The sequence below is a fragment of the Balaenoptera ricei genome, chromosome 7 (genome assembly GCF_028023285.1).
Source record: "Balaenoptera ricei isolate mBalRic1 chromosome 7, mBalRic1.hap2, whole genome shotgun sequence".
NCBI classification, from domain to species: Eukaryota; Metazoa; Chordata; class Mammalia; order Artiodactyla; family Balaenopteridae; genus Balaenoptera; species Balaenoptera ricei.
This window is the reverse complement of record NC_082645.1, coordinates 108,096,349-108,240,527: the sequence shown is the minus strand read 5'-3', so window position 1 is coordinate 108,240,527 and position 144,179 is coordinate 108,096,349. Positions and strand designations below refer to the sequence as shown.

Sequence of the window (144,179 nt, the reverse complement as noted above, 5' to 3'; positions counted from 1 at the left end):
TCATAAAAGAGGATGTGGCCAAAATGGCAGAGTAGAAAGACCCTGAACTCACCTCCTCCCAAAGACACACCAACATTACCACTATTTACAGAGCAACTATGTTTGAGAAAACCCCGAAGACTAGCAGAAAAGAATTTCCACAACGAAAGACAGAAAGAAGGAATCACAGCAAGATAGGTCGGCAGAGCAGACATGATATAGTCAGGACCCACACCCCCTGGCCCATACTCACAAACAGGAGGAATGTCACGATTGTAGGAGTCCTCCCCAAGGCACGAGGGGTCCAAGCTCCACATCGGGCTCCGCAGACCGGAGGTCCTGTACTGGGAACATGAGTCCCCAGATGTCTGGCTTTGAAAACCAGCAGGGCTTGTGTATGGGAGAGCTGAGGGCTACAGGAATCAGGGACTCTTAAATGAGCACACAAAACCCCACAATCGAAGCACAGAGGCAGTAATTTGAGAGGAGCCTGAGTCAGACCCACTTGCTGAGCTTGGAGAGCCTCCTGGAGAGACAGAAGGCAACTGGGATCTCCCTGGAGAAGGAGACCCTTGAGGCAGCCGTTTGGGGGGCTCGTTCTAACACAACTATACCAGCACTGGCAAACCCCATTTTGGAGCGCTCTCTGTAGCTTATTAGCACTGGGGACCCAGCCCTGGCCTCCAGCCGGCTGGCATCAGCCTCCAGACCCCCAGGTCACACAGATGGACACCCAGAGGCCTGGACCCACCCACCGGCAGGCTAGCAGCAGGCCCAAGCCCCCAAGGCCTCACAGCCAACTACTCAGGAGGCCTATCCCACCTTGCAGAAGAGGCACGGCCTCACAACTGCCCAGGCCCGGGGGTCCAGCCCCGCCCACCAGCCGCCCACAGTAGTCAGCCCAGCACAGCAGAAGAGTGCATCCAGCCTACATAGAGGGCAGCCCTAGGCATAGAGCTCGGGTGACCAGAAGGGAGTGTGCTGCTGGGCCCCATAGGATGACTCCTACATAAGGCCAGTTCTCCAAGATAGGGAAATGTAACCAACCTACCTAACACACGGCTATAAACACAGACAACTGGGCAAAGTGAGATGACAGAATACGTCCCTAATGAAGGAACAAGACAAAAACCTCAGAAAAAGAACTAAACGAAGAGGACATGAGAAATCTACCTGATATGGGATAGATTGGGAGATTGGGATTGACGTATACACACTGCTATATATAAAATAGATATAAGAACCTGCTGCATAGCACAGGGAACGCTACTCAATACTCTGTGATGGCCTATAGAGGAAAAGAATCTAAAGAAAAAGAGTGGAGGGCTTCCCTGGTGACACAGTGGTTAAGAATCCACCTGCCAATGCAGGGAACACGGGTCCGAGCCCTGGTCCGGGAAGATCCCACATGCTGTGGAGAAACTAAGCCTGTGCACCACAACTACTGAGCCTGCGCTCTAGAGCCCGCGAGCCACAACTACTGAGCCCGTGTGACACAACTACTGAAGCCTGCACACCTAGAGCCCGTGCTCCGCAACAAGAGAAGCCACTGCAGGGAGAAGCCCATGCACCGCAACAAAGAGTAGCCCCTGCTCGCTGCAACTAGAGAAAGCCCATGTGCAGCAACGAAGACCCAATGCAGCCAAAAAAAAAAAATGAATAAATATAATAAATAAATTTTTTAAAAAAAGAGTGGATATATGGATATGTATAACTGATTCACTTTGCTGTACACCTGAAACTAACACAACATTGTGAATCAACTATACTCCAATAAAAATTTTAAAAAATAAAGAATTCAGCTTTGCCTAGCCATAGACAATTATTCATTAAGATGATATAGAAATAAAATAACTTTCATTTAAAAAAAAGAAAGAAAGAAATCTACCTGATAAAGACTAGTGTAGCAGGGCCAAAAAAAGCGGTTTAGACACGCACTCTAACACTTTCACTAGAAACAGTACTGAGAAATCTGTTTGTGCTGGCCCTTTTTTTTTTTTTTTTCTTATTTGTTTTACATATTCTTAAATGAAGCTGAATTTTGTCATATAACATAGCAGCTAGAGTTTACTTTTTCCTTCCATCTGGTATATATGGGCATAGTATGAATTGTGCATAAAGATTTGCCGATAAGTAAACCAATTTGCTAGACCATGGGAAGAGGCTGATTTATAACACATATCCTTCCAGCCGTGACATATAACTGCAACCACAACAAACAATACATGCCTTTTTGCAGGTGAGTTGAAGATAAAAATACCAGGCAAGCAGCCTTTGGGATAGATGTGCCAGGACTGGGAACTGTCTTTGCTCAATTCAATTGCAATTGACAAAGGAAGATTTTTAATAAAATCTCTGACTGTAGAGACACTCTTGGTATTGCACTAGAGGAACATAAGGATATTATCAGAAGGAGTTTATCTTATCACTCATGAGGGAAGCCACAGACGTATGAAAATATCTCGGAAATGGGCAATTTTTGGAGAGGGCGATTAAGAGCTGAACTTACACTTTCAGAAAAGGACCAATTTGGTAATAGAGTCTAATGAAAACATGCAGACAGTGAGTACATATGCAAATAAATGGACAGTGGGGATTTTAACATAGCAATACTTTCCTCTATACATGGCTTTCTTTGACACTTACATCTCCATGAGAGAATAGTAATGATCCTGTTTTACAAATAAGAAATGTACGGCTTGGAGGATTTGGTTATTTTAGAATCCTAGACTCCGAATCCGGGCAACACACCACCTTTCATCCATCTCTCATTAATGTTCTGCTTTTGCTGGCTATTTATTTCATTGCGTTCATTATTTTCTCTGTAGTTCCAAGACAGCACTAACTCTGTACTTCCCAGTAAAAGTGCATTATGATGTAACCCATGGGGTAGACTTTTTTTCTTTCTCTGGGAGGCATTCACTATCCGCAGGATGATTCTTCTGGACCCGAGAAGCCCATGATGAGGGCTCTGTGTGATGAGGGAGTAACTAGAGAGAGGAAAGAGAGCCATGCCCCTCCCTATCATGGACACTGTCTCAAGGGCCTTTGGCTGAAGAGACCTTGAGGCTGACTCCTTGAAGAGTTAAGCCAAAGCTTGCAAACAAAACCAAAGACCCCAGAACCATTTGGTGCAGAAGGCAAATTTCTTTTTTTTTTTTGAAAATTTGAATCTAAAAGCCTTTAGGTGAGACGCCAACTCACCATAGCCCCCAGCTATCTTGCACTTGGCTGCCTCTGACTTCTGTGATACCTCTGTGGCCCCTGAAGGCCCCTGAAGCAGGTCTTTCCCTCCAGGTTGCTGATGTTTATTCCAAAGCTGCAATGAATAGGGAAGGTAGGAAAAGAGGTGGGATCAAATTCTGTAGCCCTTGTCTAGATGCCCAGTTCTTTTAAACCTCACTATGGCTAAGAGTTCATGTCTCACTTTCCACGGTGAGGGCATTCACGCCATGAGGAAGCATCTAAAGCTTTCAGAGGGTGCCCCACCTGGATCTCCCCTGTTCCCCATCTTCAATCTCTCCCTTCAACCCTGTCTTCCCCTCTAACATCCCATTTCCCTGTCTTTTCAGGGTACTTTTCACTCCCCCCCTAAAGAAATAACCAGGTAATTCCCATATCCTCAGGCACTGAGTGTCAATGACAATAATGATAGTTAACGTGGATAGAGTTTATACTATGTGTATTGTGTATAATGCTAAGAGAATTATTAACCATATTTTACATATGAAGACGTTGAGGCTCCAGGCACAGAGTGACATTCTCGGTGCCACAGGCTAAGGGATTCCAATCTAAATTGCCTGTACTGAGCCCTCCACCACAATACCTCTTCTGCTTCCTCACCCAGCCATCCAGTACCTTCTGCCCTAAAGAGGAGAGAGCTGGGCTTTGACTCAGGCTATGGAAGTCTGCCCCAGAGAAGGGAAGGCAAGGGAGGGGGTGAGCAGAAGAGAGGGTAAGTGGGAGTCTTTCTTCCAGTCTGCAATCCCACACCTACCCTCTCCGACACTCCTCTGCGGAGAAGCAAAACCAGACGTATCCACCAAGACAAAGACTCATTTCCTTCTGAAACTTGGTCGGGGGGGATCTAGAATAGAAATTCATATTCTCCCCATTAACATAACTTTGACTTTATTTATGCAAATTAATATCCTAATCTTTTTAGATCTAGAAAGCAATCGCCCTCACTTTTCCTCCGATCACATCATGAAGCATCCATGTGAACAAGACAGTGAATGATATAAGGACCACATCACCTTTCCCAAGAGAGGAGGTGGGGGAAGGGAAGAAAGAAGTAGGGAAGAGTCTCAGTGTTCCTTTAACAGTTTAATATATGATGAATTTTGATTAAACATTGATGCCTTTTTAACATGATGTCTTTAAAACTCTACACAAAAGGGGAAGAAAGACACTGAGAAAATGCAGCCTGATATTGGGTCCTAGGTGTCCAGAAACACCTACACATCTCAAACCTGGCTCTGTCCCTGTGCCTCACAAGAGGCTGGCTTCTTTCAGGGAGGCTGGGCTGTGTGGGCCACCCAGAGAGGCCTGCTAAGTGACCCAAGCCTCCTGTCACCTGGAAGTCCATCCACGTGATGGTAACCACAGAGGCTTTTTATAAAAGTTAAATAAATGAATAAGAAAATAAATACGGCATACATGCATTCCTACATTGGTAATGTATTCAGGGTAGAAATCCTTTCAAAGCTAATTGCTAAGCAAATTAACAGACTAACTGAATTGCCTAAAAATTGTTATTTAGTATGGGTAGCATAATACAGTGTGTTGAATACAAACCATTGCTGACCCTAGAGGAACTTGTATTTAAGAAAGGGAAGAAATTATGCCTTAGAGCATTCATTTTTTCATGCTCTTTACCATCTGTTTGGGTGAAAGACCATATAAAGGCCGGTAATCACCATTATCACTAATTATCTGTCACTCGAAATCTTTTTCAGTTTACCATTAGCATTAAATGTGAAGCAAGAAGCAGACTTATTAAATCCTAGAGTAGATTTTTATTCCCTGTAGAGACATGTAGTTTACAAAACACTTTTGATATTCTAATGTGGACTCTACCTTCAAAAATATAGGATCCAAGCCAACTTCACTTTCGTGCATGGAACTGCCTGTTTGGTCCTCAGACTCGGAGTTGTATAATCTGGGCTCAGTTAGGTTCTGACCCAGTTAGGATCTAGCTGGTTAGCCAGTTACAAGGGAGAGTCTGATCAGGGTTGGAGGACACCAGGTAAGTGGTAGAGGAGAACGCCCCAGGCATGGGTGCCAAAAGCCTCAAAATTCAGTGTTTCTAGGCCCTGAAAGAGAAAGGGTATGTATGTTTACTACATGGTAAATAAAACCCTCATCCACTTACCCTGCTCCATTTATACAAACACTTAACACAAAGTGGGACCCCTAGATGAAGCTTGAAAAATGTTAGTTGTTCTTTGTAGCTGCAGTAGAATGACTCTTGGTTTCTTGGCTGATTTTTTAATTAAGTTGTTTCTAGTGATCTACTAACTTTATTTTACAAGAGGTGAGGTATGAAATAGTCTATCTTTCTCAAGGGCTTACAAAGCAGACTTGGATTCCAGTTGCCACATGTCTAGATTGTCATTTCATGGCTTGATTTCCCTCTCGATACACTGTAAGACTAAATTAACTTGCTACTTGACTCTCAGCTGAGTGAATCATGTTGGGTGCATAGCTGATCCAAACTGGCCCAATCAGATTCTTCTCCTGGGAATCTAGCATTAACACAGAGTCAGTTCAACATAAAAAGCTATGCAAAACTCATCTAGGGTCTATTCTTGAGTCAATCCCATGTCAACCCAAAGTCATGAGCAAGACAAAGTTATGGAGGATCAGAGACCAAGCGTAAGCAAAGAAAGTTGGTTGGCCAAACAGAAGGGATCATGCTTGCAAAATTATGTACAGGAGAAGAATTATGCAGCCACTGAAAGTCAAAGCAACTATGGTCCTTGGCAGCTCCCCAGGGTGCAGCTCCATTCCCAGCTGTATCTCATTTATGTGAGACCTCCTTTTCCTAAAAATAAACCTTCCTCTGAATGGGAATTAATCTGGGTGGGTTTCCATCCCTTACAACCATTGAGTTTTGCCTTTAAAAAATACCTCTGCTTAGATGACAACTCTTCTATGGTACTTTTTGGAACTGTCCCAACTGAAACGATTCTTGCCTTGCTACGCTACCTTGTCACGAGCGGCCTGCTTCTCTATTCTCCCTGTCTTCTAGTCACTTCACACACGCCCCTCAAGGCTTCACTCCCATTCTAAGCCCTAGGATAGATCATGTTTAATTATCTGGGGAAACTGGAGAAGCCCTAGTTCAATCTCCCAGCACTACTCTGATGGGAGTTAGTGCAGCCAGAGTTCAGCTGGTTTCTATGACCAAACTCCTATCTTTGTCCTTGGTTTGATAATTTGGTAGGTGACATGACTCACATCCTAAATTGATCCTCCCTTGCCCTGGCCAGTTGTTTTCTGAAAGTCCAGTTCTAAGGCAGGGGCTCTGCCAGACCTCCCTAACCTTAGTAATTTCTTGGTCCTGGAGGTGGTTCTCAAGAAAGGGGAGTGACTTTGGCAGATGGCAATATCTGTTATCACAACCTGATAGGGAAGGGGAGCTGCTTGCATCGAGTGGGTAGATACCAGAGATGCTGATAAACATCCTACAATGCACCGGACAGCCCTCCACAGCAAAGAATCACCCAGCCTAAAATGTGAATAATGCTGAAGTTGAGAAGCTCTACTTTGGAGTACTGGGCAAATGACCTTGAGCCACTTATTTAACAGCTGTATGCTTCAGAATTTCCCTCCATAAAAATACAGATATATTTCTTGTAGGATTATCACAGTACCTAACACAGTGCCTTTGAAGCCTTTAGTATTTTCTCATAATTATGTTTGTACAATACAAAAAAATCTTGTTAAATAATTATGCCATTATCTATTCCTTCTTTATTCTGTCTACACTTTGTGTTTGGAAAAATTCTTGGCAGTGATGAATTCCGTGTTTACTCGGAAAACCTCTCAGGCTTCTAAAGGCTTGATCATATTTGTCTCGATTTTTTTTAATAAGACTTTTTAATGAAACTTTTCTGTAGTGGTAAAATACACAAAAGATTAAATTTAACCATTTTTTAAGTGTACAGTTTTGCAGTATTAAGTACATTCATATTTTTGTGCCACCCTCACCACCATGATACATCTTCAGAACTCTTTTCATTTAGCAAAATTGACACTCTGTACCCAGTAAACAGTAACTCCTCATTTCCTCCTCCCACCAACCCCTGGCAATCACCATTCTACTTTCTGTCTCTTTATATTAGACTACTATAGGCACTCATATAAGTGGGATCATACAGCATTTGTCTTCTGGTGACTGGTTTATTACACTTAGCATAATACTCTCAAGGTTCAGCCATGTTGTAGAATGTGTTAGAAATACATTCCTTTTTAAGGCTGAAAAATTTTCTATTTTATGTATACCTATATTTCTTATCCAATTCATCTGTCAGTGGACACATGGGTTGCTTCCACATTTTAGCTTATTGTGAATAATGCTCCTGTGAATATAGTTGTACAAATATATCTTCAACACCCTTCTTTCAGCTCTTTTGGATACATACCCAGCAGTAGAATTGCTGGATCATTGGTAATTCTATTTTTATTTATTTATTTATTTTATAAACATCTTTATTGGAATATAATTGCTTTACAATGGTGTGTTAGTTTCTGCTTTATAACAAAGTGAATCAGCTATACATATACATATATCCCCATATCTCCTCCTCCTTGCGTCTCCCTCCCACCCTCCCTATCCTACCCTTCTAGGTGGACACAAAGCACCAAGCTGATCTACCTGTACTAGCAGCTGCTTCCCACTAGCAATCTATTTTACATTTGGTAGTGTATATATGCCCATGCCACCCTCTAACTTCGTGCCAGCTTACCCTTCCCCCACTCCGTGTCCTCAAGTCCATTCTCTACGTCTGCGTCTTTATATCTGTCCCGCCCCTAGGTTCTTCAGAACTTTTTTTTTTTTAGATTCCATATACATGTGTTAGCATATGGTATTTGTTTTTCTCTTTCTCACTTACTTCACACCGTATGACAGTCTCTAGGTCCATCCACCTCACTACAAGTAAATCAATTTCATTTTTTTTATGGCTGAGTAATATTCCATTGTATATATGTACCACATCTTCTTTATCCACTCATCTGCTGATGGACACTTTAGGTTGCTTCCATGTCCTGGCTATTGTAAATAGAGCTGCAATGAACATTGTGGTACATGACTCTTTTTGAATTATGGTTTTCTCAGGGTATATGCCCAGTAGTGGGATTGCTGGATCGTATGGTAGTTCTGTTTTTAGTTTTTTGAGGAACCTCCATACTGTTCTCCATAGTGGCTGTATCAATTTACATTCCCACCAACAGTGCAAGAGCGTTCCCTTTACTCCACACCATCTCCAACATTTATTGTTTGTAGATTTTTGATGGTGGCCTTTCTGACTGGTGTGAGGTGATACCTCACTGTAGTTTTGATTTGCATTTCTCTAATGATTAGTGATGTTGAGCAACCTTTCATGTGTTTGTGGGCAATCTGTATATCTTCTTTGGAGAAATGTCTATTTAGGTCTTCTGCCCATTTTTGGATTGGGTTGTTTGTTTTTTTGATATTGAGCTGCATGAGCTGCTTATACATTTTGGAGATTAATCATTTGTCAGTTGCTTCATTTGCAAATATTTTCTCCCATTCTGAGGGTTGTCTTTTCGTCTTGATTATGGTTTCCTTTGCTGTGCAGAAGCTTTTAAGTTTCATTAGGTCCCATTTGTTTATTTTTGTTTTTATTTCCATTTCTCTAAGAGGTGGGTCAGAAAGGATCTTGTTATGATTTATGTCATGGAGTCTTCTGCCTATGTTTTCCTCTAAGAGTTTGATAGTGTCTGGCCTTACATTTAGGTCTTTAATCAATTTTGAGTTTATTTTTGGATATGGTGTTAAGGAGTGTTCTAATTTCATTCTTTTACTTGTAGCTGTGCCATTTTCCCAGCACCACTTATTGAAGAGGCTGTCTTTTCTCCATTGTATGTTCTTGCCTCCTTTGTCTTAAATTAGGTGCCCATAGGTGCATGGGCTTATCTCTTGACATTCTGTCTTGTACCATTGATCTATATTTCTGTTTCTGTGCCAATACCATACTGTCTTGATTACTGTAGCTTTGTAGTATAGTCTGAAGTCCAGGAGCCTGATTGCTCCAGCTCTGATTTTCTTTCTCAAGACTGCTTTGGCTATTTGAGGTTTTTTGTGTTTCCATACAAATTGTGAAATTTTTTTGTTCTAGTTCTGTGAAAAATGCCATTGGTGCTTTTATAGGGATTGCATTGAATCTGTAGATTGCTTTGGGTAGTAGAGTCATGTTCACTCACAATGTTGACTCTTCCAATCCAAGAACATGGTATATCTCTCCATCTATTTGTATCATCTTTAATTTCTTTCATCAGTGTCTTATAATTTTCTGCATACAGGTCTTTTGTCTCCTTAGGTAGGTTTATTCCTAGATATTTTATTCTTTTTGTTGCAATGGTAAACGGGAGTGTTTTCTTAACTTCACTTTCAGATTTTTCATCATTAGTGTATAGGAATGCTAGAGATTTCTGTGCATTAATTTTGTATCCTGCTACTTTACCAAATTCATTGATTAGCTCTAGTAGTTTTCTGGTAGCATCATTAGGATTCTCTAAGTATAGTATCATGTCATCTGCAAACAGTGACAGCTTTACTTCTTCTTTTCCGATTTGGATTCTTTTTATTTCTTTTTCTTCTCTGATTGCTGTGGCTAACACTTCCAAAACTATGTTGAATAATAGTGGTGAGAGTGGGCAACCTTGTCTTGTTCCTGATCTTAGTGGAAATGGTTTCAGTTTTTCACCATTGAGGACAATGTTGGCTGTGGGTTTGTCACATATGGCCTTTATTATGTTGAGGAAAGTTCCCTCTATGCCTACTTTCTGCAGGACTTTTATCATAAATGGGTGTTGAATTTTGTCGAAAGCTTTCTCTGCATCTATTGAGATGATCATATGGTTTTTCTCCTTCAATTTGTTAATATGATGTATCACGTTGATTGATTTGCGTATATTGAAGAATCCTTGCATTCTTGGAATAAACCCCACTTGATCATGGTGTATGATCCTTTTAATGTACTGTTGGATTCTGTTTGCTAGTATTTTGTTGAGGATTTTTGCATCTATGTTCATCAGTGATATTGGCCTGTAGTTTTCTTTCTTTGTGACATCTTTGTCTGGTTTTGGTATCAGGGTGATGGTGGCCTCGTAGAATGAATTTGGGAGTGTTCCTCCCTCTGCAATATTTTGGAAGAGTTTGAGAAGGATAGGTGTTAGCTCTTCTCTAAATGTTTGATAGAATTCGCCTGTGAAGCCATCTGGTCCTGGGCTTTTGTGTGTTGGAAGATTTTTAATCACAGTTTCAATTTCAGTGCTTGTGATTGGTCTGTTCATATTTTCTATTTCTTCCTGGTTCAGTCTCGGCAGTTTGTGCATTTCTAAGAATCTGTCCATCTCTTCCAGGTTGTCCATTTTATTGGCATAGAGTTGCTTGTAGTAATCTCTCATGATCGTTTGTATTTCTGCAGTGTCAGTGGTTACTTCTCCTTTTTCATTTCTAATTCTATTGATTTGAGTCTTCTCCCTTTTTCTCTTGATGAGTCTGGCTAATGGTTTATCAATTTTGCTTATCTACTCAAAGAACCAGCTTTTAGTTTTATTGATCTTTGCTATTGTCTCCTTCATTTCTTTTTCATTTATTTCTGATCTGATCTTTATGATTTCTTTCCTTCTGCTAGTTTTGGGGTTTTTTTGTTCTTCTTTCTCTAATTGCTTTAGGTGCAAGTTTAGGTTGTTTATTTGAGATGTTTCCTGTTTCTTGATGTAGGCTTTTATTGCTATAAACTTCCCTCTTAGAACTGCTTTTGCTGCATCCCATAGATTTTGGGTCATCGTGTCTCCATTGTCATTTGTTTCTAGGTATTTTTTGATTTCCCCTTTGATTTCTTCAGTGATCACTTTGTTATTAAGTACTGTATTGTGTAGCCTCCATGTGTTTGTATTTTTTACAGATCTTTTCCTGTAATTGATATCTAGTCTCATAGCATTGTGGTCAGAAAGGAAACTTGAAATGATTTCAATTTTCTTAAATTTACCAAGGCTTGATTTGTGACCCAAGATATGATCTATCCTGGAGAATGTTCCATGAGCACTTGAGAAAAATGTGTATTCTGTTGTTTTTGGATGGAATGTCCTATAAATATCAATTAAACCCACCTTGTTTAATGTATCATTTAGAGCTTGTGTTTCCTTATTTATTTTCATTTTGGATCATCTGTCCATTGGTGAAAGTGGGGTGTTAAAGTCCCCTACTATGATTGTGTTGCTGTCGATTTCCCCTTTTATGGCTGTTAGTATTTGCCTTATGTATTGAGGTGCTCCTATATTGGGTGCATAAATATTTACAATTGTTATGTCTTCTTCGTGGATTGATCCCTTGATCATTGTGCAGTGTCCTTCTTTGTCTCCTGTAATAGTCTTTATTTTAAAGTCTATTTTGTCTGATATGAGAATTGCTACTCCAGCTTTCTTTTGATTTCCATTTGCATGGAATATCTTTTTCCATCCCCTCACTTTCAGTCTGTATGTGTCTCTAGGTCTGAAGTGGGTCTCTTGTAGACAGCATATATATGGGTCTTGTTTTTGTATCCATTCAGCCAGTCTGTGTCTTTTGGTGGGAGCATTTAATCCATTTACATTTAAGGTAATTATCGATATGTATGTTCCTATTCCCATTTTCTTAAATGTTTTGGGTTTGTTATTGTAGGTGTTTTCCTTCTCTTGTGTTTCTTGCCTAGAGAAGTTCCTTTAGCATTTGTTGTAAAGCTGGTTTGGTGGTGCTGAACTCTCTCAGCTTTTGCTTGTCTGTAAAGGTTTTAATTTCTCCATCACATTTGAATGAGATCCTTGCTGGGTAGAGTAATCTTGGTTGTAGGTTCTTCTCCTTCCTCACTTTAAGTATATCCTGCCACTCCCTTCTGGCTTGCAGAGTTTCTGCTGAAAGATCAGCTGTTAACCTTATGGGGATTCCCTTGTGTGGTATTTGTTGTTTTTCCCTTGCTGCTTTTAATATGTTTTCTTTATATTTAATTTTTGATAGTTTGATTAATATGTGTCTTGGCTTGTTTCTCCTTGGATTTATCCTGTATGCGACTCTCTGTGCTTCCTGGACTTGATTGACTATTTCTTTTCCCATATTAGGGAAGTTTTCAACTATAATCACTTCAAATATTTTCTCAGTCCCTCTTTGTTTCTCTTCCTCTTCTGGGACCCCTGTAATTCGAATGTTGGTACGTTTAGTGCTGTCCCAGTGGTCTCTGAGATTGTACTCAATTCTTTTCATTCTTTTTTCTTTATTCTGCTCTATAGTAGTTATTTCCACTATTTTATATTCCAGGTCACTTACCCTTTCTTCTTCCTCAGTGATTCTGCTATTAGTTCCTTCTAGAGAATTTTTAATTTCATTTATTGTGTTGTTCATCATTGTTTGTTTGCTCTTTAGTTCTTCTTGGTCCTTGTTAAACATTTCTTGTATTTTCTCCATTCTATTTCCAAGATTTCGGATCATCTTTACTATCATTACTCTGAATTCTTTTTCAGGTAGACTGCATATTTCCTCTTCATTTGTTTGGTCTTGTGGGTTTTTACCTTGATCCTTCATCTGCTGTGTATTTCTCTGTCTTCTCATTTTGCTCAACTTACTGTGTTTGAGGTCTCCTTTTCGCAGGCTGCAGGTTCGTAGCTCCTGTTGTTTTTGCTGTCTGCCCCCAGTGGGTAAGGTTGGTTCAGTGGGTTGTGTAGGCTTCCTGGTGGAGGGGACTGGTGCCTGTTTTCTGGTGGATGAGGCTGGCTCTTGCTTTTCTGGTGGGCAGGACCACATCCATTGGTGTGTTTTGGGGTGTTTGTGAACTTATCATGATTTTAGGCAGCCTCTCTGCTAATGGATGGGGTTGTGTTCCTGTCTTGCTCGTTGTTTGGCATAGGGTGTCCAGCACTGTAGCGTGCTAGTTGTTGAGTGGAGCTGCTTCTTAGCATTGAGATGGAGATCTCTGCGAGACCTTTTGCAGCTTGATGTTACATGGGGCCGGGAGCTCTCTAGTGGACAAATGTCCTGAACTTGGCTCTCCCTCCTCAGAGGCTCAGCCCTGACACCTGGCCAGAGCACCAAGACTCTGTCAGCCACTCAGCTCAGAAGAAAAGGGAGAAAAGAAAAAGAAAGAAAAAAAAGAAAAGAAAAAATGAAATAAATAAATAAATAAAAATAAATTATTAAAATAGAAAAATATTGTTAAAAATTAAAAAATTAAAAAGTAATATAAAGAAAGAGAGAAAGAAAGAAGAGAGCAACCAAACGAAAAAAGAAATCTCCAATGATTACAAGTGATAAAAACTAAACTATAAAAAACCCAAAAAACAAAAATGGACAGTCAGAACCCTAGGACAAATGGCAAAAGCAAAGCTACACAGACAAAATCACACAAAGAAGCATAAACATACACACTCACAAAAAGGGAAAAAGGAAAAATATCAAAAAAAAAGGAAGAGAGCAACCAAATCAATAAACAAATCTACCAATGATAATAAGCTCTAAATACTAAACTAAGATAAACATAAAACCAGAAACAAATAAAATGCAGAAAGCAAACCCCAAGTCTTCAATTGCTCCCAAAGTCCACTGCCTCAATTTTAGGATGATTTGTTGTCTATTCAGGTTTTCCACAGATGCTGGCTACATCACGTTGATTGTGGTGATTCAATCCGCTGCTCCTGAGGCTGCTGGGAGAGATTTCCCTTTCTCATCGTTGTTTGCACAGCTCCTGGGGTTCAGCTTTGGATTTGGCCCCGCCTCTGCGTGTAGGTCACCTGAGGGCATCTGTTCCTGCCCAGACAGGACAGGGTTAAAGGAGCAGCTGATTAGGGGGCTCTGGCTCACTCAGGCGGGGGGGAGGGGTATGGATGCGGGGCGAGCCTGCAGAGGCAGAGGGCAGTGTGATGTTGCACCAGCCTGAGACGCACAATGTGTTCCCCTGGGGAAGTTTTCCCTGGATCACGGGACCCTAGTAGTGGCGGGCTGCACAGGCTCCCAGGAGGGGAGGTGTGGAGAGTGACCTGTGCTCGCACACAAGCTTCTTGGTGGCTGCAGCAGCACCCTTAGCATCTCATGCCCATCTCTGGTGTCCTTGCTGATAGCCGCAGCTCGTGCCCGTCTCTGGAGCTTGTTTAGGCGGTGCTCTGAATCCCTTCTCCTCACGCACCACAAAACAATGGTCTCTTGCCTCTTAGGTAGGTCCATTCTCTTTCCTGGACTCCCTTTTGGCTAGCTGTGGTGCACTAGCCCCCTTCAGGCTCTGTTCATGCCGCCAACCCCAGTCCTCTCTCTGGGGTCTGACCTCCGAGGCCTGAACCTCAGCTCCCAGCCCCCGCCCGCCCCAGCGGGGGAGCAGACGAGCCTCTCGGGCTGGTGAGTGCTGGTCGGCACTGATCCTCTGTGTGGGAATCTCTCCGCTTTGCCCTCTGCACCCCTGTGGCTGCGCTCTCCTCCGTGGCTCCGAAGCTTCCCCCCAGCCCACCCCCCTGTCTCCGTCTGCGAAGGGCCTTCCTAGTGTGTGGAAACTTTTCCTCCTTCACAGCTCCCTCCCACTGGTGCAGGTCCCGTCCCTGTTCTTTTCTCTCTGTTTTTTCTTTTTTCTTTGGCCCTACCCAGGTACGTGGGGAGTTTCTTGCCTTTTGAGAAGTCTGAGGTCTTCTGCCAGTGTTCAGTAGGTGTTCTGTAGGAGTTGTTCCACATGTAGATGTATTTCCGATGTATTTGTGGGGAGGAAGGTGATCTTCACGTCTTACTCCTCTGCCAGCTTGAAGGTGCCCCCTGGTAATTCTACTTTTAATTTTATAAGGTACTGCCATATTGTTTTCCACAGTGGTATACCCTATTACATTCCCACCAACAGTGCACAAGTATTCCAATTTCTCCATATTCTCACCAACACTTGTTATTTTCTTTTCTTTTTTTTTTTTCATAGTAGCCATCTTAATGGGTATGAGGTGGTGTCTCATGTAGCTTTCATTTGCATTTACATAACTATTAGTGATATTGAGCATCTATTTGTGAACTTATTGGTTATTTGTATATCTTCCTTGGGAAAATGTCTATTTAAGTCCCTTTGTCTACTTTTTTTTTTTAAGAGTTTTTTTGATGTGGACCACTTTTAAAGTCTTTATTGAATTTGTTACAATATTGCTTCACTTTTATGGTTTGGTTTTTTGGCTGCAAATCATGTGGGATCTTAGCTCCCCAACCAGGGATCGAACCTGAACCCCCTGCTTTGCAAAGTGAAGTCTTAACCACTGGACCACCAGGAAAGTCCCCCTTTGTCTACTTTTGAATTGAATTGTTTAGTTTTTTTCTTTTTGAGTTTTAGGAATTCTCTATATAATCTGTATATTAATCGTTTATCATACATATAATTTGCAAATATTTTCTGTGGATTGCCGTTTAATCTGTTAATAGCATCTTTTGATGCACAAAAGTTTTATTTTCATAAAGTCCAATTTGTCTATTTTCTTCTTTTATTGCGTACACCTTTAGTGTCATACTCAAGAAATCTTTGCCAGACTTCCCTGGTGGCGCAGTGGTTAAGAATCCGCCTGCCAATGCAGGGGACACGGGTTCGAGCCCTGGTCCAGGAAGATCCCACATGCCACGGAGCAACTAAGCCCGTGTGCCACAACTACTGAAGCGCACGCATCTAGAGCCTGTGCTCTACAAAAAGAGAAGCCACCACAATGAGAAACCCACACACTGCAACCAAGAGCAGCCCCTGCTCACTGCAAGCAGAGAAAGCCCGCATGCAGCAACGGAGACCCAACGCAGCCAAAAATAAAATAAATAAATAAATTAAAAAAAAAAAGAAATCGTTGCCAAATCTAATGTCATGAAGCTTTTGTCCCATGTTTTTGTCTAAGAATTTTGTAGTTTGTTCATATTTTCCTCTTGATTTATTATTTTTTTATTTTGTACATATTTTATTATAAGTATAGATGAGCATTTCTTTTTTTTTTTAATAGATCTTTATTGGAGTATAATTGCTTCACAATACTGTGTTTGTTTCTGTTGTACACCAATGTGAATCACCCATATGCATACATATGTCCCCATATCCCCTCCCTCTTTAGCCTCCCTCCCATCCTCCCTATCCCACCCCTCTAGGTCATCACAAAGCACTGAGCTGATCTCCCTGCGCTATGCTGCTGCTTCCCACTAGCTAATTATTTGACATTCGGTAGTGTATATATGTTGATGCTACTCTCACTTCGCCCCAGCTTCCCCCTCCCACCCCGTGTCCTCAAGTCCATTCTCTATGTCTACATCTTTATCCCTGCCCTGCAACTAGGTTCATCAGTACCTTTTTTTTTTTTTTAGATTCCATATATATGCATTAGCATACAGTATTTTTTTCCCTTTCTGACTTACTTTACTCTGTATGACAGACTCTAGGTCCATCCACCTTGCTACAGATAACTCAATTTTGTTTCTTTTTATGGCTGAGTAATATTCCATTGTATATATGTGCCACATCTTCTTTATCCATTCATCTGTCTATGGACATTTAGGTTGGTTCCATGTCTTGGTTATTGTAAATAGTGCTACAGTGAACATTGTAGTACATGTTTCTTTTTGAATTATGGTTTTCTCAGGGTATATGTCCAGTAATGGGATTGCTGAGTCATATGGTAGTTCTATTTTTAGTTTTTTAAGGAAACTCCATACTGTTTTCCATAGTGGTTGTATCAATTTACATTCCCACCAACAGTGCAGGAGGGTTCCCTTTTCAACACACCCTTTCCAGCATTTATTGTTTCTAGATTTTTTGGTGATGGCCATTCTGATTGGTGTGAGGTGATACCTCATTGTAGTTTTGATTTGCATTTTCAGCTTTATTTTTCCAGATAAAATCTGCAGCCTAAATATGCCCTGGGTAAAATATACATGGATGTATTACTCATCTAAAGAATCCAATGGTAATTAGCTATTGTGCCTGCACTTGTGTGCATGTGTGTACTCAAGTACTTGCGCATGTGTGTTAGGGTATCACTTGCTGCAAGGAATAGCAAAAGCATTTAACACTAGTACAGGAAAATATAGGCATATTAGATAGGGTAGGCTAATGGCTAAACAAATAAGCCAAACATTTATAACTGTTCAAACAAGAAGTTTATTTTTTGTTTATGTAACATCCAAAGCAAATATTTTTGATTGATGGCAGTCTTTCCTCAAAGTCATCATTCAAAGACCCATGCTCCTTCCTTCTTCCTTCTTGTGCCATCTTTGACAGGCTGCAAGTCCATTTGCATCAAGCTGGTGAAAGCAGACAGAGAGTGAAGAAACCACATCTACTTCTTAACCACCTTGGTTTAGAAGTGACATACATAACTTCTATTCCCAAGCTTTTGGCAATACCTAGTTACTTGGCCCTTCCTAGATGCAAGGTAACTAGGAGATGAAGTCCCTGAGAGCATAGCTACTTTCCAGTGATTGTTCTATCTTTGTGATCCAATATGGTGGCCAGCAGCCACACGTGGCTATTGGGCACTGGGGATGTGGTTCATGCAAATTGAGATGTGCTGTAAGCATAAAGAGCACACCAGACTTTGATGACTTAGCATGAAAATAAGGATGTAGATATCTGATTGGTAATTTTTAGAGTGATTACAGGTTGAAATGGCAAGATTGTGGATAACTAGGTTAAATAAAATATATTATTAAAATTAATTTCACCTGTTTCTTTTTACTTTTTTACCAAGGCTACTAGAAAATTTTAAAGTACGTATGTGACTTGCATACTTGCGTTCTATTTCTGTTGGATAGCCCTGCAATGGAAACTAGCCTTCTCTGTTACACAGATTATCTTATAGGATTGAGATAAGGAGTATATCTGGGCCATTCACAGGATCAGAAGAAGAGGAATTGGAAAGCTCTCTGGAATCAAGGTGTGTGCTCTCTCTCTTTCTTTCTTTTTCTCTTACTGGAGCCACATGGTCACTGGTCTCTCTGTCTATACCTACTGACTTTTCTCTCTCTGTCTTTCTCTTTCTCCCTCTGTCTCTTTCTTCCGTGTTGCAATCAGCTGGGGTCAGGAGGTTGGGGTCAAATGGCTTGCCGCCCATTCACTAGAAGCAATGGAAACAGGTTCTCGGGGAAAGGGCACAAGTAGGTCAGACAAATTGACTGACATGTTTGCTCAGTATGCAAATATGTAAAGGCTACATGGACTTGGCAGCTGTCAACATTCCCCAGTTTTTACACTTAAAAGACTATATTTACTCTGAGGCCTTTTGTAAGAACTCTGTGTTGAATAGATGATTAAATTTAATCTGAGAGTATACTATTTAACTCATGTCATCACTAATGAAAACATGTAACTAATCTTTATGTCTTGGGTTTGTACCAGTGCCCAGAAATAGTCAACCTCATTGACAAGGCTTGAATTTCCAGCAGTGTACATTGGGCTCAATATATATTCATAGAATGTCAATTTAGCCCATAGGACCAGGCTCATTAAACCATATGCAGAAATTATGTGAGAGTACAAAGTTAATATATGGGTGATACACCCCCAAATATAACTCTCCTGTAGGGCTGGAAACTTTAAATTTTAATGCCATTCTCTGGAGTTTAAGAAATGTCACCAGCCCCTGTTAGAATATGTATATATGACCTAGAGAGATTACCAGATGTGTTTGTATTCTCAGGAAGAATTTATATGTCAGACACCATCCTAAATCCACTAACAATTTATCAGAAATGGATTTTTCAGATTATTACTTTCCACCAAAAAAAAAAAGGGGCCCATAATCCCGTTTGTTAAAACGGGATTTGGTTAGCTTCAAAATATGTCCAGGGGTCCTACAGAAGTTGGATGGCCAGTATTTGCACTAGGATCTTAGCCATCAGGGAGGGAAAAGGAGGTGGGGATGGTGATGAAAGAGGCGACAGGAATGTCACCAAACACATATTTTACCTTCTTTATTTTTCTGATGAAACTAGAGCTTTGACAACGGTAGTCCTTTTGCAGGTGCAATTTCACAGCCCTGCTTTGAGGCTGTGACCTTCAAAGTTGGTAGGAATCTCCTAAGCCTCTGAGGTTCTTTTGGACTTGTCTTAGTTACTGGATGACCTTCCAGAAATGAGCTGACATTTCCTGTGGCATTTTTAGGCTGCTGAGTGGGGCTGGCTGTAAGCTGAGCTGTTGAGGATACATGCTTTGCCTTTTTCTCTCCTGCAAAGCTTATTCAGAGTCCAGTGGGGGTGTAGGTCTGCCAGGAGATGGCCTCTACTCCACCAGTGTACTGAGCTGAAGCTACCGTCTCCCACTGACATAATGACCTACCTCCCAAGAAGCCTAGCATATTCCTAAGGGGAATTCTCTTACCCTTTCACTAAGAGGACATGGGGTACAGTTGCCAGCTGTACTCCTCTCTCAGCTTGGAATCTAGACAAATTCTAGAGGGGTAATTTGCCAGGAAGTGGGAAGTAGTAATGCAAAGAGCTTAGGTATCTTCCGCAACTTGTGGATGGCTTTGAGGGCTACCCATAAATCTTGATGGAATCACTGGCCTTGTAATTTATATAATGGATAATAGTTCTTAGCTCGTGTTCTTTCTAGTACATGTTCCTGAAATTAAACACACATCTTAAGAATGTTCATAAATTTGACTACTAGAGTTAGATTATTAGTTCTATGAAGGCAGGGACCACTTCTGTCTTTACTGTCTTGTTTTCCTAGTGTCCTTAGAGCTAAACACTGATATAATGAAGGAATGAATGAATGAACAATGAATTTACTTATACTCTTGGTGTTATGTTATTTGTTGATTGTGCATCTTTGTTATAGTCATTCTTTTAGGGAAGAAAAAGATGTTTTCGTTTATTCTGTGTCTTGGAGACAGCTTTATCAGGGAACCACTTACTAAAAATTATTTGCTAATAAACAATTGGACAAGAACATTTAGAAATTTTATCTGTAGAGAACAAGTAATTCTTTTCTTTTTTTTTTTTTAAAGAAATTCACGTTCTTTTATTTATTTATTTATTTATTTATGGCTGTGTTGGGTCTTCGTTTCTGTGCGAGGGCTTTCTCTAGTTGTGGCAAGTGGGGACCACTCTTCATCGCGGTGCGCGGGCCTCTCATCATCGCGGCCTCTCTTGTTGCGGAGCACAGGCTCCAGACGCGCAGGCTCAGTAATTGAGGCTCACGGGCCCAGCTGCTCCGCGGCATGTGGGATCTTCCCAGACCAGGGCTCGAACCCGTGTCCCCTGCATTGGCAGGCAGATTCTCAACCACTGCGCCACCAGGGAAGCCCAAGTAATCCTTTTCTTTAAAGCATGGATTTCTTTTTTCCACTTCCTATGCGAAAATAAAAAATAATGGAGGCCACAGAGAGATAATAAATAGTATCTGCCCCAAATTCTATCACGTGGAAAAAAACCCCCACTTTCACATACTCTATTTCATTTTATTCTTAGAGCAATCTTCTCAGAAATAGAACTGACAGTATAATCTGTTTTATTAATAAAAGAGTAACTTAAGATCCAGATAGTTGTAGTGTGTAGCTCCAAAAAAACTAGAAGAGTTGGGGTCAATAATTATAACACGTGCCTGATTTTAACTTTGAAATCTGGACACAGAATTCTGTATATTGACTCAGGTTAAAATCGTTATTTTATGTCTGACTCTTAAACATCCCTCAGATCTCAGTTCAAATTTCTCTTCCTCAGGGAAGTCCTCTCTGTATTCCCCAGGCTGGGTCTGGTCTCCCTAGAAATGCTCTCATAGTGCCTGGTAACTTCTGTATATGGTGCTTATCATACTTGTCTGTTACTGGCTGTTTTGGTGGCTTTATTTGATTACTATATTCTCTCCTTAACCAGGGAGCATGCTGTTTTACCATGGTATTCCTGGAGCTTAGCACACAGTAAGCATTCAGTAAATACCATAGCATTAATAATTAAAGGAACAAGGACCTACTGTATAGCACAGGGAACTATACTCAATATTTTGTAATAACCTATAAGGGAAAAGAATATGAAAAAGAATATTTATTTCTGTGTTATACACCTGACACTAACATGACATTATAAATCAACTATACTCCAATTTAAGGAAAAAAAGAAAGAAAAAAAAATAAGTAAAGGAACAAATAAATGTTGACTTTTTAAAATGGAGTTTAAAGTCCTAGGAGGAATTCAAAGAAAAAGTAAGAATTGAAATTCATTTTCAGAGGATTTGAATTGATGTTTACATTTCAGAAGAATTCAGAATAATTTTAAAAATTTAAATAAATGTAATAACAAAGAGATATTTCAATCAGTTATTACTAAGATACATTATTTTTATAATTACGTATATGCACTAAGACTGTTTAAAACATTTAAAATAATTTCTAAACATCCATAAATCTGTAATACAATTTGAACTTATTTTTTAACCTGACCTATTTTATACTTTCTTTATAAGAGCATAGGTTACATCACTAATTTTGTTAATTTTTCCTCCTTAATGGTCTGTTTTCAAGATAAAAACATTTAATTCATATTATCTATAACAATATATTTTATTAAAATGATGCTTAGTGAGGAAGAAAATGGCTAGAAAATGTCAAGAAATAAAAATAATGTCATAGTATGTGTGAATTAAATTTATAGGAAACTTTATCCTACCTCCTACTTAGAAAAGTTTTATAGTGCAGTAAGACATCAAAAAGTTTAAAAAAAGAAAAGTTTACTAATGGAAGAAAAGAAAGTTTACAGGTTTTTCTAACGTTTCCTGGTCTATAATGAAAATAAGCACCATCAATAGAATTCAAACGTAAGACATTTAAATGTGGAGAAAAACAATAGCTAAAAATGAAACATGTCTTATTAAAACTGTCAAAATTTTAGTGTGAAAATTATGGTTAATTTTCTTTCAGTCTAAACACTAATAAGATATTTATAGAAAGATTATAATTTTAACTTTTTTCATATTCACATATAGGCACATATATGTTGCATTAAGATATCCTCAGATTTAGACAAAGAAAATAATACCTAAATTAGCAACTGCAAAAATGAAAAAAGGATTTTGGGGAAAACTCTTGAGACAATTTCCTTAATATAGAGATTTAATATAAAAACATATGTCTTAATATAAAGATGTATAAATACACATATAAAGGTGAGTGAGTTCTTTAAGTAAGAAATTAAAAGTCAAAGCAGAGCAAGCCAAGAGGACTGTCTGGGGAGAATAAAAGGGAATGGAGGTCGGGGATTTTATTAGAGTAGGAAATAGGCAAATCTATAGACCTTTGAAGAGCTCGTTTCCATAAATATGTCTCTTCCTTGGTAAACTGTAATTTCCTACTTGTGTGTTTAGCTTAATAGCAGAATTTTACCTTAATCAAAAGTTAAGTAGGCTTACTAAAATTCTTGAGTGTTTTGTTTTGGTGAATTCCATGGTTACTATGAGGCTGATTCACAGGAGTCTAACATAAATGATACATAATGCTAGAAAATTGAGTTTAAAATACACTTCTCTTTTATATTCTCATTCCCATAATAGAAGAAGAGAAAACTGAGTTTAAAGCTGCTGTGTTACTGACACTTCAAATAAGATTTAATTAGTTTCTCTGACAAAGCAGTAAATCTTTAAATTAAAGAGTTCAGGAGTGCTTAGCCCTATAAATTCTCTAAGGAAATTTAAATAGGAATAATAAATTTTAAACACATCTTTCTTGGGGCTTCCCATGAAGCAGCCAGTGTTGGCCCTTGACAAATGGCAAATATAAAAATACCTTGAATCTATAAAAGTCCATCACAGGCATTTACTAAAATAAAACTTCTTGATGTTCAGGAATTAGAAGCCGACCTCCAGAATATCAGAGAATGATATAGATGAAATATTAATCAATCAATAAATGTCATCTTTTTCTATAACAATAGCCAACATTTACTAAGTGCTTATGAAATGTTATGGCCTACTTTAAGTATTTTACATGGATTGAATCTTTAATCCTTCTCTCAACCCTATGGGGATGAAGCTATTATTATTTCCATTTTATAGAGGAGGAAACTAGGTCTTAAACAGGATGAGTGACTTCCTAGGAATATACTGATAGAGGATGTCTGTAGCAAAGGCTGCGGGTGTGCCAACTATATTCCTTTGACCTTATCAATGTAGTGCACACCCAGGCCTTACTTCTAACTGCCAGGGCCTGCTGCAGGCCACTTTGTGTATGTTTTGCTGTATGCAAGACAGACCAGAAAAGCCAGAGCTGGAATCTGCCCCAACCTCCTCCCAGGAGCCCTCAATCAATGACAGATGGGCTTTGGTATAAAATATCTCAGGTCCCTCACCCCTCAGGTAGGGTAGTTCAGAGGCACATGTTCTATATTGCCTACTAAGAGTTCCCAAGTGGGATTAAACTTTTGTTACTCACAGTTATAACTTACTTAAAAATTCATCATTTATTGGCTGCCTTCCCTTGGCTTTCTTATTTCCTTAGTCTTTACCAGTGATTTCTGAGATTACCTCCCAAAATAAACTGTTTTCTCTCATATCCTTATCTTAGAGTTTGTTTCTCGAGAAACCCAAACCAAAAAGAGACCTAGACATGATTAGAACCCAGACAGTCTGGCCACAGAGTCTAAGTGTTTAATTCCTACAATATGCTGCCCATTCTCCCAAAAAGAGGACATATGTTTTGTAAAAATGGTCTCAAGAGATGATAGGAGGAAGAATTTTTGTCTCTATTTTACATCCCACCTTCTTGTCAAGAACTGTGAAGGGTCTGAGATTTTACTCTTCTTGCCAACAAAGAAATTAGCTTGCTTTGAAGGCTGGTAGAAGATATGAGACTCCTGGATCAGAGACAAGAGACTCTACTACACACAGCAGTAGCAGTAGCAGTAGCTAAAGAACCTGCATTTGTACCAGCTGCCCAAGGCCCATTTCTAGGATGACACAGACAAGCCCAGATGAATAGCTACACATGTGGTGGATTGTGTTATGGGAAAGAAACCCTGAGGTTAGGGAACCCAAAACTTTTATACAGGACAATAAACATGCCTGCTCTTTGCTCCAGAGAGAGAGACACTATCTCTGTCTTTCAAGGCTGTTAGCTATACCAAAATATTTGAAAAGATAGTCCATAATAAAGGCAATCAGTGCCTCACCTGAAAGGTGTGCACCTATGCAAGACACCCATGGAGAATTGTCTTCTATGTTCTGAAATCAAGAAAGATGTTCATAGTTTCATCACACTGTGGAAACATAATTATGGCTCACTGAAAATGGCAAAAATGAACAAATGACAAAATTTAAACATTGTTTATTGTGTTGTTCTTAGTTTTTATGTTTTTGTTATTTTGTTTTCAAAGCATAAACACATTTTCCTTTGATGCCCACAGTAATCCTGTCAGGCAAGTATTTTATGGCTGATGGAAAAATGACTCAGAAGATAAGGAGCTTCACTATACTCATCTAGTGAGTGGTGGACCCAAAAGTTAAATCCAGGACTTCTTCGCCCAAAGCCGCCAAACATTTGACCAATAGCGCTAGAGAAGATGGACAACTGCTCAGAACTTAAAACCTAAAAGCTTTAGTGGGTCTCTTCATTTCTTCGATGCTGCCACACTCCCAGGTCAGAATTTTGGGAGCAGAGTTGAAGACATAAGCTGGAGGGTGCAAATGGAGAAAAGGGCATAAATATGCCCTCTTTGTTTTTTTGATGTTCAAGTTCTACATTCATTTTTGGTTTAGGTGGTTTGCACTGTGTAAATCAGTCACTGTTTAAAAACAAAAAAATCCCAGGATGTCGTGGATTTGGAATTGAGCTGTGAAAAAAACTCCACAATAAGCAGAATTATAGCATTTTCACTCAAATGGATGCAATACATATTTATTTCAGAATTTTGTGCGTTTTTCCCACCAGGGAAATATGCACAATTTCAGTGCATTCAAAAACTCAAGCTAGGGGCTTCCCTGGTGGCACAGTGGTTGAGAATCTGCCTGCCAATGCAGGGGACACGGGTTCGAGCCCTGGTCTGGGAAGATTCCACGTGCCGCGGAGCAACTAAGCCCGTGTGCCACAACTACTGAGCCTGCGGGTCTGGAACCTGTGCTCCGCGACAAGAGAGGCTGCGATAATGAGAGGCCCACGCACCGCGATGAAGAGTGGCCCCCGCTTGCCGCAACTAGAGAAAGCCCTCGCACAGAAACGAAGACCCAACACAGCCAAAAAATAAATAAATAAATAAATAAATAAATAAGTGAAAATTTTAAAAAAAAAAAAAAAGAGTAACATCATGACGATTTGTCCCATTACTAGGGATGCTACATTTGAGGGAAAAAAAAAAAAAAAAACTCAAGCTAATGTTACATTTTTGGACATACTGTTTATAGCATCAGGGTGCTATTGTTTATGACATACGATACCTGAAAAAAGTATATAGATCAAATTCTGCTATATCACATTATGGTTGAAGTACATTATGGAAAGTTACTTAAAGGAATCCTATAGTGAATCCATTTTGTAGAAAACAACTGTAGTTAGAGAGATATTATGACTAGTGGCAAAGCCTTGACCAAAGAGTAAAAACTCTGGGATTCTAGTGCTACTGTTCCTTTGTGTCATTTGTACCAAAGGAGGGGAAACTCGATAATCTCTAAATGCCTCTAATTTAAATTTCCCTTTCCTGGAGTGTAGTGACTGACGTGGTTTGACTCTCAGCTGTGCCGCTTACTGGATACACACTTCCCTGCGAGTTATGTAACCTTTTCATAACTTTTCCTAACTTGTGAAGTAAGGATAATAATATATACTTCAAACAATACTTGTGAGTATTACATTAAATTAGATAACACATATTAGGCAGTTTGTACAAAGACTGGCACATACTAAGTACTCAATAAATTGCAGTCCATATCATTCATTCTACATTTTCATGTATCAAGTTCACTTACTGTGAGACTTCCTATAATACATGCACATTCTGGACTCTTCTTTTCAATTAAATATGACTATAAGTAATTTAATCCACACATTCATGTTTTTTTCCTAACATTTTATTGAAAAATTTCAAACCTGCTATAAAGTTGAAAGAACTATGCAATGAATACCCATCTACCTACCACCTAGATCCTACAATTAACATTTCCCTAGATTTGTGTTATCACATGTCTGTCTACTCGCTCCGATATCCATCCAGCAAGCCTTCTTTCTTTTTTTTTTTTTTTTTAATTTTTATTTATTTATTTATGGCTGTGTTGGGTCTTCGTTTCTGTGCGAGGGCTTTCTCTAGTTGCGGCAAGCGGGGGCCACTCTTCATCGCGGTGCGCGGGCCTCTCACTATCGCCGCCTCTCTTGTTGCGGAGCACAGGCTCCAGACGCGCAGGCTCAGTAGTTGTGGCTCACGGGCCCAGTTGCTCCGCGGCACGTGGGATCTTCCCAGACCAGGGCTCGAACCCGTGTCCCCTGCATTGGCAGGCAGATTCTCAACCACTCCGCCACCAGGGAAGCCCAAGCCTTCTTTCTTGATGCATTTCAAATTTAATGGAAAATGTCAGCACACTTCTTTCCTAAACATATCAGCCTGCTTATTGTTAAATAGAATCCAGAATTTGTTTGGAGGCCTTTTTTTTTCCCATTTGAGGTAAAACTTTACATACAAGAAAACCATGCATTTATTTTTGTATTCTGGGGTGATTTAAATATTTCAAATTGACTCTTTTGTAGTGACTTAAATATTCAAAATTAAATCACCAATTATGTTTGCTATAACCTGTAACATAATGCATTGAAATGCCTTTAAAATCCTGGTGTCAAAGAGCAATCTTACCTTATAGGTCAGCTAAACCATATCAAGTTTCTCTTTGGTGGTTGTTTTATTTGGGCACATTCAATTTGACCTTGGTGTCATATATCCAAATCCATTTGGATATCCATTTGTAAACTATATAAAAAGATGTTCCATGGTAGAAAAAAACATTTGTAACTATGTGTGGTGATGGGTGTTAACTAGACTTATTGTGGTGATCATTTCACAATATATACCTATATTGAATCATCATGTCAGACACCAGAAACAAATAGAATGTTATATGTCAATTATATCTCAATTTTTAAAAAAGAGGAAAAGTAAATAAATCTATAAGTATGTAATAAGACTTCAAAAAATAAAAAGAAAATGAATACTGCAAGTCAATAAAATTAGAATGACAAAGATCACATTCTGGTTTTCCAGCTTTTGTTTGATTCTACCATGTTGAAGCACTTAAACTCAATAGTTCCCACATGTAACACTAAGGGGAAGATGCCTGAAGAGATCCCCTACCTTAGGAAGGGCTCTGGCAATCTTAGTCTTATTGGGGATACTCCAAGAAAAAAGATTTCAACAAAATTATCCCCTGAAGTATACCTGCTCAGCATGTTTTATAATTCACACCTACTCCCTTCCCACTTCTCATAATGTATCTGATGTACAAAGTAAACCCTGGACAGAAAAAAAATTCCACTGCAGTTACTGAAAAAAAAGCAACAATTAATCATAGCTGGGACCCTCAGATATATCTGCATGTTCTGGTGAACTAAAGAAATTCATTTAGCTCCAAAACCTCTGTGGAAACTTTAGTTCCTTTCTCTAATGTGTGAGAAGAACAAACTCAGCAAAACTCATTTTTTCCTAGCTAATTTATGTCTTAAAGTATATAGAGATGGTCTTCATGAGTAAAGATCACAGTAACATGGATAGAATACTATCACATTTTCAGGCCATCACTCAAAATGGCAACAAAATACAGTCATCCTTCAGTATCCAAAGGGGATTGGCTCCAGGACCCCCATGGATACCAAACTCCATAGATGCTCAAGTCCCTTATGTAAAATGGTGAAGTATTTGCATATAACCTATGCACATCCTCCTGCATACTTCAAATCATCTCTAGATTATTTATGATACCTAATACAATGTAAAAATATTTGCAATGTGTGGCAAATTCAAGTTTTGCTTTTTGGAACTTTAGGGAATTTTTCAACCCTCAGTTGGTTGAATCCCCAGATGCAGAACCCATGGATACACAGGACCAACTGTAGTTTGTCAGGGTCTTAGTCATAGACTCTCCATCTGTTGGTCATTCAGCAATATCTACTTAGTGCCCTTTAAGTGCAGAGCACTCAGGAGGATACCAAAAAAATTATTTTTGATCTCCAACTTTTGGGGAGCTTTGTCCTGTTATCTTGTGTGGAATAGAGTATTTGAAATAGATATTCAGCAGAAATATGACATACTTGTGAAACAGGCAGGCTCTAGAATTGGATAGACCTGAAATTAGATAAAAGCATTTAAATCCCTCTCTCATGATTTATTAATGTAGTGACCTTAGGCAAATAAGCTCTCTCAGATATGACAAGTTACTTAATCTCTTTGATATACAACTTTCTGATCTATAAAATAAGAAAAATAATAAAACAAGAGCAGATTTTTATTAAGCGCTTATTATTTGCAAGGTGCTGGACTAAGAGCACTGAAGCTTCCTTAACTCATTTAATCTCATAACAATCTCATGAGGTAGGTACTGTTATTATCTCCTTCTTATATGGGAGCACCCAGGTCATTCAGCTCATGAGTACAGTGCCTGGGCTTGAACCTAGAGCTCTTCATCATGATGCTAGTGATACTGAACTGCACAGGGTTGCTTTCAAGAGAAGTGAGCAAAGTTGAGGCATGAAAGACATGTAGCAGATGTTCAATCAATGCTAACCTCCTCTCCTTAGCAATAGTGTACCTAAGAACACCCAGAACCTACACTTCAGATATTTTCTTTCTTTCTTTCTTTATGCATTTACTTATTTATTTATTTTTATTATGTTTTTAAAAGAAACTTGTTATCTGTTGAGCTTTTATCTATTATTTATTTTATATATTTATTTTGGCTGCCCTGGGTCTTAGTTGCGGCACGTGGGACCTTCATGGCAGCATGTGGGATCTTTAGTTGCAGCATGTGGACTCAGTTGCGTCATATGGACTCTTAGTTGTGGCATGCATGTAGGATCTAGTTCCCTGACCAGGGATGGAACCTGGGCCCCCTGCATTGGGACTGAGGAGTCTTACCCACTGGACCACCAGGGAAGTCCCTTTATTTTTTATTGAAGTATAATTGACATACAATATTATATGTTACAGTTGTACAATACAGTGAGTCATAATTTTTAAAGGTTAGATATTTTCTTATTTTTAGGAAGTAAGTGAATGTAAAACAAACAAACAAAACAGCAATAAATTAAGAATCGATCTGACATAAATAAAAAAAATACTAACTTCTATTCCCAAAGGAAAATTTCTTTGTTATACCAGTTCTTTACATCTTTGGGAGACACCTTTGCTACCAAACAGTAAAGACAGGATCAAAAGCCGAAGGGTTCCAGAACAATTAATGCACGTTTTGACATCAATCAAGTATAAATATTTCTGAACTAAACATCCCAATACAAAGTTTTCACATACCTACTCACTCCCGTAGAAAGGTCTAAAATGAACCCAAGGTCATACTTCATTCTTGGGAGACGTCTTGATTAATTTCCATTGTAATGTGGAAAGGAGCCAATCTCTCACCAACAAACAGGAAGTGGAGTGAAGAACACAATTCCAGGATTCCCCTCAGGAGCCAAGGCAGGAAAAGGGGAGCTCCCAGAGGGCCACAGGGCCCCTCTTCTGAGAGTCTTAGTTCCCAGTTTCTTCCTCATACATTGGCTCAAGTAGGGCACATGTTTGAATCTCATTATCACATTATTTTCTTATGTGTTTTACACAGACATATTTGTCTATTGGAAATCTAAGCAAACCGATAAAGAAGTTGCTTCTCCCTTTTTAAAGATCCTGCCCATCTTGGGAATTTGCTTGTCTCCAGGTACACTTAGTTTCTATGATGTAACAATTAATGCTCAGCTGTTGGTGGCTTAATGTAGTCTTCTTCCCATAAGCACTTACTTTTGAAAAAACTTTAGACATGCTTTATCCAATAGTGGAACTGATGGCTTTGAGCTCAGAGTGGGGTGCTATGGGGTTTGGAGAGACAGCACAGAACCTTCCACTCTGTATCCCATAGCTAACTAACTTGTCCACCTAAGCAGATGGTTAGTTAGGTCTCCCTGTGTTTTTGTGCATTTGGTTTGCTTTGTTTTGTTTTTAAAGGGGAGCATTTTGGAGGGTAAAGAGGCCTCTTCATCACCTGTCAAGTTGCTCTGTGTGGGCACCCACCTTGTCCTCATTTGCCTGTGGAGGTCCTGGTCTGTAGAGCCCACAAAAGCAGGGAGCAGAGAATAAGGTTTCTCCAGCACCTCTGAGACAGAAGCCTGTGACCCCTGAGAGAAGTGTGCAGCTGTCTGTGTAAGTGTGCACGCCCACAGTATCTTTTTGAAACAAGCTGTACCTTTCTGTGGGTCCCTGGGTGTGATGCACTTCTTTTTGATCTCCTTACCTGTGTTTGAGAGCTATCCTTTCATTGTAGTTTGGGGGCCTGAGATCATGCCCCTTCATTAGCCAAAAAACCTATTTTTCACACACATACACACACATACACATACACACACACACACTTCCCTTTCCTTCAAACTTAATGTCCACGTAAAATCCCTTCAGAGATAAATAAATGTGCTTTGTACTAACTGTTGACTCCCAAAATCTATTCTATCCCAATGATAGCATAAACTATGGTCACTCCCCTTACTACTGAGTGGGTTAAAATGGACACATAACCTAGTCTTGGCCAATAAGCCACAAGAGTCTCCTGCTTCTGGGAACAGCTTCCTAGCTCATTACACAGAGCCATAAGAAAGAGACAGTCTCTCTCCTTCCTTTAGTCTGGACTTTGTTGTGTCTGCAAGTGATACCTATAGTGTCTGCAGCCACCTTGCCATCAGCCCAAGGCCAGGGCCAGGAAGACCGTCACAAAGCTGGGCTGGAGCCTTGATGTACCATGTCTGGAAACCACACTAACTTTGGACTTCTTATTATGTAAGATAATAGATTTGATTGTTGCGTATGCCAATTTGAGTTGGGTTTTCTGTTACTTGCAACAGAACTTAATTTAGCTGATTCATAAAAATACTATTTTTATGGACAACCTTAATTGTTCTATTGCTTTGATATAACCATTTGATAACTGCTAATATTCTTTGAGTTAAGACCATATGCCAGGTATTTATGTAAAGGAGAGTCTGCTGGCTTGTTTTTAAAAGTGATATTGCTTATAATCAATTCATTTGTAACCCTTCTCCATCCCTACCCATGGTCACTTGTTACCACACTGGTTAGTATAAGATTAGATTGTAGATGTGTAAATTCACCAAAAACTGATGGTGAATGAGTTGATCAAACTAGAGCCACGTGGACCATTTCTTTTACTCCTAAAAGTCTGGACACAATTATGGAAAGACCTGCCTCCTTAATCAATAGATATAAAAAATACTTTAGATGATATAGCATCATGCTTTCAATCAAAATCTTAAGGATGAATTTAATTTGCCATGTACTTAACACTGACATGAGACTCCTAATTTTTCAGTTGTTGTAATGATGTAAGGTCCAGCCTTGCTGCCCTCTTGTGCATGACAAAGGTGACATGGCAGTGGGGAGAGGAAAGCAGAAGTGCAAATGATAATGAATTGCACCACATGTAACTTACATATCCAAAGTTTATACTTTGTATGTTTTGGAAAGAAAGAACACAGCCTAAGACAGATCATGGGAAGGGACAGTCGGGTTACATTGCTTTGCATGCTTATTTTCTAAAGTCCATTGTGGAACCTTAAAGCAAGCATCATAGATTTAAAGTTTTAATCCTAGAATTGTGGTACAACCAAATCTTAAACTACAGAGAGGATATCCTGACAATTTAAAGGCTGTTGAAGATTTTGATGCGGCTTGAAAATCATAGCAGAGCTCCCATCACTGTTTCTTCTTTTTCAGTCTTTTTTAGGAGGCTTGCTGCTCCTAAGTCTCCCTGGAAGGCTAGATAACTTGGGAGCAACCTCCACAGATAACAGATGGCTAGGATGTAAGCCTAGAGAAGTGAACGTTGCAGGGAAAATGAATGCTGACTGGAAAGTGATGTGATCGAGACGATGATGGAAGTATAGGTATCAGATACAGATGACAGGGAGGCCACCGTGTAAGGGGTGATGGGACTGGGCATCGGGGAAGAGATGAAGCCCACAGGATGTTGTGGTGGCTGCAGGAATGGAAGTCAAAAAACGGTATTGGAAATTAACCATAAAACAATTGTTCATGTTCTTGGAGTTCAAACTGCATGCCAGGTGTTGTGCTAAATGCTTTATCTCTACTCTTTCATCTAATCCTCACACTAGCCTTGTGAAGTCGGCATTATTATTAACCTAATTTCACTGATGAGAGTAAATGGCACATTGTTTGATACACTGCAGAACTCAGATGAGAATCCAGGTAGTCTGATTCCAGAGTTGGCATGCTTAACTAGATGCTATATTATTTCATAGTTTAAAATATTAGTGCATGGGCGACGCACAGCCACTGCTGGTCTGTATGATAGTTTTAATGCAAATTAGAAAAGACCAAAGGGCCCTGCCCACCACCCAGTGAAGTCCAGCCCCCTAGCGGCACAGTTTAGAGGGCAGTTGGCATCTCTGATCAAGGAAACACGTGCTCCATCCTTCAGGTAATGACAGCCCTTGCAAGGGTACCTGCCTTGGATATCAGCCTCCATTGACCTTCTCAGCAAGGCACCTCCTTACAGTGTACAGACGTTACAACTATATAAGGGGGCTTTAAAAAAGGAATGTATATGTATATTTTAGTTTTATCAGCCAAGTCTCACTTGCAAGCACTCTACACAGATATTCCCTGTTCCCTCTCCAGGTCTATTCTCTACCCTTCTTCATTCTGCTCTGTGTTCTGAAAGGCTGACCCTTATGGGCTCCACCAATGGGCTTCCTTGCCTTCTGGCTTCCAGGTAGCTTCATCCAATGGGAGGCACCAGCCAGAAGTCCAAGGGAAGGAGAAGAGTGAGGCTGGGGTATTTTGTCTCCTGGCTGCCTCCCTATTGAGCCAGGAGCTTGGGTCCTCTCCTAAGGTCTCAGCTTGTCAGGCAGCTACAGAGAGAATTCTCTCTCCAGGTTCTGGCGGCACTTCACCTCATAGCCCTTCTAGCCTAGAAGTGGTGTAAGGCTCCCTGCTGTTGCTAGTCTTGAGATGTTTCATCATCCCTTGGTCACTCCCTAACTCTACCCACACTTCTGTAAATAGTCCCTGAATTAAAGTCCCCTCAATTTCCCTGTTTGAGTGAGCCATCTGTTTCCTGCCAGGACCCTCTCTGATACACAGAGGAAACAAACTTTGACCATTTTAAGCAAAAATGGAATTTAGGGAAGGCATTTTAGGAAGCACAGAAACGAAGGAAGATGGGAGGACCAGGGTTGGAGAACAAGCAGGAACTCAGGGACCTCTGGAAAGCTGGAGAGCAGGAATGACAGCTAAAGTCATTCAGTGGGAGGAGCTGAGGCCACCCACTGCCACTGCCCCCATGCCCACCAACTGTCCCTGTGTCCTTCAGCCACCTACTCAAGAGTTTCGAGGAGAAGGTCCGCTTGCCTGAGTCTACACCATACATCCCCAGGCTGAGCTGGGGAGTGGAGATGGGGGAATCAGGCCCCTCTGGCTATTGTGATAGGAATGGACACCACTACCCACCAAGACCACACCCAATGGGTGAATCCTTTAAAACAAGAAATCAGGATGCTAATAGGAAGCACCACCCCCAAAACGAGGACAAACATAGCTGTAAAAAATAATAAAATAATGTGAGACTGCCTTAACAATCCAATCCAAGCATCTGAAGTAACTTTTCCCAAAAGACGAAGGTTCATGCAAAGACAGGCACTTCTCAACAAGGATTCCAGTAGCAGAGAAGTACCATATCTAAAGGTCTTATAAATGAAAAATATTTATAAGGTTTTAAACTGGGTTAGGTATAAAGATGCTGGTTTCATCTTAACAAGATGCCATGTTGTCCCTTTCTTAGAACGACCCATTCAATGGGTCTTCTGCCCAATAACCAGCCACTCAAGAACTAGAATATTCAGATACCAATAACTTCAAATCAACTTATTGCTAGGAATTAATTGATTATATCAACTTGGGGCTAGAAACTGGCCCCAACATTTTTTTTTTTTAATCTGTTAGTCTCTTAAAGGTTATTCTTCATCTCTACCATCACTCCTTTGCTTTATTCAGATTTTGATTTTTACTAGTTGAAGATGTAAGAATAAAGAATACAGGTTTACTGTGAACTAAAGACAAACAGCTTATTGAAGAAGTTTAAAGATAATACTATTTTATTATATTTGTTGACTGTTGTATTTATAATTCACACAATTACTAAATCTAGCATAAAATTTAGACTATTTACTTTTATAGCTCTCTGGAACCATGCTTTATCTCATCTCCAAAATTAACTTACTTCACAAAGACAGAGCTGATGAGTTATAAATTTCAACATATGCTTTACTTGTCACGAATGAAAGCAATACATATTCATAATTGTCCCCCAGAGGTTTCTTGATATAGTTACTGTTATCAGTAAGAGGAAATCATTTTTCTTCAAAATAAAATTACGTGAATGCAATGCTTATAATTTTTAATTGAGAATATGTATTCTGGTAAATTAGGTTTGTTGGTTGTATATATAGATATTTTTATTTCCAAAATATTAATTTATTGGATAAATGTGGAGGAAACAGAATACTGTCCAGGCCAACTTGAAGGTTTCCAGAGCTGCCAGTGAGATGCTTTTGTTTAGCATGACAATGTGATAAAAAATTGAGATGGGTTTTTATGATACAATGGGCATTTAAGATTTTCTTTAATTCAAGATGTAACTTGTCGTGTATGCTCATAGGTCTTATAAACTTCTTGTCTTGATGACGTACATATAGAAAAATAGTAAGGACAAAGTAGAAAAGATCTACAGTTTTTATATATGTAATTGTCTGTGGTTATGTTCTCAATCAAATACACCTATAATATGTCATCTTATAAAGCAAATATGAATGCTACTGCTCTAAATATGTACAAATTTAATGGCCTACAGTACTTGCTAGTTGCCTGGTGGAGACAAGGAAGAAAGTAGATCTAGCCCTTCTTTTCAAGGAAGTGATAATATCTATAAATCTTCCTCTTCCAATTTCAAAAACATGCATCTTTCCCTAACAGTCTTTGTTGTTCAAAGCCATTGAACAGATCTTTCTAAATGAATTGGGAGGCTGTCGGCAGTTTTAATAACCAATATCTGCACGATCAAATCACCAGGTACGATACAGTGATTAATGTGGCTTGGTATCCTGGATACCTAGAAGTTCATGGCCAAGAAGAAGCTATTGCCTTTCACTGGCTTCTCACAGTCTGTACTGCCCATTTCTAAACTGGGATGTAGAAAAGAGGCTGGTCCACTCAGCCTCCTGACTTCTCTGACTGCACGTGCTCCATGCGAATAAATGGAAATGGGCCACTGTTCTCCTGTGTCAGGACACGGTCAGCGTAAGTAGGAATACCAACTGGCAGGCATGTAACATCTAGTGAGTTCCTAGTCCAGAGCTGCTTTCTCTGCTAGATCAGGTGGCAGGTGGCAGAAAAAGAAATATCCTGAAAGTTCATTTGCTATTTGCAAGTCAGGGAATACTACTGGACTAGAAGAATGGTCTACTGCTGCTTTAGAGAGTACTTCATAGACATTGTGAGGAGGCTGATTTCCTAGAAAGGAAAAGCTCTGATTTCTGTACTGCAGTATATAAAAAGTTATTGCCAAATCCAACCTGGGTCTGTGGTTTCCAAATTTTTTTTTTTTTTTTTTTTTGCGGCGGTGGGGAGGAAGAACTACATGTTCTGTGATTACAGGTCTCATCTGTCTTATTCACCTTAGTGCCTGACATATAGCAACCATTAAATAAATGTTTCTTAAATAAATGAATAATTAAATGAAAAAGTAAATGAGCAGTAGATTTTTGTTTTTATGGCAGTGGCAGACAAATTCATTTTGAAGAGTTTTTCTGGGTCTTTGTGGTTAAAAGCCTAGAGGAAGACAGTTGAAAGTGATTCTTTTAAATGCAGCTAAATTTTGCTTAAGCAAAACCAAAATATGAAAATCTGGGTTCACAAAACAAATTAATTAAAAGGTGATTATATTCTTCACAATTACATGGGAATATGACTTAATGCAGGGTATTCCTAAATGCTGGCCCATGGTGTTTTCTCAAGTTCACGCTGAAAGGAGAAAAATCAGCTCAGTGTCTTGTTCTAAAGAACTGTCCTCTATTCACAAATTGACCTTCCTCCATTTCTGTGGTTAAAATACTTAACAACAACAACAACACAAAGATAATGAAGGTAGTCTCTACTTCCAGTTAGTTATTCCTTTTTAATGCTCTTAAACTTGCCAAAATGAAGTTGCCAACCCTAAACTGGTTCCCCAGCTTTTTGAAAAATACTTTATTGGTTTGTGAAATCCAAATAAGATTCATTTTATAAAAGTATACAGCATTTTTAAAGAAACCTACATATTGAATAAAGGAAGATAGTGTAACCTGGGCCTTAATTACCCAGGATAATAACAGCCAACAAGTTTTGAGGCGGTGTTGAGTACTGCTCTCAGGCCTTTTAAAAATGGTGCTAATCATCTAAATTTCATAGTAGCCCAAGGAGAAAATATTATTTTTATCCCCATCTTACAGATGAGGAACTCTAGACACAGTCCAGTCCTTGCCCCAAAAGACAGAAAATACAGCCAGTAAAATGGTAGCAATGGCCCCATATATTCTTAAATTACAAAGAAACTGAGCCATGTGACACTACAACCAATACAAAAACATTGGTTGTTAATATAGTCTAATTATTATAGAAATGGAGTTTCAGTCAGCATATAGATTATAAACTCCTATCCAAGACTCACAGTATTTTATATTTAAATCAGAATCCTCCCAATCTTACCTTATCAACAAAATTCTTGACCTATTTTTAGCTTCAGTATTTACACAGATACTGCTTCAAGCAACATCCTTGTTTCTTAAGCTCTGTTCTATTAGCAAATACCAGAAAACAAAACAAGAAAATATGATGTTTCTAATGGGGCATTTCAACCAAGTAGGGGGTGAAAGCACAACACTGGTAAATCTAGCTATCAGGATTAAGTTAATTTAGGGAAAATTCAACCTTATAGCGAACAAATCAAAAGGTATATTTCAGTCCACTTATTTAAAAAAAAAAGTATAAAAAACCCAGTTTCCAAATGCTACAAAAGTATTACACTCCAGATATTTTTTAAAAGGCTTTAAAAAATAAATTTAAAAAGTATTACTACCCTAGCTTCCAAATGTAGATGCCCATCCCAACAGTAGGGTCTTATTTAAAATGAGATCACAAACTTTAGTGGGAACTCACATATTCCTCTGCAGAGTCAGAAATCCAAATATAACATCATTTGGGCAAAGAGGTAAATTAGTAACTATAATCCATAATAAATGAAAAGCAAAACTAGACTCTTTGACCACAATGCCAAAAATTTTTTTTCCCAAGTTATCCGCAAACTGGAATCAAAGACAAAAATTTTGGCTTTCAAAGTCTATCATACTCTTGTAATGGTAAAAATGATTTGGCAGGTTAAGGATAGGTTTCTAATCATCCTATCTTCTACTTAACACCATTTACCAAAATACTGCACTGCGTTAAGGGAGTTATCTCAATGGCAACGAAAAAGAGATCTTAACACTAATAAGTTCTGGGTCCCTCAGAAAATATCAGTGAATCTAGAGCTTATGCAGTTTAAGGAAATTTTGTGGATTTCCACCCCTCAATCCTGACAGCTGGGGTGTGCACATCCGATCTGAATACTTTGTTAGGCATACAGGAACCGAATTTCGGACACTGCAGGTAACTCCTACACAAACTCTTCTTTCAACTTTCTGGCATCTGGTCAAGTACCCATCCCTAGTCCACATGCCCTAGAAAAACACAGGAACCAGTTCTAGGACGTGGTTATCCACCTAGCACCCCACGCTCCACCCCGAGACTACTAGCCTTCCGCCCTAGCTCAGCCCACCCCGGCCAGGCCAGCGCAGCAGAGCCGGACCCAGCCTACCACAGTACTACCGCTCCGGCTCTCCGAACTTCCCCCGCCCACTCCGTCCACGTGAACAGGACCCCGCCCCCCCGCGCCGCGCTCCACCAATCAGCAGCCACCTCGCCCAAGATCCGGTCTCCAACGATCCCCTTTCAAAAAGTCAGCTTACACCTCCCGCCTCAGTCCCGCCCCTTTCCTACCTCCCCGCCCCTCTGGCCCCTCCCACCTCCCCAACTACCGGTTCCCGTCCTCCCCTCCCGTTGTCCCCTCCCGCTCCCAGGCTTCGCCCCGCCCCACCCGGGACAGAGCACTCGCCCTCTTCTCGCGAGATCTGAGCGTCCCCCGCAGCGGCCGCTCGCTTCCCCTTCTCGTCCTCCCACCCCCCTCCTCCCAATCTCTCCACTCTCCGGCTCTCTTCCCTCCCTCCTCCCCCCTCCACCCTCTGGGCCGGATCTCGTCTCGCTGAGGCGGAGGAGGAGAAGGAGGAGGAGGAGGACGTTCGGCCTGCGCAGTGAGATGTTTGTCCGTCGCCGCCGCCGCCGCCATCGCGGAGGAGCGCGATAAAGGGAGCTGAGCCGGGCGTGAGGGGCATCCCGTGGAGCCGCCGCGCCAGCGCAGCCCCCCAGCCAAGCCCGAGCCGCCGGAACCCGAGCCGCCGCCGCCACCGCCGCGGCCGCCCAGGGGCCGGCCAGCTCCCCAGCCCAGCCCGGGGGCCGCGCCGCCGCCCCCAGCGTCGCCCCTCGCCTGCCCGCCCGCCCGCCTTAAATGTGACACCGGCGCCTCGGAGTGCGACCCGAAGCAGCCGCCGGGGAGGGGACGAGCACCATGTCGAATCTGAGCAAAGGCACGGGCAGCCGGAAGGACACCAAGATGCGGATCCGGGCCTTTCCGGTGAGTCTTTTCTCGGCGCCTGGAACCCCGGGTTGGGGGCCCGGCCGAGAGCCGCACGCGAGGCCCGGGCTGAACTCCCCCAACAGGCCGCAGGCCCGGCCTCCCCTCCCCCACGCCGCCGGCCGCGGGGCGCGAGCCTTCCCGGCAACGGGGCGGCGCGGGGCCCCGGCGCGGCCGCCCTCCCGGGCCGTTTTCCGCGCCCGTCGCCCGAGTCTGGCGCCGCTCCCCCGCCCCGGAGCTGCGCCTCCGGTCGCCCTGCGGGCGTCGGCTGCGGCCGGGGCCCCTTCGCTGGTCCCAGAACCTCCCCACGCTCCTGGGGTGTAGGCCCAACCCCTAGTACTCCGCTCCCGCTCGGTTCCCGGGACTCCCAGCCCTGCAGGGATGGGGACTGTCGAAGTCCTCCTTGTATGGGGCGTGTGTGTAACTTTTCACGTGGGGGTTTCGCTGCGGTTGAAAAAAATGACCCAGCCTAAAAGATGGCCAGCCCAACGATGAAGGGGACTGTCCTCTCCCTCTCTTCCCCTCCTCAGGAAGGGCTGTGCCATCCACCTGCCCCCCACGCAGTGACAGTGGTTCCACGTAATGCTCCGTAGTAATATACCAACAACGTCCTGTGTGTTTACAGCGTCTTTTATCCACAAGCTTCCAAAGCACTTTACAAACTCTCTTGTGCAGGAATTGCCTTGCCAATCAAGGGGAAATAAGAGAAAACAAATTGGACGATTGGTTCTCCATTTCTGAGCCATGGAATCCCAAAAGAATGAGTAGTCACCACCCTGAGTTGCTTTACTCTTAGGGACAGCAAACGTAGTCTGTGTAGAAACTTTCTTTTTTAGCATTACGTTGAGTCATAGCCTTGCAGTGTTTAGTATATAGGGTATAACTTTGGATGTCATATCTGATTCAGATAGCCAATGGCAAACAAAGTGTACTGTTGGAACAGAGGAACTGGACATACTTGCTCACGTTGCTACAGTAACAGGTATATGTCAAGGTAGACAAACTAGCAGTGGAACAGAAGATTTTAAAACAGTAAAACTAGAGAAAGATCTTGGGTTTCCTTTCTTAGAATCACAAACACAGTATATGATGCGAGGAGGGAAAAGAGGGTTTGTGTTCACTTCATGAAGCATGCTTTTTCTAAAGTGTAGTTTGCACTTTAGAGGGAAGACTTATTAATATAATTGTCCTAGTTGAGTAAGAAAGCGACCCAGAGAACTTGAGGACCTCTCTGAATTCTTAAAATTTAGAAGAAGGAAATACACTTTATGCAGAACTCTGAAGTTGTAATAACATAAATATTAATATCAATGTGAAGACTCTAAAGGCTTTATGTAAATAAAGGTAGGATGTACTCAGGAGAATTAAATGTTTTGATGCTCATTAAAGGGATTTTATATTTTTGAAGTTTTTTTCCCTAAGTAATCGTGAGAAAGTACAAAGAAAGTGAGAAATGTTGACAGAAGAGAACTAATGAGCTTCATGTGCACGTTTTTACTTACAATGAAACAGTGAACTGGGTTTATGAATTTGTGAGTAATGTTAGTTCTCCTGCTAAACCAGTTCTGAATATTTTTAGCAGAATCTAGAATTACTCAGAATTTTAAATAGTTTAATACAAGAATTTTTTAAGAAAAACTAGCTATTCTTGAAGTCTGAGTTTTTCTAATTCAGATTATTACTAAAATGTGGAGTAATTCACATCTGACATCAGCTTACTTCTGTGGATATTCTGATTAACCAGTTGTACCTTTATGGTAGTCAACTCGTTGATCTCTTGGTTTTGCCTGTTCCTACCTGTTCTTCCATTCCTTCATTCATTCAACAAATATTACTGAGGACTGTGTGCCAGGCACTGTCCTAGGGTCTTGGGATATATCGGTATAGCTTGAAAGACCAGTATCCCTCCTTTCTGGATCTTGTATTGTTGGGAGGAAGTGGTGGGAGAGAATTTCATTATTCCTTTAGCTGAAGAGTATCATAGTATGTGACAGGTTACCACATACTACTGAAACTGATTCTTTTTTAAGCAGCATTATGGTCATGAGCTACTTTAGACCCTTTCTGTCTATAACTTATTGCCCTCTTAAGTTTTTCTAAAATCCTTAAATGAAGTTTGTAAGTGGCTAGTGTTTGGTATTCAGTACTTAATATCTGCTAGTTTTTAAAAGCATTAAGATTTTTTTTTATTTCATGAGTGTTAACATCGCTCATAAGTAGTTCCTACTGAAAAGAACCATTATATTTTTTAATGTATAAATTTTAAAGTCATAGTTCTTTGAACCTTCGTTAAGGATGGATACATACCTCAGTGGTGTGGTATTTCACTGATTAATTTGGTAACAGTGCTTCTAGACCTTCAGAATTTTTTTTTTCCTTCCAGGTTAGCAGTCTTTTACAGAACTATAGTCTGCATGGATTGCTAGTCAGAAGTAGTAAATGCATATTATTCCATAAAGAAAATATTGTGTTTATGTGTACTCATGTGTGCATACTTAAAACTATTGTATTTTACATTACCATTTGAGATAGACAGTTACTCTAAGGGAAATTGCAGTGTAACCGAAAGCCTCAAGTGCTCTTTTCAGAGTGTGTTTTATAAAATTGATGTGTAAAAAGTATAAAAATATGTTTCGGGATTGTTTTGTTTTCATTGCAAAATAGTAAGTGAAGGTACAGGATATTTTGTAAATGTGTAAACCTACTCCAGCTGTAGTCCCATCAGTAAAATCAGTTTCTGAGAAATTGGTTCTTTTTAAGGTGGGAAACAATGAAGAGCTTTCTGTACTCACAGATTGGTGATGGAGGAAATATTTATTCCAGTTTGTAAACTTTCCTGCAGTGGACAAAATACATACCATTTCACATCTTTTGGGGTTTTTTGGTACCCAAAGTAACAGCAAGGGCCACAAAACTTTTTTAAGGAAGAAGTCTGTAGTTGGGAAGCTTCTGGAAACGATATGGATTTGGACCAAAGAATGCTGCCCCCAGAAGTTCCTGGTCCTCTTTCCTTGCTGTTGCCATGTGTCTCACTCCTGAGCTTTTATTCCACTATGTAGGATTAGTTGCTGTCAGGTGAACCTTTTGTCCTTATCTTTGAAAAGCCATTACTCACCATCTGTACTGTCCACTGTTTGTCCACATGGGCTTGAAAAGCTTGATTGGTTTGGAGGGGATATGGTTGAATGGAAATACTGGTCTCTCCTCTCATTTGCCTTCTTGACTGAGCCTTCAGAGTTTAGGAGACGTGTTATGAAAGTGATTGTCCTTAGAGTGTGATCTGGAAATGGTTTCAGTTATTGGTTCATAGAAGCATGCTAAATCATGATAATGAATCTCTGGTTGTGATGTCCACTCCATTGTTCTAGATGAGCTTCACAGAGCACCACCTGTGTGGTGTGAACAGTTACTGATGTAGAAGTTATTGTTAGATGGAACCCGCAAAATGACTGAGATTAGAAAGAGATGAATTTTGAGATCGTTTGTGATAAATACTTAAGAGCACAAGAATTTAACGACAAATGGGGACAGTTAATGTTTTTTTTTTTTCCTGGCTATAGTGATATTTGCTGGATATGGGGGAACAGCTTTGATCTTTAAAATAAGTTTCTCACTTAGGGAAAGTAGTTGTTGCCTAGAACTAGCTGGACTGTGCATAGAGAAAGGCTGAATAATAGTTTTGGAAATCACAGGGTGGGGAATTAACTCTAAGTTTGTTTTTCATTCTCTAGTATTTTGTTACAGAGATGTTATGGAGTAAGATATAACATTCATTGAAGTGTTGCTTTCACTTAGACTGATTTTGTTCTATTTAATGGTTTTAGGACAGTCAGCTGTGTTGTAGCTGTTAGTACCTCTCAGGCTTTAGAAGTTTAAAAATAAAAAGATAAAGTAGTTATCTATAAAAGTGTCTATTTTGCATTATCTCCCTAGAAAGTTCAAAGGAGCCAAGAAAATTATTACTGCCAAATTATTAGTACTAAAGTTACTGAATTTGCAACAATTTTAGTAGTATAGAATATAATGTGAGAATTTGGCCTTTTAAATAATACACTAGTCACAAAGTCAGTTCTTTCAAACAAAATAAAGTGTCATTTGTACATCATTCATTCATTAAATGTAGCTAAGTAATAATAGCATTTCTCTATTTCAACAAGAATATATAATTAAGACTAGAAAAAGTAGTATGTCTTCCCTTTGTGTTATAAATTGGGAGACCTTAGAATTTTTTGCTGTTATCTTTATTCAAGAGTATCTGGGTGTTAACAGTTTTGTTAGATTTTTATGAAAGTTATTGGACAATTTGTAGTTTTAAATAATGGAACTTTGAAAATAGTTCTTGTTTGTCCATTGTGAAGTCAGTAAAAAAGTAAAAGTGCTACTAGTAAGAAATCACTGAGATAAAACATGAAGTACAGTTAGTGTCTTTCTATTGTGAAAACTATTCAGTAGTCTCTCAAAGCTATGAATTCATTTTAGTAGCTTTTCTAATTAGAAAAGTGATGCCTGTTCATGATAGAAAACTTAATAAATATCTAAACTTATAAGTAAGGAAATAAATATCACCTGTAACCCTACCACTTGGAAATAAGCCATATTAACATTTTGATGTGTTTCCTTTTAATCTTTCATAAATGTGTAAGCACACAGTAAAAATGAGGTATGACCTTTTCATATGCTGTGTTTTAAAAAATATAGTATCTTACTGTACATTTATTTCCATGTTAAATATATTGAAAACATGATTTTGAATGACTGGGTAATACTCTCCAGTACCTTGGCTTATCCATTTCCCTACTGACAGGTATTTTGATTGATTCCAGTGAATTCGTATTTTCTCTATTATAAAGAATGCAACTGTGACTATTTATTCACATAAGTATTTGAGCCCATCCATGATATGGAATTACTGGGCTCGACATAATTGATACATATTACCAAATGGACCTCCAGAAAGGTAGGAGTAATAATAGTGCCACTCACTGAATGCTTATCATATGCCATACACTTTGCATGTGTAAACTAATTTCATTTGCACAACTCTATAGAATACTATTATTATCATCTTTTTTACCGAAGAGGCCTTGAGAGGTTAAGTAGTTTGCTTAAGATCACTTTGCTTGTAAGTGGCAGAACTAGGGTTCTTTCTAACCTAGGCAGTCTGGCTCTAAAGTGAATGCTTTAAGAATTAATTACATCTCTCAAGCTTGTATCAGTAACATCTTGTTACTTGTTACTTGTATCAGTAACATACCAGTAACATCTACCATGTCTTAGCTAACTTATCTTTAATTTTATAGGTGAAAAAAATAGTACTTTAATGCTTTATTTTGCATTTCTTTGCCTACTTGTAAGATTAAAACTACGGATAGTCTGTAGGGAATTTTCATTTAGTTTTACATAGAGTATTCAACATATGTTTTAGAGGTATGACTAAAAAGTAAAGAGACTGAGAGCATAATAGTTAAGAGGGTGGGCTCTGGACTGTCAGAGTTTGAGTGTCGGCTCCACCTCTTTCTAGTTGTGTTATCTTTAACAAGTTACTTAACACTTCTAGCCTCAGTTTTCTCCTCTGTAAAATTAGAATATTTATAAGACCTATCTTACAGGGCTGTTAGAACAGGACCTAGCACGCAATTAACTATTGTTATACCAACATTTAGCCATGATTATGCCACAATTTATATATTAAAATTGAATGTTATTTTTGCAAGTAATTTTATTTAGTGTACAGTTATTTTAGTGATGCCGCCATTTTTTGGTGCTTACATTTTTAGAACTTCCATTTTGAAAAGCTTACAGAATCAATCTGTGAACCATATTAAGAACTCAGTGTCAAAGGATATAGGTTTGGTACCACTGGGGTGCTTCGAAAGAATGCCACCGGCTCTTGGGTGAGGGGTAGATTCACAAGAGAAGATCCAATAGTGATTATCACATAATCATTGGAGCAAGTATGTAATCTTTCTGGGGTAACTTTATTGAAGGAGTAAACACTCATTTGGTGTGTACATTCTAATATGTACATTGTTTATCTAAAAATACATTTTGTTTTTATTTCCTTCCACCCTCTTTTTTGTTTCACTCATGAACTGGGCTGTGGTCCCGGCCCAAAGCTTATACCAGACACCCTTTTGAACCTGCAAGTCCTTAGCATAGTGTTAGACACAGTGTGGGTGGTTAGTGAATGATCGATTAAATGAGAAACTAGTCCTTTAAGACAAACCATAGAAATTCATTACTTAGGTAAGTCGATGCAGGTAGTATTCCAGAATGTTTGAAATCTTTTCAGCTGTAAGTGAAGTCTTAATTTGTAGGTCATTAAAGATCATGTGGCACTTCCCTTAAAGGTTAGTCAGCCTAATCTCCTAAAACTGTAATGACTTGAAAGTAAAGGTAGTATATACTGGCAGTAACCTTGGATTGGCGTGTCAGAAGACTTAATCTCTGGCCTAGTCTTTTCTGTTTACTAGCTGTACTCTACATTTTATTCCTTCCACCATGACACCTTCCTCCCAGCCTGTTGACTATACATGGTGATCCCCTACATCCATTGCAGGTTGACTGCCCTGTATCATCAGCCTGTTCTGTGAATTCTTTTCATCTGGAATTTACCTTTGCCCTGAGGATACAGGCTTATATTCCTGAATCGAGGTGTCTTTTTTCCTTATAATCCTTGAATCACTGGGCCCAGATGCCATTTATTGCCACATCTATGATCCTCTTGTGTCTTGGGCCCTTGTGAACTATTCTTTTGAGTGCTTCTTGTGACCATCTCCTAACTTCGTACACATGCTCCCTCAGTCACTGAAGACTTCAATACCTTATTCACATACATTCTCTCTAGCTTAAATTGTAACTTTATCCAATGCATGTGGACAGAGTCATTCATTTATTCATTCTAAAGTATATTTATTGTGTGTTCCTACTAGAGGTCTGGCACTAAATATACAGTGATGATCAAACAGATCTGGCCTCTTCTGTATCACAGCGATCTTCACTGTGTCTTGGAGCTTGTCATCCCGCTACTTTAGAAATTGTAAACTTCAATATTACATTGTATCCTAGCTCCTTCATTTATTAGATGTAGGACTTGAGCAAGTCACTTAACTTCTGCCTGTTTTGTTTTCTCTTTTGTAAAAGGGAGAAAACGATAGTACCTACCTCATAAGATGGTTGTAAGGATAGAGTTAATGCATATAAAGCTCTTAGTGTCTGGCACATAGTAAGCATTAAAAATAAATACAAGCTGTTGTTATTTAATTATTCTATCCTACTTGTTGCTTGTTTCCTTCTCACATTAAATGTGCTCTTGGATTTCAAGAAGACCCCTTTCATTCTCCCAGGCTGTGGCGCCTGTTGCTAGTTGCCCCTTCTTTCCTACTGCCTCCCCAGAGCAAGGCCAGAAATATCAGCAAAAAGCATCTTGAACCATTCCATTCATCTGCCTTCACTGCTCATATTTTTTAGACTATTGTGCACTCCTGGAGAAAATTCCAAGACTGTGGTCTCTAAGCTAGCTGGACTCTCAGTGCCTCTGGGCGATACTTTTGTGTCCCTGGTAAACTCCCTCTCCCCTTTCCTGCATGAGCTATTTCAGACTTTAATCACTGTCCTTAAGCTCTTTATTGAGAATTCTCTTATCTCTCTTTTTCAGGAAACTTAACTACTGAAGTTATCTTGTGTAAGTTCCTTCAGCTTGATTCTCTTTCAGTTATATTCATTAACCTGTATCTTTACTCATTCTCAACTCCTTCCCTTGGGTCTCAGAGAAGGAAGATGTTCCTTTTTCTGTCTTCCCTACCATGGTAACTACCATACCATCTCCCTTCATAGCCAAAATTCTTCAAATAGTCAGTATCTCCTTTATTGGAGCATGATTTTCTTTAGAGGAGGCAGCAGGTCTTTTTGTATTGATCTTTGTTAGTGCTGCACAGTAGTAGCCAATAATGTTGAACGAATAAACTGACAAGACTCTAGTTTGTTTTCTCATCTTTAAGATGGGAACTATGGCAATCTTTCTCACAGGTTGATTGTGAGGGTTAAAAGAAATAATGTCAGAAAGTGCTTGATAATAAACAGTGGCATCATTGAGACAGTTAAAATTATTTTCTAATCATAAAGTTAGTATTTTCAAGTAAAAGTAGTATGTTTCATGTAGGACATTTATTTTCAAACTCTTATAGGGTCTCCAGGACCCAGGAGGCCTAGGAGGAGTGGAGTAGATATCTTCAGAAGTTTTCCTCTCTAATCATTTAGAGCAGTTTGTACATTGTTCTATGTGTAGAAGATTTCTTTTTAAAGAGTTCTCTAACTATTGCTTTAAAATCACTGTCATTAATCCAGCCTTTTTAAAGTTGAGGAAAGTCCTACTTTCCCAAGTTGGTAACATTAACCAACTGGGAAATTGAGAACTGATCCTGTAGTTGTTGTAACCACTAATCCAGAGCTTTTGCTACTAAAAGAGCTTTTGCTGTTTATTTTTTTAAGTCAGTTTTAAAGTTGAAAATATAATTAAGTAAAATTTCTTAATTTGACTTCCATTTATCTAGTGATCATTGAGAAAGGAATGGACCTGAATTTGCTCTTTAAATGAGAAAGGTTACTGCTAAGCAAATGAATAAAGACTTCAAAGGGATATCTTTTACCTACTTTAAGAAAATACAAGATTCCTTAGAGACGGTTTTCTATAAAAGCAAGCCGTCATTGCTAAGAGGAATGCTTTAGCGTACTGATGGCAAGTCATCCTTATCTAAAGCAGCTCTTAACTGAGCAGCACTTAGCCTTTTCTATTTGCCCTGTCCTCTTGAAAGTAATCATGAAAAATTCTTTTTCTCCTTTCCTTTTCAATTTATTAATAGTATGAGAAGTTGCTTTATAAGATGAGTAACTACAACTTGTTCGGTCTACCTTGTGTTAGGCTCTTTGAACTATAATTATCTCAAATTCTCAGAACAATCTTTAGATGTTACTTCTGTTTTAAATCTATCCTGGGGCTCAGAGAGACATAGTAAAATATGTGTATTACATATATACCTATGGAAGGGCAGAGCTGGAATTCAGATCCCAGGTGTATCTGTCTCAAAAATTCATGTTCTTTCCATTACACCACACTGCCTTAATTATATTCCGTTAAGAATTTGCTAGATTCTGAAATATTTACTTTCATAATAGGAATATATTGGAAAGTTAATTCTAAGCTTGCCGTTTAAATGATCACCCAGGGGCAGATCCAGGGCCCCTGAAGCTTATACACTGCAGTACTCTCTTTATAAAAAGGATTCATAATTAGTTTCCAGATCTTGGAAGGAGCTTTTGCAAGCTTTAAACCTTACTAGATTCAAAGTATATGCACCTCTCATAAGAGAATACAAGTTGTAAAAACTTTGAATCAATGGATGCCTATGTTGCTCAGTAAAATTTGAATATATAAATTGCTTAAGGGGGTCATAGTGTGTATTGATTTGAATAAAGCAGTCAAAATCATAACCAATAGGAAAGGTATATTAGTTGACGTATTTCTAAGTTAACACTTTCCTTTTTAACTTAAAGACTGATAGTACACATTTTTTAACTTTTTTCAATTAGAAATTTATCTTGTTAAATATATGTTTAGAAAAAAGTGATTTTATGTCTTTCAGAATGTATTAAGAAGTAGTAGGTTAAACAATGAAATGAATTTTGAAGTACAAGGATCAGGTAGTTTAAAATAAGCAAATGAGACATGAAAGAACTATATTATTTTGATGAATGTTATCATTAGCCAAAAAAACAAGTAATTTATTTGCTCCTATTTGTTTTCATATTTTAATTTTTAAAAGCCAGAAAGGACTTTAGAGAGAATATGTTCTAATCTTATTTAATATATGGGGAAGTGGAGAACTGGAGAGGGTGATTTTACCCAAAGGATACTTACAGCTTGAATTTATGGAAGAACCATGACTAGAAGCCTGATTTCTGGTTAAAATCTCTTTTCTCTAGACCAAACTGAAATAAGCATACAGCCTTAATAATTCAGTGTTAATATTAGCCTGTTAATTATAAATTGATTTTGTAGCATCAGACACTCAGGTGATTTGAGTTGACATGGTGTAACGGAAGGGTCCTTAGCTCAGGACACGTGGATTCCTTCATTGCTCTAACTAGCTGAGTGATCTTGGATAAGCTACTTAGCTTCAGTTTCTTCATTTGTAAAATGAAGAGATTTTAATTTGGGGTTTTCTTAGGCTCATTTCCACTCTTAAAATTTCAGTCTAGAAGGCGAATGCTGGTGTGTTCTCCTTTGCTCTAAAACATTTTGTGATGTTGCAAATGTCACCTATCTTTTCAGCCTTAGAATTTTCTTTAGAATAAGAATGGTATATTTCAGTGGTAATGATTAAATGCTAATATGAAGCAGTGGAAAAGTTAGCTATGTTCTTACATACTTCTTTTTGTGTAAGTTGGTAGTTTTAGAGAAATTTTGAGATTTGATATCAGATTTTTGTAATAATTTTATGTTATAGGCCTTTTGCTGTCATATCACATTTAGTTTATGGTTAGGTTCATTCAAAGACAGAGCTAACTGTGGCAATTTGTATTGTTTTGCATGTTTTTTTCTCTTTGGAGTGTGTGTAGCTGATTCTGGTATAAACTACTTTGTTATTGTCCGACAGTTTTATACATCTTTACACTTTATCATAGTTTTAGAAAAACTGGGTTTATCCATTTCAAAAAAAAAAAAACATAGCGATGTAAGCTAAAGAGAAGAAAGTATTGTCATTTTTTATTAAAATTCATAGTTTTAGATTGTTGGATAGAAATATGGAACTCAAACATGCACTTAGATATGAAGTATTTTTTGTCTGTAGCATTACTACTACTATGAGATTCCATCCAAAAATATATGATTCTTGCTTTTCTATTATTTTTGTTTTCCAGATGAATGTTGAAGAGCTAGTTTATACACATGAGCCCTTACTATTATTGGGATTTAATAGTATATTGAGAAATACAGCAAATGTTTTTATAATTTTAAAGTGTTGATCTTACAGACGTAATAACTAATCTTCTTAATAGGGAGAGTCTCTATGTTTGAAGAGTTCTAGTCAAGATGAATATTGTATTCTCTGGATAAAACGTGTTTCAGGGTGCCAAATAACATCTCTTTATGTCAGGGAAAATAGCACCAATAGAACAGTGACAAACTTCTTGACTCAGAGAGAATACTTACGATCGCATGTTATTTGTTGTGGTCATCATCAGACTGTGAAATGTTACATATACATTTTTTCACATATGCAAAGATCATTCACAGAGATACAGTTGAAAGAATATTGTTAGTAATCTTAAGTCAGTTGTGACTTAACTGGACTTCAACAGGCTAATGTGAAAGCTTGAACTTAGTTTGTCTTTGAAAGAAATTGTTCCAAATTTTTAAATTGATTTTTGAACAGCCTGCTCATGTTGAGAACTGAAACGCAGATTATAATAATTGAACCGTCTATTGATTTAACTTTCTCATTGTAAATGTTACTGTTCTGTAATTTAGTGATATTAGAGGCCAGTTGAGTGTAGCTCAGCCTTAATTTGTGATTTCATAGCATTTTCCTGGGCTACTGTGCTTTTCTAATTGATAATTGTCATTATCAGTCATTACTTTTGGCAGCACAATTCCAGCACAGAAGGCTGTATGTTTCTTCCTTGTAGTAAAGAAAAAAGAAATTTATTGAGCAAGTGATGTGTGTCGGATGCTTTCACAAACTTTCTTAATTGCCACACAATACACCATCTTCTCCCATTTTTCTTGTTACAAGCAGATGAGGAAAGTGAAGGTTGGAAAGTTAAATAACTTGCCCAAAATCTGAATGTGTCCCACTGGGCTGTTTCCTCAAAGCTTGGATCTTTGGCTATCTTTTGATGGTTGAGGATGTTTAAAGATTAACTGATGAATAAATGGGATTATTGGAGACATCATAAGTCATTGTGTAGCAGCCATTGGTCATCAAATAGATTCATCATCATTACTAACTCTAATGGGACTGCATTCAAATCATCTAAGAATCATAACATGTATTAAAGAGGATACAGTAAAATAAGGGAACAGAGACTTGATATTAGTCTAAGGTGCTTATAATGTGGGTGGGAACTTCCTTACAAAATTTATGGCTTAGTTGTATTTATCTAGAATATTGCCATTCCTCAGATATTTGTACCAAAGCAACTTTTTTGAGGCTGAAGCTGAAAATTAAGATCAAGCATTTTTCCTTGTTTATTTTTTTCTAGCTGTGTCATTCTGAATTGCCTGGAATTTCAAATTCTCTCCCTTTTCCCCCACACACCCTGTTCTAAATTTCTTGTAGAAAATTATTCGCAGGGGACTAAAGACTTTTTGTCCTTTGTATGTAGTGGATGTGAAGAGTACAGTTCTCTGCCTTTTAGTTTTAATTGGCTCATGCTGTAGTTCTGCAGCTCTCAGTAATTACAGAACCTTCAAGATGTGTAAGTGTATAATAGACTGACATCCTTTTAAATGCAGCATTTTGAAGGTTTATGTTTTTATATCTTTTAAAGTAATGTAGATGAAAACCCAGAGATGTTTGTGAAAGAAAAGATTATTAGTGTTATTTTTGTTATTGATACTTACTAATTAGGGGATTATAATCCTGGATTGGGGACAGGGAAGTGGGCAAAAGTCACTTTTAAAAAATAAAGTCTTGATTTGGTTTCTAAGAGGTCTCACTAAACCATGGACATTTAAGAATACTCAATTATATCTTTCCTTTGAAAAAGAGCTTTTGTTTCTTTTCTTGCTAAATGAATTTACTTTGCTGAACACTTTGTAACTTGAGCTTGTTGGGGAAAGATGCAGTATAGATCTAAAATAAGCAAACATTAAATGTTTGTGAATATATGTATGTGTGCTTTTTATCATTTTATTGCTTTGCTGAAGCATTGTTACCAGATCCCTTCCTGAGTGTATTTGTAGTTATTGCAACCTGAGTAAGTCAGTTTCATCAATGGGATTAAAATCCTGCTTAAATACTTTGGAATATTACTTTAAAGTGTTAGGGCTTTTAAATGACTCTGAGTGAAGTCTAGACTGATGTTTTTAATGGTTAACATTGATGACTTTAGAGTTTATCATCTAGTCCTTTTAACTTTCATTGACAGTTAATGTTGTATTCTCTGTCAAGGATGGGTGAGAAATTCACCCGTCAATTCATCAGTAATGTAATTATTTTGCCACGGTTGTTGACATGTTCATTTGATGCCAGGACCAAAGCGGGTATGTAGCAATATGTACTTGAAGCCTGTTTCCTTGGGTGTATTGTTTTTGGACTTATTTGATTTAGGGAAAGACTGTAACTTGTAGATCTCCTCCTGAATAGGCTTTTTTTATCCACTATTTTCCTCCTAGTTAACATTTATTAATAAAATTAATGATTAAGCAGTCTTTTGAAGCATTTAGTTAGGTGAATGTGAAAATACTACTTGATATATGAAATTTGAGAGTCTTTTGCTTGTACATTATTGTACTTTATTTCTGTTTGGAAAATACATTTTTATTATTTTAAAATTACATTAATCGTTATATAAACACATTAAATTATTTTTCAGTATCATTGTGCTTAGTAATTCAAATGTTCATGTTTTCAAAATTGCATTGGTATAACATAGGTAAAACAACATTCCCCAGGCATTTGTTTATGGCCTTCTAAGTAACATTGAAGAAAAATGCACAATCCCTCAACTATCTCATAGTCTAATGGAGGAAGGAGATTCACAAACAGATAATTATACAGCAGTATGGTAGTGTAGTGATAGATATAACCTGAGTATTATGAAAGAGCTGAGAAAGAGTTGTTAGTTTTGCTTGAGGAGGTCAGGGAAGGATTTTTGGAGGATGTGACACCTGAGCTGTGTTCAAAAGCTATGTAAAGAATCAAAGAAGAGGCAGAAGAGGGGTGTATAAAGAAGACATGAGAGGGTGGTGTGTGGAGGGGAGGTGTGACAGCGGACAGGAATAACCACTGGTTTAATGTTGCCAGAAAGTGAATGCAAGATAGGTAGTAGTGAGTGAAAGACGAAGTCAGAGAAGGAGGCATAGACGGACTAGATCATGAAGTGTCATGTTCCCTTTTAAAGCACACACCCCACCCCCCCACCCCCTGTTGCTAATGAGAGGTGGGTTTTTGAACAGGAGCATGATGCTGATGTGGTTATTTTAATGATTTTGAGGAAGATGGATTCCAAGAGGTTATTAGAGTTCATGATGGCTGGAAGGCTGTTGCAGTAATCTAGATGAAAGTTTTAGGGCAACAGTATTCAGGATGAAAGATGGGGAGATATTTGAGAAATCTCTTGGGCCTGATGTTGGTAGCACTTGATGATTGGATGAGAAAGGGATGAGAGAGAGGAAAGAAGAAAAGTTAAGGCTTACGCTTCTAGCTTGTATAACTAGGTGGTTTGTGTTGCTGCTACTGAATTAGAGAATACAGAAAGAAGATTTGGGTGTGTTTGGAGAGTGAGTTTACCAGAAATTTTGGACATGATAAGTTTGATATGTGTCTGGAAAGTTTGGTTGGGCATATCCAGCAGGTGGTTGAATACAGTAGTTAAGGCTTTGGGGGAACTTCTGGGCTGGCAATATAGATTTGGGAGCAATTAACATGTAAGCCAGTAATTTATCTTCTTTGAGATGAGGACCAAACTTCTTGGGAAATCTGATAAGAGCTAGTGACTCACCATCCAGAAAAGAAGCGTACACACATTATATTTGCAAAATTTTATATGCAGTTTTAGGAGGCTCCAGAATCCCTTGCCAATCTAGAGCCTTGTAATTTTAGAACCCTAGAAGTATATATAGTAGTTGTAACTATGATAATGAATGGAAATGCAGCCAGTGTAGAGTGAAAAGAAAAACCAAGGACAGAGCTCTGGGGATTAAAATGATTTAAATGACACTGGAAGAATAGGAGATATGAAGTAGGGGAATATTGTTTGTGAAAGAAGGCTACATTTTACTGACTTTCATTTAGCATAGTTGTCCTCTTAAGGTACTTTTGTTTTAGCTGTTTATTTGCTGAGCCTAAAAACTGTATTTTTTTTTCCTGACATTTGATGCCCCTAGATGAGAGTTCAAGAGATTCTGTCACTGTTATTCAGCATGTGAGGGATTATACAGTAGTCCCTCGGTATCCATGAGGGATTGGTTATAGGACCTCTTCAGATACCAAAATCTGAGGATGCTCAAGTCCCTTACATAAAATGGCATAGTACGGTCAACCCTGTATCTGCGAGTTCCATGGATATGGAGGGCTGACTGTACTGTGCCCTAGGCTGGGCTGAATTCTACTGACATTTGCATTTAATCCTCATGATAGTCTTTTGAGATAGGTATTGTTATTAAACTCACTTTTTTACAAGTGAGGAAATAAAGGTTTAGAAGAATTAAGTAATTTGCCCAAGGTTGCGTGGCTTATGAATTTAGCAAAGCCGTGACGCAAATCCAGGCCTGTCAGACAGCAAAATCTATATTCTCTACTAATGTACTGTGTTTACCAAGATAATCAGTGATTATACTGTAATATTACTTTACCCTATTAACACGGTGGGATGGGAGGTGAGTTCAGTGGTTTGTACTAGATTTGAGAATATGAATTCCAATTCCAGCTCTGTGATTTTGGGTAAGTCATTTAATCTCTCCGTCTATTTTGTTCTCCTTTGAACATTTTTATACCTGAGCAATCACCAGAAGAAACATTTTTGCTCTCTGTCTTCATTTCTATCTATAAAGCACAAATACTGAGGAAAATACTATATACCATCTTGGATTTTAAAATAACCCTTGATTTATATATGTGAGAAATGATTCTTTTATTATAATGTGAGAGTATTTGTACAATATTTGAAGCTTCTTAGTTTATATCTTTAAACTACTTTAGTTTCTAATAGAAAATTTAGTAATTCATGCTGAGTAGAGACGTTTTTGTACGTTTTCTAGCTTTCATGGGATCTTATGTTACAGAGCCTGAAAAGATCATTTGAAGTTTTGCTCAACTATTAGCAATATAGTTATCTCTGGAGTTTTTAGTCCACATTAACTTTACTCTTTCTTTGAAATTGGTTTGAACGTTTTGCTTTATATGTTCGTTATTTAACCGCAGGGATGGTGTCTTAGCCTGCTTTATTGTAACCTCTACATATGCTGTCAGCAAACTAAAACCACATTGCACGTACATGGAGTATTTGAGGCCATCACTATCACGTTGTCTTGTGGGCTTTATTTGTGGAAAGTTGTAAATAGCAACATCTTATTTATATTTTATATGGATGGCATCTTCTGTATGAGAATATCTGATAAAAATAGGTAGTAGTTTAGATGTAAGGGTAAATTCTCTTACGGCCACTTCAGAGAAGTCTCTGATAGACCTAGATTTGAATATTTGAGTAACAGGAAAGAATTTGTTTTCTAAAGAGTTCCTTTTTAAGCTCTCCAGAAAAGATTAGAATAATAAGACTCAGTTTGAGTCATCTGCTTAAGAATCCTCTTGATTGGGAGTTGAGCTTGTTTGACTGAATGAACTGTTTTGCCTACCTACTTCTTCCTCTTTCACATTCATACTCATTGTACAGGACTTGGAGAGGATTCTTTTTTTTTTTTAACCACTTTATTGAGGTAAGCTGTACATATTTAATGTATGCAACTTGATGAGTTTGGAGGTAAGTATTCATTTGTGAAGCCATCACAATCTATGCAATAAACATATCCATCACCTCCAAAAGTTTCTAGCTGGAGAGGATTTTTTTAGCTCAGTATCTTTTATCCATTTCAGGTCAGAAGTGTGCATGAATCTGATGAGTAATTGATGCAGTGTTTCCCTGGTTGTGAACGTGGAACTTGTAGGTTTTATGAGCATGAAGAGGGCTGCTTAGTCAGAGATTAGTAGAAAATCAGCAGGTGTAAGTGCTTGTTATATGCCAGGTATTATTTTAGTGGCTGAGGTTATTCAGCAATGAAGAAAATCCCTGCCTTCATGGAGCTGACATTTGACTGGGAGGAGAGAGGCCAGGAAGAGAAATAATGTGAGGTTGGAATTTGAGGGTCACTAGTAGGAGGAGGCTGCTATTTTAAATAGAGTAGGTAGTTAAAGCTTTATTTTAAGGTGACAGTTGAGCAGAGTTTTGAGGTTGATCAGTGAATGAGCCACTTAGGTATCTTGGGGAAGAGCATTCCAGACAGAGAGAGTAGCAAATACCAACTTGAAGTGAACTTGTTTGCCATATTCCAAGGAGTAACAGGGAGGCTGGTGGGGCTGGAGCAGAGAGAGCAAGGAGGAAGAATAGATGAAGTCAGAGAGATTATCAGGTTGAATAAGGCTTTGTAGAATAGCGTAAGGACTCTGACTTTAACTCCAAGAGAAATGAGAAGTCACCGAGGGTTGTGAGCAGCTGAGTGACATGATTTGGTTTATGTTTTCAGAAGGTCACTCTGATTGCTCTATGGTATTGGGCCAAGAGCAGAAACAAAGACAAGTTAGGAGGCTGTTGTAATAATCTGAGAGATAATGTTGGTTTAGGAGCAGTGGAAGAAATGAGGAATTAGGTTCTGGGTACATTTTGAAGGTAGAGACAACAGAATTGCCTTTTGTTTTAGAAGTGAAGTGAGAGACTAAAGAGGACTGGATTACAAACTTTTTGGCCTTAGCAACTGGAAGGATGGAGTGGATATCTCTCAGTTGGAGAAGACTGCAGGGGAAGCCAACTTAGGGGAAAAGATGAGGCTTTCTGTTCTAGACTTGATTGAGATGCCTTGTAGATTTTCAAGTAGAAGTATTGAGTAGGTAGCTGAACATAAGACTCTGGTACTAAGGTGGTGAGGGCTCCAAACAGGATATATAAATTTTGAGGTTAACTTAAAGCCATGAGACCAGATGAGTTAACTTCACCTAAAAACCGAGCGTGGATAGGTAAGAGGTTCAGACAAGAGGTTGGAGGCTGTGGTGATGGGTAAGAAGCAGTAAGCAGGCTGACAAATAGGAGCAAGTGGAATAGGAAGAAAAACAAGAGATTGTAGTGCTTGAAAGGCCAGTGAGGAATGTGTATCAAGTAGTAGGAGTGATCAGCTCTTTGAATTACGCCAGAAGGGTCAAGTAAGATGAGAAGTGAGACTTTGACTGTTAGATTTAGCAGTGAGGAAGTCACTGGTGACCTTCTCCAGAGTACTTTCTGTGAAATGGTAGAGATGAAAGCCTTATTGGAGTGGATTCAAGATACAACGGGAAAAATGTGACTTGGAGACAGTGAATATAGAAGTCTTCTCTGTAGCCCTGTGATTTTGTTGTAAATGAGAAAGAGAAGAATTAGGTGGTGCTGGAGTAATACGTGGGGTTGTGAGGATTTCGTTTGTTTGTTTTCAAGATGGGGAACTGAGGATATTAAATGCAGGTGGAAATTACCTAGCAGGGAGGGAAATTTTGATGATGCTGGGAAGGGAGATTGCTAAAGGGAGGTCCTTGAATAGGTGAGTTGGGATGGAACTAGAGCAATACTTGTTAAACTTCATTTTGTATAGGTATCACCTGGGGTTCTTGTTAAAATGCAGATACGGTTCTGTAGGTCTGGGATGGGGCCTGAAATTCTGCATTTCTAACAAGTCCCTAGATGATGTGTGTGTTTCTGGTCCCTGTGCTATAATTTGAGTATAAGAGCTTGGCACTTCGAGCACAAGAACTAGCAGGTTATATTGGTATACGGTCAGATAGGTTAGTGGATAGGGCCAGAGTTTGTGCAGTGTCTCTTCAGGTTGTTTCTCTTTTTTCAGTGGAACAGGAAGCAATTCATTATCCTAGAGTGGATGGAGGAGATGGTGTAAAATCATCTAGGAAAGTAGAGTCCGTCTAGAAAAGTAGGATTGTGGGGTCGTACTAAGGGCCGACTTGTGGTTAGTGGTTATGAATTTAAATTCAGATGGATTGAATATGGTTGTATGTATGTTATTCTGTAGTTGCTTTCAGCTGTGTGGGTGCATGTGAGGCGTAGGTGGGCAGTTGGTGTTTAGAATGGCAAGTATTTTGGAGGGGGGGAAGGGGGCAAGTTATTTATGGGTGTATACAAGGTGCTTAGAAATGACGGACCATGGAATCTAAAGTGTGAAAGGAGGAAAATGAGAGAATGCTAGGTTAAACAAAGAAAATGTGTGGTTTTATTGTTTTTTTTTGTTTTTTAATTACAGATCTTCTCCTCATCTTTAATTTGCTAAGGAGCTCTGCAGATCTTCAGGAGAGGAAAATAGTGTTCATGTCCCCAATTTTTTTTCATCAAGGAACCCTTTCTGTCTCTCTGAGCTTGTATTCTACTAAATAAACTTAGGGAAAATATGTCTTACACTTTTTGGCTAAAGCAAGTATTAACATCAGGGATTATGATATTATTTAAAGTGGAGGGTTGTGCTGCAGATAAGAAAGGAGGGAGGTGTTAAAAGGATTTGTTAAAAATTGCTTCTGTCAGCTCTAAAAACTATTTTAAAATGTATCCCTTTATTTCTGTTAAAATAGATTGTTAACATCCTTGTAAGTCATGCAGATTTATAATCATAGCCATATAATAAAATATTTACTATATGGACAAATACAGAAAGATTTTCAACCATTGGTTTTTGTTTTTTTTTTTTTTTTTTTTTTGTCTCTTTCTCTCTTTTGGATATTACAGATGACCATGGATGAAAAATATGTAAACAGCATTTGGGACCTTCTGAAAAATGCAATTCAAGAAATCCAGCGTAAGAATAACAGTGGTCTTAGTTTTGAGGAGCTCTATAGAAATGCATATACAATGGTTTTGCATAAACATGGAGAAAAGCTCTACACTGGACTAAGAGAAGTTGTTACCGAACATCTCATAAATAAGGTATCCAACTTTAAAGGACTGTTGCTAACTATATTGAATCTAGAAGTATTATTTTTAAAGGTTTCAGGAAACCTATAGAAATAATAATCAATTAGTAGCTATATTATAAAACCTCACTTAAAACTTACTATCAGCTAAACCAGAATTTTTGATAATTGAGGGAAGGTGAAGTTTGTGATCTTTGATAGATATAATCTCGGAAGCAAACTTTTAATTTACATATGCTTGTTTATTAATATGTTAATTACAGATCATTATTTCTTTCTTTAAATGCTTAATCAATCAGCCCATTTTAGCTTTCTCTTCTTTCTCTATATATTTGAAAATAATAAGACTACATTGTTTAAAAAATATTGTCTAAGTCTTCACCAAATGAAATTAACTTTATATAAATTTTTTAAGGTAAATTAGTGTTGGACTGTTAACATTATAAAATGGTTCTTTGGTTCCAAAAAGATGTATTTGTTTTTTTAGAGCAAATGTTTTTATAAAGCAGACTCTTCCACTGAAAGTATGTCTTGCTTTAAGATTGTCAGATAAGATGTAAAATACCACAGATAAATAAAAACTTCTCAAAGTTTTTGTGTGGTATTAAGGTATTTGTTTTTTAAATTTTATTTTGAAAAAAAATGGAAAGTTGCATCAATAGTACAATGATTTACCAGTTGTCAACATTTTGCCACATTTTAGCCAGTCTTTCTATTGGTACTTGTTATTACTGTTACTGGTATTATTATTATTATTGCTGGACAGTTAAGAGAATAAGTTTTAGATTCATTTACTCTTAAATACTTTGGAATGTTTCTCCTAAGAACAAGGAAATTCTCTCACTTAACCAAAGAACAATGTTCAAAATCAGGCAGTTTAACATTAATATAAAACTGTTTTCTAATATGGTCCACATTCAAATTCACCAGTTGTCCTGTGTGGAGGTGATGTCATTTATAGCAGTTTGTTTTCAGATCCAGGATCTAATCCAGGATCACACACTCAATTCCTCAGCCTTTCTTTGTCTTTCAGCACATTGACATTTTTGAAGAGTATAGGTCAGTTGTTTTGTAGATTGTCCCTCAGTTTTTGGTTTGTCTGATTGTTTCCTCATGACTAGTTTCAGGTTATGCATTTTTGGCAGGAATAATACATAAGTGATGTTGTGTCCTCAGTGCATCACATCAGGAGGCACATGATGTCAGTTTATCCCATTATTGGTGATGTTAACTTTGATCACTTGGTGTCCGCCAGATTTCTCCACTGTGAAGGTACCTTTTTTCCCTTTGTAATTCATAAGTAATTTGTTCAGATATATTTTGAGACTGTATAAATATCCTGTTCCCCAAGAAACTTTCATGTGATGGTTTTAGCATCCATTGATGATTCTTGCATGAATCATTATTGCTACGATGGTTACAAAATAGTTACTTTCTATTTCTACTCTTCCTTCTGTAATTCTTTTCTCTTAAATGGGATTACATGAGCAGGTAGCTAGTATCTCATGAAGCAAGGTGATTATGTTCTTCATGCATTCAGCAGTTTTTTGTTAAGTGCCTGCCATGTACAGCTTTCTAAGAAAATCTATTAGATGCAAAGAGATACAATGCTGTCCCTTCCTAGGTTTGTTTTTGCTTTTATTCTGATGTGAGAGATGATACACACATTTAGCTAACAGTGTGAGGCATTATATAATTCAATGGCAAATGAGTTGTATAGGCAATAAATGGCTTAGGAATTCAAATGAGGGAGAGATTACCCTGGGCTGTAAGATTTCATGGGAAAGGATGAAATTGAACTGAGCCATGAAAAATTTGGGATATAAGTGAACAATATGGAAGGTGTTCCAGGATGGCAGATGTCACATGATTATACAGAAATAAACTTGGGTGATAAGTAGAGTTTGATTGAGGTGTATAATAATTTATGGGGATTAGTGGGGTATAGTGTTGCAAAGTTGGTTTGGGCACAGATTGGAGAACTTCAATGCCAAGCTAAGGAATTTGGACTTTACAGTGGAGGTTTATTGGAGGTTTTTAAGTGGATGATAATGTGACAAAATATTTTAGGAAGATTAAGATGAGAATGATATAAATGTAGATTGGGGGGGGTGTGTGTGCTATAAACAGGAAAAGACCTTGAAAAATCTATGTTAAGGTGATAGGCTGGAAATGAGTGGATGATGTCAGAAATTCTGAAGACCAGATAGAATTTGGTTACTGGGAGAATTATGGTGCCACCAATAGAATTATTGTGAACTTGTAGTGGAAAACTTATTTGGAATGTGTAGAGGAGATGACAGATTCTGTTTTCGGTTATATTGGAAATTTTTATAGTTAGAAAGCACCTTAGAAATCATTTTACATGTGATAAAATTTGAGTGTGAGATTGTAATAAGATGTCCAAGTAGAAATGTGATGTGTTTGGAGATATACAGGTTCAGAGCTTGGGCAGGAACTCAAAACTGGAGATGAAGATCTGACATTTGGTAGCATGTACTGAGGAATATGTGTTGGAGTGCAGAAAATGAAAATCCCACAGCCAAGGGATGTCATCTTCAAAAGCAAACTATGGTAAATAGGTGTGGGAAATGAAGACTAATTTAAGAAACTTGACATCAAAAGAAGGAAGAAAAGTAGAGTGGGGGAGTTTTGCTTAAAGCTGTTGAAGAGGAGAAGATTGGAGCAACTGAATTTTTGGGTATGGAGAGAGTGTGGAATTGAAGAGTGGAGAAGCAAAGGTAGAAGAGGGGCATGTTCTCGTTTGCCAGAGGTTCTCTAGGGTATGATGATAATATCCCCAGCTAACTCTTATTTAGCATTTACTATGTGCTAGGTCCACTTCTGATGCTTTTAGATGTGTTCACTTAGGTAATGGTCACAACCCAATGAGCCAGATACTACTGTTATCTCTATTTAAAAGTGAAGAAACAGAGGGCACAGAATTGGTGATTTGTCCAGATGCATGTAGCTAGTAAGTGGCCTAGCTGGAACAGTTTTGAAACAGTGCGGCTTCAGGCTGAGTCCTTAACTTTTCTATAAATCTGCTCCTGAGGCAAAATGAATGGATCAAGATGCAGTAAATATATGCCGAAATTGAGGGTGCATGTGGGGTTTTAGGAAAATCGGTTCAGTTTTTGTAAAGCTATAGTCCTTTAAGCTTTAGTTCTTGGTTTATTTATAATTAAAATGAAGGAGTTGGCAGTAATATCTTTGAGATGCTTTAGTTCTAAAACTATCATGAATCTAATAATTAAGCAGTGCAAGTTCTGAAAATGAGATGAAGAGACTTGGAGTAGCTCCTGTGGGGAATATACTAAGGAACTGGCAAGTGAGGAAAGAGATAGCTCAGTAGCAGTTGGCCTGAATGTGTGATTTATCGTGTGTTTTTTTTTTTTTTTTAAGCAGTGCTTTGCAGCTTGGGCACAGATGCAGAAAAAACATTTGTAGTTATTTGGTTTGGTTGAGAATTGGCTCTTTCAAAAAGTGAAGAGTGGAGGGGAAGCCAGAGTGTGAGGTCAGTGTTGATGTGATTGATATTTGGACTCTGAAACATGGTTAGGTAGAAATTGAAGTCATGTGAACAATAACTCCATGGTAACTGTAAGAGCTTCAGCATATTGTAAGTCTCTTAAAGTGGTCCCATATCTAAGATTAACTATCATTTCAAAATATATGCATTTCCCTGTAATATATTCCAGAGAACATGTATTCAAGTTGATTATGCTAAAGAATTACAAAGTGTATATGCTAAACTGTTATTTCTCTTACAGATGTTGATATATCAACAGCATCTGAAAATATTCTTTAATTTTTTTTTTTTCTTTCACAAATACTCATTTGACCACCTTAAGCTAGTCAGTTTCTGACTAGGGGATGTACCATTGGCAGCATATCTAATGATTGATTTCTTTATTTAAATTGAATTAAGTTTTTGAACCTCTGCTAGTATCTATGCTTTCATTTTTGTGTTTTCCATTGATCTTATTTCATTTTTACTCTTATAAGACACTTTAAAAAGTCATACAAATACGGTACTGTCTGAAGGGGACACTGTTAAAGGAAGTCTGTTAACTGACAGGGCCATGATACAGTAGACCAAAATGTTTGTCCCCTGATGTCGGAAGTCTCCATTTGTTTACCAGATGGGACTTAGGGATGTTTTTGATCTAATGTGCAGAAGTATAGTTTGCATGGAAGTCAATATTGCCTGTCTCTACATTGCACCTTCTGACTGGAAGGTAAGAGAGTGGTTTAGGGTTCTGTGGTATCAAAGTAACTGTCTCAGTCTCACAAAATATATCCCTTTTTATGGTTATGAAAGCATTCCTACATGGTCCACTCCTCATTTTTTTTGTTTACTATGCTTTTAGCAATTAGCTGAACTGCCTAAGTAATAATAATATATTTTTTAAAGCAAAGTTATTTTCCACTGAAGTGAACCATTTAGTGCTATGGTATAGACAGTCAGGACCTATCTTTTCACATTGAAGAATTCAGAGGAAATACAGTTTTTTCATGGAATCAGAGTTTGTTGGTACTCCGATTTCAAGATGAGAATAGTGAACATTTTGAGGAACGTTTTTGGTAAAGCGAAGTGGTATAAACTACAAGAGGGCAGCTGATGGGAGGATCGTTCTTTGCAGTGAAAGTAGCTGATTATTGGCTTTGGAAATAAGTTTACAGAATAGAAGCAGGCATAGAAAAGCTAAATGCTGTTTCTCTTTCTTAGTAGTATATTCTTCCTATCTCTAGAAAAATGTTTCCCCGAGAAACTGAGACCCAAAGGAATGCAGTAAATTTCTCAAGACCACAAAGCAAAACTTAAGGTGTGATGTGGCCTTTGTGCCTTGTCCTTTAAAAAAAATTCTTGTCTTATTTAGTAAATATGAAGACATTTCAGAATTCACAGGGATAATTTTCTTCTAAGTAAAATACCTGTAAAAGTATGGTTATGTTGGAGAAGAAAAGTTGTGCTACTCTCCAGTTTTAAGGATTTTTAAATTACAGGTCATTTTGTCAGAGCCTCAAAAGTATCCCTGTAAGATTGATCATCACAGAATTTAACATTCAAAAGTATTTATTATTTGCTAGTCTGTGGCTTGGGTGTAAGAAATATATTGGTAAATAGGTTGCATCTGATCCCTGCATTCATGGAACAGATAAACAGGTAAACAAGTGTTTAGTTATAAAAAGTAATGAAGGAAACAGGATACAGTGATGGGGAAAAATCATGAGAGCAACTACATAGGCCAGGGTTGTTTGAGAAAGTGGTGATGTTTAAACTGGGACTTGAAGGATGAGAAGGTGCTCATGAGAAAAGTGGGTTGAAGAGCATTGCAGGCAAAGGGAATGGTGATGGGACATTTTTTCTATAAAGGGCCAGATAGTCAATATTTCCAGCTTTCTAAGCCATACGTTCTCTGTCGCAGCTCCTCAACCCCTCTCTTGTAGCACGAGAGCAGCAATAGACTATACACAGTGAACAGGCATAGCTGCTTTATTTTTAAAAGACAGAAGGACTTCCTTTGCCAATACCTGGACTGGAGAAATTTGGAGGGGTGGAGGGGGCATGTCGTGAACAGGGAATTAAGAGTTGGCAGCGGGGAAGAATGGAACAAGATGAGTTTGGAGAGAAAAGCGGAAGCTGCATCATGCCAGGCCTTGAAGCCATGCTATAAGGGGGTCATGCTTATTATATGTACTGTGTAGGTAGCCATTCAAGGATTTTAAGCAAGACAGTGACATGATCTGATGTAGATTTTTAAAATATTACTCTGGTCGCTATGTGGTGAATAAGCTACAGGGCCCAAGAGTTGAAGTGGGGGCAATAGGATAGAATAATCCAATAATTCAGATAAATGATAGTGGCGATTTATACCAGTCTAGTGACACTGGGGCTAGAGAAAAGTTTTCAGATTCAAGATTTATTTTGGAGGTAGAAAGCTTGTTAACTGTGGTTAGGTTGATTGTATGGAATGAGGAAAAGGGAAGAATCCAAGATGACTTCTAGATTTTTGGCTTTTGAACAACTAGGAGTTTCCATTTTTTGGTACAGATTTGGGGTAGAAAAAGAAGCTTCATTTGGCAGGTTAATTTTAAGATGCCAATGAAATGAGATATGTAAATCTAGTTCTCTTGAGAAGTTTGAACTGGAAGTGTAAATTTGGGAATTGTGAGCATATAGATGATACTTAAAGCCCTGGAAGTAGATGAAATCACACAGGAAAAAAAAAGAAGAGGGCTCCAGGTTGAACCCTGAGGAACTTAAACATTTCAGGTAGACTGAGGATTGCAGTGGAGACTGAAAAATGGCCAGAATTAGTGGCACTTTAAGACTCAGCTCTAACCTTAAATTATAAAATAATTTAATTTTGACCTTTATTTATCAGGGTTGTGGTTTTCACAGTGTGTGCGTGTGTGTGTGTGTGTGTGTGTGTGTGTGTGTGAGAAAAGACAATTTTAAATTCAAAAATAGTGCTAATCAGGGACTTCGCTGGCAGTCCGTTGCTTAAGACTTCGTGTTCCAGTGCAGGGGTGTGGGTTCGATCCCTGGTTGGGGAGCTAAGCTCTCACATACCTCGTGGCCAAAAACCCAAAAAACAAAAAACAGAAGCAGTATTGTAAAAAATTCAATAAAGACTTTAAAAATGGTCCACGTTAAAAAAAAATCTTCCAAAATAGTGCTGATCAGTTCTATTACTTGAGGGCAGGGTTAGGTTAGGGTGGAGCCATCTTTTTTTATGTTTTTTTTTCCCCCCAGCTTTATTGAGATATAACTGACCAAATTGTCAGATATTTAAAGTGTTTTGTTTGTTTTTTTGGAGTCATCTCCTTTTAGAAGATTCCTATTTGGGATTCAAACTTAATGGAAATTCTCTAAACTCATAGTAAAGTAACGGAGGACTTGTCTTTTTTTTCTACACACTGCTAAGTACTCCATAATAATAAGAAATAATAATATCAATAGAAGTAATAATAGGAGTTTAATAATAAAGAAGTTAGAAGTAGATGCAGTGGAAGAAGTACTGGATAGAAAGTAGGGAGAGTTAGGCTTTAGGCCTGATTCTACCACTAACAATCTTGAACAAATTACTAGATTTTTCTGGACTTCAGTTTATTAATGTATAAAATGAGATTGGGATTGGTTTTGTTAGCCTCAATGGGCATTAAAATTATATAATGACTAAGACTTAGGAAAATCATGGTTTTTGCAGTTTACCATTGTCCTTTCATGTGTCATAATATGTGTTCAAAAGTTTTTTCATTTTTAATTGTTTCTTAAAGTCAGGGGAGAAACTTTCTTTGGTTTTAATGTGGCAAGAACTTTATTATCCCAATTTTGTGATGATTAACAGGTTTCTTAGATTTGACTGGTGCTTAATTTCCCCTTTTCTTTCAAATTATTACTCTATAGTAATAACTAAATAATGTGGCAGTCTCATAAGTGACCTTATAAAAGCTAATTCCTGTACTTTGAAAGTTTGTTCTCCTCTTAGAAAAATAGCTGGACAAAAAAGATGTTGACTTCTTAACTCTAGAAGAAACAGTTTATTATTGCTAAGAAGAATATTTATTCCAGTGGTTTTCAAAGTCTTTCTTTCCATCCTGTTCTTCAAATAACATCGTACTTTGAATGTGAGGAAGGCAGACTAAGAGGAGCTTCATCCTCCGCACTTTTCATTCATTCGGAAAACTGCCTATTGAGGACCTGTTACGTGCCAGGCACTAGGCTAATAAGCATTTGTGTTATACCAAGGATCCCTGTCTTTCTGGAACTTGTATTACGGACTTACATCCTTGAATCTGTGCCTTGTAATCCTGATCAGTTCTCAACACTTTACTTTCCAGGTAGGAAAAATGAAGCCTTGAAGGGGAATTTCAATTTTTAAGTGACTTTCTTGTTGAGTATTTTTTTGTAAAGTCTCCTTGTAGAATAACATCCTACCATTTGTATTTTGTATGTAGGGTCACGTTTGCTGAAAATGATGTTTCTATGTAAACTACTTGTTCAGTATATTAATTTTTCTCCCCATTTTTAGAGGGAGAATGGGAAGAACCAGAGTTTTAAGTATTATGTTTATTCATAGTTATATTTAGATGTTTATGTAGTGGTACTAATTGCCTGAGGGAATGAAGTTGGTAATTTTATGATAAGCTCTGGACTATTTTGTAGGCCAGTTATTTAAACAGATTTAGCTTTTATAATAAAGATTTTTTAGTGCTTTTCCTTCCTTTCTAGGTAAATGTGAATGAATGTAGAGACTTTTAAAATGGCATTTATGTACAACACATATCGTAAGTACAGTGATTGCAGTTAATTACGAAGGACATTGATAGAAACACTAAGGACTAAGATTTTCATTAGCAAAGACAGATTCACTTCAGAGGCCCACAGATACTGAGTCTCTCTTGTGTTTTATCCACCAAAAAACAATTAAGACACTATGCCTATCAGCAAGAAACCTCCTGATTTTAGTGAGGTAATCAGATTTGAAGGGGGATTACTTTGCCTGAAGAATTCAGGACAAAGAAAGAGGAGGTCACTTTTGATGAGCCTTAAAGGATTATGAAAGATTCGTCATGTAAACAAAGGCAAAAGATAGTCTCAGTAGGGAAAATGGCATGAGTAAAAAAGGCAGGTAGGTATGAGCATTGTCTGGTAGACCAGTATACGTGTAAATGGAACATAAAGGACTTCACATGCATTTGTAGGAATCGAGAATGGTAAAGTTAGTTGGACTAACATTGTAGGGGATTAGGCTTTTATTCTGTGGGTGGTAGGAGCTGTTGGGTTTTAATTTTAAAATAGAGACGGATTGAAACGGAAAAGATGGAGTAAAAGGTTTAGTAGGAGTGCCGTTTTCAGTGCTTCTTTGCTACTTATCTTTCATTCTCCTGCCATCTTGTCTTGTCCTTTTTCCTAATTTAAAGTTGTTAGAAGTTAGAAACTAAGAACTAAGAACCCATTACATTGAATATTGGAGCAGCTTACAGTGATGACAGGAGTCAGAAAGAAGAGGAAGGCTCTCAGCTAGGTATACAAACCCTTAAGGAATATGATTTGGAAGAGTGACTTGAATATAAATAGGATAATCCCAAAAGAGAAAGAGATTATTAGGGATAAGGTGAGGAAAAAGGATTATTAGAGAGTCAGAAAGATAGCAATCATAGAATATGAGGGGCATAGGAAATTGAGTAGTTTCTGCTTCGAAAAGATTGAAAGAGAAATGATGCTGGGGAAGAGCCAAGTTTAGAGTGTTATTTAGCAAGTTCACCCATGTTAAATACCAGCCATGCCCACTTAAACTGTGGAATAGACTGTAAGCACTGTGAGGGCAGGTCCTGCTCTCTATTGTAGTTTCTAGTGATGTTCTTTTAATATTTACTAAGCTAAGACCTGTTTCATTCATTTTTGTGTCTCCTGTTCTTCATATTTGCTCTCCGTAATTGTCTATTGAAATGAATCCCTAAGAATAATACTAACAGTCAAGTGGAAACCATCATGGTTTATATCCATGAACTGCCGAGATCTGTTTTGTCTTCTGTATGTGGGGTAATACTTCTACCTACCCAAGTTAATTACTACTGAATCTAACCACTTTAAGCAGAGTGTGTTTCACCATTTAAAAGCACAGTGTAGTTTTGGGGCTGTATACCTCTGATTTCTTGAGGCTGGAGTCTGTCAGTCTGCTGGGAACCAGATTGTGTGATCTTGTGGAACTGTGTTTTTTCCCTCCATGGTACTCAGGAGAACAAAAAGACTAGTTGCCGTATTGCCATGTTTTGTATATATTTTACTGTTTATTATGTCAGTGTCCCTGTTGTTCAGAGTTTAACTGTGGTATTAATGCTAAAATGTACTTGATGCTTTTAATGTATATCTTATTGTCTTAACCATTGGGAATGAAGTACTTTACAAATGATAATCATATTGTCCTTCTATGGTATACTGCTTTTTTATTTCTGTTTTCCTTTCCAACCATTAGGTAAAAAGCTACCATTTTTCATGATACTACTTTGTCCTTAAATCCTGATTTTCCAAGTTGTGTTACTTTTTTAAGAAGTTAAAAAGAATATTTGAATTAAGAATGTATTTTTTAAAATCCCGAATTTGGATGTTTTTGTTTTCTTTAACATGTAGCAAATTTTCTTTATGAAACTATGAAAATCCGTTGTCCTAATTGCCATCATGTGCCCCTGCTTTGAACCTCACAACTTCTTTAGTACTATTCATTGAATTTTACTTTGTATGGAGGTCATATGAATGCTAATATTAGGCTCCTCTTTTCTACCCTCCTTTGTAGAGATTGTAAAGTGACCGCATTTTGTATTCCCCATGGTGCCTAGCACCCTGCTTCACTTTTTGGAAGTAATCATTAAATATTTGAATTGTCAGTTCAGGGAAAGATGTTTACGTATCCTTTTGAATTAAGAGCTTCGTTTTGGACACTTTGTGAAATTCTTAAACTTATGTCACTAACTATGTATACATTAGTAAACTTATTTATAGAAGAATCTTCTGACAGCAGTCAAGAAAAACGTTTTCCCTGTAGTGGCTATCTTTAGTTTTGTTAATGATACTGGTATGATTCCTTTGATCAAGGTGGCCACCTTTATTCTAAAAATCAGTGAAAATAATGAAAACAGTACTGTCAATGTAGAAAATATCAAGAGGGCAGTGAATTTTATTCCATTCAGGAATCTCTTGTCATTAGTGAATTCTTAGAAAGTTTAAAATATCTACAAAATTTAAGGTTAGTTCTCCTAACTTTTAGTAGAAGTTTTCTTTGAAATACAAAAATCTTAAGGTTGTTATATGTATTATAAGATAGCAACATCTATTCACCAAACTTAATGGAGGTTGGCTCCATTACGAACTTCTTAAGGTATGAAGTAAAAGAATTCCTTCTAGTTATGGAGAAATTTCTGTTCTTTAGAGGAGGGAAAGCAAGAATCAAGTGGAAATTGGGAGTTTAGAAAACACTGTATAAAATATGTGAATATATAGGTATACGTGTTTTACTTATGTTGCTTGTTTCAGAAAATTTAAGGCACTTATGTATTTTCTGAGTATCTTGTTAAAATGCAGATTATGATTCAGTGGGTCCAGCTCACCAATGATGATGATGATGATGATATTGACCATGATTCTGCTCTGTGCATACCACACTCTGAGTAGCAAGATTCAAATATGTGTATGAATAATTTTATGAATATGTAATACAAGTAATATTATAATAGAAGCAGATGCTTATGTAGCATTTACTGTGGGCTAGGCACTGTTCTGAGTATTTTGTGTATACTAATTTTATCCACACAACAGCTCCTTGAAGTGGGTGCTATTTCTGTTTTTATAAAAACTGATACATAAAGAAATTAAGTAAGTTGCTCAAGGTCACACATCTACTAGGTGTGAGTCTGTGATTTGAATCAGGCAGATGGGCCTTTTAGCATCTGTATTGCTGTGCTGCCACTGTTCACCATGTAATCTTTTAAGTCAAGAATTCTCGGCATAACGGGAAGAGCTGTGGAGCTTTTTTCAAAGGATGTGTCGGATTAGGAGACATATCCTCTACACTCCATGGCTTGGCTTCCATTGAGATTTACTTATACAGTAAGCCACTTTGATTGATAGGGTTATGTCACATCACTTTGGTGTGATGAAGTGAAAAATATTTTGAGATCTTCAGGAATTAGTCTTTAATGGCATTTCTAGGAAAAACAGGGTTTATATAACTGGTAAAATTTGTAAAGTGACAAGCCCCCGGATCACATACGCAGGGCTCTGAAAAATTCAAATGTTGTGAGAACTTATATGCTATTTTTGATCATGGTAAATGTTGCATATTTATGTAAATACTCTGGTTTCATCAGGTGCGACAAGCAGTATGTTTCAGAATTTAGAGCCAAGAACGATACTTAGCAAGTATCCAGTGGCTGTCTCAGTTACAGGCACACCTTGTTGTGCTTAGCTTTACTGCCCATAGCAGATAACTTCATTTTTTTTCCCCACAAATTGAAGGTTTGTGGCAACCCCCTGTTGAGCAAGTCGGTCAGGCACCATTTTTTCAACAGCATTTGCTCACTTCATGTGTCAGTCACATTTTGGTAATTCTCGCAGTATTTCAAACTTTTTCATTATTATTATATTTGTTATGGTGATCTGTGATCAGTGATCTTTGATGTTACTGTTATAGTTTTGGGGTGGGAGGCACAAACTGTGCCCAAATAATATGGCGAACTTAATTAATAAATGTTGTGTGTGTTCTGACTGCTCGCCTGACCAGCTGCTGCCCCGTCTCTCTCCCTCTCCTTGGGCCTCTATTCCCTGAGACGTAACAGTATTGAAATTAGGCAAATTAATAACCCTAATAATGGCCTCAAGTATTCAAGTGAAGGGAAGAATGGCATGTCTCACTTTAAATCAAAAGCTGGAAGTGATTAAGCTTTAGTGATGAAGGCATGTTGTAAGTTGAAATAGGCTGAAAGCTAGGCCTCTTGTACCAAACAGCCAAGTTGTAGATGCAAAGGAAAAGTTCTTGAAGGAAATTAAAAGTGCTTCTCCAGTGAACACACGAATGATAAGAAAGTGAAATAGCCTTATTGCTGATATGGAGAATGTTTGAGTGGTCTGGATCGAAGATCACACAGGAACAACAGCATTCCTCTAAACCAAAGCCTAATCCTGAGCAAGGCCCTAACTCTCTTCAGTTCTGTGAAGGCTGCGAGAGGTGAGGAAGCTGCAGAAGAAAAGTTTAAGGCCAGCAGAGGTAGGTTCGGAGGTTTACGGAAGGGAGCCGTCTCCGTAACATACAAGTAAGTGCAAGGTGAAGCAGCAAGTGCTGATGTAGAGACTATCAACTAATCCAGAAGATTTTCAGTGTAGACAAAACAGCTTTCTATTTGAAGAACATGTCATCTAGGACTTCCATAGCTAGAGAGGAGAAGTCAGCGCCTATCTTCAAAGTTTCAAAGGATAGGCTGACTCTTGTTAGGGGTTAATGCAGCTGGTGACTTTAAGTTGAAGCCAGCACTCATTTACCATTCTGAAAACCCTAAGCCCCTTAAGAACTATGCTAAATCTACTCTGCCTGTGCTCTATAAAGGGAACAACACAGCTTGGATATCCACACGTCTGTTTACAACATGGTTTACTGAATATTTTAAGCCCACTGTTGAGACCTACTGCTCAGAAAAGAAAGATTCCTTTCAAAGTATTATTGTTCCTTGACAGTGCACCTGGTCACCCAAGAGCTCTGATGGTGATCTACAGACGATTAATGTTGTTTTCATGCCTGCTAACACAACATCCATTCTGCAGTCCATGGATCAAGGAGTAATTTCAACTTTCAAGTCTATTTATTTAAGAAACACATTTCATAAGGCTATAGCTGCCATGGATAGTGATTTCTCTGATGGATCTGGGCAAAGTCAAGTGAAAACCTCCTGCAAAGGATTCACCATTCTAGATGTCATTAAGAACATTCATGATTTGTGGAAAGAGGTCAAAATATCAGTACTAACAGGACTTTGGAAGAAGTTGATTCCAGCCCTCACGGATGACTTTGAGGGGCTCAAAGGGTGGAAGAGGTAACTTCAGATGTGGTGTAAGTAGCAGAAGAACTAAAATTAGAAGTGGAACCTGAAGATGTGACTGAATTGCTGTAATCTCTAAACAAAACATTAATGGATGAAGGGTTGGTTCTTATGGATGAGCAGAGAAAGTGGTTTCTTAAGATGGAATGTACTCCTGGTAAAGGTGCTGTGAAGGTTGTTAATGTGACAACAAAGGATTTAGACCTTTACGTAAACTTAGTTGATAAAGTAGCAGCAGGGTTTGAAAGGACTGACTCCGCTTGTGAAAGAAGTTCTACTGTTGGTAAAATGCTGTGAAACAGCATTGCATGCTACAGAGAAATCATTCCTGAAACAAGGAAGAGTCGATTGATGCGGCAAGTTCATTGTCATCTTATTTGAAGAAATTGCCACAGCCGCTCCCGCCAGCCTTCAGCAAAACCACCACCCTGATCAGTCAGCAGCCGTCAACACCAAGGCGAGATCTTCCACCAGCAAAAGATTATGACTCCCTGAAGGCTCAGGCGATGGCTAGCATTTCTTAGCAACAAAGTATTTTTAAATTAAGATATGCACATTATTTAGACATTTATTTAGTCTATTGCACACTTAATAGACTACTGTATAATGTAAACATAACTTTTATACGCACTGGGAAACCGAAAAATTCGTGTGACTTGCTTTATTGCGATATTCGCGTTATGGCAGTGGTTTGGAACCAAACCCACACGGTCTTCGAGGTGTGCCTGTATTTTTAAAATAGTGGAAAACCCCACTTTTAAAATCACACAAAACCAGTATAACTCATATTTAATCAGGGGAAAGAGTGCCCACCCTGGAGTGGTACTGAGACATCTTAGTGGAGCATTGCATGAGTGCCATTGATCTAATCAACCCCAGCCATATTACAGGGAAGAGGAGCTGCAGACTGTATAGGCTAAGTAACTTGGACAAAGTCCTAATTAGTAACTTCCCTTGGTAATTGTCTGCAAATACTAATTTTTTTTTTAACATCTTTATTGGAGTATAATTGCTTTACAATGGTGTGTTAGTTTCTGCTTTATAACAAAGTGAATCAGCTATATGTGTACGTATATCCCCATATCCCTTCCCTCTTGCGTCTCCCTCCCACCCTCCCTATCCCACCCCTCTAGGTGGTCACAAAGCACCGAGCTGAGCTCCCTGTGCTATGCAGCTGCTTCCCACTAGCTATCTATTTTACATTTGGTAGTGTATATATGTCCATGCTGCTCTCTCACTTCGTCCCAGATTACCCTTCCCCCTCCCGTGTCCTCAAGTCCATTTGCAAATACTAATTTGATTGTTTTAGCTCCTGAGTGAACATTACAATACTACAGATTTCTAAGAGGTTGCACCTCTTAACATTATATCAGTAGTATCTCTGTGATACTTTTAAATGTTCTTTTTTTAGCATGTGTGCTAGATTATGCACCATTTTATGTTTTTAATACATGGTGTATATTTCAATGCAAAATAATGCTAAATATATCTGTATTTACAGAGATTTATCTGTGTTGGAATTAAGTATTGTCCTGAGTTTTAAGACTTTCTAAGAAGGAAGTCCTTTTCAGTATTCCATATCATCATTAATTACATGGCTCAGTTCTGGTTTCAGTAAACTTTAGAATTAAAATCTTTATAATTAGTTTTAGCTGGTAAATTTCTTTGTGGTATCTAGATGTTAGGATTGGCTTGCTGGGACTTTGCCCCAGGCTTTTAAATTTAGGTGAAAAAGTTTTAATTAATGATTAAAAATAAATGTGTGTATGTTAGAGGGTGGGGGGATACTGTGTAGATTATTAGTATCCTTCGCCTCTCCATCCAGCCAAGAGCTGCTGGCCCAGGGTCAGCCTCCTTGTCAGTCCTTGTCACTCCCGCTCATGCTCATGCCTGCTGGCCTCTCCTGTCACCCCCTTTTCCATCCTTCTCCCTCTCCCTTTGCCAGTAATTTGATTGATTTGAGGATGTATTTCTTGCAACTTGGATGTTAATTTATCAGTGAACAGGTGTTATTATTGATACAACATTGAAAAATAAAGATTTTTTTTTTTATTTAGTAATCTACTTTAATCTTTGCTAAGTGTGTAATAAAAAGGACAGGGAAAGCTCTGTTCACAGAAATGGAGGATGTAGTATGTCAATTTGAATTATTGCAGAGGCCTTTGTAAGGTTGGTATACACAAAATAATTAGCAATTCTTCACTGTTTGGCATTCAAGTTGCTTTTATGAATAAAGATTGTGGCATCATAGCTTACATTTATAATATGATGATAAAACAGGACCCAATTTGAGAATCATAATTACTGCAAGTTTTAAAAAGTCAATATACAGTAAAATTAGCCTTTTATTTTCATGTACAGTTCTGTGAATTTTCACCCATTTATAGATTTATGTAACTGCTATCACAGTCAATATAGAACATCCTTCACCCCAGAAAATTTGTTTTCCCTTTATAGTCACATCCTTCTCCCACCCCTAATACCTGGCAATCACTGATCTCTTCTGTCACTATAGTTTTGTCTTCTAAGAATGTCCTATAAGTGGAATCATACAGTTCGTAGCCTTTGACACTTCTTTCATTCACATAATTATTTTGCGATTGAGCCAATCTGTTGTATATGTCAATAGTTTGTTCCTTGTTATTGCTGAGTGATATTCTGCTATATAAATGTATCAGTTTGCTTATCCATTTACCTGTTTACTTGTTGTAAGACATTTGGGTTGTATACAGTTTATTCTGATTATGAATAGAGTTACTATGAACATTTGTGTACAGCTTTTTGTGTGAATGTAAGTTTTCATTTCTCTAGGATAAATTCCTAGGAGAGGGATTGCTGGGTCACGTGTAAGTGTATGTTTTACTTCATAAGATACTGCCAAACTGTTTTCTGGTAGGGCTGTACCATTTTGCATTCCCACCAGCAATGTATGAGAGTTCTAGTTGCTCAGAATCTTTGCCAACACTTGGTATTGTCAGTATATTTTATGTTAGCCATTCTAATGGGTGTGTGTAGTGGTGTGTCATCACGGTTTTCATTTGCATTTCCTTAATGGCTAATGTTGGTGAACATCTTTTCATGTGTAGAATTGTCTGTTCGAGTCTTTTGCCCATTTTAAAATTCTGTTGTTTGCTTTCTTTACTGAGTTGTGAGAGGTTTTGTTTGTTTGTTTGTTTTTATTCTGGGTACAAGTCATTTAATATTTTCTCCCAGTCTATAGTTTGTCTTTTTATTGTTTTAACAGTACCTGCAGAACAAAAGCTTTTAACTTTGATGGAGTCCAGTTTATCATTTTTTTCTTTTATAGCTCATGCTTTTGGTGTTAGGTTGGAAATTGCTTAATCTCAGATGACATTGTATTTTTCTTACATTTCATTCTGCTATACCCTTTTTCTTTGAATTATTATGGTGCTTTGGAAATGAAATGATACAGCTAGAAATTTTTCTCCTAGAGTAAAGTTTAATGTTGAATGTTAATGGATGGCTTAAAAATATCAGGACTCAGAACCACATCAGTATGATTATTATTATAACTATATAAAAACATATTCATATTGAGGAAATTCTGCAAAGGGAAGGAACAGAAATGGCTAGTATGGCTCTTTTAAGTCAGTGGTTTCCAAATCCTGGCTGTTGTATCAGAATCACTGGGGTAGCTTTAAAAAGAAAAATACCCAGATTCTCTTTCTTTTGATCATTTTTTTTTTTGAGATCAGTAAATTGGTGGCCTCCCCCCCCAATTTTTTTTAATAAACTTTACTTTTAGAGCAGTTTTTGATTCACAGCAAAATGGGCCAGAAGGTTCAGAGATTTCCTATATGCCCCCTGACACATGTACAGCCTCCCCTGCTATAAGCATCCCATACCAGAGTGGCGCATTTGTTAAAATAATGAACCTACACTGACATATCATTATCACCCAGAGTCCATAGTTTACATTAGAGGGTCATCCTTGGTGGTGGTTATTCTATGCATTTTGACAAATGTGTAATGAAATACCATTATAGTACCATCCAGAATATTTTCACTGCCGTAAAAATCCTGTGCTCTGCCTGTTCATTTTTGTTCCACCCTAATCCCTAGCAACCACTGATCTTTTTTACCGTTTCTTTAGTCTTTCCTTTTCAAGAATGTCATATGGTTGGAATCATATGGTACGTAGCCTTTTCACATTGTCTTCTTTCACTTTGTAATATGTACTTAAGGTTCCTGTGTGTCTTTTCATGGCTTGATAGCTTATTTCTTTCTAGTGCTGAATGATACTCCATTGTCTGGATGTACCACAGTTTATTTATTCACCTACTGAAGGACATCTTGGTTGCTTCTAAGTTTTGGCAGTTATGAATAAAGCTGCTATAAACATCAGTGTGGGGGGTTTTATATGGACATAAGTTGTCAACTCCTTTGGTATTTATTCCAGGGAGCATAATTTTCTGTATCATATAGTAAGAATATGTCTGGTTTTGTAAGAAGCTGCCAAACTCTCTTCCAAAGTGACTGTCACCATTTTGCATTCCTGCCGGCAGTGATTGAGAGTGCCTCTTGCTCTGCATGCTCACCAGATGTGCTGATGTCGTTGTTTCGGGTTTTGGCCATTCTAATAGATGTGTAGTGGTATCCCATTGTTATTTTAATTTGCAGTTCCTTACCGGTCAGATGTTGAACATCTTTTTATATGCTTATTTGCCATCTGGATATCTTTTTGGTGAGGTGTCCAGGTCTTTTGCCAGTTTTTAAAATTGGGTTGTTTGTTTTCTTATTGTCGAGTTTTATAAATTCTTTGTGTATTTTGGATAACAGGCCTTTTTCAGGTGTGTGTGTGTCTTTTGTAAATATTTTCTCCCATTCTGTGTCTTGTCTTCTCATTCTCTTGATTGAAATCTATTAGTCTCCATGGGATTCTATTTCTTTGCCAAGTTTGTGATCTACTGTTTTAAATTACTGTGTCTTGCTTTATCCTTTGCAAGGCTAGATGTCTTGCATTAGCCATCAGTTTGCAGCTACTCGTTTATCCTCTTTGTCACAGCTGGTCCATCCTGCTCTCAACTTCCATGGTTCTTCATCGTCTCACTCTTCAAAGTCCAACTCTTCATCTGGATAATCTTCATGTAGATTTTCTAAAGTAATGATGCTGGTCGTACTTGATCTGCAGGTCCCTTTGGTTCTGGTACCACCTCTACGTCAGGGTTGCCTTTGCTGGTGCAAAGATTAATCATGTTACAACGCACAGTTCCCACTTTCTATTTCAAGTTTTCTGTATTGTTATGTTAATAATTTGTAAAATAAAGGTTAAATCTTTTTTTCACTTTGTGTATTTTGCTTTATATGCCAACTTAATCTTCTTTTGAAAAGCCTATCAAAAGTTTTGATCTTCATAAAGATTGAATTTTCACCTCATTCCTACCATTTCGTTGTATATGTTTGAACAAATATGCATTCACTTTTCATGTATCAGAGTATGAAGATATTTTTCTGGGGCAGTTTTAGAGGAACAGTTTTTTGCTCATAAAGTGATCTGAATAGTTAAGAGATGATTGCAGCAAGTGTGCCTAAGGGTATTTATCTTTCATCTTTTAGTCCTGTCCAGGTGTGTAATCTTTCAAAAATAAATATAACAAAATTAACAGTTTATAGCAGCTTATTTTCTGCTAAGTAAAATTCACTGTTACTGATTTATCAGCATAATTTTTTGAAGTATAATGCAAATAAAGCAATTGTATCATTTGTGACACATTGTGCTAGTTGATCGCATTTTAATTTTGTTGAAAGGCAGGTATCTTATACTTGTTGCTATGTTTTAGTGTATAAATCATTGATTTTAGAAAATATGCCTTATTTTATAACTTTTAAAATTTAATTGGTAAATTTTTCATTTATCCAACAAATATACCAAGCATATTCTTGCATTCCAAAATCAGGGTGACTTTAATACAGTTAACATATAACTTGATTTTATAACAAAGGGGGTATATAGAAGTTCACTTAAGTCCTTACAAATAATTAATTCCTAGATATTATGGTGTTTGGAATATATAATTTAATTTTTGTTATGTAGTACAGTTTCTCTAGTATTGTCATGATTTTGATTTAATTGCTACTCAAAGTTTAGTGGTTCAGTGAAAGAATATGAAGGTTGAAGAATTTTGTAAATAGGTGCATTTTCAACTTGCTGTGTTTTTGTTTTTGTTTTTAGCATTAGCTACCTTGGGAACTTGCATATGATGAGTGATAGACTTAATGAGTTGAAATAAATGGTATATTACCACTTCCCATGAAAGTGTTTGTTTAACACAGTACTGTCAGCTAACTGACATGGATGTTTATCACTTTTGATGTAGTCAGCATATTTATGGAGTAATCTGTGGGTGATATATTTGAAGTCAAGGAGCTGAGTCTGTGAACAAAAGATTATATAATAAAATTCTAAATTATGTGGTATATAAGCTCGTGGTTTTCATACTGTATGCTTAGTAGAATAGATTTATTGTCCCATCACTAAAATCTCTCACTGACTTCTTTACCTCTATAAATAAGAAAATATATAGTTTTGTCAACTTCAACTTACTCTCCCATGTGTTGAGAGTAATGTGTTATGTGTATTTTTTTTTTTAATCTTTGGCACTTCGAACCACTTTTTTCTAGTTCTAATACACAGTGACATTTTATTTACATGTATTTATAATTCGTGTTTACAGGTGTCTATATATCTCAACACACATATTAAATGATTTGTTTCTCAGAGAACACCATGACTTCAGATTCTCCCCAACCTGAAAAAGTTGAACCACTACTGCAGATTATCTATGGTAAAGAATGTTTAGAGATAGAAGATGTCTCTTCAAGCCGGAGTTATTGAGAGTTGAGCTAGACCATGGAAGATTGGTTGGATTTGAATAACTGCATAGGTTGGCAGTATAGTCCCAAAGTGTTGTAGGAACTTGGAGGACAAACACACTACTTTTTCATGACAAAGCTAGAACCAGAGTCTAGATTCTAATTCCTAGTCAAATAATCTTTCAGTTGGACTGATAGCATAGCAGGAAGAAGTAGTGGTCAGTAACCTCATAATGGAGAAGGTGTCAATATGCTTGTGGACTGTGGAATTCCTGAATTCTTATCAGGATTGCATTAGGAAGGCATTTCAGACTGAAAGGAACTTTACGTGCAAAGGCAGATATCCTGAAAGAGCTTACCTTGTTGGAGGTGGATCATGGTGTTGGAGGGTGGGGATGAAATAAAGGGTCTTTTATATGCCAGGCACTGTTCTAGATGTGGAAGGTACACATGGAAAAGACAGACTCCCTGCTACCGTGGAGCTTACATTTTAGTAGGAGAAATAATAAACATAAATATGTAACATACTAGTAACTAGTGATGAGTACTTGAGGAAAAATAAAGTGTAGGGTAAAGGAATAGAGATAGACGTTATTGAAATAGGGTGTCAGGGAAGACCTTTTTGTGGAGGTGAAACTTGAGCAGAAAAAAAGGCGGGGAGTGAGGTATGTGAACCAGCGCAGAGGAGATGGCAGAGCACATTTGCTGTATGCAGCTCCATGGTAGCTGGAGTGCATTAAGTTAATAGTTTATGCTCACTGAGTGTTTACTGAGTGCCAGACACTGTTCTACCTGTATTACTAGTGGTAATTCAATCCTTAAAACAATCCTATAAAATGGATACTATTTCAGATTTGAGGAAACTGAAGCACAGAGATTAAATACTTTACCCAAGGTTGCACAGCTGGTCGGCGAGCTGGGATTCAAGCCCAGGTAGTTTGACTCCAAAATCAGTGTTTTCGACCATTCTTCAAAGATTGGGGAGGGGGGAAGTGTAGTAGGAAATTTAATTGGAGCAATAGCCTGGGGCCAGTTCTGTGGGGCCTTTGTGGTTCCTTTATAAGTATTTAGGATTTTATGCTGACAGTGAGGTTAAGTCATTGGCGGGTTGAGAAGTGCCCAAGAGGTTGCTTTATGATTCTGGAGGTCAAGAGATGGGTCTGGATTATACAAAACACATTTGTTAGTTATCTGTATATAGGTTGTATTATAGCTTAAAATATTTCTACTGGTCTGTAACATGTTTCTTTGATCTAAAATCGAAGATTCCACTTCATTATTTTGTTGAACAGATATGTGCATGTATACATATGAGTGCATGCGTGCATGTGTATAAACAAACTAATGAACTTTTCTGTTAATAGGTGCGAGAAGATGTACTAAATTCATTGAATAACAACTTTCTTCAAACACTAAATCAAGCTTGGAACGATCATCAGACAGCTATGGTGATGATTAGAGACATACTAATGTATATGGTAAGTAGAGCTTTGTTGTTTTTCCTTTAAGTTAAGCATTTCAAAACACAGTGTCTTTTTTCTGTCACATTTATTTGGATGGTACAACTCAGTGTGGAAACCTTTTTTTCTTTTTTTTTTTAAATACTATTTCCTTCGTAAGGGCCAACCTTAGCTTATATGAGTAGAATCTTAGTTGCTCCTATACTTAATGATTAGAATGGAAAACTGAAAGGGAAAGATTTAATATTTTTCTAAATATCTGGCACTTATGCTTCAATATGTGAAATACCGAAAAGTTCATCATCTCTTCTTGAGTAAGGGTGATTGAGTGACAACATGAGAGATGAAAGCTGAATATTCTCTTGCAAGTTTTTAAACCCTAATGTCCTTATATCTTCAGTTACAGGGGATGTCATATTAATACAAATATTTTTGTAATAACTGCCATCTATCACTCCTAATAATAAATCTCTCCCAATCTTACAAGGACTGTAAGTGCTTGCGGTATATATATATATTCTTCAGATATGTATTGCCTTTTTCACCTAGTTTTACTGTTTTTTAATCATTCAAGAAAAGTATCTTGTTCATCAAAACAATTTGGAAAACATGGACCTGAGGTAAGCTGTTTAATAGCTTTCAAGGAGATTAAACTCTCAGGTTTTTTTAACTTTAGTATGATTATTAAGATTCATCAAGCTTAATTATCGTGTCTGCAAAATCATCAAGCCCAATAACTTGTTACTTCATTGTTTATGTTTGAGAATTGGACGTAGTGATTTTCTTCTAAGATTTCTTCACTCTCTGCTTTTCGAATTTTTATTTTCAGTTTCTTTAGTTTTGATTATTAGTTGTAATGGTGAGAGCGTGTCCTGCTTTCTTTTACTTGGTAGAATGAAGCAGTGTTTGGAAAGAATTTCCAATGAGAGCAAACAGCTGTCAAGTTTTTTGTTCTGCTGAGTGAATTCAATCAGGCCTGTTACCCCAGGTTTTATAGGGCTTAGTGGCAAGAGGGTCAAGGAGAAGCTACTTCGTTTTTCAGGGTTTTGATGAAACGTTTAACAAATTATTTAGCCTTTCTGAGCCTCGTTTTCCTCTTCAGGATATAGATTCATTTTAAGTTGATATTTTGAGGTAAATGCGATAGCATGTGAAAACATAATGTCTGGGATTTAAATGTGAAATAAGTTAACTTACTGCTGTCCTCTTTAAGTTTTGGATTTGGTGAGCCTTTAAATTCCAACACAAACACTGAGATAGAAAATTACTTGTGATTTCATGGTCCATCACTCTATTGATAAAAGGAATATTTTAAAATTATTTATATACTTTTTATACCATGCTATTTTTAGAATTTCTGTTTTATTTCAGCACACACACACACCATTTTTTTTGTTGGTTGGGGGGCAAATGAAATCTCAAACCTTGAATCCTGGCTATTATGTGACCATAGTCAAGGAACTAATTATCATTCCTCAGCTTCCTCATTTATAAAATGAAAATAATATTGTGCTAATTGGGTAGAGTAGCCATGAGGCTTAAAGGAGCCTTTCATATGAAGCACCTATATGGCCTGGACTGTAGTAATGTGCTCAGTAAAAATTAACTAGTATTAATATTTCCCATCATCTTTTCATCAAACCCAGCTGGTAGTACCACACCCCTAGATAAACCCAGCAACTTGCCTTTCCTGGGCTTCTGCTGGTAGAAACCCCACTTGGGAAACCTCACACAGGGTAGCTCAGTGCCAGTATTTGTCCATTTTCACAAACCTCAAGTCAGCCCTCCACACTGCTCAGTAGTCTCACGCTTTCTCTATTCAGCTCATTCCACCACTTTGAAAGAGTTATTTCTCTTCAAACCTCCAGCTGTCCTGCTGGTCCCCTTACTCTTAATAAACAATCTTGCCTTCTGCCTCTCAGAGAGAAGGAGAAAGCATCAGGTGGAAGCTGGGTTCATCTCTTGCCTCTGAATCTACAGGTTTCCCTATATTTTCTCCCCTTTTGTGTTTCTCTTTTTCCCTCCCATTTTAATGGAGGGCAGTGTTTCCTCACCTATCAAATGCCATTTCTTCACTTGTGCTAAGAATCTCATTTCTTTCTACTTTGTCAAAAAACAGAATTATTTTCAGGTTCTGCCTTTTTACTGGTCTTACTCATCAGCACTGGACACGTTCAGGTCACTGGCACCCTCGAAATAAAGCCCCACTGCATTTTCGGCTGGACCCCTGCGCTGCTTCCCAGGGTGTCTCGTTGCCGTGCACAGCTAAATGTCTCGTAGGAAATGTTGACACTTGCTATCTCTTTTTTCTCATCTTTTATTCGTTTTGAATATGTTTTTGTCACGCTTCTATCTCAACTCTTCTATTCCTTCTTGCTCTTACTGGGATCGCCGCGTTTGCGCGTCTCTGAAAGCGAAGCTCACTGCTACTCCTCATGCTCCTGGATTCTTCCAGCAGCATCGGCACAGTTGACGACTCTTCTCGTCTTCTAACACGTTGGGTTCTTAATTTCTGTGACCAAACACTCCCTTGGTATGCCTCCTGCCTTTCTGTTTCTTCCCAGTCACTCTTCCTTCTCCTCTGCCCTTTAAAATAGAGGCATGCTTGGGGCTTAGTCCTAGGCTTCCTTCTCCTGGTACCTGTTATTTGCTTACCTTAGCTCTCTGTTGTGCCTCTGTTCAGGTGATTCCCACATTATGTCTCCAGCCTCATTCTCTGAGATTCAGACTCGTAAGTTCATTTATCTAGTTGGTGGCTCCCTTCATTGTCTGAGGGGTACTTCAGACTTGGCGTTTCCAAATGAGCTCATAATCAGTGTCATTCCATCTGATCATGACAGAAACCTGGGAATTATTCTTGTCAGTTTCTTCTCCCTCTCTCCCTACATCATGTATTTCTAGAACCTGAAATTTCTCTGTTTTCATATCTACTACCTAAGACCAAAGCACCTTCATTTCTTAGTAACTAGTCATACAACATTCACTATGCTCCCCTCTCTTCTCTATAAAGCACATGATTATGTTACTGCCCTGCTGAAGTCCTTCTCTCTCATCTTGGAATTTTCACACGTCTTCTGTCTGGATATGTTTCCACCCTTTATGTGATTTTTTTTCCTACTTATCCTTTAAGTCTTAGCTTAAATTTCTGGTAAGCTTTCCCTGACTCATGCTGTGTACTGCACACTGGCACCAGCTGCTCTCACTGTACTCAGTACTACTCCTTTTGTAGCATTTATCATTATTAACAACTGTTTAGTGCCTCGTTTCCTCACTGGACTGAACTTTACTGGGGGGGATGTCTGTGTCACCACTGTGTCTCCAACACCTAGCACAACTCTCTGCACAAACAAGGCACTCCCATACATCTTTGAATTAATATACACATTCTTTTTTAATCGTGCTTTTTTCAAAATGCTTATTAAAATATGCAATTACAGATTCAGAAAGAAATTTAAGTGTTGATAAGGTATCTTCATGTTCTATAAGGTAGACTTCTTTCATCTTTCATTCTCTTTATTTTTCCTTTTTATGTGTAGTGTTCTGGGCTTAGTTAAATAAGTGCTTTTAAAAATTAAGGTAAAATTTATATACATTGAAATGTGCAGAACTGAAGTGTATAAAGTTATTTTTGACACATGTATGCTCCTTTGTAACCAATACTTCAGTCAAGATAAATAAATGCTTTTAATTTTCCAAAGATCAAAAAAAAATTTTCTGTTGACATCTACGTTATTTTCTGTGAGGATTTTTACCCTCAATTCAGACTTACCAGATCACTTTACCTGCTAGATAAGACATACACCTGAGGTGTACAGGTTTCTAGACAGATTTCTCTTTCCTATGAATTCTGGCTCTAACTGTTGGAATTTTAGATCTCAGGCTCAGAGGGAGGAGAGAAGATGCTGCACTGTCTTCCCACCTCCCTCCTACTCAGCTAGCTGACTTTTTCTCTAACAAGGAGGTGTCTGTATCTAAAATGCCCTGTGTGAGCCTCAGTGTATATAGATAGCATGGGACACACTGACTCTTGAAAGTGGAAATGGAATCAGTCACAGGTTACGTGGAGGCAGCCGTTGGTCACAATTTGTCCCCACTCACTTTGTTGTTGGCAGGTTCAGCGTTCCAGAAAGAAAAGTGTACGTGTCTCTAGATGGAACATGTGATCTATACCCCTTTCTAACATTTGAGACTTGCATTATGTATTTTGCCCCTGAAGGCGCTGGAGTTTGTAATCTCTGCTTTGTTTCTTATTTTTAATTCATTCTTTTCTTTAAGAAAAGTTAACACGTTAAACTTTTAAGATTGGTTTGAGCCTACTTAGTATAAGTTTCCTCTTCAGTTTTTTAATTGTTTAAAAGATGAATGATTGGGGAAAGATCTGATTACTTTGTGGAGAAAATGTGTTATAGGTTATATAATAGCTTTAATTATCAAAATTATCTACAGGTATATTAATATTCAGTTCATTTCCCTCCCCCCCTTAAACTATAAAATGAATACAATATCAAGGGAGAGTTAAATTTATGGATGGTATTCTGTAGGTTACTTTTGAGCAATTAGAATTAATGTCAAAAGATACAGGAAAGCATTTCCTATTGTGATATGTAGGGCTAATAGAAGGTTAATAGAGGAATTTTCTGCATAAAACTCTGGTTATTTTCAAAGATATTTTCATGTTTTTAGTTGAATTTATCTATATTCCCAGTCATTTTCACAAATAACAAAGATATAGTACTATTGCAGGTTATCCTTAAAGACTAGAGGCTATAAATTCAAAGCCCTGGGGTGGAGAGTTGACCCAGGAAAGGAGGGTCACTGCTTCTTTGAGCTATATGGGAAGTCATCAAGGATGGTGGGTGAAGAGGTGAGGTGGAATGTAGCAACAACTTTGTGAAGAGGAAAGAAGCTGAGGAACTCTTCTGATGCTGTTGGTCTCCTTAATAAAGTAGAAGGTGGGGCCATCAGTTATGGGTGACAGAAGCATGTCAGGTGTTGAGGAGTGTGGTAGACTGAGTAATGGACCCCCAGGTATGCCCATGACTAACCTCTGGAACCTAGGGATTGTTACCTTATATGGCAAAAGGAACTTTGCAGATGTGATTAGGTTGAGGATCACGAGATGATGTTTTCCTAGGTTATCCTGGTGGGCCCAGTAGAAGTGCAGGGTCTTTATAAGAGGGCTGCAGGTGGGTCAGAGTAAGAGAAGTCAGTGTGATGACAGAGGCAGAGATTGGATTGATAATGCTTTGAAGATGGAAAAGGGGCTGTAGCCAGGGAATACAGGTGGCTACTAGAAGCTGAAAAAGTCAAGGAAGTGGATTCCCCCCTCAGAGCCTCCAGAAAGAACCAGCCCTGCCGACATCTTGATTTATCCTAGTGAAACTGTTTTCAGTCTTCTCAACTGTAGAACTGTTAGAGAATAAGTAAGGTACTAAAGTTGTGGTAATTTCTTCAGCAATGATAGGAAACTAACACGTGGGGGAAGTCTGGAATATCCCCTGTGCTGGGGTCAACTATCTATAAATAAATAAGTGGATCATCTGTAATTGTGAGGGGATAATTTAGGGTAAGTTGGCACAAATTTTGTATAGTGGAGGCAGTCAGCAGCATTTGTACTTTTTTCGGAGGTACTTAAGCAGTCTCAGAGAAGAATATTCAAAAACTAAGGAAAACCTACTGATATAATTTGGCTTATTCGGTATGGGGAAGAATTCTAAGATAGTAGCATTGTTAAAATTGTTGATCGTGAATCTGTGCTGTTTAATAAGCAGGCAAGTGAATCACAAGGTCCCAGGAAACAGAAGTATTAGGTGTTACGGATCAGTAGACCTGAAGATCCAGTTAGAATGAGGAGCAGTTGAAGTGTAACAAAGGGAGAGGTGGGAGGAAAAAGAGGATCTTTAATACCAGAGATATTTGATGTCTTCTAATGATGAGTCTCAAGATTTGTCCATATCAATATGTGGGTGAAGAGAATCCTGATAAGATGGGAGATGAAAATTTAGGCATCTTTAAGGAGTGTGTCAGATTGGTCATTATTATGAAAGTTGCAGTTACCAAAGGTAATAGATGTCAAGGAGTAGAGTTGAGAGAAATAATGTAAGCTGTTTGCTGAAGCTACCAAGGATTTGTATGTCCTTGGAGATCAGAAGGCAGGATGAGAACATGGAGATGACAGAATTTGTGAGTCTGTTTTTTCTCTCGTAGATTTTGATACTTTTAGTTCCAAAAAATACTTCTTTACTGTATTCTAGATTGCACATTGAAAAAAGTTTGAAAATAGCTGTATTCTGGAAGAATACAGATAGGTTGCTTAAGAGTCTTCTTGGTACTTTCTCTGTTTTCAAAATAACATCTTAGAAGAAAATAGGATCCAGTGGCTTTGGGACTGTTAAGCTTCACACTTGTTCAGTATGTTTACTTAACTGCTTTTGCAAGAAAGGTCTGTGCAAGACAGGTTCCCCATATGTGCTCTAGTTTTTGCCTTTGTGACTGACAGTATAATACCTTGGCATCTTTTTATGGTTAGGTCAAAAGCCAGGTACTAGGCCTTTATGTAAAATAAAACTAGGGCAACATCGTAAATACTGTAAAGGTTAAGAGTATTGTGCTTGATAATTAGGATTTCTTCCTTGCCGTCCATTTTAGCTCCTCTTTCAAACAGATTGATAGAACCATAAACACCTTGATTACTATGCCCTGTGAACTGTTTTTGTGTGTGTGCACTGATTATGTAGCAATCTATGACTGAGTTTAGGGAGGCAAGTATTAATTCAGCCAGAGGTAGGCCCTGTGGTGGTGCAGTCATATCTTGCTGTAGGAAAGGAAATGAAACTTTTGTCCATAAAGGGGAGTGCTCCCCATATATATACATATATGTGTGTGTGTGTATGATAATTTTATGTAATATCATATATATATATATGATTATTTATGCAGAGTTGAGCTAACATTCATTCACCTTTGCGCTTATGTGGATAATAAATTCATTCATTCAGCAGGTGTACAATGACTGTGTATTATGTATCAGACACTATATTCTAAACAACTGGGTTCCTTTTTCCAGTTTCTTCTATCACTGGGCAGTTTTATGATGTGGACATCCCGTTTGGGCAGATAATCCTGGTTTCCCAAGCCTAATTTAAGAACAGTGATTTTATCAATGATCCAGGTTTAAGCTATCAAAGCGTATTAGAAATCTTTAGTATTGTTTCTTTTCTCATTTTTTATTTTGAATTTGATAATAAAATTCTCATTAAAGAAGTGACTTTCTAAGGCTTTAGATACCTAATTGTCGTCAGAAGTTATTTAAAACCATCATTATTAGACCACTTAGAAACTCAGCAAAAATATTAGATACTGTAGCAATTATTCCAACCCCTTGATAGTATATTAGCCTTAAACTAATTTGAAAGTCCTCTTCTAATTTTTTTAGAAAACTTTTGTCGATATATAACATAAATTAAACTACACAATTTTTTTTTGCCAATTTTTTTAAAAATGTGGGTTTTCTGGGGTTTTGTTTTTAGTAATTTGTGGGAGTTCTTTATATGTTCTGGATAAATGTTCTTTGTCAAATAACATATGTATTGTGAGGTAATGTCTTCCATTCTGGGCTTGCCTTTTCTCTTAATGGTGTCTTTGAAGAGAAGTTTTTAATTTCAATTAATTTCAGTTTTTCAATCTGCAGTTGTTGGATAAAGTGTTGTAAACATACCAGTTAGTCAGATTTACTAATCAAGTTCAGATCTTCCACGTCTTTGCTAAACTTTTTGTCTGCTTGTTCTATCAACTACCAAGAAATATTAAAATCTTCAGATTTGATTTGTTTGTTTATTCTTTTAGTTTATATATTTTGAGGTTTTGTTACAAAGTGAATATCAATTTAGGGTTTTATCTTCCTATTGAGTCGACTTTTTTATTTTTCTGAAATATTCTTTATCACTAGTAATACTTCTTGCTTAAAGACTACTTTGTCTATGTTACTAAATGAGCTTTCTTACAATTAATGTTTGTATGGCAAACTTCATCTCATCCTTTTCTTTCCACCTTTTTGTGTCCTTATATTTAAGGTGTGTCACTTGTAAGTACCATATAGTAACATGCTTTTAAACCTATCTGATAATCTTTGTTTTTAAATTGAAGCATATAATTCATTTACATTTAATGTGACTACTGATGTATTTGGGTTTATATTTGCCGTCCTACTGTTTTGGTTTTTTCCTGTTTGTCTTATCTGTTCTTTTGATTTTATTCAGCTTTCTTTCCTCCTTTTAGGTGAATCAAGTATGATTTATTATCCTATCCCCTTCCCCCATTAGCTGTTATTTATATATGCTTTTATTATTATTATTTTAGGGATTACCTTAGCGATTACAACATAGATCCTTGACTTATAGTTTACCTTATATTAGTTTTTTTTTTAAACCACTTCTGGATAGTATCAGAGTCTTAGAATACTTTGACTTCCTGGGGCTTTTCCCCCTTAGTTTTTAGACATTTGATCCTGGAGTGCTTGTTTTGTTTTGGTGTGGGGACAGGCCTGGTAATTTTTCCAACATTGTGTATGAAAAATTGTGGAGGCCCTGGATGATGATGTTTTCCTTCATAGGATCATAGATCGCCATGATCTAGTTGAAGCTGGCTTTTAGGCTTTGTTAAGGTTGATCTGTTTTCAGTTTGCCTTTTTTTCCAGGGCATGTTTTTACGCACAGGAAATAACCCCTTCTGGGGTCTCAGTTAAAAGCCTGAGTTGTTTACTGGTTTGCCCTTCACGTTACTTACTGTGCCTTGAGATACTAGCTTTTGTCTCTCTCTGCTGCAAGTCTGCCAACAGTCTCTGTTCAGCTCTTTAGTCTCCCAGTGCTGCTTTCTGTTTGGTATTTTGGTGTCTCATCCATGCTTAGGTGATGTGTCAGTAAACATCTCAGTGAAAATTAGTTGCAGAATTTCTGGCTCTTCTTTACATTTCTCTCTTCTTCAGACTTCTGCCTCGTGAGTCTTAGCTGCTTGATAGCCAGCCCACCTGTGACTTTCTGCTTGGCCTCTTATTTCCAGTCCTCCAAATACAACAAATGACCCAAGGGAACGAGTGAAGGCGAACGTAGGGCTCCTCTCAGTATACTTGTCTTTTCTCCAGAATCCGGGCCCCGCAAGTCCAGGTTGCTTTTGGTGCTCTTTGATGCTTTTAAACAGTATTTGTTCGTTTGTTGTAATTGTTGTAAAACGCACATAACATAAAATTTATTATCTTAATCATTTTAAAGTGTACAGTTAGCTCAGTGGTGTTAAGTACATTCATACTGTTGCACAGCCATCACCTCCATTCATTTCCAGAATTTTCATCTTGCAAAACTAAAACCCGATACCCATTAAATGATAACTCCCCATTCCCCACCCCCTGGTCACCACCACTGTACTTTCTGTATGAATTAGACCACTCTAGCTAGCTACCTCATATAAGTGGAATCATAGAGTATCTGTCCTTTCGCAACTCAAGTTTCATCCATGTTGTAGCCTGAGTCTGAATTCCCTTCCTTAACAGATTAGTGGTTACCAGAGGGAAAGGGGGATGGGGGCAGGGCAAGATGGGTAAAGGGGGTTGGCTGTGTGATGACAGAAACTAAACATTTGGTGGTGAGCACGTTGTAGTGTATACAGAAGTCATAATATAATGTTGTACACATGAAATGTATGTAATGTTATAAACCAGTGTTGCATCAATTTTAAAAATTGCCTTTCTTTTTCAGGCTGAATAATATTCAGTTGTATGGATATACCACATTTGCTTATCCATTCATCTGTCAGTGGTCACTTGGCTTGTTTCCACCCTTGGTCAATTTTGAATAATGCTGCTATGAACACGGGTGTATGAATATTTCTTTAAGACCCTTCTTTTGGCTCTTTTGAGTATAAACCTAGATGGTAGAATTGCTAGATCATATGGTAATTCTGTTTTTATTTTTATTTATTTATTTACCCTTTTTATTAAAAATTTTTTTTTTATTTTTTAAAAATTTATTTAATTATTTTATTTATTTGGTTGCGCCAGATCTTAATTGCAGCATGCGGGCTCCTGCCGCTTTTCTGTTCTCTTTTTTTAAAAAAAAGGTAAACGAAAACAGTTATAGATCTTCTTGCCTTGAAGACAAGAAAGTGAAAGAAGAATTATTTAAGTTTAATTAAGCTCCTTGACAGTGTGCTTGATAAACCAACTTTCAGAGCTATTCACTTCAATTTAAAAAGTGGTCTTTGCCTAAATAAATAGCTGCCATTGGTCATAAGTGGGATCAAGCAGGGAAGTGTAGATAAATGAGTACTAATCCATAACTGCCCTTAGTTCATTAGTTGTGTTATTAAAAGTCCTGAACTGCTGGTATTTGAAGCAAAAATTTTATAACAAGCTCCCTCAAAAAATAATTGAGACAAAGGACTATTGTATTTATATTTGTAGTACTCAGTGTTCAGAGTTGAATGTAACCCAAAGGTTAGTTTTAGAATTTGCTTCCCAAATACCTGTGTAATCTTACAAGAAAACATTGTTCAAATGAGACACTAGATATGAGTGATATTGAAAGAGCTTATAATTTGTCCTTTCCTTGGGTGCATCATTGATTCCTATGCCCAGTACACATTCATCCTAGTTTGCTTTTTCGTGATACAATGACTGTTGGTAAAAATATTTCCCGAACCATTTCTTCTGGATAAAGTAGTAAGAGTTATTTTTTGAAGTTCATTATCAAATTTTTGTTGTTTTATTTTTATTTAAATACCACTCCCTGAGTCATGAAGCTTTTTAGCCCACTTGCACAGTCACTCCTTGACTTTGCACAGGTTTAGCTTTCATAAAATCTATATTTTCGCATAGTGTGTCTTGACACATCTAAGAATACTTTTGCATGCTGAGTTTGATCTGTCATGTATTAGTTAAATATTTAGGTATCTTGGTGGATTAGGTGTCTTGGTGAAGCCATCAGTTAAGGGGAAAAGGTTTGCTTGGCCTAGGAATAGCAACTCCCAAGAGGGAACCATAAACAGAGATTTTAAATGTAATTTTATCTCTGTAGTTATGAAACTCACATCCCTTTAGTAAATCTAATGTTTGATCCAGATGTGAGGCTTTCAAATGGATTTTTCACAACATTTTATATTTAAAATGCCTGTATTTTGGCTTTCAAAAGGCAAACAGAAGCAACCACCAACTTTCTATCTCTGTTGAGCTCTCTTCAATAGATAAATGACTAATGTTGGACTCATACAAACTACCTTTTGGTCAAATTAAATATTCACATAGAAAGGTATACAAAATAAAAAAGTTTTCCAGTGATTTAAATGATCAGAGCTAAATTGATATTGTATTACATAAAATTAGCCACTTATTTTTTAACAAAGAGAGATTCCTGTTAGAATCTATTATGAAAGGCTGTTGTGTACCCACAAGCTGAATTCCTTCTGATAGTGCTGATAAACAGTAAACAGAAGATTTAGCATGTTCATTCAGCAGATATTTTAATGATCATGTGCAGATCACAAGTTTATTGTGAATGTGTGCTGCATTAGTTTACGCACACATAAACACTCAGATGTATGTATGTATAGCTTTTATTTTACTTGATGGTAATTAATCATATGTACCAAACAATATAAATGACTATTTGGTATTACTAATTTAAGTGGCTATACTCATGTTTGCAGGTTTTCCCTTCTCTATTTATTAGCTCTCTGGTATCTATAATCATATTTCAGGGTTAACAGCTTTTCTTAATATTATGTCGTTTAATTACAATCATTATACACCTTGACGGTCTCACACTAAAAGACAAGGGTTTGACTTTTATCCTCCAACATCTGTATTTCCCTTATCCCCAGTCATCCTCCATGGATGTTAATTTTCTACGCTTTGCTCAAATACTCCAACCATGTGTTCCCATCATACCTGGCTGCTTTTACTCTGAAACATTGTTCTCTCCCATATGCATTCTGCCTGAAGAACTCATCAGCTGCACCTGGCTCTCGTTCTGTCTTTTTGCCACAGGGCTTAAGATAGCAGATATTATAGGCCAATACGGTTATAGACTCACCTGCTTTGGTAGTGATGGCATCACTGTGTTTAGGACTGAGAAGAGAGGAACCCAGGCCAGGGGAGACTGATAACAGAAAGGGAAGGAGTAATATTGAAATGTGTCTTGATCCCTAGTATATGTTAATTTTTGATCAGAGAGTTAAGCTTCAAAGGAAATCAGAGTTTTAGAGACTGTCTTTACCAGCCCTTTATGTTACCCAGGACCGGAGTGGGTAAATGACTTACTCAGGGTCACACCACCAGTTAATGGTAGAGCCAAAGATAATACGAAGAATTCTATAACTGGCACGTCCACTTTAGAAAACAAACAATTTGGCAATTTTCATATGGCTCAATAGTACTTCTACTCATAGAAATCCATCCAAGAAAAATGAAAGCATACGTCCAACAAGAAGATTGCACCCAAGTGTTCATAGCAACGTTACTCATAGTAGACTGGAAACAGCCAGTAAACTGGAAACAGCCCCAAATATCCATCAGCTGATAAATGGATAAGCTAAATGTGGCATATCCAATACAATGGAATACTTCAGCCCAAAAAAGGAATGAAATACTAATATATGTTATATTAATGAACCTTAGCAACTTTACACTTGATGAAAAATCAGACACAAAAGATTACATGTTCTATGATTCCACTTATATGAAATGTCCAGGAAAGGAAATGTATAGAAAGAGAAAGCAGAGGTGCTGGAAGTGGAGATTGACTGCGGAAGGGCTGGAGGGATTTTTCCTTTTTCTTTTTTCTTTCTTTTTTTGAGTGATGGAAGTATATTCTAGAACTGGATTGTGGCAATGACTACACAATATAGAAATTTACTGTAAATTATTGAACCATGCTCTTAAAATGAGTGAATTTTACGGCATATAACTGCAATAAAGCCAAAAGGGGAAAACATTAAAAAATTTTCACTTTAATACTCTTAGTTTACTCTGAAGATTACATTGCATGTGTCTTTTGTTCTGTAGTTCTTTTTTTTTTAACTTTTAAATTTATTTATTTATTTATTTTATGGCTGTGTTGGGTCTTCGTTTCTGTGCGAGGGCTTCCTCTAGTTGCGGCAAGCGGGGGCCACTCCTCATCGCGGTGCGTGGGCCTCTCACTGTCGCGGCCTCTCTTGTTGCGGAGCACAGGCTCCAGACGCACAGGCTCAGTAGTTGTGGCTCACGGGCCCAGTTGCGGCTCACGGGCCTAGTTGCTCCGTGGCATGTGGGATCTTCCCAGGCCAGGGTTCGAACCCGTGTCCCCTGCATTGGCAGGCAGATTCTCAACCACTGCGCCACCAGGGAAGCCCTGTTCTGTAATTCTTAAAGGTAGTTGCCTTTCACCAAAAACAATAAAATCTGACTTGGTTCTTTGACATTTCTCTTAGCCTAAATTAAGAACATTTGGTTTCCTAAGAAAGAGGTTAGTGTCTTAGTAGACATATGTTAAGTTTGCTTATATCGTATGTATGGGATGTTATATATCCCCTACAAGATGTGCTGAATGTCACAGAGGCATATAGTACAGTTGAAACTTAACAGTACCTGCCTGAATTAACAATACTTTCTATTCTAGCTGTGAAACAGCCTGATTGATACAAAGTTCTCTCAGTGCTGTTCCACTACTATTCAGTGTATCTTCTCTGTTTTGCTCTTGTCAGTTGAGCTTTGCTCACTGAGAGTCAGTTGTATTTGTTTTCAAGCTTGTTTATGCTAGTTGTATTTCTTGTTATTACATCATTTTATATTGTGTAAGTCAATAAAAGTGTGAAAAACAATAAAATTTGTTATTTGGCAAACTAGATTGAATGTTTTGGAAAGACTTGACAAAGGCAAATCACTAAATATTGGGTAATTTGGTAATTTATAAGACTGGAGTGGAAATTGTAAAAATCTAGAAGGCCTTTTACATTGCTTCACAGTTGTCTCTGGTCATTAGCCATCTTAATGAAACTGAAAGTAGACAGGCTAGAAATTTATGATGTATGGGTATATGTGAGAAAGACAGCATTGACTTCTAATCACAGGACTCATGTTCAAAGAAAAAGTCTTTATCTCAGTGAATGCTTATATGTTTTAAATTAAAATGTTTAAGGTGCTGGTGTGGTGTGTGTGTGTATGTTTAATAGTTTTCCTCTTTTACCACTTTAGCTAGCTAGTTACTGGTTTTGATTGCATTGGGTAAGAGTGATTCTGTATTTGGTACAGAATCTGTACCATAGAAATTTATAATCAAAATTGTAAAAATCAAATTTATAAATAATTTACTCAATAATTGGAGTGATTATTTTTTCTCATTGCTTCATAAATTATTAGATTTATGCCAGTTTTTATTGAATGTGTTTTGTTTTATGCTGAAAAGTAAGCCAGAATCAGGATGGTAGTGGAGGGTGGGGAGTGTTGGACCTGAAGGTCATGAGAGTGAAGAGTAGCTTCAGTACATAGAAAACAGTGAGGCCTTCGAAAAGGAGGAGGGATGCGGCCAGGGCAAAACTCAGAATTTACGATCTTGAGGAAAGAAGTGTGAAATTCAAGAATTTATTGAAGAAGTCATCAATGAAAATTTTGAACTTAACTGAAGTTGCTGTCAGGATTTGAAAAATGTGAAATAAAATGGAGAAAGTGAGCACCAACAATGCTAATAAAAGAGCAGCTTTCCTTGTAGCCATTAGGTATGTACCATTGTGTGAGATGAGTGAAAGTTGGAGGATAGTGTCTGTGAAGAGAGTGCTACTCATGGAGAATTTAGTAAAAATTGGCTAGAAAGGTGATCAAGACCATTTAATACTAATATGGTAGAACTTCTGTTCACGTTTACCTTGTATTTGGTGTTGCTTGTATTAACAGTGTTCCTTTAAAAGTTCAGAGATCACAGTTTGCAGTGAGTCTTACTGTTTTTGGATTACAAATGCCTTTCAGAATCTGGTGAAAACTACGGACTCTTTCCAAAATACTTATGTATGAACAAACACACAATAATTTAAAAATTTTGGGAAGTTCACAGACCCGCCAAAGCCCGGAGAGATCCTGGTTAAGAACAGAAAGGAATTCTGTTACTAATCCTTTTGTGAATTAAGAACAGTAGTTTTATTTCAGTGTATTTTGGTGTAAATACAGATTTTAAAATATTTCCCAAAATAGGACTTTTATGGCCAATAATTCTGGATTATCTGTACTCTATTAAGTGAGACACCGGTAATCATGTTGGTAAGAACTTGAAAGTTAGATGACTACCAGTAAATAATCTGAAATGGCAGTAGCTAGGGGTGTTTTAATTATGTAATACTGAATGCTGCTCTATTATAAGCATTAGAACCTTTTAACATTTACCAGTAAACAGTCAGCTTAAGTCACATGCATCTGTATTTCATTCAGCTCTCAGTTTTACTTAATATGATCTTCAGGTACAGTATTTAAGAAAATAAGAACCATATTTGTGCATGGTATGGCTTTGGGGAGAAAGGAAGTTCTGCCTGCCTTGCTGTCTACCTTTCGCCTCTGCTTTCTGCTGACTTGCCTCTCTCCCTGGGTGGGGTGCTTGCTTTTTTCCTCCCTTTTTCTTCAGGTAAATGGGCAACCGCCTATAGCCGTTGTTTGTTTCAGTAGCAATTGTAAATTGTAAGGACTTACTATATATAACTTTTATATAACTTGGGAGGTACTAGAAAATTCCATGTTGCTTGAAGTGTTTCTCACCTGAAAAATTGACCACTTTTGGAATTTTATTTCCTTTATTATTGTAACTCAAAAGGATTATTTTTATGTTCGCAAGAGTTGTACTAATGTTTATATTATGGTTTTGTTTTAACTGCAGGACCGTGTGTACGTACAACAAAATAATGTGGAGAATGTCTACAATTTGGGATTAATTATTTTTCGAGATCAAGTTGTACGTTACGGGTGTATTAGGGATCACCTACGACAAACGTTGTTGGATATGATTGCCAGAGAGCGGAAAGGAGAAGTTGTAGACCGGTATAATAATCTTTTTACTCTTTGGGTTTTGGTTTTTAGTGGTTATATCTTGAGAACCGATTTCACTGTCTTAATTTTATTAAAGTAAATTAAAGTTTGATTGTCCAGCATATTATGAAAATACTCAAAAACCTTATAATCACAGTTAACAAAGTTAGCTAGATTGTAACTAAAAAGCACACATTTATTTTTAGAAGAAACCATCCTAAGCTTTTATTTAATATACTTTTAAAAAGCAAATCGGCCATTAGTCTTCTTTTTGATTTTTTATGTATTTTTTTTTATGCTGGCTTTTTTTTTTTTTTTTTTTTGCTATTTGATAATATATTTTTTTCTTCTGTAAAAGGGCTTTTGGCTAGCATTTATTTTTAAGGTCTTTGAAGAAAAAAATGTTGAACATAGTCTAAAATGACTAAGAACTCTTGTACCCCTTTTGTTAAGTCGTATTCCGCCCCCCCAAACATTGTTGCAGTGCCATTTTTGTGACACTGCAGCCAGAGTGGCTTGAAACATGCAAGACTGCTTTCTTTGCTTCTTTGTATTCAAAGCAGCTGTTAGAGGAAGACTTGTAGAGTTCTTTTTATTTCATCTTTGGTGCTTGGTCAGGATTGCCCCAAAGCCATTTGGTGCAAAAAAATTATATTGCCTAGGAGCAACTGTGCGTTGTACCCATGTCGAGTGCTGTAGACTCCCTCTCTCCTCCCTGCTTCCTGATAGCCTGTTGATTCTTTTTGCGCTTTTAAGTACCCAGGAATAGTTAGTCATTTTAAACATATTTTCTTCAAAAATCCTAAGTTACAACAGCCTGAGAACAACTTGAGATAAATAGCTGTGCAGTCAAGATATGCTTTCCATTTAAAATTACTCTAAATCTTTGTTATAAATTAGTTGCTTATGGAAGATTGGTCACTTAGGTTAAAAAACTTGCTCTGAAAGTCTTTCTAGCTACTTCTGCTGCATCTTTTACATGAATCTTTAATGTGTTTTTATTATCAAGTGGTTTAACTTCTTTTGACAGAGGCGCAATAAGAAATGCTTGCCAGATGTTAATGATTTTAGGTCTCGAAGGACGATCAGTCTATGAAGAAGATTTTGAGGCTCCTTTTTTGGAAATGTCTGCAGAGTTTTTTCAGGTAATCATTGAAGATATAAATAAATACTCTTTTAAGATGTTCTTAAAATTACCGAATATAGTTAGTAATTTAAGCATTTTGACCTTTTTGTACTGTGGCCCTTTGGGGAAGAGGGTGCAAATTACACCCTTCAGCACACCTACCCCACAGTCTCACGTTCCAGTGAAGGAACTTTCTGAAAATAAGTCAAAGAGGTTGGACTTACACACGTGATTTTTAAAAAATTATATGTATAAAATATATAAACTTAGAAATAACCTTAAATTTTATTATATTTGTATGTTACTAACTATTTACCATAGATTCACAGGCAGTACATCACCAGTGAAGTTTCACTATTCAGGCTTTTTGGTAATATAAGTTACTAGTAAAATAAATATAGATATATGCATGATCTCGTAAGGCATATATATGTCTTAAAAGCTGTTGATTAGGAAATTAAAAGTCAGTAAGTACAGTTGATAAAAATTTGCAGCAGTATATACAACCCCAAATCAACTACGTTGCTGAAAGTAAAGCTAAACCAGTACTATTTTGTAATGAAATGATAACAACAAGGACTGAGTACTATGACAAATGATAAGACAATATTTATAAGGTCACGATAATCAGACATTCTTCCTGAAAGCCTCAACTATCTGAGCAATTTATAGTAGGAGCTTTGTAGTGTTGCTAAAGTAGACCTTACTGGTCAACTTTAGTAATAACCTTTTAAAGAACTAAATGAATAGAACGTTACAATAGCTCTACAGTGCGTCATTCATAGAAGCCATTGGATGAGTATAGAAGTAGACTCGGGGGGTTTCGATGTCCTTTGGACTGGCGTAACCCCCAGGCCGCTTTTCAGAAATCAGCCTGTAGCCATCAGGAAGCCTTGTGTGGCCTGTACTGGTGAGCCTGGACCATACTTCATGAACTATTAATTTTATAATGTAGGAAACAGGCTTTATTTTCTGGTAACACAGCAACTACTTCTAGATATTTTTGGCAACGTTTTTGACGTTTGCATTTGTTTTAATTACCTTCATTACAGTATAGAAATACCAGTAGATGGTTATTGTCAGGATCCCAAAGTGTGTTGCAGTGGCATATGTATACATCTGTGTGTATATATAAAATACAGTTTTAACAGGGAAGTGACGGTCTCACCAAGATTTTTGGTGTGTTAATGTTTATTCTTAGAAACTTGATTATTTTAAACTGCTTTTTTTTTAACATCTTTATTGGAGTATAATTGCTCTACAATGTTGTGTTAGTTTCTGTTGTACAACAAAGTGAATCAGCTATAAGTATACATATATCCCCATATCCCCTCCCTCTTGAGCCTCCCTCCCACCCTCCCTGTCCCACCCCTCTAGGTGGTCACAGAGCATGGAGCCAAGCTCCCTGTGCTATGAGGCAGCTTCCCACTAGCCATCCGTTTTACATTTGGTATAAACTACTTTTTATTAAGAGAATGGGAAATGTTATTAAATTTTGTACATAATTTATATTAATACATCTTCTATTATGTAATTCTTAGATATATTTGTTAATTTTACTATGAGATTGAAGTCAATTGAGCCAACATTTAAAATTTACTGGAATTTCTCTGAGGCTGGTGTTAGAAGACAAGATTAATAGTTACTCAAAAGCTCTATTTCTCAAACTTTATATATATTCCTTTGAGAGCGGGAGTGGTGGGGTGGCAGGAGGACTTTAGTAACTACCAGTATGCCAGCAAAACTGTATGATAAACATGATGAATCTTTTTAGGCATAATTTTACAATAAAACAAATCAAAGAAGAATTTCCCACTCTCACTTGGGGTCAGATGCTTCATTCTATACTTTTGATCTTCACTGGCGTGTGCTTACTTTTTCTGCTATTTGGAATACACTGGCAAAGTCTGAAAAACGCTGCTTAAGGATAATGTATTAATTAAGTCTTATGTAAGTAATGCTTTAAAGGGTATAATTCGGACTATATGAATATATATAATAAGACAGTATATAAAATGTTAATAGTACTTGGGATATTTAGTTTGGTTTATGAGAAACTGTAGAAACCCAGTTAAAAGCAGAAGCACATTTTGCTTCTGTGTTTTTTTAAAAAAAATCATGCTTCTTATTTGCAGATGGAAAGCCAGAAATTTTTAGCAGAAAACAGTGCTTCAGTATATATAAAGAAAGTAGAAGCTAGAATTAATGAAGAAATAGAACGGGTGATGCACTGCCTTGACAAATCAACTGAAGAGCCAATTGTAAAGGTGGTTGAGAGGGAACTCATTTCCAAGCACATGAAAACTATAGTAGAAATGGAGAATTCGGGGCTAGTACATATGTTGAAAAACGGAAAGACAGAAGGTAAGTGTTAGCAGTTGAGAAATAATTAAAGTCTTATTGTTCTACCAGGTTCTCAGTATTTTTTTTTCTATTGTAGTTTATGAATGTCAGTTTTCAAGAAGTTGTGGTGTTTGTCATTAATTTATCACTGTTGTTACTTTACACATATTAATGAGGATTTTAGATATTCCTAGTGAATCAAGTGGCTTTTTTTTTTCTTTCATCTTAAGTCTCCTCACTTTTTGTTTTTCTTAACCCAAAAGGTAAGTTTAGGGACGTCCCTGGCAGTCCAGTGGTTAAGACCCCGTGCTTCGGCTGCAGGGGGCACAGGTTCGATCCCTGGTTGGGGAACTAAGATCCCACAAGCCACACGGCGCACCAAAGGGGGGGAAAAAAATAGAGTAGAGGAGAAAAAAAAAGAGCTTAAAAAAAGAAGAAGATTAATATTATTGATGAGGTCGATGATCTCCTCACCTATTCCTGTACTTTATATTTCTATAGCGGGGTATTTAGACTCTTCTTTCCCACACACTCTCCTGTAGTTTTTGTGATTCTTTTACAGTCTGAAGTTCCAATCTTAAAATTTTTGTAAGCATTTCTTTGGGAGTTAGTTGTGGTAAGGGTACCAAAAATGCAAAAATATTTGTCTTCCATGTTGACATATTTAGATAAATTAGTAGATTGGTTTTGGGAACTCTTGTTATAGACTGAAAGAGGAGAAAGGAGAATTGCTTAAAAGTAAACATTTTGGAGATAACTGTAACATTTACTCTTCTTGGCTATTTACCTGATTTTCCTAAAATGTTATTTTGTAACAAGTACTCTAGGAGAAATTATAAAGAATAGTCATGTTGTCCTCCTCCTTGATTTCTGAAGGTTTTCTTTAAAACTATGACTGGATAAGTCACTGATACGGTATTAAAAAATAAACAAATTTGGTGCTCTTAGATGAAGTCTTAGCAATATTTTAGCCATGTATTTCTTATAAAATAAATACATATTGCCTGTTGGGTCATGACATAGGTAGGGAATAGAAAAAAACTTTTTTTAAGTTAATAATTTAAAAGGGAGGATGTACGAGAAGGGAAAACAAAGATGGTAGGCAGAGAGGTTGTTCCATTCTTTCTCTAGTGGAATCTTTGCCTTGTGTTTTCAAGTGGTTATATTTCTGTATATGTGCTAAGTTCCTAAAAAGTTGTATGTAAATTTGTTGTTTTTATTAAACTAGAGAAAGTTACTTTTTAAGAGACCCTTCTGGTAAACCTTTTTTATAACAGCAAAAAGCAAAACAAAAATGATTTTTAAGGATGTTTGTCATGTTTTCTAAAATAAGCTACTCCTGGATGCCTATGGTCTGTCAGGGATTGGCAAGCTTTTTTTGTAAAAGGCCAGATAATAAATATTTTAAGTGTTTGGACCAGACAGTAAACTACTCATCTCTGCTGTAATAGTGAGAAAGTAGGCATACGCAATAACACAAACTAATTAAACTTGACTGTGTTCCTATAAAACTTTGATTTTTATTTTTCAAACATTTAAAAATGTGAAAACCATTCTTAGTTTGTGAGCTGTACAAAAACAAGCAGCGGGCTGTAGTTGGTCCATGGGCTATAGTTTGATGACCCTGATCATAATGATCCCTGGCAGATAGGACTTTATGAAAAGCATTTTCCTTTACTTAAAATAAGAATCTATCCTTTTTTTTTGATTTTTTTTTTTTAATAAATTTATTTATTTATTTTTGGCTGTGTTGGGTCTTTGTTGCTGCGCGTGGGCTTTCTCTAGTTGTGACGAGCGGGGGTTACTCTTCATTGCGGTGCGTGGGCTTCTCATGGTGGTGGCTTCTCTTGTTGCGGAGCACAGGCTCTAGGCACGCGGGCTCAGTAGTTGTGGCTCACAGGCTCTAGAGCTCAGGCTCAGTAGTTGTGGCTCATGGCCTTAGTTGCTCCACGGCATGTGGGATCTTCCCGGACCAGGGCTCAAACCCGTGTCCCCTGCATTGGCAGGTGGATTCTTAACCACTGTGCCACCAGGGAAGCCCTCAGTTTTCTAACGTACTGTTTAGTTATTGAGTTAATGCTTTCTTAGTCACCTTGGGTGGGGGTTGTTGAGGAGGGGAGATGAAATGGGCTTGGAGATTAGAGGCTAGGAAATGTTTGATGGGGAGGTTGTTGAGCATACCTGAATTGTAACTGTAACCTGCATGGAGACTTGTGTTAAAGGCATTAAGTATACCTAACACATGGCAGGTGCTTAATAAGTGCTTAAATAATGGAGTATCAGAATAGCCACTTACCATAGTTTCTATTTAGTACTTAATGTTCTCCACAACTAAGCAGCTTTCTGTGATTCTAAATTAAATTTTAAAATCATGGCTTCAGTTTTCCTGGCTTTCCACTAGAAACCTAATTGCAGAATATCTTTAATTATGCTAGGCCCTCCTCATGAGCAGTATGTCAAGAATACATCAGAGACACAGCTTCACCATTATGAAGCCAAATATCTCATAAATCAGAAAGTGAAAAACAGTTTTTTCCCACCATGAATGGAGGATGAGTTGGATTGATAATTAAATGCAGATAACATTATGAAATTAAGTTTGAATGGTATCATTTTATTGTTTTATGAAGTGTATACAGAAATAATGATATTTAATTTTTGAATGACACATATTTTTCATTTTCTCTTTCACATTCTCCACTAAGCCATACATTTATATACAGTGAATTACATATAATGAAATTGTATTAATTTACATACTGTTAAATATACATGCGACTAAGCAAAACTGTAACAGCATAGGAACAAAGTAGACAAAGTTGGGGAACTGTTTTGTTAGAGGTATTTGATATGCCAAGTTTACTGTAGTATATATGTCCATAAATTATTGTCGTGTTTGTAATATTTGTTTTTAACATGGGAAACTTGGTTGTAATTTATAACAAGTGTGAGAAACTATAAGATTTGCTGTTATTTTGGACATATATTATTGATGAAAGCACTTTTTAATGAAATTTGCTTTTGAAAGTCACTGAAACAAATTTTGAAGCCCTTTTTGTAAAACTTGTGTCCAGGTATCTTTAAAATACATACAACTTCAGTTTTAGGATCTAAGTTGCTCTTATAAATGTAGACCAGGGTGGGCAAATTATAGCCTGTCTGCCAAATCTGGCCCACTATCAGTTTGGTTGAAAAAAAAAAATCAAAAGAGTAGTATTTCATTACACATGAAAATTATATAAATTTTAGATCTCAGTGTCCATAAATCAAGTTTTATTGGAGCACAGTCATGCCCATTCACTTATGTATTATCTGCAGCTTCTTTATGGCTACAATGGCAAAATCGAGTAGTTGCAAAAGAGACCATATGGTCCACAAGTTTAAAATATTTACTCTCTGGTGCTTTACAGAAAACAGTTTTCCAGCCACTGATCTAGAAACTGCGAACTGTACTAACTCCATATTTAAAAGTTCTCGATCATAAAGCCTTTTTATATCATTGTGAAGTTGACACTATAGCCTCCCAGTAAATTCTTATTTCAGAGATACATTAGATGTATGGAAAAGCAGTATTTTAACTCCACATTTTAATCTTGTAAAAAATAGAGTCCAGAGTTTTCCTTCTAAATAAAAACAATGTAGTGAGATAAACCAATTTTTAAAATATACATATTGGCTTAGGTCAACACCTGGGAAATATTAGGGATTGCTCTGAGGAAAATATTAAAGAACAGGAATTTATGCTGTAAATTTCACATGAATTTTACCATGATGTGTAATGAAATAAGTCCTAATATATTTAATTTTATTTGTTGTCATGGCTGTCATTTGAACTTGTGAGATAGATATACTTAAAGATTATCTGGAAGACTTTAATTGGTTTTTAAATTTCTTCCCTATTACATTAACTGCCATTTATACCACAGTTAAAGTTATCCTTTTGATAGTTGTTTTGCAGTATTAACTAGATTCTAGATTAGAATTATATAGGCTAAATTATGTAGGAACTCAAAACTGCAGTTTTCATTTTTTGTGACTCTTTATAATGCTGTTTGGACATCTCTTCCATGTAAACTAAAATTTGCTATGACATTTTATTGATGCTTTTAAAGTATCTCATCTGTATCTCATCTGTATTTTGTAAATTGCAATAATAACCATTAACTAGCTTTTTTTCCCCTGTTTTCCTGGGGTTTTTTTTTTTTTTTAAATAGTTTTTCATGTGGTCAGCAAATGATCATAATGGAGAAATAAGCTTCTTTAAGTATCGCAAATCACCATGAACAGAGATTCAAATTTCTTTTCTTAATTTTTAACGTAGCCAATTTGTGTGTTCGTTCTGATTGCAGACCTTGCTTGCATGTACAAGTTATTTAGTCGTGTGCCAAATGGTTTGAAAACGATGTGTGAGTGTATGAGTTCCTATTTGAGGGAACAAGGTAAAGCCCTTGTTTCTGAGGAAGGAGAAGGAAAGAATCCCGTTGACTATATCCAGGTAAGTAAATACAGAAGATTCTCTTTATCATAAAGTAATTTTGGCAAGTGCTAAAGAGGTCACTTTTACAAAGCTATGTAGTATGTATTTCTCACTTAATTTTTCCAATGGTAAATTAATATGTGTAATCCTAAATATTTTAGAATTTTGGAAAGCATGTACATTTATATCAGGGATACAAACTCAAACACTTCTTTTCATTTATTAGCTTGTCTGCTGAAGAAGTCTTTATTTAAATAGTCTCAAGAATGAAAGTTCTACTTTTTTGTATGCTTTAGTGTTCATATACTACCTTAGTGTGTTCAAGAAAAAATAGCTGTTTTAGTGACTTTTTGGTTCAAGATATTTTGCTTTCAAGCAGTAAAACAAATATGCTCTCAAGTTTTTCATATTTTAATATAAATAAGCTTTCTCTATGTATTTTTAAAGCTAATTTTCTCTCAGGCTCACCCATTCAGTCAAGATAGAGGAAGGTGGGGAGAAAAAGTGAGAATCTTTGGTTCATCTTTAATAGAATAATACATAAATGGAAGATAGAATACTTCTCTCACCACTGACATTTTTAACAGGCTTAGATACAGGCTTGAAAATAGCAATGTAGAATCAGTAAGTTTAACACTGAATGCACACATTTATTACCAGCAAAGTTAAACGTACGTAGTTACACATGTATTGTTTATAGGAAAGTTATTATAATGTATCCTAAGTTTCTTTGTTTTTATTTGGAAGGGCTTATTGGATCTGAAGAGTAGGTTTGATCGCTTCCTCCAGGAATCGTTTAATAACGACCGGCTCTTTAAACAAACTATTGCGGGTGACTTTGAGTATTTTCTCAACCTCAACTCCAGGTCCCCTGAATACCTCTCATTATTTATTGATGATAAGCTGAAAAAGGGAGTCAAAGGGGTAAGTATTAATGCATTTGAAAATATATTAAGTTTTATTTGTAGATATAAAATTAGGAAATAAAATATAAAATTAAGGAATTTTGTAGCTATAAAATTAAACAGTCCTCTTTTTCTATGCTTAAATGTGCACTGTGATATTTGCAAGGATTGTTTCAAGTATTTGAAATGGTCACAAAAAGTACTTTGACATTTCACTGAATGTGTAACTGGCATCAAAAACAACTGCACATCCATAGACTTGAGATTGTGAGGGTTAGATATGCTATAGAGATAATAAGGAACTAGAAAACAGCTATCCATGTGGCACATAAAATGTTGCTTGCTGTCACCTGGTTCTGGGGGTTATGTATCAAACAATACTTGAGTGCCAAAAATTTGAAGACACAGACTAGAATAGGTATCAGAAAATAGTTTGAAAGCATATATGGAAGCTCAGTTTCAAGCCTTTATAATATACCTGGGATCTTGGAAGCTCACTACAGCACAGAAAATCAAAATAAGCAGATTGTGATCACACATAAATTGGTCTTCTTGACTTCATCTTGGGATTTGTGAGACAGGAGGGCAAAGCAATGAATAGGTAGCTATAACAAAGAAACAAATAAGAGAAAGATTACTAAGGGCACCAAACAGAAAAGACACAGCTGAGTAGTCTACCATAGTTTTTAATATAAGCTTAATACAACCTGCCACAGTATCATCTTGCCCTTATTTAAAAGATTAGGGGCAAGAGGCCTTTTCACTTTTGGAATTATAACAAACTATTACCATTCTGGTTGCACAATTTAGATTTTGACTGAGCTTATATAAAAATATCTTGTCTTTTGGCCATGTAAGTTTCTGCCTAGATACTATGCAAGGGCATAGTAAAATTCTTTTATGTGATTAAAATTTCATTTCTTCTGTTCTCAGTCATCCTTTAATCCAGCCATGTATCACTTCATGCCTCCCTTTCAGAGGTGGCCCACTAGGGAGTGGAACTCCATTCCAGCCCCTGATTAATGCTGCACTAGAGGAGGATTTAAGAGTCGTGCTACTAGATGAAGTAGGAGGCACTTTCTCGCACTAGATCCCTCCTCCTGACATATCTCAACCTGATGTTTATGTTTGTTATCAAACAGTGTTTTTAAACTATTGATGAACTGTGATGCTGTTTTTGTAGAACTAAAATTGTGTAATTGTTAAATTGTCTTTTCAATGGTTTGCAGCTAACAGAACAAGAAGTAGAAACAATATTGGATAAGGCAATGGTCCTTTTTAGGTTTATGCAAGAAAAAGATGTATTTGAACGTTATTATAAACAACACTTGGCAAGGAGACTTCTCACAAATAAAAGTGTTTCTGATGACTCTGAAAAAAATATGATTTCCAAGTTAAAGGTAAGGTGTATTTAAGATGGAATGGAGTGCACCTAACTAGTGATTATCACATAATTGAACACAAGCAACATGTGACTGGAAAATACTTAATTGATTTAAAATACTTATTTCTATGAATTAATAAAACTAGATTTTTTTTTTTTTTGAGCAGGCTGTACTTAGATTTGTTCAAGTTCTGGGACATTCACAGTGTGCTGGAATTTCTCTTGATGTGGCAAATACATTCATTCATGGAGATCTGGGGCAGGATTAGTACAAGGGAAACAATAAAGGGAATATCATCATATAGTTCTGTTTCACAAAGTGTGGTCCACAGACTACCTGTACCCATATCACCTGATACGGGTGTTTCTTGTTGAAAACATAAGAGTTCTGAGCACTACCTTCAGTGAGGTTTATGGGAATCTCAGAGTCTGGGAATTTGCATTTTAAAATAAAATTCTTGGATTAATCTTAATCACACTGAAGTTGGTATCCACAGTCATAGAACAACTATTGGAAAGATTTAGGAAGGATGACAGTGACATGAAAGAGTTTCTTTGTACATTTTCTAATAGTAAAATCCATCATTTATTTGTATATATTTGTTTTTCTTCCACAGACTGAATGTGGATGTCAATTCACATCAAAACTGGAAGGAATGTTTAGGGATATGAGCATCTCAAACACAACTATGGATGAGTTCAGGCAACATCTACAGGCAACTGGGGTAGGATTCTTCATTAATTTCTACTTATATAAATGTGTTTATGTAAAGTCTTTTGTAATGGGCATTTTCATCCATTCAGATAACTGAATTGCTGGTGTTATTTCTTTATTTTATTTTTTTTTTTAAACTTTTATTGGAGTATAGTTGATTTACAATGTTGTATTAGTTTCAGGTGTACAGCAAAGTGAATCAGTTCTACATACCATATATCCACTCTTTTTTTTTTTAGATTCTTTTCCCAAGAAAAGAATATAGGCCATTACAGAGTATTGAGTAGAGTTCCCTGTGCTATGCAGCAGGTTCTTCTTAGTTATCTATTTTATATATAGTAGTGTGTATATGTCAATCTCAGTCTCCCAATTTATCCTTCCCCCCACCCCATGTCATTTCTTTAAATGCCATTAGTGACAACATATGTATTGTCTGTGAGTGCTTTAAAAATTATTTCTCCCATATAACCTCTTTTTCTAACTATTAATCTTAAAATATTTTTTCTTATTCTTATAAAACTTAGTTTATCTTCCCCACTTGAAGGAATGTACTGAAAATTTAATAAATAGTGATTCTGCTGTTATAACCATTTTTAGGTTAGGGAAAGAATACCAGGCTTAGGGAAGCTTACTGAGTTTTAATACTCTTCCTTTTACTTTACCCCAGGATGGTGCTATCTTAGAATTGTTACCTGATTTTCCTGTGCGTCAGTATTCTTATTCATCTGAAATGTCAGGATAAATGGGCCTGACATCCTCAGGGTCGGTGGAGGGTGAACTGAGTATAAAAACGCTGATGCTAGTGTGTTATAAATGTGGTTATGTATTGTGATTCCCAGAAGGCAGTAAGCTGCAACTTATATGGCCTTGGAGTCCAGTGGGGTTTTGTGAAGATTCAGTGGGGTTTAATGAAGTTCAGAATTTTCCCTTCTCTTCTTTTTTTTTTTTAACTGTTTTTCAACTGTAACTTTAAGTTTAGAGAACTCCACATTTTTTCTTTAAAGTTTTTCTCTCTCAACTGACCATATACTACTTCATAATTAAGACATGTCACAACCATTAAAAAAAATTGGAGGTCTTTTCTTTGATACTTAAATATGAGATTATCACTTCTGCTGGTCCCATAGTCTCATCACAAACAAAATATGTGAAAATACCTAATTCTGTAGAAATGGACATTTATATATATTAAGACATTCTGACTCAGAGGGACTTCTGTTTCCTCTTTGTTAAAAATAGTTGTGTGATTTGCCTCGGATGTTTACAGTGGAGAAAGGCTGAGAGCAGGAAAGATAGACTCTGTGATAAATAGAAATTTGAGTGGGCAGGGACTGAATAATGTGATTATCCTAGATGTTTTTCTTTTTTAGATTGTTCAGAGATTTGTGCTTCATTCTGTCTAATGCATTGATAAAATCATATTTTCATATGGTACATTTTTTGGTTTTTTGTTTTTTTTTTTTCTTCCACTAATGTTACACATATTAAGAGCTACGAGGAGATAAGCTGGTCTGAATAAATGCTGTATTGAAACCATGTAAAGGAATGTTCCTGGATGGGTCCAAAACCCTTACTATTTTTTTAGCTGTCTAATTACCTTATCTGTGGTAGTTGAAGGCCTTTTGATAAGGAAATTATGGTCTTTATTTACTCTCGACCACTCTCTTGCACTTGTTTCATTTAAAAAAGAGGGAATGATTGTTCAACGTGATAATTTCATCAGATTGTTTGCTTTTGTTATTTTCTATTGTTATGAAGTTTGTGCATTTTCTGTTCTTTCATTTTGATTATTCAGATATATCCTGCACTTTATGGTGGAATATTTGTTTCATAATTTGTTAACCCAGTAAGTAGAGTACTTATCAAGATGCTCAAAGTTATATATCTGCTCATCTGTTTGCAGCTTTCACTTTGTAAGGCCATTATTTGCATGCAATTATTGGCTATTTTGTAATTGTTTAAACTAAGCATCTTAAGCTTTACATCTCCTAAGCCTTAATCTTCATTAGAAAGATTTGATGAAAAGTGACAGAGGAATCAAAACAAATCTTGAACTTTCTGAAATCTTGGAACCCTTTTAAAACATCATCAATCCTCAGATAATTCTCTGTAACTTTCTTAAAGGTTCTTGGCCTGTTTAAATATGCCAAGAGAATGACTCTTCTGTTTACTTTTAGAAGTCATTAACAAGTACTTTTCTTAAAATTCTAAATACTTGTGGTATATTTTATTTAGACAAGTTGTATTTATTATGCTGAGGGAAATTTAAGTGTTTGTGCATTTTTTCCTGTGTTGTACTTTTTTAATGGGGATAGGAACAGGAAAACCACCTTGCTCTCATATTTCTGTTTATTTATATCAGCAAATCATATCATATCCAGACAGACTTTTCTGGTACCTCTGTTTCTGTGTACTTGTCCCTGTCATGTGCTATCTTGGAAAATAAGCTGAGTGGCTTAAAAATAATACTAAGAGATTTAGAAAGAAAAGGTCCAAACCATTGGAGTAATAGTTCCTTGAGGTTCTTTCTTTTTCTTTTTCCTTTTTTTCTTTTTAATAAATTTATTTATTTATTTATTTTTGGCTGCATTGGGTCTTCCTTGCTGTGCTCGGGCTTTCTCTAGTTGCGCTGAGCGGGGGGCTACTCTAGCGTTGCGGTGCGTGGGCTTCTCATTGCGGTGGCTTCTCCTCTTGCGGAGCACAGGCTCTAGGCACGCGGGCTCTAGAGCGCAGGCTCAGTAGTTGTGGCGCACGGGCTTAGTTGCTCCGCAGCATGTGGGATCTTCCCGGGCCAGGGCTCGAACCCGTGTCCCCTGCATTGGCAGGCGGATTCTTAACCACTGCGCCACCAGGGAAGCCCTCTTTTTCTTTTTTTAATTTAGCAAATAACTCATTGTTTCTGTGCCAAGCGTTGTTCTAGGCACTGGTTATACAGCAGAGAATAGACAAAAATCCCTGCCATGATGGAGCTTACTTTCCAATCTGGGAGACAGATGATCAACAAGATAAGTAATTACATAGCACCTTAGCTGGTGATAGGAGAAATAGAGGAAATTTGTAGCAAAGAAGAGTGGTCGAGGAAGGCCTCCTTTAAAAAACGACATTTTGAGGAAAGCCTTGAAGGTTAGGAAGCAAGACGTGTGGAGATATGGGAAAAGAGATGAAAGACTTCATTGTCTTGGGTGGATTGAACCAAGCTGTGACCCCCTTCCCAATTACAAGTGTACAAACAGTTCTCAGCCCTTCTCCATTCATCATCTAAGAGTCTCTGCAGTGATCATCTCTCCTATGTGTCATGTAAGATGTCTAGATTCAATTTCTTTAAAATAGAGTAAATCATTTATTAGATATTTATGAAGAAATCTGAGTGTGGAATACTTCTTGATATTTATAAACTCGTTTTTCTCTTTAAAGAATTTCTATCACGAAATCATCCAGGTTACATAAAAATGGAATAATGGTTTAAAACAAGCTGTGAATGTTAATAATAAAGATAATATTCCCCCCTTTAGAATTTCTGTTGATGTGTTTTATTTTTGTTTTCTTAAAATTGTAATTTATTTTTTTAAAAAAATCTTAATTGTGATGGTAATGCTAGCATATATTTTGTAGAGGTAGTCAAACATTATGCAAATGCTTATAGAGCACCTGCTGTGTAGAACTGGATCTAGTGTCCTATGCAGAGGTTGTTAGAATGTGAGCTACATGTGAAAACATGGAAGTTTTGGTCAATATAGTTGAAATGTGACTGGGATATTAGAAATGTGTTGTTTCTGTGTTAAGATGGTAAAAATGTTTAAAAGCTGAGATGAAAATTCTAGAATAATATTCTAGAATTTTCCCTAAAATGATACTGATATGGCCCCTTGACATTTTATCTGAAAAACATCTTGAGGGCCAAAAACTCTGTACTTTTCAATGACACCAGTAAGACTTTGTTCATATGCTAGGAACTTTGATCAGTATTGTAAAGTCAGCATCTTAAGCAATAATTATAAATGTGCCAGGATAGTTAAAATTAGGAAAACATTGGATGAGTGTAACTTTTAAGAAGATGTGTTTTATTTGCTGGATGTTGGATATGGAGATAACTACTTTGATGACTCTAACACAGTGTCTGTATGGAACAGATAACACATCGTAGCTAATTAGGGGGGAACGTTTTCTTCTCTTTTCCACAGGTATCTTTAGGTGGTGTTGATCTCACAGTTCGGGTGCTCACAACAGGTTATTGGCCCACTCAGTCAGCCACACCAAAGTGCAACATCCCACCAGCACCAAGACATGCTTTTGAGATATTCAGAAGGTAAATGTAGATCAAACTTCGTATTTGTAAGTACAAATTATCCAGAATTGAGATAAATTTGAGCATTCGGTAGTGTCCCCAATTGAAGAGGAATATACTCCATTTTTTTAATCTCATGTTATCCTTTATGCATTTAATATATAAGGATGAATTGCATAAACTTTTCAGAGGAATATCAGTGTGCTTTCTTCAGCAGTAGTGCATGGTTAGGAGTATATTTTGTATTGTTGATGTTTGACAGTAGCTTGGGGTGACTTGCTTATTGGGTTAACTATGGAGAAAGGTGGTCGTATAAACAGCGGTGGCTGAGCAGCAGCCAGGGGCAAATAAATGTCCTGGTAGAAAGTATGTAGTGTGCTGCCTTCATCACTTACTAGCGAGCTAAGTTTCTTAGGTCTGTTTCCCACCCAGCCACCCCCGCCCCTGATTTAGGGTTTCTTTTCTGTAAAAAAAAAATTGGAACTGAACTTGATTCCTAAGGTTTTGTTTAGCTTTTGAAGTCTCCCTTACATATATGTTTGTTAAGGGTTGGTAGTTTATAATTTCAAATATGTAAATTACATGATTCTCAAAAACCTGGTTTGATTTGCTGAAGGTTTTACTTAGCCAAACACAGTGGTCGACAGCTCACACTCCAACATCATATGGGTTCTGCAGATCTCAATGCCACCTTTTATGGACCAGTTAAAAAGGTAAATATTAATAGTTTGAAGGTATTTTTATTAAGTAACTTAAAATTAGTCTACCGAACTGATATGTGATTTTTGTTGACTTGGATAAATTATTTATTTCTTTTATTTCCTTACCTGTTTCAAATATTAAAAAGAGGGAAACTTCGGCTTTGATTTATTTATTTCTGTTCCCTTACTTGCTAACTAACTTCATTTGACAATATGAAGACTATACCAGTAGCCTTCCTTATGGAATAAATAATTACATGTTTTATTTATAAGATTAGATTTGAGATAATATTGCATAAAATAATGGATTTGAGGGCATACAAAGCCATGAGTCCCTTTTCAAAATTCTCAGTCTCCTATAATCCTTATTTCCAGTAAATTGAAACCGGGAAGGCTAACACTTAAGATTTGTGAAATGTACAAAATATTGCTAAAGTGATTATTTAAAAATTAACAATACACTAGAGAAGTGCCTTCATTTAAAGAAGTAATTGCTTTTTTATATGTAAAATTGTGAGGTTTAGAGTAATAATTTACTTTCATTGCTTGGCATAAATCAAATCAGGGTCATTTGGCTTAATATGGCAAAATAATAAAAAGCTTCTAAAAAAACATTAAAAATACCTAAGTTAAAAAAAAAAAAAAACCTAAGTTGTCATCTTGGCAGCAAATAACAGTTTCATTAAATATTTTAATTAAAATCTTACTTGTCACTGTAATACCAAAGTTTTTTTTTTAATATTGTTGAAGATGCCTATATACATGTTCTAATTTTTATATTTTATTGAAGTGGGAAATAGTCCTTAGAGTTCAGTTAGTTGAATAATGTTTGATACTATTACATATTTAACTGTAAGTGGGAAGGTCAAGGATACATACTAAAGAACTCAGCTTTTTTTTTTTTTTTTTTTGGCTGCGCTGGGTCTTTGTTGCTGCGCAAGGGCTTTTCTCTAGTTGTGGCGAGTGGGGGCTACTCTTCGTTGCAGTGCATGGGCTTCTCATTGCGGTGGCTTCTCTTGTTGCAGAGCACAGGCCCTAGGCACATGGGCTTCAGTAGTTGTGGCACGCGGGCTCAGCAGCTGTGGCTCACAGGCTCTAGAGCGCAAGCTCAGTAGTGGTGGTGCACGAGCTTAGTTGCTCCATGGCATGTGGGATCTTCCCGGACCAGGGCTTGAACCCATGTCCGCTGCATTAGCAGGCGGATTCTTAACCACTGCGCCACCAGGGAAGCCCAAGAACTCAGCTTTTAATTATTGCTTTCTTTCTGTTTTAAAGGAGAGGTTTTTGTTCCTAAATAATCATGTTATCTTTTGAGGTTTTATTAAACAGATCAGTAGGTTTTAAAAACATAATTCATATGTTAATTATTGAGGACTGAATTTCTACTTTGTACTTCTAAATCATAGAGCAGGAATAGGCTTTAAGGATGGCAGAGGTTTTTTTCTCCCCATCCTATGCTATTATTTGGACTCTTACCATGATCAGTCCACACAGAAAGAAACCTAATACTACTTTAGGGTAGTAGTATAATGGCAGTAGCATGTTATAAGTCCATTATTATCCCATTGTGTACTGTTAACATAATTTTAGTTATAAATATAAGGCATTACTCATTACTTGCTCAGATACATTAAAATGTTCATAATGGAAAAAAATGGGACAGTCCTAAATAAAGACTGTGTGTGTATGTATACACACATATTTACACGTACACTTTTAAAATAACATTTCCTTTTTATATAGGAATGAGTTTATATCATTTTGTTAAGGAGAGGTTGGGCATTACAGAACTTATTTTTCAAATATACTGTTGAAGTTACTAGGAGATAATTATATCTTGTTTCTATTTTTATATTTAAAAAATTAAACAGGAGGATGGATCTGAAGTTGGTGTTGGAGGGGCACAAGTAACTGGCTCTAATACGCGGAAGCATATATTGCAAGTCTCCACTTTCCAGATGACCATATTAATGCTCTTCAATAATAGAGAAAAATACACGTTTGAGGTATGGGCTGGTTATGTGAATTTTAACCAATTGTATTGTTTCTGATTCTCACCCGGCATTTGGGTTGTTCTCAGATTTAGACTGTAGTGAATAGAGCTGTATGTTTAACTTTTTAAAGAAGTTGCCAAACTGCATCCCGAAGTGATTTTTACCATTTTACATTCCTGCCAGCAGTGTAGGAGAGTTCTAGTTGCCCCACATCCTCTCCAAAATTTAGTATTGTCAGTCTTTTAAATTTTGGCCATTTTAGCTGGTGTGTAATTGTACCTATACATTGTGGATTTAATTCCTTTCCTTGACTAATAATGACATTGAGCATTTTTTATTTGTTCATATGCCACTTATATGTCTTGTTTGGTGAATTCTTTGTTCATATCTTTATCAGTTTTTTTAAAAGTTCTTTATAAATTCTAGATACAAATCCTTCATCAAATCTATGTTCTGTGAATATTTTCTCACTGTCTGTCACTTGCCTTTTCATTTTCTTAATGTTGTATTCTGAAGAGCAGAACTTATTAATATTGACGAAGTCCAGTGGCCACTTTTTTACGTTTATGGTTCATGCTTTTGATATCCTATCTAAGAAATTATTGGCTATCCCAAGTTTGCAAAGATTTTCTTCTAAGTGATTTATAGTTTTAGCTTTTACATTTAGGCCTATGATCAATTTCAAGTTAATTTTTTTTGTATGGTTAGAGGTAAGGATTAAGAATTATTTCCTCCCCACACATAGGTATTCAGTTGTTCATTTCAGCATCATTTGTCAAAAACACTAGTCTTTTCCCTTTGAATTACTTTGAGCCCTTTATTTTAAAAAAAAAAAAAAAAAAAGAGTTGACCATATGTATGTGGGTCTATTTCTGCACACTCTGCTCTATTTCATTAAGTTCTATGTCTATCCTTATGCTAATTTTACACTATCTTGATAGTGTCAACTTTCTTTTTTTTTCTTAGAGTAACTATATATATTATACTATACTTTTTATTTCTCCCATTAAGTCATGATTTGATTGAATTAAATTCAGTTAGTCTTTTCCCATACCTTTGATGAGTAGGTTGGAGTTGAAATGAAGATCATGTGATTTTTTAATAAGTTTAAATTAAAGATAAAGAATGAATATTTTAAAAAGCTGTAGAATTATAGCCATATTTATACTTAACTGAAAATCAATTTTCAGACATAGGTGAATGAATATAGGAAGAAATAAGTTTAAGTTTGAAATGAAGAGCAAGATTAAATTCTAGGCCTATTTTAATACTCATCTCCATATTCCCTTTTTGTGATGATGATATAGTTAAGAGATGACTGTTTTTATGTGATATATACCTCAAGGAAATATTTTGAAATGTGTTTTAGGTCAGGGGCTAAGCCAAGAGGTTTTGCTCTTATAAATTTCCAGGCGTGTTTTACCTAGGGAATAACTTTAATTTTCAAGCACAAGTTAAATGTGATTGAGTTGTAAGAATATTGATTAAGTAAGTATTGAGTACCTTACCCAAACATTGTAAGCCTTTTCAGACAGGTGGAATTGAATTATCTTCAACAGCTTGGATGTTTTAATCTGCTGTTCTCATGGATAATATATTTTAAACAAAATAAGCTACTTGATAAATGCTGGAGTTGGTTTTCAGAGTCCTACTTAATAAAGAGCTGGCAAAAATAATGGGATAAACAAAAACATAAATTCATTTTCTTAAGCCATTATTGCAATTGCTAGTCATTTTAGTGGTTCAAGCTTACTTTTCTCGTCCCAGTCAGCTTGCGATCAGTGAGGCTAATGAGTAGTGATTTAGGTAGAAGGTAAAATTAAGTAGAAAATACCTGTAATAGTTTAAATTTTAGCTAAGTCACAAACCGGAAGCCTGAGCATGAGTGGCATATGTAAAATGCCATTCCTATGGCTCCAAAACCTTCTGGCTGCTTGCATCTCAAACTGGGGAATAGTGAAAAGGCACATGAAGTTTTTTGTCTTTACTCACACTATGTGCTTATAGTCAGTCTGCCGCATAAGTTTTATTAGACAGCTCTTTTACAGAAATCTCCACAAATTAGAGGAGACTGTTAAAAGTATTTAACTATAATAATTATTAAAGGAAGCTGATCTCTTATCTTTGAATATTCTTTCTTTATAAGTTCAGTAAGATGGTGTATTCATTATTTAATGCTACATAACAGGTCTCAAATTCATGTTTTAAAACAACCACTAACAGTTTATTATCTTTCGTGGTTTCTGTGGGTTAGGGATTCAGGAGGGGCTTGCTGGGTCGTTCTGGCTTGGAATCTTTCGTGAGGTTACATTAAGATGTCAGTTGGGGCTTCAGTCATCTAATGTTTGTCTAGGGCTGGAAAATGCTCTTGGTATGTGCCTTCTTCCACATGGCTGGCAAGTTTGTTTTGGCTGTTGGTAAGAGGTCTTAGTTTCTCTCCACATGGGCTTTACCAAACATGGCTGTTTGATTGTCCTTGCCTCCTGGTGGCTAACTTTCCCTAGAGCAAGCAATCCAAGAGACCCAGGCAGAACCTGCAGTGCCTTTATGACCCAGCCTTGGAGGTCACGTATCATCACTTCCTTATTTTGTTGGTCACTCAAGTCAGCCCTGATGCAGTGAGGGGAACCACACAAGGTTAAAACATACCAGGATCATTGCGGGCCATCTTGGAAACTGCCTACAAAAGGTGGCATTTATTGTAGTGTCACATTTAATCCATAGTCAGGCTGCTCAGGCTTTTTCCTCTTTTTATATAGTTTTTGGAATGAAGTCCGTATTGTGATTTAGAACAGCTAAAATACGGAAATACATATAATGGTAATCTGTACCTTGGATTTTTAGTAATAGCATTTAATTTTTGAAAGAGGTATGGATATTAATACATATTTTTCTGAATGTTCTTTATTATACTTTTCAAAAATTTCTGAAAATGAGTCTGAAATATAAAAGCTAATTGTAGACAGTAGCAAAATGAATGTCAGACAGAATTTGAATAGAAAACCATTAAACAACAGTGGTAATTGATATTTCATCGAGAACTTATGTCATTAATGTGGCATAACAATATATGAAGGAAAATGGTTGGAAGTACAAGGAGAAATAGAGAATTCCACAGTTACAGGAATCCCTCACAAATGTACTGATTGACTATACGATAAAAAAGAGGGATATAGAAGATTTGAATAACACAATTAGCAAATTAAAATTGAAAGCTATACAGGGAATTTTGAACTCAGGAAGCAAAATACACAAATTGTTCTTGGGAAATATCTGAGGCTGGCATAACCTTATTACTAAAGCTGAACAAGGAAAATACAAAAAAGAAAGGGAGGCTATAGTTTATTCAAAATAAATACACAAATCTTAAGTAAAATATCATTAGCAAGTTATATTCAGCAGTCTATTGAAATAATAATCCACTCTGTCCAAACAGGGTTTATTCCTGGAATACAAAGAAGGAATTTGTTAACAGATAACTACTGAGATTTTATAATAATAATAAAATTAACTGATCACCTGCTATATTACCAGACATCATTTCAAAGAGAAAATCAGTGATTTCCACAAATGTGCAAAAAGCACACAAGAAAAGTCAGTCCCCACTTCTTATTTCCAGATGGGGTACTCTTAGCCACCTAAGGATAGAATGAAATGCCTAATGGCATATGGGTGTATCTAATGAGAGACCTAAGCTTTAAATGAGAGACCTAAGCAAACAGTAATTAGTAGTAAACTGTTAGACACCTTCCCATTAAGGTTAGGAACAATTTAGGATACCTGCCTTTACTACTGCTATCCAGCCTTGTTCTTCAGGTCCTAATTAACACACTAGAAAAGAAAAAGGAATGAAATTTATAAATATCAGGAGTTGACAAAGTTTGTAGACAGTATGATCGTCAGCTATAATAATCAACTGAGAAATTATACTTTGAGGAGAGTTTGGTTGAAAAGTTTTTCTGTAAATCATACTTACTGTAAGTCAGCTTTTCTCTACATCAGAATTAATCTGAAAATGACATGAGGAAAAGGATGTTTTAATAAGAATCATAATCTTTCTAGGAATCATTCTAACACAAAAAGTAGAAGACTTACACAAAAAAGGCAATAAAAGAAAAGAATATGGAAGGGTAAATGTACCTGAAAGGGAAAGTTATGTGTTATAAAGGAGTTTTTTTTTTTTAAGTCACCTATAAATTCAGTGAAATCTCGATCCAAATCTGCAGAAGATTTCTTTTCTGTGAAACTTGACAAGCTGATCCCAAAATTCATCTGGGCAAGAAAATGCACAAGAATAGGCAACGAGGGGCAGGGATTTGGGAGATGGGAAGGCCCAGTAAGAGGGAAAGGAGTATGTCTTAGTACCCAGACATACCTCAGAGTTAAAATTGTTTTTAACATGTGTAGACAAATAGGTCATTTGAACAAAATAGGGAGTCCAGAAACAGATTAGTATATAGAGAGGTGTTTGGGATGCAATATATTTAACATTTCTAATAAACTAAATTAAAATAACTGCTACTTCATTTGTGGGAATGGAAGGAGAGTAGTATGGCGAACTTAGTTCCATATGTCATATCAAATGTAAAATCAAAATCAAATTCCAGGTAGATGTAAGCACAAATCTATAAATGTAATAGAAAAAAACAGAATATTTTGATAAACGTGATATAAGTAAGGCCTTTTTTCAAGCCTGTTACATAAACCACAAAGAAAAAGACTGACAGATTTAACCACGTAAAAAAAAGTAGTAAAACATGTAAATGATGAAATAAGTTAAAAGAGAAGATAAAGAGTCCAGGAGAAATTATTTACATCAAGTAAGAGTATTGAAAACTGTAATACGTAAAGAGCACCAGTAAATCAATACAATAACAGTTGAATAGAAAAACGTGGAAGAAATATGAATAGATAAAGCGCAGAAGAAGAGTTACAGATATCTTGTAAACATAAAAAGATGGGTTTTTTCTCCTACTGGTTATAGAAGTACAAATTAAAATAATGAGATAACATTTTTAGCCCAATAGATGGGCAGAAGAAAAATGTTCTGTGTTTGAAGGTAGAGAGAATGAATACTTATAACTGCTATGAAGTTATATAGTTAAGAAACTTGAAAGGTAGTTTGTCACTGTCTATGAAATATAAAAATCTTTATAACTCTGAGGAAACAAGTACATTTCTAGAAATCTGCTTCAGAAACCTAGCTCTTGTACTCAGGCAGGAATGCATGCTCCATCACAAAATTGGATACAATCTCAATCTCCATATTGTGATAGAGCAGTACTATGGAATTCCCTGTAGCTTTAACGTCGTTATGCAAACATGGAAAATCACCAAGAAATTAATGGAAGAATTCATATGGTGTGATCCTGTTTATATTTAACACTAATACTAGTGTATAGGTAAGTATGTTAATGTACATACATGTATATGTGTATTTGTATTCGTGTGTGTGTGTGTGTGTGTATATACATATATATATGTAGATGTATTTACAAAAATGGCATAGAAGGATGAACACTGAATTGCAGTACAGACAGTTCCTGACTTATGGTGGTTTGACTTAAGATTTTTCAACTTTAATGGCACAAAGCAATACGCATTCGGTTGAGGCTGTACTTTGAATTTTGATCTTTTCCCAGGCTGGGATCAGCAAGCTGCAGCTCTCAGCTAGGTGATCACAAGAGTAAACAACTGATACACTTATCACCATTCTGTACCCACACAACCATTCTGCTTTTTACTTTCAGTACAATATTCAATAATTACATGAGATATTCAACACTATTATAAAATAGGCTTTGTGTTAGATGATTTTGCCCAACTATAGGCTAAGGTACATGTTCTGAGCATGTTTAAGGTAGGCTAGGCTCAGCTAGGATGTTCAGTAGGTTAAGTGCATTAAATGCATTTTCATCTTATTCAGTACTATGAGTTTATTAGGACATAACCCCATTGTAATTTGAAGAAGATCTGTAGCTACCTCTAGGAATGATCTGTAGTTGTTAAAATACCACCTAAGAAGGTATTTCCGGCTCTTTGACTATGGTTAAACAATAATACATGAAAATAAGTCACTTTTAGCATGTATATAATAATTACAGTTAACATTCTAATTATTAATAGCACCTATTTAATTTGCTGGGATTAACATTTACATGTCTGAAGTATGTAGACACACTGAGGTCATTTGAAGCAAGGGAATATGCATCGTCATCACTATCGGTCACATTTCTTTGTCTCACTTACCTGACAGTCCTTTGGAAAAGCCTGAACTGTTCCTCAGAGACTTGTGAAAGGGAGAACAACTCTCTCCAGATCAGTTACATACTCTGAATAACACCATCTTTATTCCCACTCTTCCTGAGCTCCTTTTGAGAAAAAACAGCTTTATACAGTGAAGCAAAACGCTACATCCTAACATGAAGCTCTGCTGCGCCGTGCAGTACCTGCAGATGTGAAGGGACTAAATCGTATTCATGTGCAGTTCTCTTACTGCCATAAAAGGAGTATAATGAATTTAAAAGTTACAGAGTCACTCTTTCCTGAACTGCTTTTCTTTTCAGTATTACATTTTATTCATGCCATAATATGTAGCAAAAATTATCACCTGCACTTCAAAACATATTTCATATTGCTTTTCATATTTAGTATTAATTACCAAGTGTTTAAAAAAAATTTTTTTTAATTTGGTTATACAGGCAGTAAAAATGGTCAACTTGGATTGTAAATTTTGATAGTATGATAGAAGACCTTAGGTCAGGCTTACTTTGCTTATTTCTAGGAAAGAAGTTGCTAAGCAAAAGAGTAGTATGGATAAACTTGAGAGGAAGATTGTAGAGTATTTCTAAAATTAGCAATCATATGTTGATTAACACTTTGTTTTTTACCTAAATATTAAAGCAGGTCCCTTAATAATCTCTGCTGGATGACATTCTTAGACTACGCTTTATATCTCTGAAACAAAAAATACATGTCTTTTCAGTATTTTGTAATTTGAACCAACTTTTTCTCTAATTTGTTCAAATGAGTGAGATTTTAGTGTCATAATAGTCAGGAAGTTCTTTGTTGTAAATTATTTCTTTAATGGAATTTCCTCTCTAATTACTGCTTGGTCAATTTTACTTACTAATTAATCTTTCAGAAAGTCTAATTATGTTAATCTGATGAAATTTCAGGAAATCCAGCAAGAGACAGATATCCCTGAAAGAGAACTTGTTAGAGCCCTGCAGTCCCTCGCCTGTGGTAAACCAACACAGCGGGTTCTCACAAAAGAACCCAAGTCCAAGGAAATAGAAAATGGTCACATATTTACAGTTAATGATCAGTTCACATCCAAACTACACAGAGTCAAGATTCAAACAGGTATCTGGAATTATATTTTTCTCTCTAAAAAAATTATATATATATTTCTTTTTTCTAAAAATATTCTTAATTGTTGGATTTCTATTTTTTAAAAAGTAATGCTTTTCTGGTGCTGCATGACATATAGGCTTAAGAAATAAAGCACTTTTATTGATACGTGTTCCTGTCAAAATGCAGTTGAATCCAAGTACAGTAAGCATTTTAAAAAGTCATTCATAATGTGAACAAGTATTTATTTCCATATGGTTTTCGACAAGTGAAGTATAATTTTATGAACATATTAGTACTTATAAAATAATTTTTTTTAACTGGTTGAGTTAACTAATAGTCATTGATGTCTATTTTAAGACATTTATAAATTTCTCAGAATTGGGGGTTACCTATTTAAAATTTAATCTTTAAATGCAACTATTTATATTTGATAAATACTTTCTAAGTGTCAAAATTTTAAAAACCCATATTCTCTCTCTAACTTAAAAACAGTGGTGACCCTGTTGGTGAACAGATTTTGGCACAGCTTTTTTTTAGGTTGATGGTAAACGTCCTACCGATTGTATATTTAGCAATGTAAGGTGTATACTTTCGATGCATTTAAGGAGGAAAAAAGGCACTTCACCTTTGCTGATTTTTAAAACTCTAATGTAGCTTGCTACCTGGTTTCAAAACTAGTATTAGATAAGCTTCCCAGTGGTAGTTTATCCATTACAGCTAATATGTCTGTACAGTAAGGTAAACTTTTTAAATGACTACAATTTTCTGATTTGAAAATGGTTTTTACATTATTAATAAAAGATAAAGTCTTTTTAAAATTATTTTAATGTTAAATATACAATTGATTGCCGGAATATATTGATTCAGGAACTTTTTATATACACTTTTGTTTTTCTTTTTGACCCTAATTGGATATTCTTTTCAAAGCAGGGTGGTCTCTCTTTACAGTCTTGACTACTTTGTCCCATCATTGCCAACCTTATCATTGTATCTTATCTTCATCTCCAAAATTGATCCATATCTTTGGGACACAGATGTATATTAAAAATAAAACAGAACTGTGCTAAGGAGGGTCGTGGAATAAAATTTCTTCTTCTCCCAGTACAAGACATACGACTTTATAGTTTGGGACAGAGATGGGTTTTTGGATATCAGGACTTACTTGAATCTCAGATTTGGAGGATATACGGTGATACATATCTGAAATACTTAGCCTCACCCTGCTTTATCCTAAATAATTAAGTGTCTTTGTAATGCAAGATTCCATCATGCCCTGCAAATATTGTCAGATATTATTATGATTATCAAAAAAATAATCTTCTTCATAGATTGTTAATTTTTGGTGTTAAGTGTGTGTGTATAGTATTTTAGATCTGATTAAAATAGGAATATAGTTATACATGATGAAGAATTGGACTAGATGACCTTTTAAAGTTCTTTTCAGCTGTAAAATTCTGTAAAGAAAAATGCTTTTCATTTTGAAATGGTGCTTAGATTATCTTGGCTCTTACTGATATTTTGTAGACGTTAAAATTTTCTCTCTGGTGATAAGTATTGTGACCACATAGTTTTTTTAAAGTTGTCAAAATACACGTTTGCCTTTTTGAGAAAGTACTCAGGCTCGTAATCAAATATTCAGAGAGGCTGATCTTACCTACTTATGCTGCTTTTTACCATGGTCTGTAGTAGACATTCAAGCAAAAACTGAAAAGCATTTACTCAAATAACACAACCTTTGAAAAGAATTAGATTCAGTGTATTTTACAGTGATTTCCATAGTTGACAGCCTTCCCCACCACCAGCACTCACCTTCTCTGTCCCTTTCCTCCTAATACATCTACTTAGGTACCCACTTACACAGCAGATACCCTTGTTATGCTCTTCTTAAATGCAGAGAGTATTGTGCTAGGCTCTGGGAGTGAGCTCCTGCCCTCACATTTTTAAAAACATCATAATTCAGTGTGTATCACCACAATCTTCCCATTTATCTTGGAGTATATTAATTTAGGTGACCAAATTTAGATGAACCAAGTGGATTGTTAAAAAGTTGTTTTTATCCGTCCACCATTTTATTTATTTTCACATCTGCAGGAAAAGTGAAAAACGCTCTAATAGATAATCGTTAAAATTTTGCCACATTTGCTCAAGCACCCTTATTTCCACCCTCGCACTCTCCCTCTCCTCCCTTCATATATGTATATATTTCCCACGGCATTTTTTTAAATAGCTCGTTATTGGAGTATAATTGCTTCACAATACTATGTTAGTTTCTGTTGCACAAGAAAGTGAATTAGCCATGTCCCCATATCCCCTCCCTTTTGAGCCTCCCTGCCATCCTCTCTATCCAGCGTCTCTAGGTCATCGCAGAGCACCAAGCCGATATCCCTGTGCTATGCAGCTGCTTCCCATCAGCCAACTATTTCACATTCGGTAGTGTATGTATGTCGATGCTACTCTCACTTCGCCCCAGCTTCGCTCTCCCACCCCATGTCCTCAAGTCCATTTTCTATGTCTACCTCTTTATTCCTGCCCTGCAACTAGCTTCATCGTCAGTATCTTTTTTTTTTTTTTAGGTTCCACATATATGCGTTAATATATGATATTTGTTTTTCTGATTTACTTCACTCTGTGTGACAGACTCTGGGTCCATCCACCTCACTACAAATAACTCCAGTTTTCTTTTTATGGCTGAGTAATATTCCATTGTATATAAGTGCCACATCTTCTTTATCCATTCATCTGTCACTGGGCATTTAGGTTGGTTCCGTGTCCTGACTATTGTAAATAGTGCTGCAGTGAACATTGTGGTACATGTCTCTTTTTGAATTATGGTTTTCTCAGGGTATATGCCCAGTAGTGGGATTGCTGGGTCATATGGTAATTCTAGTTTTAGTTTTTTAAGGAACCTCCATACTGTTTTCCATAGTGGCTGTATCAGTTTACATTCCTACCAACAGTGCAGGAGAGTTCCCTTTTCACCACACCCTTTCCAGCATTTATTGTTTCTAGATTTTTTGATAATGGCCATTCTGACCAGCATGAGGTGATACCTCATTGTAGCTTTGATTTGCATTTCTCTAATAATTAGTGATGTTGAGCATCTTTGCATGTGCCTCTTGGCCATCTGTATGTCTTCCTTTGTGAAATGTCTGTTTAGGTCTTCCACCCATTTTTTAACTGGATTGTTTGTTTTTTTGATATTGAGCTCCATGAGCTGTTTGTATATTTTGGAGATTAATCCTTTGTTGTTTCATTTGCAAATATTTTCTCCCATTCTGAGGGTTGTCTTTTTGTCTTGTTTATGGTTTCCTTTGCTGTGCAAAAGCTTTTAAGTTTAATTAAGTCCCATTTGTTTATTTTTGCTTTTATTTCCCTTATTCTAGAAGGTAGGTCAAAAAAGATCTTGCTGTGGTTTATGTCAGAGTGTTTTTCCTATGTTTTCCCCTAAGAGTTTTATAGTGTCTGGTCTTACATTTAAGTCTTTAACCCATTTGGAGTTTATTTTTGTGTATGGTGTTAGGAGTGTTCTAATTTCATTCGTTTACATGTAGCTGTCCAGTTTTCCTAGCACCACTTACTGAAGAGGTTGTCTTTTCTCCATTGTATGTTCTTGCCTCCTTTGTCGTAAATTAGTTGACCATACGGGCGTGGGTTTATCTCTGGTCATTCTGTCCCATACCATTGATCTGTGTTTCTGTTTTTGTGCCACTACCATACTGTCTTGATTACTGTAGCTTTGTGGTGTAGTTCGAAGTCGGGGAGCCTGATTCCTCCAACTCCGTTTTTCTTTCTCAAGATGCTTTAGCTATTCGGGGTCTTTTGTGTTTCCATACGAATTGTAAAATTTTTTGTTCTAATTCTGTGAAGAATGCCATTGGTAGTTTGCTAGGGATTGCATTGAATCTGTAGATTGCTTTGGGTAGTATAGTCATTTTTCACAGTATTGATTCCTCCAACCCAAGAACATGGTATATTTCTCCATCTGTTTATGTCATCTTTGATTTCTTTCATCAGTGTTTTATAGTTTTCTGAGTACAAGTCTTTTGCCTCCTTAGGCAGGTTTATTCCTAGGTATTTTATTCTTTTTGTTGCAGTGGTAAATGGGAGTGTTTCCTTAATTTCTCTTTCTGATTTTTCATTTTTGGTGTATAGGAATGCCAGAGATTTCTGTGCATTAATTTTGTGTCCTGCAACCTTACCAAATTCATTGATTAGTTCTAGTAGTTTTCTGGTGGCATCTTTAGGATTTTCTATGTATAATATCATGTCATCGGCAAACAGTGACAGTTTTACTTCTTCTTTTCCAATTTGTATTCCTTTTATTTCTTCTTCTTCTCTGATTGCTATGGCTAGGACTTCCAAAACTATGTTGAGTAATAGTGGCGAGAGTGAACATCCTTGTCTTGTCCCTGATGTTAGTGGAAATGCTTTCAGTTTTTCACCATTGAGTATGATGCTTGCTGTGGGTTTGTCATATATGGCCTTGATTATGTTGAGGTAGGTACCCTCTATGCTCATTTTCTGGAGAGTTTTTATCATAAATTCGTGTTGAATTTTGTCACAAGCTTTTTCTGCATCTATTGAGATGATCATATGGTTCTTATTCCTTAATTTGTTAATGTGGTGTATCACATTGATTGATTGCATATATTGAAGAATCATTGCATCCCTGGGATGATTCCCACTTGATCATGGTGTATGGTCCTTTTAATGTGCTTTTCGATTCTGTTTGCTAGTATTTTGTTGAGGTTTTTTGCATCTGTGTTCATCAGTGATATTGGTCTATTAATTTTCTTTTTTTGTGATGTCTTTCTGGTTTTGGTATCAGGATGATGGTGGCTTCTTAGAATAAATTTGGGAGTGTTTCTCCCTATGCAATTTTTTGGAAGAGCTTGAGAGATGGATGGGTGTTAGCTCTTCTCTGAATGTTTGATAGAATTCGCCTGTGAAGCCATCTGGTCCTGGACTTTTGTTTGCTGGAAGATTTTTAATTATGGTTTCAATTTCATTACTTGTGATAGGTCTGTTTATATTTTCTAATTCTTCCTGGTTCAGTCTTGGAAAATTGTACCTTTCCAAGAATTTGTCCGTTTCTTCATGGTTGTCCATTTTATTGGCATATAGTTGTTTGTAGTAGTTTCTTATAATTCTTTGTATTTCTGCAGTGTCAGTTGTGATTTCTCCTTTTTCATTTCTAATTTTATTGATTTGTGTCCTCCCTTTTTTTCTTGATGAGTTTGGCTAAGGGTTTATCAGTTTAACTTCTCAACGAACCAGCTTTTAGCTTTATTGATCTTTGCTATTGTTTTTTTTGTTTGTATTTCATTTATTTCTGCTTTGATCTTTATGATTTCTTTCCTTCTACCGATTTTGGGTTTTCTTTGTTCTTCTTTCTCTAGTTGTTTTAAGTGTAGGGTTAGATTGTTTGAGATTTTTCTTGTTTCTTGAGGTGAGATTGTATTGCTGTAAACTTCCCTCTTAGAACTGCTTTTGCTGCATCCCATAGGTTTTGGGGTCGTCGTGTTTTCATTGTCATTTGTTTTAGGTATTTTTTGATCTCCTCTTTGATTTCTTCAGCGATCTCTTGGTTATTTAGTTGTGCACTGTTTAGCCTCCATGTATTTGTGTTTTTTACAGTTTTTTTCCTGTAATTGATTTCCAGTCTCATAGCATTGTGGTCAGAAAAGATGTTTGATACAATTTCAATATTCTTAAGTTTTTCAAGGCTTGATTTGTGACCCAAGATGTGATCTATCCTGGAGAATGTTCCATGTGCACTTGAGAAGGAAGTGTATTCTGCCACTTTTGGGTGGAATGTTCTATAAATATCAATTAGATCTATCTGGTCTGTTGTGTCATTTAAAGGTTGTGTTTCCTTATTTATTCTCTGGATGATCTGTCCATTGGTGTAAGTGAGGTGTTAAAGTCCCCTACTATTATTGTGTGTCTGTCAATTTCTCCTTTCATGGTTGTTAGCATTTGCCTTATGTATTGAGGTGCTACTGTGTTGGGTGCCTAAACATTTATAATTGTTGTATCTTCTTCTTGGATTGATCCTTTGATCATTATGTAGTGTCCCTCCTTATCTCTTGTAACAGTCTTTATTTTAAAGTCTGTTTTATCTGATACGAGTATTGCTACTTCAGCTTTCTTTCCATTTGCATGGAATATCTTTTTCCATCCGTTCAGTTTCAGTCTGTATGTGTCCCTAGGTCTGAAATGGGTCTCTTCTAGACAGCATATATATGGGTCTTGTTTTTGTATCCATTCAGCAAGTCTGTGTCTTTTGGTTGGGGCATTTAATCCATTCACATTGAAGGTAATAATCAATATGTATGTTCCTATTACCATTTTCTTAATTGTTTTGGGTTTGTTTTTGTGGGTCTTTTTCTTCTCTTGTGTTTCCCCCCTTAGAGAAGTTTCTTTAGCATTTGTTGTAAAGCTGGTTTGGTGGTGCTGAATTCTCTTAGTTTTTGCTTGTCTGAAAAGCTTTTGACTTCTCCATCGAATCTTAATGACATCCTTGCTGTGTAGAGTAATCTTGGTTGTAGGTTTTTCTCTTTCATCACTTTAAGTATATCCTGCCACTCCCTTCTGGCCTGCAGAGTTTCCACTGAAAAATCAGCGGATAACCTTATGGGGATTCCTTTGTATGTTATTTCTTGTTTTTCCCTTGCTGCTTTTAATATTTTTTCTTTGAATTTAATTTTTGTTACTTTGATTAATATGTGTCTTGGTGTGTTTTTCCTAGGGTTTATCCTGTTTGGGACTCTGTGCTTCCTGGACTTGGGTGACTATTTCCTTTCCCATGTTAGGGAAGTTTTCAATTATAATCTCTTCAAATATTTTCTCAGACCCTTTCTTTTTCTCTTCTTCTTCTGGGACCCCTCTAATTCGAATGTTGGTGCGTTTAGTGTTGTCTCAGAGGTCTCTGAGATTGGCTCCAATTCTTTTCATTCTTTTTTCTTTATTCTGCTCCTCGGCAGTTATTTCTACCATTTTGACTTCCAGCTCACTTACTTGTTCTTCTGCCTCAGTTATTCTGTTATTGTTTCCTTCTAGTGTAATTTTCATTTCAGTTATTATGTTGTTCATCTGTTTGTTCTTTAGTTCTTCTAGACCTTTGTTAAACATTTCTTGATGTTCTCAATCCGTACCTCCATTCTATTTCTGAGATTCTGGATCATCTGTACTATCATTATTATGAATTCTTTTTCAGGTAGATTGCCTATTTCCTCTTCATTTATTTGGCCTTGTAGGTTTTTACCTTGCTCCTTCATCTGTGACATGTTTTTTGCCATCTCTTTTTTTTTTTTTTTAATGAGTGGGATTGTGTTCCTATCTTACTGGTTGTTTGGCCTGAGGCTTCCAGCACTGGAGTTTGTAGGCTTATTGGATAGAGCTGGGTCTTCGTGTTGAGCTGAGGACCTCTGTGAGTCCTCACTCTGATGAATATTTCCTGGGGTCTGAGGTTCTCTGTTAGTCCAGTGGTTCGGACTCAGAGTTCCTACCACAGGAGCTTCCGCCCAACCCCAGGCTCATGAACCAAGATTCTGCAAGCCGCCTGGGGCAGCAAAAAGAACAATAACAAAGTAAAAAATAAAATTAGGTAAGGAAACTAACAGATGTGTTAGGAATAATATAAAAATATAGATGAATTAACAACCGGAAGGTACATCAGATCAGTACCACAAAAGTAAAAAAAGAGGAGAGAAAAGAAAAAGGGGGGAGGGACCTTGGCTGTGGAGGGGGTGCTTAAGCAAGGGGGAGGTTTGGGTGGTGGGCAGGGCCTATGCTCAGGACCCACAGGGCTGGAAAAGGCCCTGGGGGCTGTGGGGGGTGGAGCTTAGGCTCAAGGAACAGAAGGGGCACAGGCATGCCCCCCACCCCTGGTCTCAGAGGGCAGGGGACCTCACCTAGGAGGCCAGCAGGCTTCCTGGGCTTGAGTGGTGGGGCAAATGCCCTCCTCTCCTCTCCTGCACCTCTGGTCTGGGAGGGCCCCTCCTGATCTCCTGGGCCTCCCTCCTATGCCCCCAAGGACCTACGTGGCCTGGAGGGGACTTTGGAGGACAGGGGACTGACCTGGGAGCTCAGTAGGCTCCTTTCCTGCTCTTACTGGTGAGTCTCTCCCGCCTGTGTCTCCTGATCTACCCGGCCTCAGGGGTGCCGATCCTGTCTGGCCTCTACTTCTCCTCCCGCCTCAGTCCCCCTGTGTCCTACCGGTTCACTTTGCAGTTCCTCCCGTCTCCTTGGACATCAGAGTGACCCCCACCAGCAGCCGGCAGGCGCCCTAGTTGTGGGGAGACGCTAACTCCGCATCATCCCATACCATCATCTTGACTCCGCCTCCTTTCCTACAGCATTTTAACTTAATTTGCAAACATTATAACACTTCCCACTTAAATACTTGAGCATATACCTATCTCAGAATTAAGATTTTACCACATAATTGTAATACTATATCACACCCCAGAAAATTAGTAATTCCAAACATCTATATATCACCCATATTTACATGTCCACAGTTGTCTCAAAAATGCCTTTCAGGGCTTCCCCGGTGGCGCAGTGGTTGAGAGTCTGCCTGCCAATGCAGGGGACACGGGTTCAATCCCTGGTCCGGGAGGATCCCACATGCCCCGGAGTGACTGGGCTCGTGAGCCACAGCTACTGAACCCGCGTGCCGCAGCTGCTGGAGCCCACGCGCCTAGAGCCCGTGCTCCACAAGGAGAGAGGCCACTGCAATGAGAGGCCAGCGCACCGCAACGAAGAGTAGCCCCTGCTCGCCACAACCAGGGGAAGCCCGAACACAGCAACGAAGACCCAACACAGCCAAAAATAAATTAAAAAAAAAAAAAAAAAATCATTAAAAAAAAAAAAATGCCCTTCATATCTTATTTTTTGGATCCAGGATTCAGTCAAGGGTCCCACATTACATTGATTGTAATGTTTATTTAGTTCTATTCAATCTAATCCAGTGCCTCTATCTTTTTTTTTCCCCTTATGACATTGAATTTTTGAAGAAAAGCATTTTTCTTCTTTAGTTGAGCATTTTATTCTAATTTCACTCTTTTTTATTAAGGTATTGATTAACTTGGGAGAAGACACTGAAAGCAGAATTCTTAACCAAGGGATTCTAATTAGAAACAGCTGACTGAATATGCACACCAAAATGATCTTCTAAATTGTACAGTCTGCTAAGTCAGCCATGTTGCATATGGTTCTTTGTAATTTTACAATTTCTCCCTCCAGAAACTTCACATCTATCTCCTGTTGATGACCAAATAAAAAGAATCTTTCTCTGCTGCTTCAATTAGAGCAAGGTTATAAGAGAAAGGGACTTTTATACTTAATTCTTTAGCAGTTGCCTTGAAGACTATAGGGAATAACAGAGTAAGACTTCTAAAGAGTGGAATATAGTTTGCATTAGTGATATTGAGATTATGACATTTAAAAATTACTAAGATACATGACAAGAAATTGTTGAATAATTGATGAGAGGTACAAAAGAATTGTTATGGAGTTTGGTTAAGTGAAGTTCTAGTGGTACTTTAAATTTTTTATTTAGCTAACTAAATCTTGGCAATACATGTTCTTTCCTCCTCTTAAAGTTCCCACATTTCTCCTGTTTGAGATGCTTTTGGTGAGGTTTAACTTGGAGTCATGGTGGTAAAATACTAGTTAACCTCTGGAAGTCACAAGCAATGAAAATTATTTACTGATAATTTTACTGCTAAATATATCCAGCTACTCTTTTTCTTCTAGGAAAGGAATCATTGAATTCTATAAAAATAAAATTTGTTTTAGTATCTCTGTAAAATTAAACTCCTAATATTCAAAAAGAATAATTTAGAATTGAAGAATTTTTATATTACTGCCTGTTAAGTATTTAAATATTTATTAAAGTAAACATTGAATTAGGCACTTTTTGAGTGTTTAATTAATAAGTATATGTGTGGTGTATATTCAGAGGTTGACATTGATTTCTCTCTTGATAATAGTAAATTATATTAAGTTTGCTTATAAACGTTTTTCATTACCTTTGAAATTTACATCATAATCACATGGTAAGTGTCTTTATTTGTCTTTTAGTTGCTGCCAAACAAGGTGAATCTGACCCAGAAAGGAAAGAAACAAGGCAGAAAGTAGATGACGACAGAAAACATGAGATAGAAGCTGCTATAGTGCGGATAATGAAATCTAGGAAGAAGATGCAGCACAATGTGTTAGTAGCAGAGGTGAGGACACTTCCAGACTGGATTAATGTAGAAAAGACAAAATTACTTTAACAATTTAAATTTAGGAAAGTACTGTATTCAGCTAATTTAAAATACAATCTTAAAATTAGAAAACCGTAGTCAAATAACACATTATTAAAAGCATGGTACTTGCTTGATAGTTAAACATAGCAATGCATCAAAATATGTGCACACTTTAAGAACTAATATGTTTGTAATGAAGATAATGGTAGAATATTGTCACATGAAGAATAAAGAAAAAACCTTTCACTGCTATTTAATACTTTGATGTAAAACAAACTACCTATGCTTGTAGAAATTAATAGCTTATTTATTGAGTACATACATACTAAAAATTAGGAAACTAAGGAGGGGAAGACCATTGTGAAGCCATTGAAATAGTGAGGAACGAGGTGATTAGGGCTGAATAAAGTATTGGTTGAAGATAGCTGAATGAAGACACACGGGAAGTGAAGTTGACGGCATGTATTGACTGATCGTGGGAACTGAGAGGGCGGAGTGGAGGATGCCTCTTAGGTCCGTAGCTGGCTCGGGCTACACACAGGCTGGTTTCTTCAACGGGAAAGGGAGGGGCGGTGTGCTGCGGTGTTCCACACGTCAGCTAATAGCATTGTTTATAAGTTGACTTCGTATCACATGGCAGAGGAAGAGAATTATAGGTGAGTGGTCAGTCGGTAATTTAAAAAATCATTAAAAAACCAAAACAAGTAAACCTTTAAGACATGTTGACAGTTAGGTGACTGGTTAGTTTTCCCATTTTCATTGGACTGGTAAGAATAGACATTTGATGGCAGTGCCTTGAGAAGTAAATGGAGGTGAAACCACCAAGTGAGTGGTTTCTCCTTTGAGGTGTTGGCTCGTGGGAAGGGCACAGAGAGCAATACTAGAGGGTTAAGTGTTGAGTTGAGGGCTTCTGGATACTGTTTTTCTAGATGGGAAGACACTGCGTTATATTTATATTCTAAGGTTAGGAAGAGATGCTTAAAAACAAAAGGGAAGAAAAATGAGATGAGGGGTTACTTGATGTACTAAAGTCTAGAAAAAGAAAGGCGAGAGGGTTGTTTAGAGAACACAGGTAGGTGGTAGGTGTGTTAACCAGGGATGCTACCAAATGCCTTTCCTGAGAACCCAGGGCTGGGTGCAGGGCTGGTTCGAATGAAACATGGATACAAGCATGGATAAATGGATAAATGTAAGGTGGTGGGAGTTTGAGGAGTTTCAAACCGAAATGGCCTCTTTTCTTATGTAAAACAGGATGTGAGGTTATGGTGCTTGAGAACTTGCTGACCTTGAATGCTGTAAATTTGTGTTATCAGTCTAAACCAGTGATTGGCAACCTTTTTTTAAATGGCCAGTTGCAGCATGAAAGCATCCGTAGATAACAAGTGAGTGTGCTGTGTTCCAGGAGGGATTGCAGCAGGCAGTGGGCTGTATTTGCCTGTGGACCCCAGGTCTGCACAAAAGGAGTGAAAACGACAACTTCACTCAGTAAAGAACCGAGTAGTGGATTTGGAGTGATGTAGTAAATGTAGAATGGGTACTTATGGAACAGAACCAAGGAGTCAGGGAGTTGAAGGTCCTGTTGGGGGTGCAGCTCAGGTGATCTTTTATGAAGGAAGGAGGTGAGGTCAGAAGAAGAAGTTATTGATAGCTTAGAAGAAAGGGCCAGAGGATTGATTCAGGGTCTCAGGTGGGTTGAGAACAAATTTGTTGATACTGGAGTGATAATATTAGAAGAGTGATGGATTTTAGTTGGGGAGTGAAGTGCTGACGTTTCTGATTTTGAAGAGTTAATCATTCTGGCCTTCGAAATGAACTGATCCAACACAAGTAAAAGAAAAGCTGGCTTATGGCTAGGTGAGTGATCTGCAAGATCACTAAGTGGATTAGTGAGAAAAGCATGGGCCTCAGGGGCAGGAGGATGTAGATTCTCATCTCTCCTGGCTCTGTTTACTACTCGTTCATATCATTTTTCCTCTCTGGCTTATTTTCCTCATTTGTAAAACGAGACAGCCTACTTGGCAGGGTTAAGAGCATTAATAAATGTAAACAAAACTGACTGATACATAGTGCATAGTCAGATTTCAGCTATTGCTGTAGTTACTGTTTTATTATTACCGATGTCACAATACCTAGAATCCTGACAGCTGTTGGAGAAAAGAATACCAACAGTAGCACTTAACTATGGACTGGGCATTATTCTAAAACATCACATCTGTTAACTCATTTAATCTACACAACAACTTCATGAGGTTAAGTAACTTTCCCAAGGGCCCAGAGCTAGTAAGTCGGAGAGCTGGGATTTGAATCCAGGCAAGTCTGAGTCCCGAGTTGGTGCTTTTAAACACATTATGCTACCCAAATTCTGTGAATTGGGAGAGTAACCCAGAAGTCATTAGATTATAGCTTCAAAATGGGTTAAACTATACGGTGGTATAAATTCATACTAGTATATTTCAACTAATTTGTCTACTAATCCACTTTAGCGTTCACATTCTGATGTGAGAAGGTATGTTCTAGCCATACATTACATTTTCAAATAGAATCCTTTTTAATTTTCTGTTTTTTTAATGTTCATAATCAAATTAGAAAAGTTTGAGCTGAGTCTTAAAATGACATATCAGTTCTACTCTTAGATAAGAATTTTTGTGTGTTTATATGGAAATGTTTTTTGTTTTTGTTTTTTAATTTTCTGGTAGGAATTAGTGCTGTTTTTTTTTTTTTTAACCTTCTCTTTTAGGTAACTCAGCAGTTGAAGGCTCGATTCTTACCAAGTCCAGTTGTTATTAAAAAACGTATCGAAGGACTTATTGAGAGAGAATATTTGGCACGAACACCTGAGGATCGCAAAGTATACACATATGTAGCATAAAATGCATTCAGAAACTTGATTTATTATTGGACTGTACTCTTCGCATGGACTGGGAAGTTCTTTTAAATCATTAAATATTAAGACGACCATCTCTTCTATTAAATTACAGTACATGTTCTAGACCATTCAGATCAAGCCTTTACTCCCTTTGAGAGTTTTCAACATCAATTGATTGAGCTTCAGGCTTTACAACGTTTATCCCTGTAGAGATCATCTTTACAGTTCCTCGGGAAAATGTGAATGTGCCGCGTTTTGTTTTCAATACTGTATGAAAACAGGAAAAAATAAAACAAAATTTAGAAAATACAGCTCATTAAAATAAAATTGTTGGATTTCATTTCCCCAGGTCTTCAGTGTTCACGTAAATGTGTTTTTGTAGTGTTGCTTAGCACTTTGCGCATTGTATAAGTTGGGTAACAAAAATGGTAAAAGAAATGACACAATTCCCAATTATCTCGCTCTGCTTAAGGCATTTCTTTAGCTCGTCTTGTTTAATTTAAAGGTTTGATAAATATACAGAGACCCAAGCATAAAATTTGAGCATGCTTTATTCTACCACTTGCACTTACTAATCTAATAGCCTAATGACCAGGAACCTTTGTTTTGGCCTCAGTATACACCCTGGTTTGATTTTTCCCTACTGTAATTTGAGATGTCGCAAATTCTTAAAATGATTAGGTTTTGTTCTTCATTATCTCTAGAGAAAGAAAATATTTTAGTATGTATAAATTGTACAAAAATTTTTTGCTGTTGTACTCACTGCTAATAGTGGATTGTATAGGGCAGTGTTTTTATTTCATTTATTGTAGACAAAAATAAATGAATTTAATATACACATACTAATTCAGGTGTGTCAGAGCACAAAGTTGGCAGCTGGTTGTATTTAATTCAGCCCCTCTGAAAAGCACATACAGTCTACACTTTGTTTCTAAATATCTTAGGTTCCCCCTCTCTTAAATATATATTTTGGTGAAGCTGGGATGCACTGTTAATTTTCTGTTTCAAAATGCATTCTAAAGATGCAATAAATATGATTACCTTAATATTTTCTAATAAGATCTTTAGTTCTTGCAGCTGCGTTTTGGAAAGTGATTAAGCAATATTTTTCAAACCTGATGATTCTTGGATCATTCTTAACTGTTGTCCTCCAAAGAGTCATCATTTCATGTTTTCAAAAGATGTGCTTTGTGCTGAAGATTCGTGTCAGTTATCCTGTGCTTCCAACTTTCACCAATATTTTTTACCTGATTGATCTGCCAAGGATTATAGTTTGCTTTATTTTAACTTTAGAGTATTTTTATCTTCAGTTTTATTTAATTTTGTTTCATTTTGTTTTCATAGGACAATGTTTCAGATATGTAATTGGGGCAAACCACTATAGATTTCTGTTGATAGAAAAATGACATGTTACTAATAAGTTCAAGTAACCAACTGACTATGATACTGTTGATACATTTATTAGAATGTATGTCTCAGAAGATGGTATCTGTTTAAATTTATGGTCAAGTTACAACTGAATTCTAATATGGATTAAAAATTCCACATAAATATTTTTCCCCATGCGTCTTGGGTTATAATTTTCCTTTAAGACTTGGCAAATATGCTCTTCCTACATTTAATTTTGTCTCCATCTGTCCTGTAGAATTACAAGCCTTACGCTCTTAATCTCTCTGTTTTCCACTTTTACATGATGCAATTAAGATACAAATGAAAACTATCATGAACATTATTCTCAGGATACTTTCACCATACTTGAGTGATAGTAGGTCAGGTGTAACATGGAAAGCTGAAGGGTTTCCCTTTCTGATCTTACACAATTGGAATTTCTTTAATGACAGGGTGTTTGCCCTAGAAAAATACTGGTTATTTCACGTTTCATAATTTTTTTATTTTTTATTAACTTGACAATCTGAGTGTTCTGTTTCCCAAAATGTTGTATATATCATTTAATTGGTATATATATAACACTTTGGGAAATAGAACACTCAGATTGTCAAGTTAATAAATAATGAAAGATGTAAAAACTTCCATTTGAAATCTAAATGAGACATTAAAACAAAAATTTAAGTGCTGGTTTGAACTATTAAAAAATCAGGTTAAATTTATGTCATTGTCTCAAGTGTGGATGTACAAATTACATCTAGAATTCAGAGACATACTTGTTAGTTTTGGAGAACAGGTTTGATATTTATGCTTCTAAATGCTTGTAAATATATTAAAACATTTCTGAATTGCAGTTGAGTTGTATGGTGGGCAAAGGCAACCATTTGCATTCAATTGCATTTCAGTCAGTTGCAGTTGAGTCTAGTGGTCGCAAAATGATGCTGCATTGAAAAACAAAATTGGATCACCTAACATGTTTTATATGTTTTAGCGCATTAGTTTTATTTTAGCTCATTAAGCTCATAGTGATACATTTTGACCTTGCTTTCTTTTCAGCAAGAGATCGTTCATGCCGTTTTTCTTCATTTTTTAGTGTCTTAATCTCAAAGAATAATGCATCCTAACCATTCATTTAATCCTGTTGATGTGAATAGATTTTGGTGATTTACTTGAAGAATTTTAAGGAGGATGGATGCATAGTTTTCCAACTGCAAAAATGATGTACTCTTTGTTCACTTGTTAAATTGTAATTCTCTGCTATCATTTTTGAATCCAGGACAGTGTTTATTTTGAATTGTTATATAGTTATATTATTTAAAGATTGAAAATTCATTGCAGTTAGGGAACACACAGCCTCACAAAATAAACTGTGGTTGTGATTGTAAGGTTCTTTATGTCAATGAGTTTTAAAAGGGGATGGGGAAGGGGTGCATGTCTCGCTAAAGGATGTGTTAGAATCACGTGTGTAGCACTGTAAATATAGCCATGTACCACCCCCAAACTCCAAGATGCTGGCACACTTTTCTTGACAAAGAACTTGCCAGTGAAGCACTCTTGATGCTCCATCCCTCAGTGTGTATGTTGGGTAGCAAGAAAGGCTTAGCTGGCAACCGAGGGATCTTACAGTTATGCCTCCATCCCTAGGAGACTAGTTGGCATGATCTCAGGCTTCTAAATCTATAGTTCCTAATTTTGGAAAATAACTGTAGTATGTTAAATCCAGATAATGCTGGGGGTTTTTTTGTTTACAGTTTTAAATACTCATTTTGAATAAGTATTAGAGGGTTATATCTTTGCCTGCCTACTGTAACTTAAGACTCAATTTTTATAGCCTTATTTTTCACATGGTATCTGATGAATACTATTAGATTGTTTCAGTCTGGGGAGGAAAGCTGTCACCTATCAAAATTGTAGATCGTGTATTCTATATGGTGTATATAGTCAGTCAATAAGTGTTTTGTACTCTTGATAAGAATGTTAAAACATTTCAGGTTAGCAAAATAACATAAATCATTTCTATTCCCAAAAGCCAGAAACAATAGAAATGTTAAACAGTAACAACATATGTACTTATTATCATGTGCCAGACACTGTTCTGTGCTTTTTATGTGTATTTTGTTTAGTCGTCACATGGGCTCTATGAGATGAGAACTTAATTATACCAGCGTTGCCCAAGGTTACTACTAGGAAATGGCAGAGCCAGGAGCTGGACCTAGGTTTGTTGTATGTCTGGCTCCTAGCTTATCTTCCATATTGCAGATTGGCATCATTTTCTATTTATAAATTTATCATTTACTTTGTATCTCATTCACATGAAAAAGAACTTATGGCAAGCTAAAGTTAAAGATAATACACGAAGCATCTCAATATGGAACTTAGGACGTTTTTATTGCCTTTGTATTACTTGCTGATCACAGTTTTTAGTAGGAAGGGATACAGGGAAGGTAAAGGCCGCTATTCTGGAGTCTTAGTGAATGTCTTACATACTTTAATGGGTAACATGGATAGGTGCTTTATTTAAATTCAAATCTTGGGTTTTAAGAAACATTTTACTTACTACATGCCTTTCCTATACCACATCATTTATTTAGCCAGAAGTAAGAGAAGACCTAAGAATGACTGAATTTAACAAGTAATGATACAGAGATTGGTCATGAAGCTAACTTAGGGAAACATGAATAGCTAGAACAACTTGAAAGCCCATTTAATAATTTTAGAAATAGCAAATTTGTAAATGGGTCATTTAAGTGGTTTGATCCTTAGTATTAGGGTCTAAGATGAACCTCCAGTAAGCCATGCCAAGATAACTGTGTGTGAGGAGCTCAAAGTAATCTTAGGAACATTTTAGTCACAATGAAGTTGTCGAATTTCAGTATTCAGGTAAAGTACAGTTCAAATAATACACGAAACTTTAGGAATTTTTGCAGTGTGGGAAAATTAAAATTCTAAGTCTTAAAATTCTTTCTGCAGTTGTGATTCTTGAATAAATGCCTCAGCACAATGTCTGGCATGTGGTGGGTGTAGGCACTCATTAAATCTCAGATGAATGTGCTTAACGATCATGAAGTGATTTGGAAGAAAGTCTTAAAAAAATTGAACTTCATAAATTAAAATTTGTACTGCATTATCGGGAGTATGACAATATTCATGGAGTAAGGATTATATTTTTTTACTTTCATAAATGGAAATCACTTGATGTTTGGTTTTTAACTAGGTAGAAAGTGGGAAGTGTAGACCAACTGCTGGGTTCCAGATGGTATTAAATGCTGATTTTAAAGCCCTCTTGACTCACAACATCCCATGGAAAAAACTCAGACTAGTGATATAAAAATTCATGATCCCACTTAGAGCTAATGGGGTACAGGAATTTGGGCACAGGTCTGTGTGATTCCAAAACCTGTGCTTCTAATTAGTGTTATTGTGTCCCCACTTGTTTTGGCAGACGATGGGCAAAACTTTATGAACTGAATTTGCATCTGAAAGGTGATTTTCTTGGTGAGTATTATGGTGAAAGTTTGTGTTGATTTTTTTTAGAAAGTGTTCTTTGGAGAATTTGATACTGTGAAACTTGCATAGAACCTGCACAAGAGAAAAATTGGCAATATTAGCTGTGCATATCACTGTATGTAGTATATGAATTATTTTGTTTATAGTAAGTTTATAGAACTGATGTCAGATAACAATATCTGTAGAAGTTTTTATATCCTACTTGATGCTATCCTCTGTATTAAAAAAAATAACCACTAGACTGATTTTTTTTTTTAATGGAATGCAATTGTAAGCGGAAAGAGACAAAACTTACCTAAAGGGCGTGGAATCAAGTGAGGAGAAGGATGAAATCTGCATTTTGTTCCAGTGTGTAGCTCTAGCAATAGGCAACCAGTGTATGTAACTATGAAATAGACTCTGTCAAAAGCTTATTGCAACTTCTACATCTGAATGAAGGGGGTGGGGTGGGAGGGGAATGCCCTTAAGTAAGAAAGTCTGTACACATTGGGTTGGCCAAAAAGTTCGTTCAGACTTTTCCATAAGATGTTACAGTACTATGTTTATAGTATCACTTTAAAAAAATTCCCCCTCTTAGGTTTGGCTGCAAAGGCGTTTTGCAGTACTCCTAAGAAAAGCAAAGTTACTATCTTCTGACCGAAATTAGTATCCAAATTTGTAGTAAGGCATCTAATCCACCTAACTGACTTGAGCTGATTAGAAAATAATGCAATCCATTCTCAAAGGAGTGAAAGGTTGCAGTAGCTTTTAAAAGCTGTTCCAAAAGAGGAGTGACAAGTGCTTTGGTGTTTTAAAACCTAGAAGTGCACCAGAGTTTCTTAAGGAAGCTTTAAAACCAAACAAAAACATCGTGCCTCTTGTAGATTATGATTTGGTAGGTCTGAGGTGATTCTTCTGTGCAGCGAAATTCGGGAACCATTGCTTTAGATTACATGTGTTATAATAAAGCATGTTAAGTTCCCAGTTTTCCTAATGGAAGAGAACATTCATTTGATATGGTATGCAAGTTATGAGATGCTCGTACACATCTTACATGCATTTATTAAACCTCAGCTGGTTATGGCAATATGTTGGTCAAGTCAAGTGGTTTGATTACCAAGTGGACCAGTTAATTTCACGCTACTCATGGTCACAGATCACAGTATTAATCACAACCAATCGGTTGTCATTAGTGGAGCCTCCTAAATGTGGGGTTCGGGGGTGGGGGCTGGATCAGTAATATTGTCCTCATAGTCAAAGGGCAACCTGTGGTCTTAGAATTTTAATTAGGCATTTCCGCTGGGAGAAATTAAATTCAGAAACCAAGTGTTCAAAGCCCAGTGACTTCTATCCCATTAGTATGAGTTTAGATAACAACGTAAAAGAGTGATTCTAAGAAAAAAGTCAGTACCCACTGAACTGATTTGGTTCTTTTCTCCCATAAAGAACCATTGGTTTTGAGTCAATGAGATCTGACAAAAAACTTGGTATGTTTGTGTTGCCAGCCTTGTAAGATCATACACAAGTGTAAACCATAGTTCTGGCCATTATCAGTGTAATCCAAATGGTGCAAAGTATTTGCAGGGAGGGTTAGGCTGGTTTGAGGATCATCCACTTAATCTGACAGGAGGTGACTCCCTTAAGGCCACAGTAATTGCTGCTTCAACCCAAGTATGGATACACAGCATATTAATGTTTGCTTATCTTTCTAATGTTTACTTCTCCGTTGGCCTCAACCAGGAATCCAGTGGTAGAACTGGGTGACAAATGGCATTACTGCTCCTGAGGGAGATTTTTCCCTCTGTAGCTTTACTTAGAAAACTTGGAACTAGAATTTATCAAAGGAGCAGCTGCTGGCATGCTTTCACTGTAATAGCTCTTAGCGCGATACCTGTCACTTAGTTTTCAAATGCTAACTTCATTCCACCCCTTAATAACAGCATTCACTTATGAGACAATGGGTAGGGTCCTCCCCGTTCTGTATCGTTAATAGCCCTGCTTATGAACCCAGGCCGCTGTATTAGCCTCATTACATCATGCTCTAATCAACTGAGCCCATTACCTAGAAACTTTGATTTATATACTAAGCCAGTTCATACTATTCTCCCCTTGCCTTTGAACTAGTGTATCTTGAAATAAAAGGCCTAATTATCTATTACGAACTTACTACAATCCTTCCTTAAAAGTCCCATATTTCCTACTTCTTTGCAATCAATAAGACCAAAAAAAAAAACCAAAAAGTGAGTTGCTAAACAGTTATGTACAATACAAATTATTGAAATCCAGTTTTTTTTTTTAATTGGAGTATAGTTGATTTACAATGTTGTGTTAGTTTCAGGTGTACAGCAAAGTGAATCAGTTATCTGTACGCATATAGCCACTTTTTTTTTTAGATTCTTTTCCCATATAGGCCATTAGAGTATTGAGTAGAGTTCCCTGTGCTATACCGTAGTTTCTTATTATGAAAGCCAGTTTTGTATAAATGTTTTTGCACATGTATATATGTATGTACAGTAGACCCTTGAACAATGAGGGGTTTGGGGTGCTGATACCCTCTCCTACCCCACCCCGCCCCCAGTCAAAAATCAGTGTATAACTTTAGTCGACCCCTTGTATCCACAGTTCTGCATCAGAAGATTCAACCAACTGTGGATCATGTACTGTAGTACATATTTATTGAAAAAAATTCTGTGTTTAAGTGGACCTGTGCAGCTTAAACCTGTATTGTTCAAAGGTCAACTGTATATATATATGTATATGTATATACGTGTGTGTGTGTGTGTGTGTGTGCGCACATGGATTTGGGTATGCACATTTGTGTGTGCATGATGAGTGACATTAGATCTTAAAATTAGGTGTCTGATGGGTATATGGTAATTTCTGTTATAAATTACTAGATATATAATTTATCAAATGGCAAACCACATAGTAATAAAGTGAGTTTAGACCCATTTTACTAACAGTGTATTATTAAATATCAGTAAAATTCTGTTAGGCAAAAAGCGTATGTATACATATAAGCCTGCACAGAAGGAGCTCTAGGAAATTTGTTGACTAATAAATATTAAAGTTGTATTTATATGAAGTTACCTTCACATGGTTAAGTGTGTATTATCAGATATTGTGATGTAAATAATTTCTTTGGTAAAATGTACATACTAGAAAAGCAAAAACAAGAAATGTCTACATATATACAAAAATGCATTGATCTAGCACAGCCAAAGATTTACATGATTTATATTCTTTTTGTAATTTCTGATGTCAGCTTTCTGCAACTGTGTTACACATGTATGCACCTTTTTTGAGAAGAGGTGAGTGGCGATGTAATCTGATCTCTCTCTGATGATTCTGGGCATCAACTATAGTAAAGTTTTGTGCCTTTCGTCTGGGGCTTGTCTGTGGCCTCCCTCCAAGTCTGGCTGAGTCTGGCTGCAAGTTGCCTTCTTGTTCAGTGTGCTTGCCTCTAACAGCCTCAGTGCTTCTCCTGTGTTAGAGATGGAAACAAAATAACTGCAGTGGTGAAATTGCTATTCAGAAGTAAATGAGACTAAGACACAAGGAGGGGAGGAATAAAGGGCCTGGCTTTGTGAGAGTTTGCAGGGCAACTTGGGTTTGGATTCTGAAGTGTAGGGGAAATCTAACCTCCAGAATAATGGCGTGTAATTGCATAATGTAAAATTGCCTCTACATTGACTTCTAGTTCTTCAAGTTTGTCAGTCCAGATTTACTAAAAACAAAACAAACTTTCTTGAAGAAAGGAGTGAAGAAGTTAAAAGGGGACTGTGGAGGATTGGGTGACAATACCAAATCCCATTACTGAATTCACTCAAGACAGAGTTATGTGCAGACAATTTATAAGATATGCATATTTTCAGAAGTTGCCAATATTAGCGATGGGA

The 144,179-nt window shown here is 37.0% G+C and overlaps 1 protein-coding gene across 3 annotated transcripts; it reads left to right on the top strand.

Annotated features, from left to right (window-relative positions):
• Positions 1-38,684: 38,684 nt before the first annotated feature.
• CUL3 (cullin 3) lies at positions 38,685-136,961 on the top strand. 3 transcript variants are annotated; one of them, XM_059928819.1, is made up of 16 exons: positions 38,686-39,197; positions 58,890-59,087; positions 80,872-80,985; positions 96,849-97,009; positions 98,028-98,142; positions 100,259-100,487; positions 104,816-104,961; positions 105,691-105,867; positions 107,078-107,248; positions 107,850-107,957; positions 112,129-112,253; positions 112,849-112,945; positions 114,805-114,939; positions 122,106-122,292; positions 132,373-132,518; positions 135,280-136,961. In XM_059928819.1, exons 1-16 carry the CDS (start codon positions 39,132-39,134, stop codon positions 135,409-135,411), a joined length of 2,307 nt encoding a protein of 768 aa, XP_059784802.1. In that variant the 5' UTR covers positions 38,686-39,131; the 3' UTR covers positions 135,412-136,961. The 3 variants fall into 3 exon arrangements, with proteins under 3 accessions (XP_059784803.1, XP_059784802.1, XP_059784804.1); XM_059928820.1 differs by lacking the exon at positions 58,890-59,087 and having other exon boundaries at positions 38,685-39,197; XM_059928821.1 differs by lacking the exons at positions 38,686-39,197; positions 58,890-59,087 and adding an exon at positions 60,260-60,346.
• Positions 136,962-144,179: the final 7,218 nt, after the last annotated feature.

Excerpts from the sequence above, each read along its gene's own strand:
- CUL3 (XM_059928819.1), top strand. The coding sequence starts at position 39,132 with ATGTCGAATCTGAGCAAAGGCACGGGCAGCCGGAAGGACACCAAGATG. Across the intron at positions 39,198-58,889 it reads TGCGGATCCGGGCCTTTCCG|ATGACCATGGATGAAAAATA; the intron begins GTGAGTCTTTTC and ends TGGATATTACAG. Across the intron at positions 80,986-96,848 it reads GAGACATACTAATGTATATG|GACCGTGTGTACGTACAACA; the intron begins GTAAGTAGAGCT and ends TTTTAACTGCAG.